The sequence below is a fragment of the Odocoileus virginianus genome, chromosome 9 (assembly GCF_023699985.2).
Source record: "Odocoileus virginianus isolate 20LAN1187 ecotype Illinois chromosome 9, Ovbor_1.2, whole genome shotgun sequence".
NCBI classification, from domain to species: domain Eukaryota; kingdom Metazoa; phylum Chordata; class Mammalia; order Artiodactyla; family Cervidae; genus Odocoileus; species Odocoileus virginianus.
The window spans coordinates 32,460,652-32,604,830 of NC_069682.1; the positions used below are offsets into that span (position 1 = coordinate 32,460,652).

The following is a 144,179-nucleotide window of genomic DNA, read 5'->3' on the forward strand; positions in this document are numbered from 1 at the left end:
TCTCCACATTCTTTCCCTTCTTTGATTAGCAACTGTTTGAATGTGCCCTTTGGGGCTTCCCTGATGTTGGTAAAGAATCTGCCTGCTCTGCAGTAGACCCTGGTTTCGATTCCGGGGTCAGGAAGATCCCCTGGCGAAGGGATAGGCTACCCACTCCAGTATTCTGGCCTGGAGAATTCCACGGGGCTGCAAAGAGTCAGACATGACGGAGTGCATTTCACTTTCACTTTGGGACTCAGGGAAGGTCATGGAGGCTGATGTCTATTCCCTACAAACAAGAAATGGGGGACAGAAAGGCTTCTGTTCCCAGGAGCCCCACAATGTCTTGCTTGGTTTCAGATGGGACAGTGGGAGCCATCCTCCAGCATGCAGGGGATGGCGGGGCATTGTCTACAGAGAACTCACAAACCGTGATGCAATCAATACAAGCAGCTGTGCTTTGACTACTACTATATCCGGGTCAGTGATAAAATGATCCTTCCTGAAAAGAATCTTTTGTTGATCTAAATTCTAAATAATTGCTGCAGTGATTGCTGACTTTCTATAATATATGTAAGCTAAAAATTCTCATATTTTAATTACTTATCGCTTTTTGATTTTTAAAAAATTAGTTATTTTTAAAACTTGTGGTAAAATATACTACATAAAATATACAATTTCCCATTTTAACCGTTTTGAAGTGTACAGTTAAGTGTCATTACGTACATTCATGTTGTTGTGCAGCCATCACTACCATCCAAGCACAGAACCCTTTTTCATCTTGCAAAATTGAAACTCCATCCCCATTAAACACTAACTTCCTGTTCCCCTCCCCCCAGCCCCTGGCGACAACCCTTCTACTTTCTGTCTCTGTGAGTTGACTGCTCTACATACCTCATAGTAGTACAGTCATTACTTACCTAATCATATTTTTATTAGTACTTAGTAGACAACTTACAGAGCTAATTGCAAAGTTATCCCCACAGAGAACTCAGTTACCTATATTAGTTTCAAGAGTAAGTTTTCAACATGACATAACTGTTGACCATTACTCAGTCACAGTTGGTGTCTGCAGCCTCTGTGGTCTTAGGCATAGCCACGTTTAAACCAATTCAGAATAAACAATGACTTTTAGAGAATAGTTTTAGAGAAGAAGGAATAGATCTGAGTCATTTCAATTCTATCATTCTATGTGACCACTTGGAGTTCCTATTTGTGTTTAAAATTTGAAATAGTAAAATAGAGTGTGAACTATGAGGTAAAATATTTTTGTTTGGTAGGTGTAAAATTTGGTTCACACATGAAATATTTTAAATTTGAAAAAATCTTTTAAAATTATTTTTCTCTTTTAATTACTGATTGTTATAATTAAAAGTTACTTTTTCTCTTTTAATTACTGTTTGTTGTAAAACAAAAAATGAACCAAGGAATTGGTGAGCTACAGTCCATGGGGTCGCAAAGAGTCGGACACGACTGAGCACATTTCACTTTCACTTTTCACTTCTGTTTAAGGGAAACGAAAAAATAGAATAAAGCAGGCAGTTGATACTTGATAATATTGTGATTTCATGAATGTCTACTAAGTACCAAAATTACAGAGAACATAGGTGGTTTATTAAAACTATTTTCTTCCAATTTTACTGAGATGTAATTGACCTACTATGTCAAGGCTATATATTGTCACCCTGCTTATTTAACTTATATGCAGAGAAATGCTGGACTGGGTGAAGCACAAGCTGGAATCAAGATTGCTGGGAAAAATACCAATAACCTCAGATATGCAGATGACACCACCCTTATGGGAGAAAGTGAAGAAGAACTGAAGAGCCTGTTGATGAAAGTGAAAGGGGAGAGTGAAAAAGTTGGCTTAAAACTCAACATTCAGAAAGCTACGATCATGGCATCTGGTCCCATCATTTCATGGCAAGTAAATGGGGAAACAGTGAGAACAGTAACAGGCTTTATTTTTGGGGGGGCTCCAAAATCACTGCAGATGGTGACTGCAGCCATGAAATTGAAAGATGCTTGTTCCTTGGAAGAAAAGTTATGACCAACTTAAACAGCTTATTCAAAAGCAGAGATATTCCTTTGCCAACCAAGGTCTGTATAGTCAAAGCTATGGTTTTTCCAGTAGTCATGTATGGACGTGAGAGTTGGACTGTAAAGAAAGCTGAACGTCAAAGAATTGATGCTTTTGAACTGTGGTGTTGGAGAAGACTCTTGAGAGTAACTTGGACTGCAAGGAGATCCAACCAGTCCATCCTATAGGAAATTAGCCCTGAATATTCATTGGAAGAACGGATGTTGAAGTTGAAACTCCAATACTTTGGCCACCTGATGTAAGAACTGGCTCATTTGAAAAGACCCTGATGCTGGGAAAGATTGAAGGCAGGAGGAGAAGGGGACAACAGAGGATGAGATGTTTGGATGGCATCAACAATTCAATGGACATGAGTTTGAGTAAACTCTGAGAGTTGGTGATGGACAGGGAGGCCTGGCGTGCTGCAGTCCATGGGGTCACAAAGAGTCAGACCTGACTGAGTGACTGAACTGAACTGAATTGACATATAGCACTATATAAGTTTAAGCTGCCATTCTGGGGCCCAGATTGCTGCTGAATGCATCAAAGACATCTTGCAACAATTGGATATGGATGGACTGAGCATAAACCTCTGCCATGGTCAAGGAAATGTCCCCACCTTTACTCTGATCAGTGTGCACAGTGGTGTCCAGCACAGTTCTAAGAAATCATTCTCACAACTTTGTAGAGTTTACCCTTTTGGTTGTGTTTCTTCAGGTGGGATATTTTTGAAAATATGGGAAATTTTAATGAATTTTTAGAACTCTCACCCCATCAGTGAAAAATGGTGCAGACTGTGGGTATCAAATAAAAAGCCTTTCCCAAAGAAGATGGGATCAGTATGAAGCTGTCCATGCCACAGATTATTTTGAAAAATTAATCCTGACTTTGAAGTTAGGAAGATCTGCTTAGATTTTATGAAAATGGCCTTTAACTCTGCAACAACAAAAGATTAACAATGTTGACATAGAAAATAGAATTAAATATTGAAGAAGAATACATAGCAATGATAAAAGATGCTGGCCTACACTGCCACAAGAAACTCAAAGTGTAATGTGTGAATACCCCTGTCATTTTCCCCAAGAATGCAACACTTGTTCTAAAGAAACAGAACAGGTAATGTCAAGATTTACTCTGATTTTTGTACAGGAAGAAAAACTTTGAAAGATTTTAGCAAATATGGAGGCAATGTATAGTAAATCTTCTGGAGAAGATATTTGGAAGACAATGAAAATTTTTCTTAGTATGAAGACTTTTGAAAGCCACTGGGATCAATTCCCAAGAACAAAATTATTGGAAGTGTTGCTATTTCTGGAGTTTATTGTGAAATGGGATTCATGGAAATATCTGCTAAACTGTATTCTTTTCCTAACTGTTTGTATTCCTGTTGTCTCATGTGGAAGGAGCTTTTTGCAATTAAAATTAATAAGCATTGTTCTCAAATCAACTATAAGAAAGAAAAGCGGAAAATCTGATCATAGCATAGAATGTATTGCACGTATTCGTGAAGAAGATCAATCAAAGCTGAGTGTGTTATTGACAGATTTGCAGGAGTTATGACTGGAAAGCAGAAATATAATTTATTATTGTCTACTGCAACAGAGAAAAACAGAGATTCTATCTCTAAAAAATAAATTAATGCAATTAAATATATTAATCATTCCCTTTTTTAAAAATAAATTTTTATTTTTAATTGGAGGATGATTTCTTTATAATGTTGTGTTGATTTCCTTGGTTCAACAACGTGGATCAGCTATAAATATACATATATCCCCTCCCTCCCACCCTCTGACCACCCCCAGCAAGCTCAGCCTGGTGCTGTGATGACCTAGAGGGGTGACATTTTTTTTTTAACTGTAATACTTATTTTATTCTTAATTTTTTTTACTGGCATGGCTATTATACAGCCATGTATATGTTATACAGACATGTATATATTATGAAATTTAATGCAAGAACATTTCCATTGTGCTTCTATTCTGGTCATAACTATACATTATTTCCTTTCATAATTATGACTGAAAATAATTTTGTCATATAGAGGAAGGGAGTGTTAAAACATGATCTGCTCTTGGCATTATGTTAGGAGTGCGGTTGTGATAGAGTCATCTTTGCACACTGCACAAAGAGGTCTTTTTTAGTTGAGGTATTCAGAATATTGAATCTTCTTAACTCTTGATCAAAGTCTGAGGTTGGAGCTGAGACCTGTGTCATACTTGACATCATCCAGGTCCTGGGATGGTAGAGTGTATCACAAACCTCACTCATGGTGGGTTCTTCAATAAACACTTTTTTTTTTTTTAAAGAAGTAAATGAATGAATAAGTGAATGAAAGACTTCTTTCTGGCAATCTCCCTTCTGCACAAAGAAGCTTGTGGAATTTTAATAGGACTTAGAAGAGATTTAAAAATACACACACACACACAAAAATGTACCAAGGATGAAATTGTTCATTAGTGTAAGGTTTGTGAGCTCTATAAACTTTGGTGTGGTTTTTAATACCGTGGTTGTACACAGTCTAATTAGCAAGAAAGTACGGACCATGAAAACAGTGTTCCTTTAATGAATAAAATTTAATTCGAGAGGAAGCTAAGTTGTTAGGAAAGATGACACAATAACAAGAAGAGCTGCAATCAGCAGAAAACAACATGAAAAAGCAGAGACACTACGTTATCTGAATAGTTGTAGAAACTCTTATGCATGTTTTGGCTCTTTGATGCCCAAGCTGGAGAAATGAGGTTCAGTAATTTATGACACTGGTGTGAAACTTAATAGAACTTTTGGTTCAAAGCTTCAATTGTGGATCCATCGTATTGAATCTAAAATAGCCCAGCAACTCAAGAAGGGTGGTAGTTGCTTCCTTCCTCTTCTGCACTCACTGATGGTAATTAAGAAGTAAGCTGGGAAAGCTAAAAAAAGGTACAATGAAAAAGAGGAAGTGTGTGAAAATGACTGATGTGAGATTTCAGTCCATTTTCCGTTTGTGTGTGTGCACTGTCCATACACCACTATGGTCTCTCACACTAGGACTCCCAGCTCCTTTCAGAAACACATGAGAACCTGTCCACTCTACCGATTCATTGTGACCCCATGGGCTATAGCCCATCAAGTTCTTTTGTCCATTGAATTTTCCAGGCAAGGATACTGGAGTGGGTTGTCATTTCCTTCTCCAGGCCTTCCCTTCCCAGGAATTGAACCCTTATCTCTTCTGTCTCCTGCATTGGCAGGTGGATTCTTTACCAACTGTGCCAGCTGGGAAGCCCCTTCCTTGCATGCATGCTAAGTCACTTCAGTCATGTCCAACTCTTTGCAGCCCTATGGACTGTAGCGCTCCAGGCTCCTCTGTCCATGGGATTCTCCAGGCAAGAATACTGGAATGGGTTGCTGGGCCCTCCTCTAGGGGATTGTCCTGACCCAGGGATTAAATCTGGGTCACTTACCTCTCTTGCAGTGGCAAGCAGGTTCTTTACCACTAGCGCCACCTGGGAAGCCTGGCAAGCCCCATAGTTCCTACTAAGTATGTAAGTTAGTTAAGGGCTTGGATTGGAAGCATGAACCCAAAGAGAACATAGGGTGAATTACATAGAAGAGGCTGTTGAGTTAGCATCTGCAAAGGGTTTCTGTTAATGCAGAGGAGAAACCAGGGGAAATGTGTTGACTGCAACATTATTTATAACTGAAATATCAGGAACAGCAGGGAAAGGATTAAGTAAGTGATGGTACCTCCACTTGTGAATCTCCATTATCAAGAAAAGGTGTATTATGAAGAGTTAATAATTAGACAAAAGAGTTGATCCCTGCTTCATTACTGTAATTACAGCTGTCTTATGGGAAAATCTAATTAGACTCAAAAGGAAGTGTCTGGCTCTCTTGTGATAAAACAGTGCATTCAATAACATGCCTCACACCATCTGTTACCGCCGCTCTAGAATCAGTATTTACACTTCTTTTGTGCCCTTCTCCTCCTTGCTTCACACATGTTATTTGCTGTACCTAGGAGAGTCTTCCCAGGTAACTTCTGCTAATTCTTTTGGTCTTAGCTGGGACCACACTTCACGAGGTGGGGGGGTGGGGAGAAGACCTTCCCTGACCACCCCATCCAAGACAAGATTTTGTGTTCTCTATACAGTATCATAACTGCCCTGTTACCTCTGACATTAGACCACATGGTCAAAGAGGGTGGGCAGCATTGTATCCCCAGGGCCTGAAACAATTCTTCACACACAAAACACTCAGTGAATATCTGGAAAGTCTTAATAGTAAGTGAAAATGGGAGGATCCATAATTGTATGTATAATATAATTACAACTATTCCTTTAAAAAACTATCTTTCAAACAACAGAAATGGCACATTGTACAACAAAAAGTTGTTTCAATTGCCAGTTTTCTGTTGCCGCCATGTATTATTTTCACAACCACAAAGGATACTCTTGTCATTTCAAAAACACAAGAGAAAAGAGGAAACTCTCTGAATTCAATGGTGCTGTTGAGAATGGTGTTTCAAGCATAGTACCTATATCTGTGATTTGAGTTAAAAAAAAAAAAGGCTGGGGTAATCTCTGGGTGGAGGGAAGTTACATTTATATAAACGACTCATATATAGGCCACAGTGGAGATGAGCCCAGAGAGAGAGGGGAAATGAAACACAGGGCTGGTAGCATCTGCTGGGAGGCAGGCAGGGGACTGCTCCTTGGAAGACAGAGGACAAAGCTTGCAAGACAAGTTTTGGGCAGGAACAGGGGTGAATCAGTGGATGCTGAGGAAATTGAAGGGATGCTGAAGAAGTAGCTGGGGAAAAGCATGAGAAGAATGAAGGACAAGCAGGAGCAGATAATCTCCAGGTGGGCAAGGATGGGCTTTCATGGTTTAGATCCATGAAGGGAAAGAGGGAGAGAGAAGCCCAGAGGGAAAATCTGTGAAGTGGAGGTGATGGACGTGGTGATGGTGGGGGTGTGTGGGTCTGTGGATCTAGGGTACACAGGCAAACAAGGTCCTCATAAAAGATCCCAAGAGAAAGTCAAAGAAGGAGACACTTGACTTAACCAAAGGCATCATCATAATTTATCTGTAAAGAAGTTCACAGTACACAAAAGAAAGGTGTCAAAGGTGAAGGAAACTTGGGAGTTCAACTCAGATGAATCAGTCTCCCATGTGATGAAACTCAGCTGAAAGTCAGCAGGCATGTGACTAGCCCAGCGTGGGACCCAGAGGGAGGAACTGGGGCGAGGGACGCGGGGGCGGAGATGAGAAGCTGTTTGTTGTACTAAAACCACTGGGTGGAGGTGAGCATCCCCAACAATTTCTGACCTGATGGGCGGCAGCTGGGGCAGTTATATAATGACCACTCCCAAGGACCTTCCTAAAATAACATAACCTCAGCAGCAGCTGATAATCACAAAGAAAACAGTAGCACAAAAGGAAATCAGGGCGCGTTTTACTGACAGAGTGTTGCACCTTTGGCAAGAGAAAGCATGTCCCCCAGGGCTCAGGAGAAGAACCATGGAAGACGGTGGATGGGCCCTGTGGGGTACAGGAGACTTGGGTCAAGGACTCTGTGGGACTCCCCGCCAGCCACTCCGATCTCCTGGAAACAGCCCCAGCCCTTCTTGCTCCGGCTCTGGCTGATCCTCTTTAGGGCTGGAGAGTCAGATCCAAGCTGGTTCCTGCCTGGGTTTTGGGACTGGAGACCCAAAGCCATGTGGTTAATCATCTCAGTGTCAAAAGCACTGAGGTGTGTCAGATGTTCACCAAGTGTATCAGTTAAGTAAAATGAATACTTCCTCACCCAGGCCTCAACAAAAACTGACAGAAGAATCTGAGAATGCACCACCTGTGTATGTACACTACCAATGAACCTGTTCTCTGTCTCAAGAACCAAGCCGTTGCGAGATCTCACCCCTGTATCCGAGCAGTGATGTCATCACTACTCCAGACAGGAGACCCGCTGGGCCCACTCCCTCTCCCTGGTCAAGTGTGACCTCCAGGGCTTCTAGTGGTCAAGTCCCAAGTTCACACCTAGGAGTTGATGGAAATATGGCTATAGCTGCACACACACACACACACACACACACCACTAAAGTGTAAAACCTAGGGGCACAGAAACCACATTTCCTGGCATGGGGTGGTGCTGGTCGTCAAGAAGAGAGACTCAAACTGATGACCTAAGTAGGACAAGAGATGCAGACAGTCTGGGGGCCACTCAGATCTCTTGTTCCAGTTTATTCTCAGGCTCAGCTACATCTCATCATCAAGATTTCTCTTATATTCTTGAGTCTGTGAATTTCCCTTTGGAACTAAACTAGCTTGAGTTGGGGTGCTGAGTCTTACCAGCCCAACAATACACAGAGGCTAGTGAAATCAGCTCGGGCACTCACCGAAAAGCATCTTGCTGCCAAGGAAGAGGAGCACAAACCTTACAACAGAAGCAGGCTAGTAAGGGTCTGGTGGGAGTTGAGGACCTAGAGGTTCTTGCCTTTTTAAAAATGATTTTTCTTTTATTTTTAATTGTAGGATAATTGCTTTATAATGTCGTGTTCGTTTCTGCTGTACAACATGAATCAGCTCTATGTATACATAAATCCCTTCCCTCTTGACCCTCCCTCCTAGCCCTCTACACCCTCTAGGTGATCACAAGCAACAAGCTGAGCTCCCTGTGTTACACAACAACTTCCCACTAGCTATCTGTTTTACACGTGCTAGTGTTTATGTTTCAATGCTACTCTCTCAGTTCGTCCCACCCTCTCCTCCCCCAGCTGTGTCCACAAGTCCGTTCTCTACATCTGAGTCTCTATTCCTGCCCTGCAAGAAGTTCTTGACTTTGGGATTATCCCAGTGAATGCTGCTGTAGGTGATTAGATCAAGCTGGAAAGCTGGGATAGGGTGAATAAAGGAGGTCCCTAAAAGAGCTGGGAAGCTGGTGGGGGTCAGGCAAGGATGCAGATGCTGCTATTACCCGTGACCATGACCATGAACAGGATAGCAGTTTTAACCACCAAATTAGGGAGCTCATTATTTAGAGGAGGAATTTGGCTGATGTAGGGAATGGTCAGACACATGCAATGCGTGTAACTCAAGCACTATATTCAAGGTATAGTGCTTCCAATCTGCAAGATTAGGACATAAATGCAACTCATAAAATAAAATTATACAAAATGTCAGCCATAGAGCAAATCATATGTCTGCACACAATGGGGTGACCATAGAACAACACCAGCAACAGTCCCCGTATGCTATTGTTTTGGCATAATTGTTAACAGCACCCGCCTTCACTCAAAAAGTATCTGTTTGAAGGATAAATTCTATGGTCACCCCAGTGAATAGCTAACTTGTTCCTGTGTCACCATGGAAGGGAGGGTTGGATTTCAGGTCCTAACATGGAAGGGCAATGGCAACTTTTGCCCTGAAAGCTACAGGAAAGTCACAGAGAGCAGTGGGAGGATGGGAAGGAGGGAAGTGGCCATTTGGGGAAGAAAAAGAAAAAAGCAAAACTGCTGGCCAGTGTTGGTAGGAAAAAAGAGGAAGATGTAAGAAACAAATCAAATGATTTGGAAATAAAAAAATTAGCATCCAAAAGAAAACTGCTGAGGACATAGTGGGTGGAGCTGCCGGTGAGGTCTGGTGAGCTCTGAACACAGGACACGTGATCTCAGGCACAGTGGGATGACCTTGGGGAACACTCAAGTGTCACAGATGGAAAGGAGTGAGTCACAGAGGTAGAACCAGACTGGGCAGAATCTGGGGCTGTGTGAACTTGCCACAGGCACTCAGGTCACGTGCATCACTCCAGAGACCAGCGCTATGCAGTGATGATGAACAACGAGTTCAAGACTAAGGTCTGGTCAAGGGGAGAAAGCATCAGGTAGCTCTCTGAGGGGTCTGTTGTTCTGAGGCTGTGCTTTTTACCCTGAGAAATTCAAGGTTTCTGGTCAACTCTGACTCTGGGATAGATACCGAATCCTAAAGATGAGAAGACCTTAGATTGACTCCTTAACTCAGCAGGACAAGGAAGGTGAGATCCAAGGAGGTTAAGTGGCTTGTGGTGTCCCCACACAGCCAGACAGTGGCAGACCTGCAGCTAGAATCATGGTAGCCTGATTTTCAGGGTGGTGCATGTGTGGATCATAAGGAACACACTGGTCCTTGAGATTTTTCCAAGAAACCTTTCCGTTAGGAAATCAACCTTGAGTCCTAAAATAGTAAAGGGCCTCAGAAACCTTGAAGTAAAAATCAGTTAAACTCAGGACCTTCTGAACTTATTTGATTATTCTGTCTCCCCACTCTCCCACCCCCCGGCCGTGGAACATGGAATTTCATTTTGAGAGGCACATCTAAGAATACACTTTAGAAATGCAATCTGTGTGGTCGTTGGCTGCTTAGAACACACCCAGTTTTCCTGGGGTGGAGGTGCTGCCTTGTCTCCTAGAAGCCTTTGTGATTCAGGTCTGAACATACAGTCATGCTCTCTGGTCAGTAAGCATCTCAACCCTCTGGACTTTCTTTAATTTCCACCTCTTATGAAACTATAAGCTGGATCTAGTCAACAGGTATGAGACCCCCTGATACCCATGGCTGTTGTTTCCCCCCTAAGATAGATTCTTTATGAACTTTACTTGGTATTTCCCATCATTCCAGACATGAAACCTACACTTCTGAGGACTGTAACCACATGCAGAAAAATTAATACACTAGAGATACTGCAACTCTAGGAAAGGAAGGAAGGAAACATTTATTTATTGAGCATCTATTAAGTGATATGTGTCATGTGAGATGCTTTACATTGTTTTCCTCACTTGGTGACTCCTTTGCCACAGTGTTTTCCAATCTAGACCATTTAGGAAAGGTGGTTTAATAATTTATGAAAACATACCCACAGGCTCAGAATTTTCCCTGCAGTGGGAGTGAAGTGCGTGTCAAAAGGATAGGGCTGGACCCAGCAAATCTTTGATGTAGGAAAAGGTTTTGTGCAGTTGCGATACCATCTCCCCCTCCTACCTGGTCTCCATCCTCCCCAGCTTGTTCTGCTTCTTTGTTCCACTTAGTAGACTTATGCATAGAAAAGCACCAGGGAGTGAGTGTGGCATATATCTTGAGTATTTATAATTTGAATAAAAACTAGAGGGAGGGACTTCCCTGTTGATTCAGGGGCTAAGACTCTGCTCTCCAAATGCAGGGGTTCCAGGTTCCATCCCTGGTCAGGAAACTTAATCCCACGTGCTGCAACTAAGTGTTCGCATGCCACTATTAAGATTCAGTACAGCCAAACAAACAAAAAAACTAGAAAGAGGGCAGTGCTTGAGTAAAGGGAGTGAATGACAGATGGTGACATTCTGGCCCTGTAGGGAAGGCTGTTCTGCAGGAAGAACACAAGAACGGTGATCCCTCCCAAGCCCCTCAGAGCACACCGTGTAGGCAGCTGTGTGCTCAGTCATCTGTAAGGTGGAAGCAGGGTGAAGACACTGGTGTGGTGTTTTTGCATCTCACACCTTTACTGGCTCTAGGTCAGGCTGGTTTAAAGCGGCTTTCAGGTGCCTACAGGACATCTGCACACCCAGGAGCCCTTGTTGCAGACTGGCCGCTGGATGGCTCGGTGCCCCTGTCCCAAGGTTTCCTTTTTCTTCATCTTCCTCACTGGTCTATGTTCTCAGATTTCCCCGAAGTACAGAATGTAAAACTTGGGTGTAGCTGGAGAACAGTTTTTCTTGATTTTGCTCTGCTCTGCTCAGTTGCTTCAGCCGTGTCTGGCTCTTTGCAACCCAGTGGACCGTAGCCCCCCAGGCCCCTCTGTCCATGGATTTCTCCAGGCAAGAATACTGAGTGGGTTGCCATTTCCTTCTCCAGGGGAATCTTCCCAACCCAGGGACTGAACCTGCATCTCCTGCATTTCCTGCACTGCAGGCAGATTTTTTTTTTTTCATTTATTTTTATTAGTTGGAGGCTAATTACTTTACAGTATTGTAGTGGTTTTTGTCATACATTGACATGAATCAGCCATGGATTTACATGTATTCCCCATCCCGATGATTCTTTATGTGCTGAGCTACCAGGGAAGCCTGATGATTAGACAAAGTGTATGAAAAGGTCCCTGGAACAGTTAAACTGTCCCTACTAGGTCAGAAAATGCAAGCACATGGATGCACTATTGCTCTGGAAATCTGATTTACCTGCATCAAGAAAAAGAAAAAAGAAAACTTGAAAGTTTATGTATGGATGAGATTTGGAATTTGCAGCAAGCTTTGTTCACAGTTTTCCTGCTTGAAAAGTTGAAATTTCATTTCAAAAGGAGAGAGAGAGAAAGGGGGAGAGAGGTTGAATCTTCTTGGCTACATGATGCAAACCATCTGGTCAGTCAAGGTCAGGACTGGGTCCCTGTGGAGGCTCCCAGGGCATTTTTGGAAGGGGTATTGGGGAATCACTCTAGCGTGCAGCTCTGTTCACAGGGCCTGAGAGAGAAATTTCCCTGGACCGGTGGTGACCGCTGTTTACTTCTCAGAGGGACTCTGGGCACCTCGCCCTCACCACTTCCTTCCCACGCTCTCCCTTGTTTCTCTGCCAATCTATAAACACTACAGTATTAACACCTAAGTCTTTGGAGAAATGAATTCTCCTCATCTAAAAAAGTGTTATTCTAAACTACTGTCTCTAGAACTGACTGTGCATGAGTGCTAAATCATTCAGTCATGTTCAACTCTTTGCAACCCCATGGACCATAGCCCACCAGCTTCCCTTGTTCATGGAATTCTCCAGGCAAGAATACTGAAGTGGGTTGCCATGCCATCCTCCAGGGGATCTTCCTGACGCAGGGATCAAACTCACATCTCTTAGGTCTCCTGCTTGGTGGGTGGGTTCTTTACCACTAGCAACACCTGGGAAGCCCATAGAACTGGCTACTTAGAACTAATCAGTTCAGTTCAGTTGCTTAGTTGTGTTCAGCTCTGTGACCCCATGGACTTCAGAAAGCCAGGCTTCCCTCTCCATCACCAATTCCCGGAGCCTGCTCAAACTCATGTCCATCGAGTTGGTGATGCCATCCAACCAACTCATCCTCTGCCTTCCCCTTCTCCTCCTGCCCTCAATATTTCTGAGCATCAGGGTCTTTTCCAATGAGTCAGTTCTTCGCATCAGGTGGCCAAAATATTGGAGTTTCAGCTGCAGCATCAGTCCTTCCAATGAATATTCAGGCCTGATTTCTTTTAAGAGTGACTTGTTTGATCTCCTCAGTGTTCAATAGCTGTTGAGAACTAAATGGAAGAGTTTAGCATCATCTTATGTAATTTTTTAGTTTCGTGGCCACAAATGCCTGAACCACGAATGGAAAATATGCTATAAGGTGAAAGGATCGATTGAGTATCACAGCAGAGAGAGGTCTGGGGAAGATTTAGCAGGATTCAGAGCTGGAGAGGTGATCTTCCAAGAAAGTAGGATGATGGTCCAAAAAAACCCACAGTTGCCGAGGGCCTAGGTGTTTCTGACAGCTGGTTCCATCCTGTTTCTAGAACAACATGGTTCAAAAGACACTGAAGCTAAGTCTGTTACATCATAGTTTAGAATGGGAGGTTGAGGATGGATGCATTCAAATTATAGATATTTTTGAAAGAAAGATATAAAAAGTTTAATGTGATTGTAATAGGGAACCTATGAAGGTTTCAGTCTGGTGGATTTATCTTCAGAATTCAACAGAGTGCTCCAATGGAAGCCCATTTCTCCAGGGACTACATATTCTCAGGGGCAGACCCTGCCATCTCGGGGACTTGTGTGCAGTGCCCATCATCAAAGTGAAGCTGCCACAGCACTCCTTTGTCTGGGACACTCCAATGTCCAAATAAAAAAGTAAAGAAATGGGGACTTCCCTGGTGGTCCAGTGGCTGAGACTCTGCACTCACAATGCAGAGGGCCTGGGTTCGATCCCTGGTCAGGGAACTGGATTCTTCCTGCAGCAACTAAGATTTTGCATGCTGCAATGAAGATCATAGATCTTGTGAAGCTAAATAAACAACAAAAAATGCAAAATGATTAAAAAGAAAGGTAAAATAATAGGCATAAGAAGAACAAACAACTATGTATAAAATAAATCAGCTACAAAATTATGTGGTACAGCCTGGGAATAGAGCCAGTATTTTATAATAATTTTAAATGGAATATAATCTAGAAAAATATTGCATCACTTTGCTATACACCTGAAACTAATGTAATATTTTAAATCAACTATACTTCAATAACAATTTTTTTAAAGGAATAGATGAAAAGAGAAATATATACATTATTCTTTTAATGTAATTTTTTCAAAAGTATTCTTTGATAAGCTTTGTTTCAGGACAGGAAAAATAAAAAAAATTTGCATTTCCTTTCACTACAGTAGTGACCATACCAATCACAGTCTCCATGGTCAAAACCACCTTTCTCTGATTTTTCTGATGCCCTATTTTCACTGCCATGAGTTAACATCTATTAGCATTAACTGTTCTTCTCCTGAGACGCTTATTATTTATTTAACATCCACAACAATCAAGACAAAATTCAGAATATATGCAGACAATACCCAGAGGATACTGGGACACAAAGCCCAGAATCTTCATTTATTTATTTTTTGCTGAAGTAAAAGAATGATAACGCCTTCCCATCAGGTTTTTGATGTTGCTTTATGAAGACAGCGTGCCAAGCACAGGTAGCAACTGATAAGACCGTTTCAACAAAGGGGTCATTATCTCCAGACTTTTAAAGTAAATGTTCCAGTTTGGCATAATTTTATTCAGGTACCCTTTCAAGAGGGCCTGTGTTTATATTTTGCATTTTACCTGAGTAGAAAAACATCTCGTTTCTTGTACTTAGGAAGTGGTTTTAGCACTTGGAAAGACCTCAGTCACAGGGTGTGATAAGCAGGCCTGGCACAGCTGGAGGTTCTGACAATACCTGCCCTGGGCAACCCACTGTGAGGAGAAACCATCCAGAAATGACACACATCAGTGGCTAGGGTTAAGCCGTTTGGGGATTTGCATCAATCTACCCAAAATGAATGACGAAAAACCAAAGAAATCACTCAGTCTGGCGTTTGTACATCAAATGGTTTCTTATAAACCTTTGGCTGCAACTGTTTTTCACCTATTAAGACAAGCCTCAAAACTCCTGAAAGTTTAGCTAATTTCCAGTTTATCACAATAGCATTTTTTTAAGTTGTTTTTTTTTAATGTGGACCATTCTATAAAGTTTTTTTAATTAAAAAAATTTTATTTTTGACTGTGCTGGGTCTTTGTTGCTGCACACGGGCTTTTTCTAGCTGCAGTGAGTGGGGGCTACTCTTGTCGCAGAGCTTGCGCTCTAGGCCTGTGGGCTCTAGGAGTTGTCGTAGACAGGCTTAGCTGCTTTGCGGCATGTGGAATCTTCCCGGACCAGGGATCGAACCCCCGGTCCCCTGCATTGGCAGGCAGATTCTTGATCACTGGACCACCAGGGAAGTCTCATCTTTTAAAGTCTTTATTGAATTTGTTGCAGTGCTGCTTCTTTTGTTTATGTTCTGATTTTCTGGCCTTGAGGAGTGTGGGATCCTAGCTCCCTAACCAAGGATTGAACCCACTCCCCCTGCATTGGAAGGTGAAGTCTCAAACACTAGACCACCACGGAAGTCCCACAATATATTTTTTTCCTGTTGTTCTCTTTTACTATTCTTCTTCTTTTGAGTCATTTTCTGTGTCTCAGCCTTTGGGAGCAGCATCAGGCTTCTCGGGCATAAAGCTCCTGGGGACTTTGCATCCTCTTTTCCCTCTGCCTCTACTAAGTCCCATGGATGGAGGAGCCTGGTGGGCTACAGTCCATGGGGTCACAAAGAGTCGGACACGACTGAGGACAGCACAGCAGCACTACCTTTAGTAGCTCTGGGGTCAGCCTGCAGCCCCTCTAGGTGGCCAAACTTCAGTCACCATGAGAGAGTTCCAGCTGAATATCTGAATGATGTATCACAGTGAATTTTCCAGTGAAAGACTGTTAGACACACACTCCCGCCCCCCAACGCACACACACACACACACACACACACACACTCCACCATCTGACTGTTCCCTCTCTTGTTTCCTTGGCTGCTCCATACTCAGCCCTTGTTGGGCTCATAGGGCTTTGCCCGAGGTTGGTTCTCTCTTCCTGAAACACGTCACTTATTCCCAAGGATTTCAATTACCATCTGTCTATGCCTTAATGACTCAAAGTTGCCAGATTTTTCTATTAAGTGGGTGAATCTAACTGCTTGCTTGACATCTTGACCCAGAAAACTTTCAGACAACTTAACCATTATCACAAAAATGGAACACATTCACATCCTTTGTTCCCATCCTGCGCTTAGGTATGTGCTTTATCCAAGGTGCACAGCCATCCTCCAAGATGCCTGCCAACATCCAGGACACCTGTTTTCTTCCCCCTCCTTTTCCCGTCTCCCTCCAACAAGTTCTCAGCATCCTAGACACTAATCGTAGGTGTTCATCTGAGACATCTTATCAAAGGGAACAATTCAGTCTTCCTATGGCTCCTAAGAAAATGTCCCGAGATGATGTGGCTGACAAGGTCATCTGTGTCCCTACTTCTCTGCCTGCCTCCTCTGCGTCCTTGTCGTCTCTGCTCACCACATGCCAACCACATTCACCTTGCCCAATCCCATGTCAGACGCGCATGAGATGCTCAGTCCAGCTCACTGGGTTAACTCTCACCTCACACCTACCTAACTCTTCTCTCCTCTGAGGTTGCCTAGGGTCCTTCCTGTTTCTTTTTACTTGTGTGTGTGTTAAGCTGCTTCAGACTCTTTGTGAACCCATGGACTGTAGCCTGCCAGGCTCCTCTGTCCATGGGATTCTCCAGGCAAGAACACTGGAGTGGGTTGCCATGCCCTCCTCCAGGGGATCTTCCTGACACAGGGACCAAACCTGTGTCCCTTGCATCTCCTGCATTGGCAGGTGGGTTCTTTACCATGAGCTCCACCTGGGAAGTCCCTTTCTTTTTACTTGGTTCCTTTTATTGTATATTTTTGTTTGGCAATATATTTTTAAAGTCAATTATTTGTTACATGTTTGTTTATTTGGCTGCATTGGCTCTTAGTTGTGTCATGTGAGATATTTCACTATGACTCTCAGACTGTCTTTAGTGTTGTGTACAGGGTAGTTGCCCCTTGGCATGTGGGATCTTTGTTCCTTGATCAGGGATTGAACCCATGTCCTCCGCATTGCAAGGCAGACTCTTAACCACTGGACCACCAGGGAAGTCCCTTGGCAATGTATTTTTAAATAAAAATTATAGCTTCACATGGTTTAAGAGCTGAATTGTTTTCATGGTTTTTAACTCCCAAACCCAGTTCCTTGAACTCCCCCCTCCATTTTCTGCTCCCTAAGGGCATCTACTTTCAGCAGTTTTAATTGATTATTTTGGTAACATTCACTTCATCACTAAATAACATCAGTTCAGTTCAGTTCAGTCGCTCAGTCATGTCAGACTCTTTGCGACCCCATGGACTGCAGCACACCAGGCTTCCCCGTCCATCACCCAGAGTTTACTCAAACTCATGGCCATTGAGTCGGTGATGCCATCCAACAATCTCATCCTCTGTCGTCCCCTTCTCCTCCTGCCTTCAATCTTTCCCAGCATCAGGGTCTTTTCCAGTGAGTCAGTTCTTAGCATCAGGTGGCCAAAGTATCGGAGTTTCAGCTTCATCCTCAGTCCTTCCAATGCATATTCAGGACTGATTTCCTTTAGGACTGACTGGTTGGATCTCCTTGCAGTCCAAGGGACTCTCAAGAGTCTTCTCCAACATTACATTTCAAAAGCATCAATTCTTGGGCACTCAGCTTTCTTTATAGTCCAACTCTCACATCCATACATGACTACTGGAAAAACCACAGCTTTGACTAGACAGACCTTTGTTGGCAAAGTAATGTCTCTGCTTTCTAGTATGCTGTCTAGGTTGGTCATAACTTTTCTTCCAAGGAGCAAGTGTCTTTTGATTTCATGGCTGCAGTCACCATCTGCAGTGATTTTGGAACCCCCCAAAATAACATCTGTCACTGTTTCTACTGTTTCCCCATCTATTTGCCCTGAAGTGATGGAACCAGATGCCATGATCTTAGTTTTCTGAATGTTGAGCTTTAAACCAACTTTTTCACTCTCCTCTAACATACTTACTTACTAAATAACATACTTACTACTTAATTTTCCTATTTAGGTGTCATCTATTGATTTCTCCATATGAAAGATGAGGATTTAATTCTCCTCCTGAACGAAACTTTGTGATATCCTTGGACACTTTCTGATTTCTTATTCTTCCAACGTGTTATAACTTCAGTTAGTTTATACTGTGTGGTGTTTGCATTAATATTATGATGCTATTTAGAGCTGAGCCAAATGGTTGTGAATGAAAAATGTTGCCTGCTGTATCAGTGAAAAGGATGTTGCTGTCATCAAGCCAGCAGCCACTGTAGCTGCCTGACTGTGTGCACCCCGAGGGGATTCAGGATGGAGAAAGTAGGAAACTGGCCCTAGACAGCTAAGGTTCATATCAAGGGAATGAATTCAGTGAGCCCAGGCTCTTGTATTTTCCCATACATGGAAAGTGTTAAATTCATTAACTTAAGATATCCAGTTTTCTTTAACTAACAGTCATCTTTGGATGTTCTGACTAACTGGTTTTTGTTACAAACCTCCCCATCAGTCCTGGCTCCTCCCTGAAATCTTCAGAGCAGTCCCTCAGAGCTACCTGAGAGGCTGCTTTCTGGGCTTAAGTCCTCAGTATGTCTGCTGAATAAAGCATAGTTCTCAACTTCTATTGTTGTACATTTTTCAGTCAACATAGTAAACTAGGTTTTTCCCCACCAGGGTTAACTATTGCCTTTATTGAGGGCAGGCAGGAGGCTAACTGCCTATGTATTTATCACTAATTATCCACTTCTCACTTTCACTTGTGTTAATATCGCTCAATAAAATAAATCCTGGGTATTCTAATATTTTTTCTTCTTGAAGAAGCTTTTTCAGGAAACTTCTGACCTAAATTTGTTTTGGATTTTTGCCAATTTGGGTTCTCCTGGAAGCAGACACCAAGATGGTATTTAAAGAGCAAAGAGATTTATTAGGACAAATTCCTGGGCAGGGGGAACATAAAGTGGTAGGGGAAGGCAGGGAGAGCCTTCAGACTGGGATGCAGGTCTGACATCCGGGAAAGGAGAGGAGGAAGGAAGAACGCTGTGGTAGGAAGAGTCTCAGACTGCACCGTGGCTCTGAGGAAACCTCAGGGTGGCAGCTGGAGTCTCCTTGGAAGAATGCTATGTTGGGCAGAAATGACCAGCTGTAGGAACCCTGCAGTTGCAGGAAGGGGGACCCCTTCCAGGGCCTGAGAGTGGGCTCTTGTCTAACACTTGGAAGTGAATTCATCGAGGAGACACATGAGCTGACAAAACAAAGATTTTATTGTGAAGGGGCACCCAGGCAGAGAGCAGCAGGTTAAGGGAACCCAGGAGGACTGCTCTGCCACTTGGCTCACAATCTCAGGGTTCATGGTAATGGGGTTAGTTTCTGGGTTGTCTCTGGCCAATCATCTTGTTTGGCCCAATTCAGTCTGACTCAGGGTCCTTCTTGGTGGCACTGGCATCTCCCAGCCAAGATGGATTCTCATGTGAAGGATTCTGGGAGGTTGGTAGGACATATTATGGGCTGGTGGCTCCTCCCTCCTTTTGGCCCCTCCCAAATTCTCCCAGTTAGTTTTCAGCAACAGCACCATATTCCTTATCAGGACCTCCTGCTGGAGACAACTCATACAAGTGGTTAACATCAAGTCTGGCCAAGGCAGGCCATTTCGCTCAATAGTCCCCTAACACTGCCATGCTGAGGCATTGTCTGGGAGCTGCCAGCTGGAAGCTGTCACTGACTGCTTCCCTTCTGCAAGTTATCTCCTGAAGGAAGGGCTGAACAGCCATCCCACATCTTTACAGGCTGGTATATCTCCTGATTTTCTGTTCCAAAGGGCCACCAAATGAGGCTGGAGACCTTGAGAACTTTCACTATCACATGGTTTCTATCTTATTTCTTAGCTGCTTAATTCTTGATCTGAGTTCTTTCTCTGTAGCTTCCTGAGGAGGAGTGCACAAGGTGTAGTTTTTGAAAGCTTGCATCTCTGAAAACGTCTTTATTCTACTCTGTAGGGAAGGAAACTTGGCCACCCCAAAATGTCTCCTTGGCATGCAAATTATTTTGCGCTGAGAGCAATCGAGGCCCAAAAGACACAGAAAGTCACTTTCCGCTTTCCTCTTACCTGCCTAGAGAATTTAGATAAAGGGACTTTTTCCAGAATAGATCTATTACCTGAGATGCTTGCAAAGATTACAGGCCAAGTGTGATGGTGGAAACTTGGCAGGGCCCAGAAATCAGAGTCCACTCTGTGTCCTATTTGTCTACCAAATGTTTGTTTTCTCATCCTCATGTCAATTGCTCCCTCCCCTTTAAAGTCCCAAACCAGTACCCCAACATCCTCTTTTGGTTTCAGTTGAAGATGCTATTTAAGATGAGAACTTTGGCCATTTTGGTGAATTACTCAGTTTTCCTGAGTCTCTCCTATGTATGTTGTTGTTTAGTAGTTAAGTCATGTCTGACTCTTTTGTGACCCCATGAACCTCCAGGTTTCTCTGTTCATGGGATTTCACAGGCAAGAATACTAGAGTGGTTTGCCATTTCCTTCTCCAGGGGCTCTTCCAACCCAGGGATTGAACCTGTGTCTCCTGCATTGGCGGGCAGATTCTTTACCACTTAGCCAGCAGGGAAGCCCCTCTCCTGTGTATGCATGTTATTAAACTTCTGTTTGATTTTGTTTATCTGTCTCACGTGAATTTAATTCTTAGACCAGACAGAAGGACGTAGAAGGACAGAGGAAATTTCTGCCTCAGGAAGAACTCTCATACTTAATAAACAGCTGTGCGTAGGTATCTAGATAAGAAGTAACTTCCCTTCAAAACTCTGCAGGCATTTTGTTCTGTTTTCTCCTACCTTCTAGTATTTCTCTTAACAACTTTAAAGTCATTCCAGTTCTTGACCCTTAACTCCAGTGTTCTGAAACACTGTGGTGATGTGTCTCAGCACATTTTTCAGGCATCCTGGGGTTCTTAACTTGGAAACTCATTTTGAGCCTTGGGGAAATTCATATGCATAATTTCTTTAGTGTTGTGTTCTCATTTATTTTCTCAGCTTTTTCCCTCAACTCTTAATCAGCACCTATAAATTTCTTATGATTTTTTCCCTCCTATTTTTCCTTTTTAATTTCTAGGATATTTTTTCAATTTTAACTTCAAAACCTTTCAGAAATTAAAATGTGTTCTCCTATTATATATTAAGTTTAAACACATTTGTCTCAGGAAAACTTCTTTTAAAACATTGTTCTTATTTTATGGATAGAATATCTTGTCTTATTTTGTTCTGAAGAAACTCACAAAGGTGTTTTTTTTTTCTTTTCTTACTTTTCTTTACATTTTTATTCTTGCTTAGTTTGCTTTGACTTCTGTTTTTCTTACTACAAGGCTTCTTCTGATGTCTGCTGATCCTTGGCTGTTCACTCATATTTAATGGTTGGATGCTCAAAGCTGACTGTCAGTGGTGGGCATACGGGCATGGTTTTTAACTGAGATTCCTCAGAATTCACATGGAAAATGGGGATACTTATGGTGTTACCTCATAGGGCTGCTGTTAGATAACGCAGGTCAAGAGCGCATCGTGGCCCAAGCTTGGAGAAAGTACCAGATGACACGAACTGAAGAAAAGGAACAGGTAACCTCCTGGAGGTAGATGGGCCCCCTCCCTCAAGAGAAAGCAGTTGGAGATTCATTCCTTCTGGACTGATACTCCAAGATGAGAACAGCAGGACAATCTAGAGACAAGGATAGGCCCTGCCCAGGTAGAAGAGACCACATATTTCTCATTCTTGAAGTCAGGAGACCTAGCCAACTGCACATGCACAGAAAGTATCCTTGGAGGTCAAAAGGGAAATGATGTCAACCTACCCATAGGCCTCTTCACCTGAATCCATCTTGGCTGAGAGATAAACATGTAGCTGTAGGAGGATCCTGAGTTATACAAAATACAGACTCTGAAACAGGCAAATCAAAATCATTGGTCAAGGAAACTTGGAAGAAATGTCCCTTAAAAGTGATTCAAACGCCCATGAGGGCACGACTCTCCCTCTGAGTCTGCTGATGTGTCTACGAACAGGTACTGTACTCTTTTCCTCCTAATAAATACTTTACTTGTTTCACTACTTACTGTCTTGAGGGAATTCTTTTCTGCAAAGCTGAAGGGCCAGGGCCTTGTTGCTGACTTCTGGTCTAGGGGCTAGGATTCAGCACTCTCACTGCCATGACCTGACCTCAATCTCTGGCCAAGAACAAAATCTCTGCTTGCTTCAAGCTGCTCCAGACCAGGACCCCCCGAGATCAATTTAAATCTCGACTGAACACTCTTGAATCTCTCTGTGCTTTGGGAAGTTACTTAACTTCTCCATGTATTGGTTTTATTTATCTGTACAATGGGATTATAATTTTGCTGCCTCAAAGAGTTATGAGAGTTCAATGAGGTAATGCATACAAAATGTTGGGAATATGGCTTGACCTCACTTACAGTTAGTGCTCAATATCCCAGACGGTGTCCCCTCACCAAATCACTTCTTCATGTCCTTGTTTGGGAATTTAAGGAGATGTGGTTGGAAAACTGATTCTGGTTCCTTCAGAGCAGAGACACATCTGGAGTCAGTAGAGCTCTGCTCTTCCAAACAGACACGAGCTAGACTGCTGCTGAAGGGTGTATTTAAAAAAAAAAAAATGAATTCGTGGTCAGCATTGTCTAAACTTCAGGATAGAATCTAAACTCCAAACCCACATTAACTGCTTATTGGCCTTAAAGAAACCCACCAGACATGAGATCCCAACCTGGTTCACAGCTCGGGAGCATCAGAGGAGGGTGGTAAGTGGGTGTTTACAAAGCTCCTGTGAGAAAAAAAGTCTGGTTAGATTCTTTAGAAGAACAACAACCACAGAACTGAATCTAGGTTGTTAGTTTTTTGAGGGCAAAGGGGTTGAGGTTGGGATGGCTTTGACCTTCCATTTTAAGGAAATCAGTGGGGAAGGGCCCTCTGAAGACTGGAAGCTAAGATCAGTGAGGCAAACAATGTTGTGTCTCTCATTAACAAGGTTCTTTAGCATTTAAAGACTTTCCCATAATGCCTTCCTGCCTTGACTTCCACTCCCACACCGTTTCCTCTTGGGCCCCTGGAATAGGAGACACACATCTTAGCCCCTTCACAGAGGAGAAACTGCCTCCTTGGAATTGGTAATTTTACTTGGAATTAGGATCTGCTGCCTCAGAACTGGCGATTTTACTGTAATTTAAAAAGTTTCTCTGAGTAAGCAGTGGCTTCTATCTGAGAAAAAGCGAAGTCAAAGAAGTATTAAAAATCATGATTTGACAAAGACACTCAGAAAGTTGACTGAATATTTAGCTCTTGTGTTTAGAGATAACCATGGCTGCTGCGTCTTTTTTTTCCTTTTGCCTGTGCCACGTGACATATAGGATCTTAATTCCCAGACCAGAGATCAAACCCTCACCCTCTGCATTGGAAGCAGGGAGTCTTACTGACTGGACCACCATGAAAGTCCAAGCAGGCTTCTTAAAGGTCTCTTTGATTAAATCTACAATAAAAGACATCATTCCCTAGAACAGACTAAACATGAAATTGCTTGAAAATGTGCTTGTTATGGATGTTTGATTGTTTAGAAATAGATTTTAAATACTTCATGCAAAAGTATTTCAAGGCCATATGCCTTAATAAGTCAAGTAAGCACTTTTTCCTTTTGGTACACTGAAATAATTAATACGATCATTGTTATTCAGTGTATAGGAAGAGTGCTTTATTAAATGAGTGATAAATACTTTGGTTGAGAGGTTTCAAGACATAAGATGCAGAGGACTGGGCTGGAAGTTTGTGGTTAGTTGGTGCAGACTATTATATATAGAACAGATGGACAATAAGGTCCTGCAGTATAGCACAGGGAACTATAGTCAATATCCTGTGATAAACCATAATGAAAGAGAATATGAAAAAGGATATATATGTATAACTGGATCACTTTGCAGTACAGCAGAAATTAACACAACACTATAAATCAACTCTACTGCCATAAAAAAAAAAGAAAAAATAAGACTGGACGGGTGGTTTTGTAAGAGTTCCCAGAAGGAGTGAAGACAGCAGGAAACATGCCAGCCTCCTCTCCTTCCCTGCAAACAAGCAGAATTGTGGACGCAATTCACTGAATGATGACAGTGAATGTTTTCCCTGAAATTACAGGAAATGTAATTTCAGTGCTTGCATTTTTTTTTTCTATGACTTCTTGAAATTCCTTTATCTATTGCATTCCCTCCCCCACCTCCCACCGCCTGCCCCAACCTTGACGCTGAACTTCTGATGGACTTTGTGTGGCTCTGAGTTGTGTCTGACATTCAAAAATACCCTTTCCTTCTGGTGGATGGGCTAGGCCATGTGGCCCCAGGGTGGGGTGGGGGGAGGGTGACTGAGCTGGACACAGAGGCTTCTATTAATAGTAATTCAGAATTTCCTATAAGAGATCGCCTTTTCTCTGGGGGCATATTTCATCTTTTCAAACTTACGACAGCATAGATTGCAGGTCCAGTCATCCATGAAGACAGGCAGCCTTTTAGTTATCATAGGTAATTTGTAGTTCAGGAGCTGACACTCTATTTACTTTCCTTCAGTAAAAATGGCCCACTCTTTGTGTGCATGCTTGTTTTTTTGGTAGAGAGGGAGACTTACGTTTGTTTAATGCTTTTTGCTTTTCTTGGCATGTTTGCTGATAGCAACATCTCAGCTGTATACTGGAAAATCTGGCCTCTTACCAGTGAATGTCTGGGAGATTTGGTTGGCTGTTCAGAGCTTTCGCTTGTTCCTTCCTAAAGCATGCACAATGGTAACCCTAGGAGGACTGCCAGGGTGTTCAAAGGACTTTGCACATTGCAAAATGCTCCTTATGGAGAAGTGTTTTTTCTGAACATAGCAGGTGCTTGAAAAATTACTGATTAAATCTATTATGCAAGCCAGTAGTAACCTACCCCATTCAGTATCTCTTACTAGAGAGTCACTTGCAGTTTGACCAGGGCTCTGAGTTTCAATCATTTATCTTCTGCTAAGCTGGACAGCATGTGTTTATCCCTGGCCCTGTGACTCACCAACCCCATTACCTAGGACAAGTCGCTGTCCGTAAGTGGTGAGTAGATGGGTTCTTACTGCTGACAGAGTCCACTTGCTTGGCCATAGCTTGTTTAACTTCTGAAACAAGAGTTTAAAAACCCCATTGAATTTACTGATGAGATGATATGACATATGGGATTTACTTTGAAATAACCCAGGGGATGGGGTGGGGGAAGTAAGGGAGGGTAGAGATGAAGTGAGATATTCCATGAATTCACAGCTGCTGAAGCTGAGTGATCAGTACCTGGCAATTCGTACTAAATAATTTTGAAATGTCTCATAATAAAAAGTGAAAACAAACAAACAAAGAAGTTTCCTTCAAAGGATTCAGGATTTAACAGTTTGGAGACCAGCTTCTGAAATACCATTTGGTATGTTGTCACCTTTTTTTTTTTTTTTTTTTCATTTTTAAACAAAGGAAAAGCCCCTCAGGTACTTGAGCAAAGTGGGGGAAAATATTTGGCTGGAGATTCTCAAGAGTAGCTGTGGGCTGAGTCAGCCCACCCCCTGGGCCACAGTGAGGTTTTGTCTAGTGGATGGGGTATTCCCCTGTCCCAGGCCAGCTTCGGCTGACTCATACAGTAAATCAAAGTTTCACATCTAACTGTTCTGGGCATTGGTTATCAAGGTTGGAACCCAAAGGCCTGGCTGAAATCAAGAGAGGCTATTTCACACCTTCTTTAAAGGTCAAAACTTTCCTCCAGAGAAGCCTATTCTCCATCTGGAAGCTTCTATCTGATGTCACCCAAGCTAGGAACTGAAAAGGGGACATTTCCTAAAAGTACACTAAGCTCTTTGGAGACATTCATTTTAGGGTTAAAAAATCAGCTGAAACCATAAGCTGACTTGTTTACTTACAGGAGAGAAATGCCTGGTGAACAGGGAGTTCATGATAACCTCAACTGTTTAGACTGTTCTGACAGTGGATCAGCTATGTCACTGGGCCTCTGACTTCACAGGGCCGTAGATCAGGACAGGCCACTGCCCTTGATCTTGACCCATTGATCAGACATGAATGGGTCAGGACCTTCTCTTCCATGGAGGTCAAAAGCAGGGTCCGAAATTTTCCTTGCTTGGTATGCAGGCAGCTGCTGCCCTGGAGGATAACTGAGCAGATTCCCAGTCAGTTTTCCTCTTGCTTTTCAATCTGGAGCCTGAGCCTCAGGATGGGGTGGGGTGGGAATACCTTCCTCAAGCTTTCCATGTGATGGCCAGTCTGGTCTTGAGTCTGCTTTTCTCTGAGCCCAAGGAAGCAATGTCCACTCTACATAGAATTTAGACACAAATCAAGCCAAAGATAAAAATCAAGCCATTGACATAACTGTGTCCTGAGAATAGACGAGCCAATATTTGCCCACATTTAGAAAATAATTTTTTTAATTGAAGTATAGTTGATTCACAGTATCGTTTCAAGTGTATAGCACAGCCATCCCATTACACATAAATATGTGTGGGTATAACTGAACATGCATAACATATATATACATATACACATATATACATATTCACATGTATATTCCTTTTCAAATACTTTTTCCTTATAGTTTATTACATAATGTAAAGTATAGTTCCCCATGCTATACAGTAGGTTCTTGGTTATTTATCTACTTTATGCATAGTAGTGTGTATATGATACTCCCAGTCTCCTGATTTATCCCTCCCTCCACCCCCCTTCACTTTTACTTTTCACTTTCATGCACTGGAGAAGGAAATGGGGACCCAATCCAGTGTTCTTGCCTGGAGAATCCTGGGGACGGGGGAGACTGGTGGGCTGCCGTCTCTGGGGTCTCACAAGAGTCGGACACGACTAAAGCGATTTAGCAGCAGCAGCAGCAGCAGCAGCCACCCGCCTTTCCCTTTGGTAACCCTAAGTTTGTTTTCTGTATCTGTGAGTCTGTTTGTGTTTTCTACAATATATAGATTCATTTGTGTCATGTTTTTGATTCCACATATGTGATATCATATGGTATTTGTCTTTCTCTTTCTGACTTACTTCACTTAGTATGATAATCTCTAGGTCTGTCCATGTGGTTGCAGATGGCATGATTTCATTCTTTTGTACACTTGAGTAGTTTTCCAAGGTATATATATACACCACATCTTCTTTATCCATTCATCTGTTGATGCACACCCAGGTTGCTTCCCTGTCCTGGCTATTGTTAACAGTGGCTGCAATGAACCCTGGGACGCATGTACCTTTTTGAGTTACGCTTTTCATCTTTCCCGGAATATGCCCAGGACTGGGATTGCAAGATCAGATGGTAGCTCTATTTTTAGTTTTTTGAGGAAGCTCCATACTGTTCTCCATGGTTGACTCACATTTTTCATACCTTAAATAACTATGTGGTAACTGTGTGGCATCTCCATTTTACACAGAAGAAGGGGCCATCCCAGATCATAGAGTGGAAGCACGGCAAAGCTACAGCTCAAAGCTTTCTTTAGCTGAGCTCTTTCTTTTTCACTGGAGCAAATGAGTAGCCCCTCGTTATGGTGGAGATTGTTCTAAAGGAGCGGAATGGTAGGAATTCCTAGCGGGTGGGATCACATAGCATCGCCCTCATTTCCCAGCATCCTCTGCAAACTCTTCTAATCTGCCTTGGGTGGTAACTTTCCTCTTTTTCTCTCATCTCTTTAAAAGTCTTCGCAAGGCTCATCTCAAATGTAACCAACCTTTCGTGATCATCCCAGTTATGATTAGTTCTATTCCTACCCCCCCCCGTGCAGTTTTCTTAAACATTTTGTCTCAGTTTACTTTAAAAAAAAATATGTCTCACTTCCCTCCCTAGATTGCAAACAGCTTGAGGCAAAGGATACAGTCAAATAAATTTTAGCTTTTTATTAAAAAATATGACCTGTTAAGTATGTAGAAAAGAATCAAATACACATATTCTAATGAGGTTGAGATTATTAACCATCCTGGGGGTTGCTCTCTGATCTCACGTCCTCCCTTCCACTAGAGCCAACTGGAAACAATGTTGCACTGTTTGTATTGAGCAGCAACTTGCTTTCAGAATGTTGAGGATTCATTCATATCGGTGTTTGTGGCTGTAGGTCATTGATTTCATTACGAATCTGGTGATGTATAATATTCCATTGTAAGAAAATACCATGATTGATCCATTCTCCCATCAAGAAACAATTGGGTTGTTTCTGACTTTCTTGCTTTTTCAACAATAATACCAGGAACATTCTTTTCGTGTCCTTTGGTGCACATGTGAAAGAGATTCTCTGGGCTTCAACTACATGTGTGTGTATATATTTTAAAAATCCTTCCATACTCTGAGGCTGTAAGAATATTTTTTAAAGCTCACTGCTTTTCTTCTGACACTTAGGTTTATAGTCTACCTGTAATTCATTTTGGGTATGGTATAAGGTAGGAATCCATTTTCTCCTTTTTTCCTCCTCATAATACATAACTACCCCTTTTAATAAGTAGCCCTTTTTAAAGAATAGTCCATTTCATACACATTTCTTTGCAGTGTCCCTGGTGGAAGATGCAGTATTTCTGATCCCTGGTGTGCACCAGTGCAGCTGCACAGATATTTACCTCTCTTACCCTGGGTTGAAATGTAGGGGAAATAGATTCATTGGCTTATATAGTATCTCATCTGTTTGAAAGTTATACTTTAGTCATCAAAGAGCTATGGAATCAGAGGCTTGCATTGATGATTTGAAGGAAGAAAATGTTAGGCTTGGGGTTATCAGTCATCAATTCAAAGCATAGTGTGGAAGACAGGGTTTTCTTAGCAGCATTACATAAATCCTGTATGTATGTTAAGCTGTTTCGGTCATGTCTGACTCTTCGTCACCCTATGGACTGTGGCCCGCCTGGCTCCTCTGTCCATGGGATTCTCCAGGCAAAATACTAGAGTGGGCTGTCATTCCCTTCTCCAGGGGATCTTGCCAACCCATGGATTGAACCCACGTCTCTTATGTCTCCTGCATTGGTAGGCCGGTTCTTTACCGCTGGCACCACCTGGGAAGCCCCTAAACAAATCCGAGTTTCTCCTTAAGTTAGAGGGCAGATTGAGCTGAGTTCCGGCCTCAGGGACTGATTAGTTGATTAGCAGAGCTTTATGGAAGGTCGAATTCTTAGCCGTGGCACGTCTCCAGCCAAAGTCAGGGCCCTGATAGGAAAGAAGTAGAACATTAAAGCTTGGGATGGGGCGATCAGGGTATTTGTATTTATAAGCCACCAATATGCAAAATCCCCTAGCCTTCTGCAGCCCTTCCCCCATTAAGAAAAGGGCTCTTTCTCCCTCATAAAAAATAACACTCCCTGACCCTTCCTGAGGGCCATGCAGAAGCTTTAAATGAGGCGGAGGCTGGTGTGGTCAGGTTAATGCCTGTCCTTCTTTGGCATCTGCTCTTCTGTCCCCTCCAGACCACCAGACGCATCTGAGGTTAAATCCCAGGTTGGCACATGCCAAGACACGGGAAGGAATTTGTACCCTCAAATCACTCCAGGCCCTGGCTACTCAGTCCTGGCAGGAACAGGAAATCTACATCTGAGAGTAACTCTTGGTGGTTCAAAATTAAGCTGGATCCATGTATGTCTGGATAAAGAGGATATTTGTCAATATGGAGAGATTCCTGTTAATTAGGAGGGCCCAACCTGGCAAGAGTCCAAGAACGAGGACTTGGGCGTATGGCTTTGCTCAGAGAAAGTGATGGGTCATGTTCAATGAAGCAGAGATGCTGAAACTGCCATGGCAACCATGGAGGAAGGGATCAAAAGTCCCTGAGAGGTGGGCCTGCTGCAATGACTTGATATTTAAGATGGAGAACTCACCAGCTGACACCACTAACATTTAGGAGACCCTAAAGGACATCTATTTACTAAGATGATTAGAGATGTGCTGGCTACGGAAGCACCGACATTTTTGGGAGCTCAGTAGAGGTTGTCTTCTGTATGTCACAGATAATGGACGCAGATGTTGTTCGAGAATTGGGATCCCTAGTAGTCAAGGTGATGCCAGGTGGATGCATTGAACACTACCTCAGAAACCAGCTGGGTGTAATGACCAGAACGGGCCACAGAGTTTGAATAGCTCCTACCTGAAGAGGTCCAGAGAGATGGTTACTAGAATGTATTGGTCCTCAGACAAGAGAGATGGGCAGACTTGGAGGGTCTTAGCCAATGTCTAAAATCAAAGAACCTCAAAAACAGGTGAGTAGGAGGCTGAGGTCAGTCACCACAATGGCAAGGTAGGGACCTTGCTCTTTTTCTAGATAGCTTTTAGACCTAAAACTCATCGATTGAAAGAGAGGCTGGCTTGCCATAAAGGACCCCAAAACATCATGACAGTTGTGGAAAGCAGTGATTTTCCTGGTCTTTCCCCCAAAGGTTTACTTGGGTACCATATACTGAAGAGAGCGGTGGAGCCACACCTTTTGAGGACTATTGGATGCAGGGCAAGCTGACCTGATAACTGCCCTCCTGAGTACGGGCAGGTGGAGATTAGGTGGTAAATGCAGTCTTAGCAGGTCCATTCAACAGAGGGTCTACTAAGGCATGGACTCACCCAGTGGCAATTTCCTCAATTCCTGGATATATGATGAGAATTAACATGCTTAGTAAAATTAAGGCTGACACCCTAGGCTTCCTAAAGGCAGAACCAACTCTGGTACAACAGATGCTCCAGAACTTCCTATGGGGTTAGACTCCAGGTAGACTTCAGGTAGAACACATTCTTGCTAGTTTCTTTTCCTGCTGCATCCTGCTTCCCTCACTTCCTCTCCCCTCACCCTCATCCCGAACACTCTCAATACTTGCATCTGAATTCAGTTTTAGGCCTTGCTGTTAAGGGAACTCGGTGTAAGACACACACTATCTCAACCGGTTTCCCCTCATTTTACGCCTTTGCTATTGTAAATCATTAAATGCTTTTCAAATTATCCCATTAGAGTGTGCTTGGATCTTGACAAGTATGCTGAGTTTTTTAAAATGAATTGTTGGTGAATTTTATAATATGCTTTTACTAAGATCAAATCCCTTCTATGAGATAAACATAAAATTTTCTCCTTTAATGTATTTAATGATAAAATATGTGAGTTTCTATATTAAGCCATCTGGTTGCATTCCTGGCATGAATTCAGTGATGATGTTTTTTTTTTAAAGCATGCTCTTGGATTCATTTTGTACATATTTTGTATAAAATTTCTGTGACTGTGTTCAGGATTAATATTTTCTTTCTCATACTCTGATTTGATGATGAGATTATAACAATCTCACTGGATTCCTTGGGGACTTTTCCTGCTTTTATATTCTCTTAAAGAATTAGTATATTCAAATGTTTGAATCCTTGAATGATTTGTAAAACTTGCTTGTAAACCTTTGGGGCCTGAATTTTCTTTGTGAGATGATACTCAATTATTGGTTAATTTTCTTTAAGGGTTCTATGACTATACAATATATCTATTTTTGGCATTCATATTTTTGTACTCAAGAAACAATTGATAAATAAGTAAGTTCCTTACCTTGGCATATGTTGAAGTCACTATGCTTAAAAAAGGGAGTTAATCTATCAACTAACAATAACAAACTGATGGGAATTCCCTAGCATTCTAGTGGTTAAGACCTCTCCTTCCAGTGTGGGGGGCATGGGTTTGATCCCTGGTTGGGGAGCTAAGATCCCACATGCCTCATGGCCCAAAAAACCAAAAACATAAAATAGAAACAGTATTGTAACAAATTCAATAAAGACTTTAAAAGTGGTCCACATCAAAAAATAAATAAATAAACAAACTGAAAAGAAAAGAATAAAATACTTAGGTATAAACTTAAGGAGGCAAACTATTTACATACTGAAAACTACAAAACATTGCTGAAAGAAATTAAAGATGTCAGCGAATAGAAACACAATCCATAGTCATGAATCAGAAGATTAAAGACTGTTAAGATGTCAATGGTACCCAAATTGACCTACCTGCTCAGTGTAATCCCTATCAAAACCCTGATGATGCTTTTATCAGAAATAGAAAAATCTATCCTAAAGTTTAAATGAAATTTCAAGAGAGAGTTTGGTGAATCCCCAAGGAGCCAAAGCAATCTTAAAAAAGAAGAGTAAGCTTGAGGGCCTCACACTTCCTGATTTCAAAACTTACTGCAAAGCTGCAATAAGCAGAACTGTGATCCTGGCTTACAGACAGACCTATAGACCAATGGGATGGAATAGAGAGCCCAGAAATAAACCTTTATACACATGGTCAAATTATTGTTGACATAGATGTCAAGATCATGGGGAAAGGAGAGTCTTTTCAACAAATATTGGGGAAACTGAGTATCTACATGCAAAGAATGAAGTTAGACCTTTACTTATGAAAGTGAAGTGAAAGTCACTCAGTTGTGTCCAACTCTTTGCAACCTCATGGACTGTAGCCCACCAGTCTCCTCTGTCCATGGAATTCCCCAGGCGAGAACACTGGGGTGGGTAGCCATTGCCTTCTCCAGGGGATCTTTCACACCCAGGGATTGAACCTGGGTTTCCAGCATTGCAGGAAGATTCACCATCTGAACCACCAGGGAAGCCCCTTATCTTATACCGCATACAAAAATTAAATAAAATGTAAGAGCTCAAACTACCAAATTCTTAGACAAAACTATCGTGAAAAATCCTCATGGTATTGGGTTTGGCAATAATTTCTTTGACATGACACCAAAAGCACAGGCAGCAAAGGAAAAAGAAAAGATAAATTGACTACTTCACAATTAAAAACTTCTGTGCATCAAAGGACACAATCAATGCAGTGAAAACATAATCCACAAAATAGGAGATGATATTTGTAAATAATTTTTATGATAAGAGATGAGTATCCAGGATATATAAAGAACTCCTACAACTCAACAATAGCAAAACAAATAACTTGATTAAAAAATGAGCTAAGGACTACTTACAATAGCCAGGAAACAGAAGTAACTTAGATATTCATCGACAGATGAATGGATAAAGAAGTTGTGGTATATCTACACAATGGAAAATTACTCAGCTATAAAAAAGAACACATTTGAGTCAGAATGAGGTAGATGAACCTAGAGCCTATCATACAGAGTAAAGTAACTCAGAAAGAAAGACAAATACCATATGTTAATGCATATATAAGGAATCTAGAAAGATGGTACTGATGATCCTATTCTCGGGGCAACAAAAGAGATGCAGACATAGAGGACCAGCTTTTGGACACAGTGGGGGAAGGAGAGGGTGGGATGATTTGAGACAGTGGCATATACACTGAAATATACACATTACCATATGTAAGAAGGATGGCCGGTGGGAATTTGCTCTATAACACAGGGAATCCAAAGCCTGTGCTCTGTGACCATCTGAAGGGTGGAATGGGGAGGGAGATTTAAGAGGGAGGGGACATACATATGCCTATGGCTGACTCATGTTTATGTATGGTAGAGGCCATCACAATATTGTGAAGTAATTATGCTCCAATTAAAATAAAGATTTTTTTAAAATGAGCAAAGAACTTGGAGGCATTTCTCCAAAGAAGATATACTAATAGCCAATAAGTACCTGAAAATACGCATCACTTGTCGTTGCCTAAATGAAAATTAAAATCACAGAGAGAGAACCCCTCACTATCATTAGGATGGTAAATATATATGTACATATATATATATACACACACACACAGAAAACACCATGTTGGTGGGTATGCAAAGAAACTGCATTATTGGAAAGAATGTAAAATGCTGCAGCTGCAATGAAAAATGGAATAGTGGTTCCTCTAAAATTAAAAATAGAATTACCATCTGATCCAGCAATTCCACTTCTGGGTATATACCCCAAAGATTTGAAAGCAGAAACTTGAAGAAATATTTGTACTCCCTTGTACATAGCAGCATTATTCACAATAGCTGAAAGGTGGAAGCAACACAAACATCCATTGACATATGAATGGCTAAACAAAATGTGGCATATACACACAATGAAATACTATTTAGTCTTCCAAAGGAAGCAATCTCTGAAACATGCTACAACATGGATGAAACTTGAGGGCCTTACACTAAGTGAAATGCTCCAATTAAAAAAAAAATGCCACGTGATCCCACTTATGGAATCATAAAATTCATCAAAACAGAAAAGTGGAATGGTGGTCTCCAGGGATGGAGGAATGAAAGAGTGAAGGAATTACTGCCTAATTACTGCCTAAAGAGTTTCAATTTTTTCAAGATGAAAGGAGTCCTAGAGATGGATGGTGGTAATGTTGCACAATAATGTAAAAATATTTAATAACACAACAGTCCACTTAAAAATGGGTAAGATGGTACATTTTGGGTTATGTGTATTTTACCATAATAAAAAAAGAAATGTGTTGATTTATTGAACTAATCCCCCAAGAGCTTGATATGGTATATTATTGACCTCAAGTTTTCACTTCTCTCTTTACTCATAACTTTTGCCATCTGACTACCACTCCTCCTAAGCAACAGAGCATATTTCTGTATCCTTTGTCAAACCAGCCAAGCCCCAGAGAATCTGCAGATGCATGAGCAGTTATAAATGACTCCTGTTTAAAACCCACTGAGTTTTGGTGTGTTTCTCAGCAAAGGCAAGATAGTTTAAGTATAAACACACTTCAGATTTTAGAACAGTATATATAATACTTATGAGCATTTCACACTTGCATCAAAACTAATAGAAGAGCATACATGCATTACCCCAAAATAATTTTGGGAAATACACATTGCCATATACATTTTCCACAATCCTTTCCCAGAGCTAATTATAAACCCAATCATTTCTTTGCTCTTCTAAAAAATAATTTTGTCATCTTTTTCATCCCTTCTTTGCCTTTTTCAAGAATAATTTTACCAACATTTTACAAATCCCTAAACAAGTGTATTGCTTAATTTTGCTTATTCTCTAAACTTTATATTAAGCCCGATTTTACTGTGTGAACTTGATTTGGTATAAAATTGCTTCTGAGACTTGACCACATATGTGAGTCATGTTTTTTGTATATTTTTTCCCCTCTGTTGGTAAATTGCTGGTTCTTTCTTTGGTTGCCCTTGATGATTTAATGTGAAAACTTCACAAAACCCGAAGTTAAGTAATGCATTCCCCCCTCCCCCAAATCAGAGAATCTTCATGATTTAACACCAGTTTCCTCACTCCCAGTTGCCAAGCTGATGCTGTCCAGTCACTTTGAACATCACATGTTAAACACTGTATCAGTTTGTATAGACTATGCTTGTTTAGATTTCCTACAGGGCTGGTCTACCCTGTCTACTTATCAAATTTCTTATATTTCAGACTTCGCTCTGTCATCCAAGAGCACCCCCAAAGAATATTTTTTCTTAAAGTCATTTTTTTAAGAATTTCTTTTTGAGGATATGTTATGTTAATCAGTCTCAGTTAAAAAAAAAAGTTTCTATTTCCCTCTTTTTTTTTTTTAAATAATTTTATTTAGTTAGTTAGTTACTATTCTGACTGCCCTGGGCCTTCGTTGCTATGTGCAGGTTTTCCCTAGTTGCGGCAATCAGGAGTTACTCTCTGGTTGCCAAACGTGGGCTTCTCATTGTGGTCGCTTCTCTTGTATCAGAGCATGGGCCCTAGGGTGGGCTTCAGTCGTTGCAGCATGTGGTCTCCGTAGTTGCATCTCATAGGCTCTAGCGCGCAGACCCAGTAGTTTGTTGCTCATGGGCTTAGTTGCTCTGTGGCTTGAGCGAGCGATCTTCCCGCACCAAGGATTGAACCTGTGTTCCTTGCATTGTACGGTGGACTCTTAACCACTGGACCACCAGGGAAGCCAAACTTTCCTCTATTTCTTAAAAGATAGTTTCACAGGCAATTCTAGGTTGATATTCATTTTCTTCTGTAATAGCATTAATATTGCTATTAATACCATTTTCTGTCTTAATAACACTTTGGCTGTTGAAAAATAGCTCCTTTTAATTCCTCTGTAGAAAATCTGTGTTTTCTCTCTGACTTCTTAAAAGATCTTTTTGTTTATGTAACTTTGAAGTTATGTAACTAAGGTTTCTGTAGGTATACATTTAAAATTACTCTGTCTGGATTTGCTGGACTTACTGAATGTGTTACATCAGTTCTGGAAGTTCTCAGACTCACTTTTTCCAATATTCCTCCATCCCTGCTTCCTTTATTTTTGCTTTTAAACCCTGATTGAATGTATGTCAGTCTTTCTCACTCTGTCACTTGGCCTTTAATATTTCCTTTTCATTTTCTGTCCCTCTAGGGTATGTTGTGGTAGTTGATCTAGAACTATCTTCCAGTTTACTAACTTGTTCTCTGATTGTGTCTAAACTAGGATTTACTCTTCAAATTTTGCTTATATTAATTATACCTTTTGCTGCTTACAATGTCGAAGTTCTTTTGAAGATTCCTCTATTTCTTCTTTTTGCTCTTTCTTGTTTATGGTGTCTTGTTTTCATGTATGTTCATAATTTTTGAATGTGAGCCCTTGATCTCTGTCATTTTCCTATGGGGATTATTTAAGGCCTAGTTGGTTTGAGTATACATATTTTCAGGGAGGATTTGCATTTACTTTTTTCTGGCACTGAAGACATTGCCAACCACAGCTATTTTAAATCAAAAGTCTCTGCTCATGTGTTTCCAGGCTGTGCAAATTCTCTAACCTGAGGGCTGGTCAGGGACTGGGAATATTTGAGGAAGATTTAAAAACCATCTTCCAGAAACAAAGCAGAAATAGACCTATCCTTTGTTCTATGCTTCTGCGAGGTAGATTTTTTTTTTCTTACTTCACCCGTTCCTCGTGAGAGGATCTAGTCTTTTCCTGGGTCCTGGGTCCTGGGTCTGGCCTGTGCCTGTGTGTGTGTGTGTGTGTGTGTGTGTGTGTGTGTGTGTTTAGGTTATAGGGGGTGTTCATTGTTTTGACTCCCTTCTTTTTCTTTATTTTTTCAACCTTTTTATTTTGTTCTGAGGTATCGCCGATTAACAATGCTGTGATAATTTCGGGTGAACAGCGAAGGAATTCTGTGTCCATTCTCCCCCAAACTGCCTTTCCATCCAAGCTGCCACATAATATTGAGCAGAGTTCCATACGCTACACAGTAGAGTTCCATACACTATATGCTATTCCTTGTTGGGTATCCATTTTAATCACAGTGGTACGTACATACCCATCATGTGCTAGTGGGAAAGAACCGCCTGCCGTGGCAGGAGACATGACTACAATCCTTGGGTGGGGAAAATCCTCTGGAGAAGGGCATAGCAACCCACTCCAGTATTCTTGCCTGGAGAATCCCATGGACAGAGGAGCCTAGTGGGCTACAGTCCATAGGATCACAAAGAGTTAGACACAACTGAAGTGACTTGGCATGCACGCACATACATACCCATCCCAGACTCCCTAACTATCCCATCCCCCATCCCTTCCCTCTTCATCCCCCTCACAACCATAAGTTCATTCTCTATGTCTGTGATTTTTTCCAATGATGCAGAATCCTGTCCCCTGTGTCCCTAAGTGAGGCTGTTTAAACAGAGGCTGAATCAGCCTGAGTGATAGATCCCTCTAGATCAGCCGCAGAGCCAGTGTTGGCTTGCCTCCCTGAACTTGTGCTTCTACTTGGTTCTTATGGGAGCTTCCTTAGTTTCCTGCAAGCTTATCCACTCACTTAGAATATTGAATTTTATCTAAATTTTTAGATTTTTGTGGCAGAAGGGTTTCAGGATTTTTGGTCCATCTTCTTCCTAAAAGCAGAACTTAATTTTGTAACCTGCTCTTGAATCTTGACTCTATTTCTTTCTCATGAAAGGCACTTACATGTGTGTTGAAGTTATGTGAGATTGCTGCGCCATGTGTGAATGCCGCCTCTCCCTGTTGGTCCTGTTTTGCATTTCTTTTATGTCTATCCTAGCACCTAACTTAGTGTGCTGTACTTGTTTGGGGCTTATCATAAACCTTGTTGAATGAATATACAATACTTTCTCTTATTTCTCTAGTGAGAGAGATTTTATAAGTGTTTTTGAGAGCTTGTTGTATGTATTGGGTCATCTTCACATTCAAAAGATCCCATTCAACCTACTCAAAATTTCTTTTCAAAAATGTGAATCTATTTCCTTCTGTTTTGACCTCTGTGAATATGGAGAACAGGCGACTGGCAATTTTCTCATTTTGAAAACATTAAGCTTTTAAACATTGTAAATCTAACACTTCAATAAAAAATTTAAAACATTAGAAAAAGCAAGTTTTTAAGTGACATTAACATGGTTCTTTAGCACCTCTTTTCTAAAGTAAACAGCATCATTGCTGTATTCATAAAGAAATATACTTCATGGAGTTGGGTGTGGCATAGTTAAGGTTTTATTCTGACAGTTCCATGTATTTGATTGTGCTCCAGTAGAAACAGTACACTTAATAAGGACTTGGAAAGGTGACTTGCCAACCAGGCATTCTTACTGAAACTCTCCGTGCGTCATGGACCCCTCGGCAAGATGTTTCGGGTAACCAGGGCAGAGAACACAAGCCTCCGAGGCTCTGTGGTCAGCCCTTTACGAGAGCTGCATCCACGTTCTGTGAAAACTGTGAGATGCTGCAGGCTAGAGGTACCGCGGCTCACCACGGCAACTTCCTGCCTCCCTGACTGGGACGCTTTTCTATGAGGCCTCATGTGGCTGGGTGTGCCTGCCCACCCCCCTACACCCCCATCAGTCTTCCACCCAAACACAACTTGGCCAGCCAGAGGCTGAGGAAAGACCCAGATCTTCATTTTCCTTCCTGGGAAGGGTGCATCTTGGCCACTTACTTTGTGGTCATTCATCAGGGCAATGGTCATGGTGTTATTTGGGGCCCCTGGTGACTGTTGCGGGGTGGGGGCAGAGACATGTAAAGATGTCCCTGGATGAAAAGATGGTCTGCTGATTTTTTGCCTTTTCGATCAGATAACCACTGATCCTCTAGCAAGAATGAACTTGGTTTCCCTACAGTACTCAGCCTTGTCCTTTGTTCAGAGAGGAGAAGGAAGCAAGACACAGGCCCTGCCTCTGGAGAACACCTCTCTAGAGATGGATTTCTGCAGTCTTTCATTCATTTATTCAACAAATATTTTTTGAGCACCAACTATGTGCAAGGTCTTGATGTGGGCATTTGGGATACAAGCCAAAACAAGGATCTCTGTCCTGAAGGACAGCCATCCTAGGTAAGCACACGTGCATTTTTATTTTCGGAATTGTTACCGAGTCCAAGCTGGCTCTGCCTGCTACACAACAGGCCAATAAATCAGAGACGAGGTACTGAGGCAAGAAATATGAAATGTGTTGGAAAGCTGGTTGACCAAGAAAATGGCAGACTAATGTCTCAAAATAACCATTTAATCTGGGTCTGGATGCCAGGTTTTTCTGTAGATCAGAGACAGGGAGGTGAGGAAAAGCAAAAAGGCCATAATGTTGTAAGCATTTCCTAGAATGCAAGCCTCAAGCAGGGAATGTCAATTTCTTCCTTCCTGGCATCTATAGGTAGACAGCGTCCTGAACAAAAACACTTTAATAGTCAGACAGAGGGGCAGGATTTTCTGAGGCAGACCATTATGTATGATTATAATGACAAAAGCAATGAAAAATAAGTTAAAAAAACAGTTCCAACATGGAATCAGAATTGGGTGCTTTCCCCCCACCCCCCACCAACAGAAGGTTTCCCTGGTGGCTCAGATGGTGAAGAATCTGCCTGCAATGTAGGACACTCTGGTTTGATCCCTGGATTGGGAAGATCCCCTGAATAGGAAATGGCTATCCACTCCAGCATCCTTGCCTGGAAAAATCCATGGACAAAGGAGTCTGGTGGGCTACAGCACATGGGCTCACAAAGAGTCGGACACTACTGAGTGACTAACATTTCATGACTTCCCCCAACAGCATCTGGCTTTGAAATGCCCCCCAAGGAGACTGCTCCTTGAGGAAGCCTACTGAATTCTTTTGTAAGACACTGGCTCCTTCCTAGCCTAATGCAGTGGAAAGCACTGGAGGAGGCCCTCATAGGTCTACACTGATTGTGGAGTCTCGAGCAATTCACAGAACCGAGGCCGGGTACATGACTTGCAGGGCCCAGTGCAAAATGAAAAAGTGGGACTTCTTGTCCTGAAAGCAGGAAAAAAGCTATTTCCTTTCCCCGGGAGCCTCCCTCTCCACCTGCTGCAGTGCTTTGGAGTTTTGGTTTAAGGTCTCCCTCCCTTAAGCACGAGGACACTTGGAAGGTGAGTTCAGACTCACAGACCCCAGACCCCACCGTGTGTCAGGGAGCACTGTGTATGCCTTGCAGCTTGGCCCTCATCAGGCCTGTGTCCAGGCTTGGGGTGGCAGACGGTAGGGTTGGTGGGTGGTGGCAGCCAGGGAGCAGGTGGCCAAGAACTCGGAGGGGGCAGGGAGGCATCAGGGGTGGGACAGTAGGTGACTCCGACCCCCCCAAATATCTTTATCATCCTACTGGACTTCCCTGACAAAACACAAATTCAAAGACCAAATTGTTAAGAATTTTAATTGACAATAAATTAGTCCTCAAGTACTGAGACCTCAGAGTGCTAAGCCTTGTGTGACTACAAGGCTGGTTCTGCACAGAGCTATTAACTAGTGTATATAAGAAAGGGATAATGATACCTCTCTTCTAGCTCCAAGTTCTGTTCTGAGACCCAAAAGAGGAATCAGAGGAAATATTTTGAAAAAGTTCTGTATTATATATATATCTATATATATATATATTATATATACATATATGTGTGTGTGTGTGTGTGTATGTGTGTGTATTGCATAATATAATAAGGCGCCTCTTATAAATAAAGCCCAGTTTCCTACATCTAAGATATCATATCGGCTTAACGTGATCCACATGTGTAAAGGGCTTCACACCCAATGGTAAATATTCCATTTCCCGACTCTGTCGAAACAGCTTATCTATGGTGCCATAACAGCCTGCTATAAAGGGGCCACGTGATTTGGCCTCTTGGAGGTCTCATAGCAGGCAGATGGCAAAAAAGTTCCAAGATCAGCTTTGCCCATGAGCCCCTGAAAACCTCCTTGTTGTGTTACAGGAAAATCCCATGAAGTGTTAAAAAAAAAATGTTTTTCATGGCAGTTTATTGGTCTTGAGGGGCTGGTGTCATGTAGAGGTTAATTAGGCCTGGACTTGAACCCAAATCTACTGATACTGGGAACATGATCTAAATAACCCTCTCCACTTACCATGAAATGGATGTGGTATATAACTATTTTTTAAATAGTTATTTATTTGACTGCTTCACGTCTTAATTGCAGCACTCAGGATTAGTTGCCCAGCAGCATATGGGATCTTAGTTTCCCGGCCAGAGATTGAACCTGTGTCTCCCATCTCCTACATTGGAAGGCAGATTCTTATCACCACCAGGGAAGTCCTGGATGTGATGTTAACATCACCTTCTTCAAAGGCTTCTTGTAGCAATGAATGTGCATGCAGAGGACTCAACACAGGACCAGGTATGCAGTAGGTGCTCAGTAAATGTTAGCCATGATTACTTTCAGCTTGGGGATTGTTTAGGCTCATGCAAGAGACTTGAAGAGTAGTAGATAGTTTTGGCTGGACACATATTCATTGAGTATCATTCCTAGCGCCCCAAATAAATGAGAGAGGCTAAGTCTGATGGGTCACTGGAGACTCATGACTTGTCTTCAAGAACTTGAAATTCTCCCTTCAGGGAAGGTCTGTTGGGAGAAAGAGGAGAAATCACAAGAGAAGCAATATCTCAACCATGCTATTGTGACCCAGTGCAAACCTTGACTTTCTCCTGTTGTCACAAAAAAGCACAGAAAATCCTAAAGAAAGTGAAAGTGTTAGTCGCTTAGTCGTGTCTGACTCTTTGCAACCCCAAGGACTATAGCCCACAGGTTCCTCTGTCCATGGGATTCTCCAGGCAAGAATACTGGAGTGGGTTACCATTTCCTCCTCCAGAGGATCTTCCTGACCCAGGAATCAAGCCTAGGTCTTTTGCACTGCAGGCAGATTCTTAACCATCTGAGCCACACGTCACAAATTCTGAACCCTGCACGGTGTTACTCTGAACTGAATTTTGTTTACTCTTCGGTTTGCATACACCTTTCTGGTCTCGTTCTTCAAGGTCTGCCCATGAAAGTGGACCATGTAGAAGACTGATAACTGTGGTTTATGGAGAGCCATTTCTTAGCCAGGTCACACATGGGGATCATATTCAGCACCCAGGATTCTCACAAGACTCTCATACATCTGCTTCAGGAGTAAAGGTTGCTGATTACAAAACTATCCCTGAAAGAAATGGCCACAACAGATTACCCACCACTAAGGAAAATACTGCACCAGAAACATCCAATTGCATCTCCTACATTAGAGTTATTCAGTTGCTCAGTCGTGTCTGACTCTGCGACCCCATGGACTGCAGCATGCCAGGCTTTCCTGTCCTTCCCTGTTTCCCAGAGTTTGCTCAAACTCATGTTCATCAAATTGATGATGCTATCCAACTATCTCATCCTATGTTGTCCCTTTCTCCTCCTCTGCCTTCAGTCTTTCCCAGCATCAGGGTCTTTTCTAATGAGTCAGCTCTTCACATCAGGTGGCCAAAGTATTCGAGCTCCAGCTTAACTCCTTAGAGTTAAGAACACAGAAAAGCCAGTTCCTTTTGCGACCTGACAAATATGTGACGCCATCTAGTGATGAGTTTTCTAAAATTCAGGCTCGCTGTCGCATTTCCCAGATCTCTCCAAGGCCTGGGACTAGGAACAGAAGGAACCATTTCAGTCAAAGCCATGCAGAGCCTGGGCAGAAGCACAGCACAGACCCAGGAGTACCTGAAAGGTCATGTGCGTTCTCTGCTCATCTGTTTATGGCCTGACTACATTGTAACCAACCCAGTGGACGAGTATCTGTGATAGCTCTATTCAAAGCCATACTTTCTTTTGTGTTTCGTATGATATCCCCCTGGAAAGGTGGACATTGATTGATCTATTTCTGTTATTGGGTTCAGTTCAGTTCAGTTACTCAGTCGTGTCTGACTCTGCGACCCCATGGACTGCAGCACGCCAGTCCTCCCTGTCTATCACCAACTCCCGGAGCTTACTCAAACTCATGCCCTTTGAGTCGGTGATGCCATCCAGCCATCTTATCCTCTGTCATCCCCTTCTCTTCCTGTCTTCAATCCTTCCCAGCATCAGGGTCTTTTCAGTTGAGTCAGTTCTTGCATCAGGTGGCCGAGATATTGGAGTTTCAGCTTCAGCATCAGTCCTTCCAATGAATATTCAGGATTGATTTCCTTTAGGATGGACTGGTTGCATCTCCTTGCAATCCAAGGCACTCTCAAGAGTCTTCTCCAACACCACAATTCAAAAGCATCAATTCTTGGATGCTCAGCTTTATAGTCCAACTCTCACATACATACATGACTACTGGAAAAACCAAAGCTTTGGCTAGATGGAACTTTATTGATCTGAACATCCTAATTCTCCACCAGAAACTCTATTTGGTAAGTGATGAGTGGGAAACTGACATCCACCTTTATTCCTTTCTTTTTAAAAAAATATTAAAAAATATTTATCTGGCTGGGTCAGGTCTTATTTTAGCCCATTGTTCTCTCTAGGTGTGGTACATGGGCTCCAGTGTGTGCGGGATTCAATAGTTGTGGCATGCAGGCTCAGCATGTGGGATCTTAGTTCCCTGACTAGGGATCAAACCCATGTCCACTGCATTAGAAGGCAGGTTCTTAACCACTGGACCACCAGGAAGGGAAGTCCCTCTTCCTTCTTTATTAATGCAACAGAAGAAGAAAAAGAATTAGCCCCAAAGTCCAGTTCTGCTCCACATGGTGGGGAAACCTGACTTCTTGGTTTTCTAATGTTTAAGAGGACCCATGCAGCTTTGACTGATTTGATTATCCACTCACATGTTCAACACACTCATAGCCCCAAGCTCTGGGCATATGAGGGTGATTGAAATGGACATAATCCTTATTTTCCTATGATAAGCATTTTTTTCTTTTTTGTAAAGAGTGGATGATGTAATAATGTGGTAGGTTGTGGCAGGCATCGAAAAAAATGAAGTTGCACAGATTGGAAAAGCATGCCTTGCACATGTATGGGCTTCCCTATGGCTCAGATGGTAGAGTCTGCCTGCAATGTGGGAGAACTGGGTTTGATCCCTGGGTTGGGAAGATCCCTGGAGAAGGGTATGGGTACGCACTCCAGTATTCTTGGGCTTCCTCGGTGACTCAGACAGTAAAGAATCTGCCTGTAATGTGGGAGACTTGGGTTCGATCCCTGGGTTGGGATGGTCCCTGGATGGGGGCATGGCAATCCACTCATATTCTTCCCTGGAGAATCCCCATGGACAGAGGAGCATGGTGGGCTACAGACTGTGGGGTCGCAAAGAGTCGGACACGACTGAGCAAATCTCTGTTTGTCTGCATAGGTATATGAGGAAAACAGTGACAGCATAATGATTAATCCTAGGAAAGTGAGGCCAGGAGAAAGTACCAATGAGTAGATTTCCAGGACTTCCCTGGCAGTTCAGTGATTAAGACTCTGTGCTTTCAATGCAGTGGGCATGGATTCGATCCCTAGTCAGGGAATTTAAATCCCACATGCCGCTTGGCTTGACTAAAAACTAAACCAAAATGAGATATTTCCTTGGGGCACTGGGAATGGACTGATTCACACAAGAAGGTGAGAACTCAGGTGGGTGAGCAGAGACTCGGGATTCCAAGTAGAGGAAGTTCTTTATTCTTGGTCCCATTGGTAAAAAATCAATGATTTGGAGCACTTGTGGAGTCAGGTAGATGTGGAGGTGGCCGAACTTAGTAACTTATCATTTTTTGGGTGGGGGGCACACCTTGCGGCTTATGGGATCTTTAGTTCCATGATCAGGGGATGAACCCTGGACATGGCAGTGGGAGTGTCGAGTCCTAACCACTGGACCACCAGGGAATTCCCAATAGCTAGTGTTCTTAATAAGCCCTTGGACATCTGATCCTCCAAAACCTTTGATTTTTATGTCCTCTATGAAATCTGCCCATGTTTTTTCCTTTTTTTCTTTTGGTACTTATTTCTCAAAGCAAAATCTCAGGCCTTCTCTGCTCTTGCTGACCCTTGGCCTATGGAACTGTCCCTCTCCCCATGAAGTTCACTTCTTATCCCAAACCATGGAACCCTGTGGAATTCAACCTGGCAGGTGGGACATTTCAAGCATGACACTCGCTAATGAGGCAACAAATCCTCTGGGTTGCAAGGATGAGAAACTCTGTCCCCTGCCTCACTAGGGGACTGTGACAAAGGAAAAGTCGATGATGTCCTATGAGACGGGGCTCCTCTGGATCCTGGCCTGTGTGTGTCAGGGCACCTTTGTAGCACAGGTGCCTCCTGGAGTGTCCCAGGAAGCACGGGTTCTCTGCAGGTGGTGGCCCAGGTCCTAGACAGGCCACATGACCTGACCTCAGGGGCAGGGGCTCAGAGTGGGCTGTCCTGGGTCAGCTGTTTCTGGATGGCTGGCCTTTGGCAGGCAAAATGGCCTGCACATCAATGGCCTTCTCTGTGAGATAAATAATAATCTTCGAGTAGGGCTGGAGAGATTGGAAATAATAAAGTGAGCACCCAGAACATACAGGATATCCCAGCACATGGTATTAGTTGCATTGTAAGGTTTGCAGATTTACATTATCTTTGTCTTATTATTAGTTGGCAGTAACTGTGAAGATGCATGTCACATGGTAAATGAAGCTTTCATGGAGATGCGGGTGTTAAACTGGAGGGTGGTGACCACAGATCTCTTGTGCTTTGAGCCTCAAAAAACACAACTAAGAAGGGAGTGAGTGAATGAAAGATGCCCAGTTGTGTTGGATTCTTTGCGACACCATCGACTAACCTGCCAGGCTCCTCTGTCCATGGAATTCTCCAGGCCAGAATACTAGAGTGGGTAGCCATTCCTTTCTCCGTGAATCTTCCAGATCCAGGGATTGAACCTGGATCTCTCGCACTGCAGGCAGGTTATTATCTGAGCCACCAGGGAATTCCAAGAAGAAGGGACTGTTATTTTATGGGACAAGACACCCGAGGTGGAAAGACACTGGTCTCCTGCCCCTCCACCTGCAGGCACAGTTGGCAGCCCAGCTACAGGCCCACAGTGCATTCAGTAGCCCTATGAGTCGAAAAAATGTATTTCTTTGATTAAAAATGATGGCCCTTCAATGTGAGAAATGTTACTTAAAATTTAAATTACAGTTCACGAGTGTTTTGAAGATCTGCAAAGAAAACATGACTCTGAAAGAAATGTGATGCTTGAAAATATCATGTCTGCTCAAGAGCTGTTTGCGTTGTCACCAGTTTTGGGGTCTGTGGGTCTCAGCACGTATAAAGGTCTATTGTATTTTTAGTGTGGAAGATTCCATTCACATTTAGTGGTGTCTCCCAAGGGGCTTCCTCTCCTTACCAAAGGCTTAAGCCCTTCCACTGCTGCATTTTAAAAAGCAAATCAACAACTTTGATTGACCAGGCTCAGAGGCAGGGCTCCAAAAAGCCCGCTGAAATGACAACCAGCTTACTCTTCCACACAAGAAAGAACACAGGAAACTCAGGAGTTCAGCCCTTCCGTTTTGGCAGAAACCTTCTCAGCAAGTTCCTCTAAATGCCTGTATCATTGAGACCCTTCTGTTTCTAAACAGGACATCTGCATTTCCCGATCAATTTCAGTTTTGGGTTTGGGGAATAACTCTGCTCAACTCCCAGACTTGCCCATTTAATAATACTAGTTACCAGTGCTATTTGTATAACAACTCTTTAGGGCTAAGTGGCAGGCAATCTCCCATTTTCCTGTAGGAGGCTGGTTTTCTGCTCCACTTCATGGGCGGGAAACTAAAGCATAGAGAAGTTATGAATGTGCCAGGGTCACCAATTAGACACGGTGGAGTGGAGGTTTGAGCCCAGGTGGCATGACTCCAGAGTCCACCCTCCGAGCATTCTGCCCTGAGTGGGCACTAGGCTACGACTTAGGGTACAAACTGTCCTCAGCACACAAGAGCTGATGACTCAGCATGCCAGATGCTCTGGGGAACAAGTAAGTTGTGATTCCTACCTGTGTCAGCACAGTGACGAATCATTTAACACTCTCTACTTACAGCCTTCCAGGGGAGGCAGGTATTCTTATCCCCATTTTTCAGATGAGTAATTGAAACTCAGAGAGGTTAAGTCACTTGCCCACAGTCACACAGCTGGTTAATGACAAATTCTGGTTGCAAACCCAGCTGTGACTCCCCATCTGAGGTTTTTTTCCATTATGATGTGCTACCAGTTTAAAGGAGATGATAAAGGTGGGCAAGCCCAGGCTTTGGTAGAAAGTTTCTCCTTCCAACCTTCAAGGACTGTCAGAATTATCACTAAAGGTTCATTTGAAATTCGCATTACATCTGTTGTAAAAACAAAGAATTTTGTCTGGTATTTTTAACTTCTGTACCCCTGATATTGGTGATGGCTATTGGCATTTTCAAGTCTGTTTGAGCAGAGTATTCAAACTTATTTGAAGCATGTCTCAGCCTATTTTGAGTGGCAGGTTTTCACCAGTGGATCTTCTGTGTCAGGGATTTTTCACATTAGATATTCTTGAAATTACCTGCTGCTGGGCATGGTAGATGATGCCAAGCAGGTTGCTGGCAAGATGCATCTTCATCATAAAAGTCAAATTATAGAAAAAGTCAGATTTCTTTGTTCTGAGATGAACTCAGGAACAAAGGAACAAAGCGAGGTGCTCTTTCCTCTTCTGATAAGAGTTATTCCTCCCAGAAGAAATTGTTTTTGATAGTTTCTTGAGTACACTTCTAGAAATTTAAGTAAAATTTAAAAGGTGACTATTGGATTGAACATCCCTACGTATTTGGTTTAGGAAAAAGTTCATTTGTCCCTTCTGACTAAGCATTTTATCCATATGCTTCCGAAATCCTTTAGAATGAGCTTTATTTAGAATGAGTTTTTCATTTGGTATTTATAATTCTCCCCTCCCCACTTCTTACTTTGGTATCTGTACAAATTTGCTTCTGAGTCTTACTATGGGCATAGAGAGAGTGTTCAAATATCCACCATGCATTGAGTGGAAAGTGGAAAAAACTCAGGAAACTTTTCCAAAGGCTAATCATACTTAAATAGATGGAGAGGAAAGACTTGTGGCAGTTCTGGACATCACAGGACCACAAACCGGATATGCTTTTCTTTTTCATTCCCACCTATGTGTCGTTAGTTCTTTCTTGAGCTACACCACAACCATTTGAATGTTCTTGTTTGCTTGCTACTTAACCATCCAGGGTGGAAGTCATTGAAGGTGCCTGCTGCCCACTGAGCAAATAGCCCAGGACAGAGAGCAATGCTCTCTCACCTCTTGCGGTGCCATTTCTCCATTGCTTCAGTGTCACTTTGGACACCACGCCATTGACTTCCAGGTTAAGCCTGATGAGTAAAATTGAAGTGTGTTGGCTCAAGAAGCATCTGTGCTCATCAGAAGCTGGTGAGTCACCATCTTCTAGACTAGCGTCAGTGTTCACTCAGCGCAGCCTTGGCTCCAGCCGTGGCCTCTGCCCCAGATTGTGGTTAAAATGCTGACACTTTCCCCATTGCTGTCTTTGCACAATCTCCAGACTATTTCGTGTCCCAGAGGTCAGGACACTGAGAGTCATTACTCAGCCCCAGCACATTCCCATTTCTGGCCCAAAGAGCTACGGGAAGTTCCCGTTTTAAGTTCTCCTGAGCATTTTTGAAATTGCAAACTAAAGAGAACCCAAGGACAGTTTCAGGTGCCATGTCTTCTCTGACATTGAAAAATTCCAGGAGTTTCACCGGGGATGCTGCTGTCTTTTCACTCTTCCGGCTGGAACTCAGAACGAAACTCTTTGCTGTCCCAGCTGGGAACTGCATTTTCGGCTACTTTGGGGGTCTTCTGCAGACTCTTTGGGGGGAAAAATTACATTCTCCAGCCCCTGTTTTGGGGGGTTTACAAAGCTTCACAAGCCTGTGCTCTTTGCTGAGTTTGTTGCCAGCTCGGGCAGGGCTTTCCAGGTGATGCTAGGGGCAAAGAGATTGCCTGCCAATGCTGGAGATGTAAGAGACACGGGTTTGATCCCTGGGTTGGGAAGATCTCCTGGAGAAGGAAATGGCAACCCACTCCAATATTCCTACCTGGAAAAACCCACAGAGAGAGGAACCTGGCAGGCTATAGTCCAAAGGGTCAAAAAGAGTCAGACACCACTGAGGCAATTTAGCACTGCCTGGGCAGGAAGCAAGAGTGTCCCAGCTCCTAAACTGGAGAATCTGACTTGCCAGAATTTAATGATTTGGGCTGGAGCAAGCCTGCTTTTGCCAGCATGGATGTTTGGGAAACTCACCAGTCTTGTCTCTATTCCTTCTGTGGGAAAGAATCCTCACTGCCTCTTCCTGCCTGCAGGAGAGACGCCGCCCACCCTCTGTATTCTCCTTCCATCCAGATCTGTGGCTGGAGGAGCAGTAGGCTGAGTGTGGTCAGACTTCTGAGACAGAGAGACAGACCCGCTTGATCCTTTGAAAGGGACCAGGAACCCACTTGAGAGGTTCATAGGCTTTGATGTTTGGGAGCTTGGGAGGGACTGTAAGGATGCTGCCAGCTGGAAGCCCTGCCTTGAGCCGCCCAGCCTCAGATGCCCCTGGACCACAAGCGGGACTGAGCCTTCTCCATTGTGAACAATGAGGCCCCTCACCATGGTTCAGCCTGGGACCTGACCTGGTGCTGGACGGGTCTCGCCTTTGTAGGTGCCAAGATTGGAGGCTGGGATTCCTTCGAAGCATTCCCGCTGCTTTCATTTAAAATATATATTTCATTTAATTATATGCATTTGTTTCTCTTACTACAAAATAATACATATTTATACTAAATTTTAAAAAAATTACTGAAAAGCAAAACAAAGCAAATGGCATCCCAGTTCAGGCAGAACGACTACTATTCACTCAATAGCTCTTTCCAGATATCTAGATCTTGATATAAAGCCATTATATAATTTATTTATGTATTTATAGAGTATAAAATAGCGAGAGAAGCATAGTTTTCTCTGTCAAGAAGCTAAGGGACTAACAGAAGGGTCAGGTAATAAATAAATAGACAGATGAATACCTGATTACAAAATGCTGAGCTTGATGAAGGAACATGGCATTTGATAGGAAATAACAGCAGGTGCTTCTCAGGGCTTGCCAGATGGTGCTAGTGGTAAAGAACTTGCCTGCCAATGCAGGAGACGTCATAGATGCGGGTTCGATCCCTGGGTCGTGAAGATCCCCTGGAGAAGGAAATGGCAACCCATTCCAGTATTCTTTCCTGGAAAATCCCATGGAGAGAGGAGCCTGGTGGGCTATAGTCCATGGAGTCTCAAAGAGTCAGACACAACTGAGGTGACTTAGCGACTTAGCCCTGCACAACAGCAGGTGATATGACAAGGCTGGTGTCACAGAGGAAGGATATTTCGGCAGAACTGGGAAGGACTAGAACAGAAGGAGCCAGAAGTCCCCAGGAATGCAGGCTGAGATAGGCCCAAAGACCCTAAGACACGCAGACCTTGGTGGGTATCTTACAGAACATTCCTCTGATAGGATTTGTCTGATATTTTTTTCTCATGGTTGCCGGGGTCATGAGTTTTGGGAAGAAGACCAGAGAAGTAAGTATCATCTTCCTCACATCATATCAAGGGCAGATGGTGTCAACATAATGACCGCTGTTATGCTCACTTTGGTCAATGGGTTGATCCCCTGTAAAGTTATCATGCCCCCTTTCCACACTGTCATCTTTGGAAGGCAGCCACTGTCACTACCCACCTCTCAGGAGTGGGAGTTAGGCTTACCTTCTTGAAGATGAAGAATCTACATATATCACTTGGAATTCTTCTCCATGAGAGATTTGACTCTTCTCTCCCTATACATTCAATTGTTTATACCAGCTGAGACTTGTGTTATTTCTACTTTGTATGCATTTAAAAAATCTTTTAAAAGCTTACATGTTTTAAACCCATATATTTAGGTTGTTCCTTTTTGTTGTATGGTAAAGAATATTATAACAAACACATGTGTGTTCAAGTTTTTACTGATCTCTCATTTAGTGAGTATGTATTTCTAGACATAGAAGCTTGGAGCAGAAGATATGAACACTGTAATGTTTCTTGCTATGTTTTGCCAAGTTGTTTTCTAGGTATATTACTCAACATCTATTTCTATCTGAAGATGATGACAGTCCCTGTCTCAACACGTCTTCGTGAGTGTTAAGCATTAAAATTTGTTGAAGGCTTTGTTAAGTTGATAGGAAATGTATCACTTTTCAGCAAATTAAAAAATTTTAAAAATATTTTCTAAGATGGTAGGAAGAAAAGTGTCTCTATTTTAATTTGTGTTTCATTGTCAGTGAGGGTACATATTTTTGCTGCTTTTTGATGTGGGAACAAGCACAGCTGATGTGGTGCTCTGGACCCTAGCTCACTGCTGAGCTGTGGTTTAACTAATACAGAGCATCTCTATCCTGCTAGAGCCCTAGGATCTCCCAGATAAGAAAGAACATGAATAAAAAGTGTGGACTAGGCCCACTTTTTCCATGATGCTCAGAAATGGTAGTTGCAACCCTTCTCTGATCACTCTACAGTGTGATGGAATATTCTGGAATACCACGAGATGGGAATACTGAAGGCAGAGAGGCTTTTAGGATTTGCCTGATGACCTGAATTAGAAACCACCTTCCTTCACTCAAATCTTCTGTGCCATATCTAGACGGTGAGCTGTGTGTTCCCCATGCCAAGGTGAATATTGCATCTTCCCACCCAGGAGACCTTGAAGCCTAGTGAAGTCTAGTTAATTAGTACTTTGAATAATAAGTCTAATTAATCAGTACTTTTGGTGCTTTAGTAGGGGTAAGTACAAAGCCTGAGTAACTTTCTGGAGCTGGGGATGGTTTCACAGAGGAAGTGACAAAATAGAGATAGGTCTTCATAACAAATGTGAGTTTGTCAGTTGGAGAAAAGAAAGAAGAGCATTTGACACCAAGATGTGGTGAAGCAATGGAAGGTTTGGAATGGGGGTATGAAGGATGTATTCTGGTAACCACACGACGGGGATCTAACAGAACTAAGCAGAACTGATGTGCACAGCTCCAAGCCTGGGGTTTGGGCTTCAGCCCCCCATACAGGTCTCCCCTGCCCCAGTTCCCTTCCAGATGGTTGGAACGGGAACACTGCTCACGTGGTTATGAAAGGCATGCTTGATGATGGCAGAGACTGTCACCCTGGCGACTGTAACAAATTTGTAAAAGAGAATTGCCCCACCAGTAATGTCACCTCTGATATTTTTAAGTGAGCAAGAAATAGCTTTTATTGTCTTGATTCACTATGTATCAAACACAGTAGTTTACTATGTATTTACCAAATACACATCAGCCAGCTTACTGTAACAAACAAACCACAGGCAGAGAGGGAAAAATAGTGAAGGGCTTGGAAAGCCACACCAAGGAGCTTGGGCCTGTTACTACAGAAACAGGATGCTTTTTAAAGAGAGCATGACATGCTGAGTGCACATGTGGAGAGAAAGGGACATGCCTTCCAGTCCATGAACAGCATCCTGGTCTCTGGGATCGTTGCTCAGTTTGGTTTCCTTTGTCAGCCTCCACTAGACTAAACCCACTTTTGGATGTGCCAGATACAAATTCTACTGGCCTCTTGAGCATCTGCAGATATCTCAGAAATAAATTAGAAGATACATTTGAGGTAGGTTGTTTAACAATCACAAATTCCTCCTCTTCCTCTGTGTGTGCCCTGTGCGATGTGGCTTTTCTGCTCCTTCCTTCAAGAGACAGAGTATGTCTGGGACTTCTCTGGTGACCCAGTGGCTAAGACTTGGCACTCCCAATGCAGGGAGCCCAGGTTTGTTTGATCCCTGGTCAGGGTACTAGATCCTCCATGCTGCAACTAAGAATTCATGTGCCGCAACTAAAGATCCTGCATGCTGCAACTAAGACCCAGTGCAGCCAAATATCTATAAATAAAGAAAATACAGATCTTAAAAAAAAGAGAGAGAGAGAGTTGTTTGCTCCCTCCTGAAATAGAGATATGGCCATACGACTTGCTTGAGCTCGTGGGACATTAGCACACGGGACACAGGTTGGCTCAAAAAGCACTTGTGCATCGCAGTTCGGTCTTTCCTGCTCCCCTAGGCCTCCATATAGAGAGATCTGGACTGGTCTCCTTAAGAATGAACGAGCACATGGAGAATGGCAGACAGACATGTGATGCTACCGTGGAGGAATCATGCCAAGCAATCCATCAGATGATTGGGGCCTCATGAGTGACTCTAGGTGAGACCAACAGAAGATCTAGCTGAGCCCAACTCAAGTTGCCAACCAGAGAATCATGAATAACCCACCAAGTCCTGGCATTTTGTTACACAGCAATAGATAATTGATAGAATAATGGGGATCTCACTGTTAAGAAGATCACAATTGATGACAGTACCAAAGAAATCATCAATAGAAACCTAATAACCCTGCCTCCATTCACTCAGAACTCCCAGTGATGCCACAGAGCAGCTGCTAATATTTGGTTTGAATATATGGATTTATTTTTCCACAAAGCTGAATGGAAATAATTTCCTTTGGTCACTCCAGTTTTGTTTCTGTTATTTTTTGTCCTATTTTTGTCCCTTCTCTTCTTTTTAGTTTCTCTTGTGAGAAGAGTCTTGTTAGATATTTTAACTCCACATAAATTCCTCTCTCTATTTGGGGTAACACCAGAATGTTGAAATTTCCTTTGCTTTGTGGATGCTCGTGGTTCTTCCACATGTAGCTTCAATTACTTCTTCTTTTCAATTTCTTGAAGTTTGTGCTTAATTAAGAAAGAAGAATCTTCTTTAGATTTCTTAGAGTTTTCCTTGATTTCTTCCCCAAATTAAATATATAATCTTTGCATTACAATTATCTGAAATTATCAATATTATTTATATAAATCTCTGTATAGAACCCTGTCTCCTATATGACAGCAACTGGTAATATGAAAAAAATTCAGAATCGCATGATAGGGAAAGTTGTTAGCTATAAAACATTTGCTCACCAATGGTTCTTTAAATTTCACCAATAGAATGCATTTCTTATTAAAGATTCATCTTTCTATCTGAAAAGTTATATCTTTCAGTCAAAACTGTTAACATCATTGTGGTTTCTTCTCTGACATTCCTGCATTTAGTCACTAAATGTTCAATAAGTTTTCTGAATACTTGGCTGGGGCTTAGATATATAAAGATGAATACAAAACTCTGCCTTCAAGATAGAAAGCATGTTGATAGAAAATAATATTACTTCAACAAGCTAAGTGTCATAATAGACACACACAGGCATTCCAGGAGTTCAGAGGTCTGTGTGTGTGTTTGGGGCCAGTTGTGAATAAGAAAAGGTCTGAAGAAGGAGACACTGGATTAGGTTGTAGGTTACAAGTAGGAGTAAATCATGAGACGCATACGGGTTGTGAATGGGTTGCTGAAGTTGAGGCACACGAGCTGAGATGCAGATACGGGAGGAACACACAGTGTGAAGCAGGGCATGATGAGAAGGCAGGTGGACAGAGCCTGGCCACTGGTCAGAGACTCTAGAGAACCAGGTTGAGGAAAGGACTTCATTGTGCAAAGCAGAGTGAGCTGCTGGAGGAGGTCAAGTAAGATAGGATGGTGGGTTTGGAAGGACAAGGAGACCATCAGAGCCCATGACCCTTGCATACCTGATAGAGAACAAAGAACTAAAATAGGATAGTGCCAGCTTTGCTGTTGTTATGAAGCAAAGACTTTACTAACTTTGTTGCAAACTTTATTCCCAGGCTTCTTCAGCTTAGTTGGCTGTAAAGAATACATTTTATAAATGAAAGGTGAAAGGAAGTGCAATGCCCAAGGGGCAGGAATGAAAAGAAGAGATAAATGAAGAAATGGTTAGAAAGGTGAGCTGGGAGAACTTGCAGCCGACTGGCTGTGGAGGAAAGAGAGAAGGAGTGAACGGTGACCCCCGGGCTCTCGTTTGGTGAGGGAGTGGACGGCGGAGCCCTGGCATGGGGACACGGGAAGGGGCGCAGGTCAGCACCGCCAGCCTTGGCGGAGACTGCTCCAGCCTCCGCAGAGCCCTCTTAGCGTGACACCGAGTCGTTAGTCACTGGCGTGGTTTGCTGGACAGATGACCAGTCAAGCTCATCCTGTTGAAATTGGTCTTTCCCTTCTTGACTTTTGTGCAAGGTGAGGATTTGGGCTGCAGGATGAGGAAGAGAATCAAGCCTTGCTCAGAAACGTGACACCATCAGTTGCAAAGTTGTCGGTTTAGAAAGCAAGTGATAGATACACAGCCCAGAGGAAATTTCCAGAAGTTGTTATTGCCGTGTGCGGAGACTAAGCCTCACTTCACGATCCGACTGGCCTGGCAGGCTTCTTTCCCTGCTTCAGGGGAAGGGAGCCTGTCTGCTTCTCTCTGAGGGTGGTCATTGACGTGATGGAGTTCGTAGTTGGCCTAACGATTTTGCTAAATGGGCTGTGCGCTTTTTAACACAGGCAGCTCTTCGTGTAAATACTAGTCAGGAAAGAGGTGTTTTTTTTGTTAATGTTCAAGAGAAGCTGTTTTAGTTAAACAAAGGGCAGGGAGTTCCTTCCTGAATGGTTAAAGTCCTCCTGATTGTACTAGCAATGTGCTGAATACAAGCTGCCCCTTGGCTACTTTTGAGACATTTATCAGAATTCTTGTTAAATAGCATTTTCCCAAAAATGATGTGAGGAAAATCAAACAATGGACTGTACAGGTGATTAACCAGGAAAAACACAATGAATAGAAAAGTTTTTACGCTTCTTCACTTTGAGATAAGGGAAAAAAAATACACTTTTCTCTTTAAAGATATAATTTGTAGGTAAAAACTCAGTTTCATTGTCACTGTTACATATGTTAACTTTTCATGCTCAATGCAATCTTTTTAAAAAGTAACATATTTTAAATAGATGCTTGTATTATAGAACATTCAGACAATACAGATAAGCAAAAAGAAGAAAATGCTCATCTCTCACAATTACTCCATTCTGAGATAACCCATGCTAAAGCAGTTTTTCAGTTTTCTTTCCTTATATGAAGAGAACAGCATTCACCAGTTTGTTGCGGGGAGAACACAGTCTGTGACTGGTTGGAACACACAGATAGTTTGATCACTGGAGGCCATTAAGGATAAACTCAAATACAAACACCCAGTCTGCGGGGGCCCCTAAGCAGAGATGTGCTGGAGGATGGAGGTGTGTGTCATTTTGTCCTTCCAGTTGCAATGAATGGGATCTGCACTTCCAGATTCACGGGATCAAAAGCTGAACTCTTCTATGTAAGAGAGGGGAGAGGGTTCTGAGGTCTCTTTTGGGAAGGAGCAAGATGCCAAACTAGGAGGAGGAAAATAGGATCAAGAGAGGTGGCCATTGCAGGAGGGACAGGGAGATGAGAAAAGTTCTCAAAGCTGTAGCTTCTGGGAAGGACTTCTGGCTTAGTGTGAGATACATGGTGCATCCCATGTCTTCTGAGATTCGTCCCCAACAGTCAGGAAATTCTTCACCAGTGCTTTTGAGGGAGTAGGTTTTTTTCTTCTTTAAACTTAGGATCCCTGCTACCTGGCTATTTATTAAGTTACCAGTTCTTTTCTTTTCCATTATGGTTTATTACAGGATATTGAATATAGTTCCCTCTGCTATACAATGGGACCTTGTTATTTATCCATATTATATATAACAGTTTGCATCTGCTAACCCCAAACTCTTAATCCATCCCCCCTCCCCTCCCTCTTGGTGACCATAAGTCTGTTCTCTATGTTTGTGAGTCTGTTTCATAGGCAAGTTCATTTGTATCATATTTTAGATTCCACATGTAAGTGATATCATATAATATTTGTCTTTCTCTGTCTGGCTTACTTCATTTGGTATGATAATCTCTAGGTCCATCCATGGCATTATTCCATTCTTTCTTGTGGCTGAGTAGTATTCTAGTGTGTGTGTGTGTGTATGTGTATATATATATATATATATATATATATATATATATATATATAAAATCACATCTTCTTTATCCATTCATCTGTTGTTGGATATTTAGCTGTTTCCATGTCTTGGTTATTGTGAATAGTACTGCTATGAATTTAGGGCTGCATGTGTCTTTTTGAATCATAGTTTTGTCTGAATATATGCCCAGGAATGGGACTGAAGGAGTAGATCACACCCAGTTGCCAGTTTGTTGAAGGAGGTCCAAGCTAACTAGCGTTAACATTCCCTGATGCAGTGGCCACGGAGAGAATCAATCAATGCTAAACCACCTCTCCCCATTTTTCACTCCAGAATCAAGTTTTGTATTTTGTCTTAAGTAGGCTTTTTCTTTCTACCTAAAATGAAGAAGTAGCATTGATCCCCACCCATTGTTTTTTGGTCTCTCTTTCTACGTGATTGATGTGGTCAGCTTCCGGAGAGCATGACCTCAACAGAATGCACATCACTGCAAAGTGTATTTCAACTCTTGCAAAAGAGGTTGGGATTTCATGAAAGTTTGAAAGTGGTATTGGAAGAACTAGTCAAAACATCTGCCAAGTCACAGACAGATGAGGATCTGGCTGCATTAGAGCAGTTGGTAATAGAAACTAACAAAGAAGACCTCAGACGCTGCTTCAGTGGGTGTGACTTTACTATCAAAGAATTAGGGAAGGCTCCTGGAGAAAGGGATGAAACATTTGAATTGGGCAAAAGCACCCAACTAGCTTTCTGGATTCACTGTGATACTCAAGAGCACAGTAGCAAAGCACATCATAGATCTACTGAGGATTAACTCTGTTCTTTCTGAAAATTGGTGCGTGGATAGTTTTAACCTACATCACATAGGGCTTCCCTGGTGGCTCAGGTGGTAAAGAATCCATGTGCAATGCAGGAGATCTAGGTTTGATCCCTGGGTCAAGAAGATCCCCTGGAGAAGGGAATGGCAACCGACCCCAGTATTCTTGCCTGGAGGATTCCGTGGACAGAGGAGACTGGCCGGCTACAGTCCACGGGGGTTGCAGAGTTGGACATGACTGAGCGACTAGCACTTTTGCTTTCGTAAAGTGTCAAATAGACTTGTTTTTTCCTTTGTTAGTTTAGTTTTCCCAGATAAAGTTTGAGTCAAACCTCATTTTCAGACTCTTGACTATAAAAATTTTAGCTCATAATAGAAAATCTAAAACATGAATGACAATAGAGGTAATTGTGTAATAAACTCCCTTGTATCCATTATCCAGCTTGAATAGTTAAGTCCCCTACATACAAACCTCCAAGTTGCAAACGTCCACATGTGTATTCCATCAATGTCAGGCGTGAGTGAAACTGCATCTCACCCTCCGTCTCCTACTGCTGATGACCCTTCCGCTCTGCCATCTCCCACCTCCTCTCCCTCCTCCAGTCCGTAACTCTTCTTGCCTATTCCCTCGATGCCAGCTCCTGTGTGCCAGCTACTGTACTCTACTACTGTACTTCAAGGTACTGTACTGGCAGATTAAAAAATGTTTTCCTTGTTTGTTTTTTATGTATTTATTTGTGTGAAAAGTGTTATAAACCTTTTACAGGACAGTACTGTATAGCTGAATGTGTTAGTTGGGTACCTAGGTTAACTTTGTTGAATTTATGAACAGATTAGACTTATGAACATGCTCTTGGAATGGAACACTTGTAGAGGACTTAACTATATACACATAATACACCCACTCTACCCTCCTCGTCCCCAACTCTGTATCCTCTTTCCAACAAAAAATTAATCAGTTGCTCTAGGAAAGAAGCAGGAAATTTTACTTGAGCCAAATACATGTATATATTTGTATGTGCATATATATATATATTATACATATAATATATATATGTACTTGTGTGCTCAGTCGTGTCTGACTCTTTGTGACCCCATGGACTGTAGCCCGCCAGGTTCCTCTGTCCAGGAATACTGGAATGGGTTGCCATTTCCTTCTCCAGGAGATCTTCTCGACCCAGGGGTCAAACCCACGTCTCCTGTGTCTCCTGTATTGGCAGGTGGATTTTTTATCACTGCACCACCAGGGAGTATAGAACATGTAAATCATATCTGTACAGCTTGTGAATTTCCACAAATTTAAAATTCTATTTATTAATCATACAAACCAAGAGACGCAATGTCACCAGCACCCCAGAGGCACAGTGGGGCCCACTTCCGATCACTTTCCTCCCAAAGGAACGACCGTCCTGACCTTTAACACTGCACACAAGGGCCACACAGCCAACCTTGTCCCCTCCCAGCCCACTCCACCATCCTCTGCCAACTCTGTATCCTCTTGCCAACAAAAAATTAATCAGTTGACCTACAAAAGAAATGGAAATTTTTACTTGAGCCAAATTGAGGATTCTAACCCAGGAAGAGCCTCTCAGGAAGCTCTGAGAACTGTTCCACCCATTAGAGTGTGGAGTTTTTGGAGACAGAGGGCTGCGCATTGGATGACATATGATTGACAGTTTACACAGTCCAGATCTGTAAGTACAAAGTGATGGATCATCGCGACCCCCTACAATATGGAGGAGGAACGTTTTCTTTAAGGAGTTGTCTTGGTGGTGCTGGGAGAAGGTTGCTCTTTGTGGTTAAACAGGTATTCCTGCTGATGGGGGAGTCTTGCCTGACGCATAATGCAGATACAAAATGCACAATGTTGGGGAGAGAGTGGGCCAAAGGGCAGAGAAAATTCTTTCATGTTAAAATTTTTCTTGTCTTGCCATAAAAAGGAATTTTATTTCATGCTACCATTTCCTCTGATAATATTTCAGTATGTAAGTCTAAAACACAGAGACCTAAAATATAACCATGATGCCGTAATAACATTTTAAAGCTTAACCATAATAACTGAATGTCAGCAAATATCCTGAACATGTACATTTCCTTGTTTGTCTCATATGTGTGTGTACTCAGTTGTATCTGACTCTTTGCAGCCCTATGGACTGTAACCCGCCAGGCTCCTCTGTCCATAGAATTTTCAGGCAACATACTGGAGTGGGTTACCATTACCTCCTCCAGGGGATCTTCCCGACCCAGGATCAAACCCAGGTCTCTGGTGTCTCCTGCTTTGGCAGGAGAATTCTTTACCATTGTGCAATCAGGGAAGTCCTGGTTTGTCTCAAAGACTTAAGATTTTGGAGGTTGCTTGAATTATGATCTAAATAAGATCCATAGGGGTTCTGAAATGTTTTTTTAATCTGTAGGTTCCCCTTCTCCCTTTCCCAGTTCCCACCACTTTCCCCTTCTCTTTTTCTCTCTTCTGCACTGAAATATTATTTTATTTTTTTGGTTGTTGAACTGGATATTTATCCTGCAGAACTGCCCATGGTCTGATCTTCATCACTGCATGCTGTGGTGGTGTTTATTACATCTTTCTGTCTCATTTTTATTCTGTAACTTGGTAGTTGTTGGGTTTGACCCAATTCAATTTTGGTATTTTGGTAAGAATCCTTCATAGGTGGAGTGGAGTTCTTCTAGACCCATAAGGCTTGTTGTCTCTTGGTTGTGATATTCACAGCCATAGATCATCAGTGTTTAGACCCACTGTCATTATGGGTTTTAAAATGGTAATATTCTATTATTTATTTTTCATTTATTAGACATAATACTTCTAAAAAGAGAAAATTACCCTCATCAATAATTTGATTACCTAGCGGGTCAGTTTATATAGGAAATGCAGAATAAATGCTCAATTTTTACCTTTTTATTTATAGCTAAATAAAAATGAGTTGGTGCCCTAGTATCTTTGAGAGGTGACTTTCAATTCCTGGGTTGGGAAGATCTCCTGCAGAAGGGAACACGTTCCAGTATTACTGCCTAGAGAATTCCATAGACAGAGGAGCCTGGTGGGCTGCAGTCCATGGGGTCTCAAAGCGTTGGATACAACTGAGTGACTAACATTTGCACTTTCACTTTTCATGAACTCTTGTCACGCTTTGAAACATTAAAAAAAAAAAAAGTGTAAACCTACTTAAAATTAAAAAAATTTTTTTTCTGATGTTGGGGGTCAAAAAGGGAGAGGGCACCAACCCACAATATGTCTTGCCAACCTCCTGGAGACCCTGGTACTGGAATCCATCTTGGCTAAAAGATGCGCACACACATCAGGAAGGACTCTGGGTCAGATCCGATGTGGGCAACGAGCAAGATGATTGGCCAGAGGAACCTAGAGAACTGCCCCTATAGAAACAATACAAGCCATCCTAAAAGCTCGACTCCCTCTAAGCCCACTCATCCACATGTACTTTCTCTTAATAAACACTTAACCTGTTATACTACCCAGTCTCTTAGCTGAATTTTTAAAAACTTTTATTTTAGATTGGAATAGAGATGATTAACCATGTTTTAGGTGTATAGCAAAGTGATTCAGTTATACATATACATGCATCTATTCTTTTCAAATTATTTTTCTTTTTCAAATTATTTAGGTTCTTACATAATATTGAGCAGAGTTCCCTGTGCTACACAGTAAGTCCTTATTTTAAATATAGCAGTGCGTACATGTCCATCCCCAAATCCTGATCTGTCTCTTCTCCCCCATCCTTCCCTCAAGTAATTTTAAGTTTGTTCTCTAAGTCTGTGAGTCTATTTCTGTTTGTAAACAAGCCAAGGGATCTTTGTTGAATTTTTTTCTCCAAAGAAGACAAGGACCACGGAGGGACTTACACCACACCCAGACGCCCTCATCATCTAGTGGCTAGGATGTGGCACTCTAATTGCCACAGTTTGGGCTTGATTCCAGGACAGGGAACTGAGATCCGGATTTGAGCTGCTGTACCCCAAGCCCCACCCACCAATCAGAACTAGCTTGCAAGCCAGTGTAGCCGGAAGTCTTTGAATGGGTGTTTCGGATTCTCTGTCTGTCTCAAGATTTGAATCTCAAAGGTGGGCTTCACTTGCCTTCCCTGGAAGGAGACCATCCCCTGCCAGAGAAAGTGATGGGGAAATGTTTGTACAGGAGAGTCTTCATTGAGATTTCATTTTAAAAAAGACTATGATTTACTGAGTATGGACAATGTGCTTTTATCTCATTACCCACTTATCTCTGGATATCACCTGGGTTTGATCCCTGGTCGAGAAAATCCTCTGGAGAAGGGAATGGCAATCCACTCCAGTATTCTTGACTGGAGAATCCCATGGATAGAGGAGGCTTGCAGGCTACAGTCCAGGGGGTCACAAAGAGTCAGACACGACTGAGTAACTAACACACACCCACTTATCTCAGAAACAGTGTGATGATATGAACTCAGATCTCTTTTTATAGAATAAGAACATGAGGTTAGCAAAGCCAGAAACTCGTCGGGACCACTAGGCTTGTCAGAAGCCTACAGGGCCTCTCATCTGTCTATGTGTCTTCTAGGCAAAGTGGGTTCATGTCCCCCTGTTCACAGCCCTCTGTGCTGGGCTTTCTGGGGCACAGAGCCCTGCCTGCTCCACAAGACACCTGCGACACCCTTGGAGGACCGACCCCCACGTTTCAGGCTTCCTCTTGACATGATACCCCTCCCACCTCCCTCCCCCCAAGAAAGGAGGCCTTCTCGGATCTGCTACGTAAAATGGCAGCCCCACTTCCTTGTCCTGCCCGCTTTCCTGGTTTTGCATTAGTGCTTTCTTCTATATAAATAATTTACATATTTATTGTGTTTGTTGCTTGCCTGTCTCCCCATTAGAATGGATGCTCCACGGGAGCAGGGATTTCGGTCTATTTTGTCCACTGCTGTGTCTCTGTGTAGAATAGTCCCTCAGAGTGCACTCAGGTGACTCTCCGCAGAGCTGTGTACCCAGAGCTCCGGGTTGTCTGCTGCCTGTGTGGGTTGGAGATGGGTCTGACCTGCAGGCAGACTCCGCATCAGCATCTTATCACGGTGATGCCATCGGGGCCCGAATGATCTGCATTTCCCCATTCCTACCAGGAGGTGGCAGTGTGCTCACTCCGCCGGAGCCGGCTCAGTTGACGTTTCCCTGATGCAACAGCTGCTTGGTGCGTCTGGCCCAGGACTGCCCTCACTGCTAGGGAGAGAGAATTCTCTGTCAATCTAGGCCTGAAAGACCTGTCATAAAACCAGATGAAAAGCCCTTCTCTATTTATCCTGCTGAAGTCAGAACAAATCGTTAATAACACCTAAACATAGATCATGGGACCTGGTCAAGTCTACATTGAAATTACCTGCAAGAAATTCTTGGGGGGCACTTTCATTTATCTTGGGACGTTTCTTCATTGTGATTGTTTAAATATCTCCCTTCCCCCACCTTCCCAAACGCCTCTATGCCAGTTGTTTACTGAGCTAAAGTGAACAACTATTTCTTATGTGCCAGACAATTTGGGAGAAAATAGAGATTTTCTTTTGGGAAAATGTTCTTTGTTAGAAATTAAAAAACAGAAAAATAAGAACACAGTTCATGTAGCTTTCAACAAGAGTAAATATTCTGATGCTGATGCTGCTGCTAAGTCACTTCAGTCGTGTCTGATTCTGATGCTAGGCATGTTTAATAATCATGCAAAAATACTACAGATTAAAGAGAAAGACAATTTAATAAACATTTCTTGGGCACCTCCTGTGTGTCTGGCACTATGTTCAGTTCAGGGAAATAAAATATGAATCAAAAAAGATCATTGCTTCCAAGGAACCCAACCCCTACTGAGAGTCAAAGATATTTGTACAATAAATTATGATACAAGCAGAATAAAATATATGATAAAAAAAATAAAACTGAAAGTGTTCATAGAATGTTCACCAATATTTTTTCTTTTTTTCCCGTGCAGTTATGTCTGACTCTTTGTGACCCCATGGACTATACAGTCCATGGAATTCTTCAGGCCAGAATACTGGGGTGGGTAGACTTTCCCTTCTCTAGGGCATCTTCCCAACCCAGGGATAGAACCCAGGTCTCCCACATTGCAGACAGGTTCTTTACCAGCTGAGCCACATAGGAAGCCCAAGAATACTGGAGTGGGTAGCCTATCCCTTCTCTAGGGGATCTTCCAGACCAAGGAATTGAAAGTCACCTCTCAAAGATACTAGGGGACCAACTCATTTTTATTTCGCTGTAAATAACAAGGTAAAAATTGAGCATTTATTCTGTATTTTTCTGTAAACCAACTGAGCTATGAGGGAAGCTTGTTCACCATGATAGACTATACATATTCTGAGTCATACAAACACTTCACTTCAGGTGAAAGAACAAACTTGGATCTGTTACAACTGATTGCTATAAGAAGAACCAGTACCTCACTGATATCAAAAGATGTTATGTCATTAAAAACTTTTGTATGAATACAGTGATAAAATTAAAAACAGAAAAATTAGGATCTGAAAGAAAGCACTTAAGGATTCCAAGGCTAAAGTGTATGTGTGTTTTGTGAGTCAATCAACTTTCAAAGAAGTCCATCAATAATAGATAGATGATGCTTTTGCTGATGTTTTGATGATGATATTTATGTAAATCTACAGTTATATATGCGGATTTAATAAAGTTTTATTAACAAATATTGATTAAAAATAAAGTTGATACCAGCAATGTTGCATGGGAATGTAGAAGCTAGAAGAAATAATTTTGGTCAGGGAAATCAGAGAAAACTTCCTGGAAGAGGTGGGTTTTACACCATCCCTTGAAAGATGAGCAGGACTTTGGTAGACTGAGAATGGGAAAGAAGTGTATTCCAAGCTAAGACACAGGCATAACCAGAAGCCCAGAAGTGTGATCATTTTGTGATCTTGTGTATTTGGAGTGTGGGGCTGGGGTTGAATGTGGATGGTGTGGATCTAGGAATGTCCAATTCCATTTTGCAGAAAAAGTGCCTAGTGGCAGCAGATCAATAATTGCTTATTGAGGGAAAACAGGCAGGAAGGCAGAAAAGGAAGAAAGAACAAAAGGAAAAAAAGGTCAAAGTCTGGCATAGATGTTTACTGTGGGTTATAGGAACCAAGAAGTAAACCAGAACGTGCGACAGTAGTGGCCCCCTTTCTACCTCCCCAGTTCTTCCCATTTAAACAAAAATTCTTTCTTTATTTATTTTTGGCTGTGCTGGGTCTTTGTTGCTGCCCAGGCTTTTCTCTAGTTGCGGCAAGTGGGGTTACTCTCTAGTTGCTGTGTGTGGGTTTCTCCTCATTGCGGTGGTTTCTCTTATTTTGGAGCATGGGCTCTAGGGCGTGGGGGCTTCAGTAGTTGTGGCACATGAGATTAGTTGCCCTGCAGCATGTGAAATCTTCCTGGGAGAGGATTCAAACCTGTGTCCCCTGCATTGGCAGGCAGAGTCTTAACCTCTGGACCGCCAGGGAAGTCCTCCCTTCTTATTCCAATTTTGTTGGAAGAATAAAATGGAAATAGCAAAATATTATCCCTTCTTCTTCTACCCCTTGACTGTCTGGAAAGAGTATTTATTAACTAAAGCTACAGTAAATGTTCTGTTTTTTAGATGTACAGTTTATCTCTCCATTCACCTACTAGAGGGCATCTTGATTTCTTTCAAGTTTTGAAAACTTTGAATAAAAGTAGTATAAACATTCAAGTGCAGGTTTTTGTGTGGACATAAAAATTCAGCCCCTCCGGGTAAATACCAAGGAGTTTGATTGCTGGATTGTATTGTAAGAGTATGTTAAGCTTTGTAAGAAACTGCCAACTGACTTCTGAAGTGTCTATACTATTTTGCATTTTCACCAGCAATGAATGATAGTTCCTGTTGCTCTGCGTCCTCACCAACACGTCAGCATTTTGAATTTTGGCCATTCTAATAAGTGTGTAGTGGTACTTCACTATTGTTTTAATTTGCAATTCCCTGATGACAGAGGGTGTTGAACAATTTTTCATATACTTATTTGCCATTTATCTGTCTTTGGTAAGCTACATGTTCAAGTCTTTTATCCTTTTTTAAATTGAGTTTTTTTTTTTTTTATTGTCAACTTTTAAGAATTCTGTATATGTTTTGGATAATAGTCCTTTATCAGAGATGTCCTTTACAAATACATTATCCCAGTCTATAGATTGTCTTTTTTTTTCTCTTGACAGTGTTTTTCTCAGAGCAGTTTTTAATTTTAATGAGATCCTGCTAACCAATTATTTATTTCATGGATTGGGCTTTTGGTGTTGTATCTAAAAAATCATCAGCTTACCCAAAGTTATTTAGATTTTCTCCTACTTTTATAATTTTGCATTTTAAATATAGATCTGTGCATAGAGAACAGACCTGTGGTTGCCAAGGGGGAGGGGGTGATGGATTGGGAGTTTGGGGTAAGCAGAGGCAAACTATTATATAGAGAATGGATAGCAGCAAGTTTCTACTGTATAGCCTAGGGAATTATATTCATTACCCCATGATAAATCATACTGGAGATTAATATGAAAATGAATGTATATCTATGTATAATTGAGTCACTTTGCTATACAATAGAAATTAACACAAAGTTGTAAATCAACTGTACTTCAATAAAAAATAAAGAGGTTTATGATCCATTTGAATTAATTTTTATGAAGAGTGTGAGGGTGTGACAGAGATCTAGATTCACATTTTTGCACTTGAATGTCCAATTTTTCTAGCAACATTTGTTGAAAAGATCATATTTGTCTGATTGAACTGCTCAATACATTAATATGGGTCTATTTCTGGGCTTTCAGTTCTGTTCCACTGATTTATTTATCTGTTCTTTCACCAAACTATTCTGCCTTGATTATTGTAGCTTTATACTATGTCTTGAATTCAAGTAGTTAACCATCCTTCAACTTTGTTCTCTTTCAGTATTTGGTTGGCCATAGAAACTGATTTTTATATATCAATCTTACATCTTTCGACTTTGCTGTAACTCTTTGTTAGTCTCAGGAATTTGTTGTTGTTGTTGATTCCTTTGGAATCCATAGACAATCCTGTCATCTACAAAGACTGTTGTTTTCCTTTCCTGTCCAGTCCATACACCTTTTGTTTCTCTTTCTTGTCTTATTGCACTGGCCAGAATTCTAGTATGATGTTGAAAAGGAGTGATGACAGGGGATACCATTTCCTTGTCTCTGGTGGAGCCATTTTTAAGATTTCATTTTTATACTGTTCATTGCAAGTATATAGAAATACACTTGATTTTTCTATACTGATCTTGTATCCTGACCACTCCATATGCAGTCTTCACATTTATCATTTTAATGGTTGCACACAATTTCATCAAGTAATACCCTATAATTTCCTTAATCTTCTCAACTGGTTAGATTTGTATGCTGTGTGTAAGTTCTTCATGTTTATAAATACTCCTGCTGGAAATAATTTTGCACCTTCAACTATTTTCTTTGTAATTATTTCTTTAGACCAAAGGGTTGAAGGGAATGGATATTTTGTATGGTTCAATATTTTTATTGCCAAATTGGCCTTCAATGGAGTGTTAAAGCCTGAAGCTGATGCATTCATGTCCTTATTACCTACAGCTCATCTAGCATCTCATGACAGCTTATCCAGTCTACCATAGTACATTTGTTTTGTGAGGTCATTGAAATACGAATAAGTTAGAAGGAACAGACAGCCATTTGGCATGAAGGTGTGCTGTTTTGTGTTCGGTCACTTTGACTTCCTTTAACTGTTGCCATTAACTCTCTTGTAGACATGCACAAGGCTACTGACTTGGTGAGAAAGGTGGGTATAAGTCTTTGGGAATCACCATCACTCCCATCAGAGCTAGAAACACGTCTTGGAGCACCTTCCCCATTGATGGTAAATTGGTATCATCCTCTGCGTTGCACAAAGCAAATGGCTATCATCAAAATCATCCACATGGATGGTGCTTATCCCTCATCTGCTATGTACAGGGAACTGTGTTATGCTCCTAAGATCTCCCTTAGTCTCCACAACCCTGTGAGGTAGGTAATGTTAATACTCCCATTTCATAGATGAGTTAACTAAGTCTTTGAGAGTAAATAACCATTCAAGCTCTCTCCAGTAATAAGTATTGAACCAAGGGTTGAAGGTAGGTTTGTGTGGTCAGCGTCCGTGCATTAAAACATCATGACGTATCTGAGAAACTGAAAGACTGTGCTTTGCAGAGATAATAGCAATAGTTTTATAAAGATACTAACATGGGAAATCATTTGCGCCACCTCAAAAATAGCTATGAGACATCACAACACCGCAATGAAATGTTTAACCACCACATAAACAGCTTCAGACCAGCAGATGAAATAATTTGATTGTCCAATTAACTTTCAGGGAAACTGGCCAGGTCTGCCTGTGGTCCACTCTGGCCAGGCAAGCTGGCCTGTCTGTTCACAAGTCCTGCACCTGTTTAGTATAATTCTACTTTCAAACCCTTCCTTTCCTTGTGCCAGCTCCCTCACAGATATGGAAATAACAGCTATCTAGTAGGCTCCAAAACCTCCTTCTTTTCATATAAGGTGTGGAAATGATAAGACCATGCAGAAAAGTTCGTGCAACTAGCACTGAAATTTAGTAATGTTTCTAAAAATAGAGCCTCTGAAAGATTTAATATTATAAGTCACTGTGATCCCCAGAGAAAAAGCCACAGTGGTAGAGGTATCTTCCATCAAGTGTGAAGGTGCTTTTTCCTTACTCCCTCAAGAGCATTTTCCTTTGTAATGTGGGGTTGCCTGGCATTTTTCAAAGGACAAAGATAGTGCTAGTGAATTCAGTTGACAGTGAAGTTTTGCGGGGGGAGGGGTTACCGGGGCAGTGTTGGGGCAGGTCCTGACTTTGTTGGGTGACCTTGGACAGATTTTGAGCCTCTGGGTTTAGTTTGCTTATATGTGAAATAGGAGGTCACAAAACCTTGTATCACAGAACTGCTGTGAAAAACAGCTCCAAGTGAGATACTATTTCAAAAAGAACTTTGGAAATAACAGAATTACCCAAATGCCAAGTAGCGGTTGCACCCCCCGCTTTCAGCTTGTTTGAGTTGAGAGATATTCAATCAGCTGAAGTGCCAGGGGCAAAGATCCTGTGTTTAATTAGATTTTCTGATATTCTCCAAGATTCAGTTAACAGTTCTTACTGACACAAACCTTCTTAGAGGTTTTTCCAAGCTTCATGTGGCCTCTTGCTTGTTTTATCCCTTTTCACCATGCTGAACGAACTTCCTCTTCAGTTAACGTGGTGTCCACCAGGTTTCTCTTTCATAGTTTCAAATTTCTCCTTTCTGATTAAAAAGCAATTTGTGGGGAGATACTTTGAGACTGCATAAGTATCCTATCAGGCCTTAACCATTTGTTTTAACGGATTCTGATTCCCTTGTTCCTTCTACATCCCTTGGTGACTCTACTATAAGAAAGGGCTTTCTCTTTCCCCCATTTATTATTGTTATTTTTTATTGTGTGTGCGTGCTCAGTTGTGTCCAACTCTTTGCGGCCTCATGGACTGCAGCCTGCCAGGCTCCTCTGCCTGTCAGGCTCCTCTGTCCTTGGAACTTTCCAGGCAAGAATATTGGAGTGGGTTGCCGTTTCCTTCTCTAGGGAGTCTTCCCAACCCAGAGATGGAACCCACGTCTCTGGCATCTCCTGCATTGTCAGGTGGATTCTTTACCAGTAGTGCTACTTGGGAAGCCCTATTTTGTTTATGAACTCATGGATTCTCATTCCGTGCAATGGGGCATAATCTATTCTTATCATTACTTTGATGATCAGTTGTCCCCACTTTGACCAGAGGGAGGGGTTTAAGGGTGGCCAGGATTGTTTTAATTAGGTATGGTGGGATGTACAGATATGACAATGATCATCATGAAAGGAGACCTTTGTCTTCCTCATGGATCCCTAGACACGGGAGGATGCTCACGAGGCCATCTGGGGAAGCACCGTAAAGGGCCAGTCAGGAGGCAGAGGAAGTGGGGGGAAAATGTGGGAGCCTTTATTATCATTTCCACAGGAAGGAATCGGTGAGGTCCTGTGGGTAAGGTCAGGATGGGCTGGTTTCAGCCTTTCAGCAGGCTCTGAGCCCCAGGGACTGCCCCTCCTTGTCGAAAGCCTGGCCTTGGGGTGATTCAGGCAGGAGAATAGGGACCCTGACTCTGAGAGCCCAATAGAGGATGTGGTTGGGGTATGGGCTCCAGAATGGTTGATTTGCATAGGAAAAACAGGCTCTGGAGGAATTATTGACTATCTCTAGGAATTAGCTAACCCGGGGAGGGGCAGTCCCTCCAGAGTCAGCAAGACCACAGATGTCAAAGCACCAACTACAGAAACAGGGAAACAGCCCTCTTACAGGGAATCCCAAGCTAGCATCTATATCCTTTCGACATATCCCTGCCATTCTCTTGAGTTTTCCTAATTTTCTGGCACAAGAAGTCTGCCCTTCTTGTTTTGATATGAAGATCCATTTTGTCTGGCTTGTGAGCTTAGAATTGTTTTAACTTTCAAAAATCCAAAAGGAGAAAAAACAACCCTTAATTTCAAGTTCCTTGTTGCTGTTGTGTCACTCAGTTGTGTTCAACTCTTTGCAACACCATGGACTGCAGCACACCCGGCCTCCCTGTCCTCCACTATCTCCTGGAGTTTGCTCAGACTCATTGAGTTGGTGATGCCATCCAACCATCTCAAGCGCCTTAAGTATTTCTAAATCCTGGCAACTGTGGGTTGGAGGTAGGCAGTCTTGTCTCCTCTGAGGATATGGGTCTCAGATGCCAGAGAAAAGATCTAGGAAAAATTATAGGAGCATTAAGTTTCTATGATCCTGTGTTTTCCTCATGGGTCACCTCATCCTTTCATCTGTAGGGCATCTTGGGGAACAAAGTGGTTCTATTCCACTGGGTCTGGACCTAGTCTTTTCTTGGGAGTTTGGGCAAAGTCATATTTAGGTCTGGAGATGTTGACCTACTGCATAGGACACTGGCTCATTAGACTGTGCTTGCGGGGAGCCCTCAAAGTGGGGAAGCAAATATACTATATTAACACAGACATATGGAATCTAGAAAGATGGTACTGATGAACCTATTTGCAAGGGCAGCAGTGGAGACACAGACATAGGGACCAGACTTGTGGACATGGCAGGGGTAGAGGGGAGGAAGGAGCGGGTGGGATGTGTGGAGAGAGTAACCTGGAAACATACATTGAAAGTGAAAGTGAAGTCGCTCAGTCGTGTCCAACTCTTTGCGACCCCATGGACGGTACCCCACCAGGCTCCTCCATCCATGGGATTCTCCAAGCAAGAATACTGGAGTGGGTTGCCATTTCCTTCTCCAGGGGATCTTCCCGACCCAGGGATCGAACCCAGGTCTCCCACATTTCAAGCAGATGCTTTAACCTCTGAGACACCCGGGAAGCCTGGAAACATACATTACCATATGTAAAATAGGTAGCCAGTGGGAATTTCCTGTGTGACTCAGGGAACTGGAACCTGGGCTCTGTAACAACCTAGAGGGTACGATGGGGAGGGGGGTGGGAGGGAGGGGACATTCATGCTGATGCTTGGCAGAAACCAACACAATATTGTAGGACAATTATCCTTCAATTAAAAATAAATATATTAAATTATATATTAAAAAAGGAGGGAAGGGGGAACCAGTACTGAGATCTCATGTGAAAACGACATCAGTTGAGCTAGACCTGAGATCACATCAATTATGAGCGGACAGCCTGACTTCTTGCTTCTCCAAGTGTGGAGCACAGACCAGCAACCCCGGCATCGTCCAGAAACTTGGTAGACATGCAGACTCTTGGGCTCTGCCCCAGACTTGCTGAATCAGAATCCTTGTTTGAACATGATCCTGGGGGTTCCTGGGTGTCTTACAGTTTGAGGAACACTGCTCCAACAGCCCAACCTATTGATCTAGAGCTTTGGGAGTGACAGGAGAGAGAGTCTGTTCTGACAACCAGGTGAAGAAACCCAGCAGAACCTTTGAATCTTTCCACCTGGCTTCAGACGGTGCTTCCTTCAGCACCAAGAGCAGAGGAAGAATGGAGGGGAAATGAAAGCATTATCATTCTGTGTTGTGTGGAGTCTGTTCAAGGTGCTGGGCACTTTGTTTTCTTAAAATAAATTCCTATAAAACCGGATAGGATCCTGTTCATAAAAGCATGTGGGGATAGGATTAGTGCTCTTAGAGAATAGACCCCAGAGAGCTCCCTGCCCCTGCCACCCGCTTGAAGACACAGCAGGGGATGCCATCTAGGAACCAGGAAGCTGGTCCTTGCTAGACTCCCAATCTGCTGATGCACTGACCTCGGACTTCCCAGGCCTGAGGACCATGAGAAACAGATGATTGTTTAAGTCGCCAGTTTGCTGTTCTTTTGTTATAACAGCCCAAGGTAGATTGCACATCTCACCCACAACACAGTCGTGTTTCTGGAGGCCAGTGGTGGCGGCCACTGAGGCAGGAACTCCTCCCTGGGCCTCACCCATGTACAGTGGGAAAGATGTCTGTAAAATCAAACCACCTCTCTCTTCTTCCTGATGAAAGTTTCTCAGTCATGTCTGACTCTCGGCCACCCCATGGACTGTAGCCCACCAGGCTCCTCTGTCCATGAAATTCTCCAACGAGAATACTAGAGTGGGTTGCCATGCCCTTCTCCAGGGGATCTTCCCAACCCATGGATCAAACCCAGATCTCCCACATTGCAGGCAGATTCTTTACTGGGTGAGCCACCAGGGAAGCCCTTCTTCCAGAGCCTCAGGACAAATTACGTCTTCGGGGCCAGACAGTGGACACCCTCACCAGGCGATCTGGCCCTGAGGGAGCTTGGTGAGGGATTAACTTTTGGAATCTTCTTCTCATTTGTCTAGGCTGAGATTCCTTTTAACAATTGGGTTGCCCAACCCAAGTATAATCTGTACGAGTCAGAAAAACCCTCTGTGTCCCCCAACTTATCAACTACACCTGCTTTGCAAAAACAGCTTCATTGCTCTTAGGTTGTGGAGATTCCATCTTTCCTGCTAAACCCATGTTTGTCTCTCTCTCCCCACCAGGGCCGCTGCCTCTCCATGCTGTGCCATCTGCTTCCACCTGCCAGTCTCACAGGATGCGGTCCCCTCTGCAGTAAGCATGGCTCAGTTCCACAAGTCTGTGGTTTCCCACCACCACCCAAGAGAAAAAGGAACAGGGTCCAGCAGATGACACTTCACCCCACAACCACTTAGTCTGATCTGTCCAGTGGACTTTCCACAAAACTTCGGCTTGTTTTTCTTTCAGTTTCTCTGTCTGCTGGCCAGGGTTCCTTCATGACCTTGTAGCATGGATTCCTGCTCACCTTAATGGGTCTTTGTGAAACACACAATACAGAACAAGAATTCTTTCATTTATCCTGCATTCTTTCTCTGCTCTTAGCCCTGGTGAACTTTCTGAAGCCAGGTGGAAAGATTCAAAAGTTCTACTGGATTTCTTCACCTGGTTGTCAGAAATGGAAACTTCTGGGTGGACCCGGGTGCTCTTGTTAGTTTTTGAAACTCTAGTGAATTCCAATGTGCCCCTGCCTTCCTGGCTGTGATGGCAGCAAGGACTCTTCTCTAGATTCCAGGGGCCATGAAAGCCAGAGATGGATCTTGAAGGTAGAAGGATGGTCTAGGGAGTTAAGAAAAGCAGACATCCTGGAGCAGTGATACAGGTAGGGCAGGGAGCCGGTGCAGCCAGGGAGTGGAGCTCTGGGTAGGGGGTGGTGGGGGAAACATCTGCCCTGCCTGCCCCAGGGGGTCTTTCTCAGCTGGGGAAGGAGCAGGTGGTTCCCTGGGGCCTGAGCTGGAGGGAAGGTAAGTTCAGGTTTGTGGGGAGTGCTAGGGGACTCCTCTGGGGACTGCACTCAAAGCTGGCTGCTGCTTTGTTATTTTCATTCATTGGTTTTGTTTCAGATTCCACCAAATAGAAACAGACACAGATGCAGAGAACAATCTAGTGGCTTTCCCAGGGGAGGCGGGGAAAGGGGCTGATCAGGGAGGGGGATTTTGAGTTACAAGCCACTGTGCTGCGCTTAGTCACTGTCGTGTCCGACTCTTTGTGACCCCATGGGCTGTAGCCCACCAGACTCCTCTGTCTGTGGGAATTCTCCAGACAAGAATACTGGAATGGGTTGTCATGCCCTCCTACAAACTACTAGGTATAAAATAAATAAGTAATAAACATGTAATGTACAGCACAGGGAATATAGCCAATATTGTATAACTTTATTTGAGATGTATAATCTATAAAAATATCAAATTACTATGTAGTATACTTGAATCTATGTAACATTATAAATCAACTAGGCTTCAATTAAAAAATAGGAAAAACTGGTTGTTTCTAGGAACCAGGCCTGATGCCAAGGGTGCCTTGAGAGGTGTCCCTGCAGCCTCTGGGACACTTGCAGAGAAGGGCTGCTCCTGGGAGTACATGTGGCAGGGGGCACGACCCAGGAGACTCCTGAGGGCTGAGGGCTGGCAATACCAGTTGTGACAGGGGCTAATCAGACCCAGAGCCCCTGTTTGATAATAGGGCATTTGTCAAAAACTCTTTTTCTATCTCAAAATGAATGGTTAATAGAACCTCCTTCACTTGAAGCTCATTTTTACATCTACATGATGGATGATACCATGGATGGGTGATTCCAATGCCCCTCTGCTCAAAGCCACCAGGGACTTACCTGCTCCAGCGTGGATGGCCAGAGGTACGTAGTATGGGTGACTCACTGACTGTAGTGTAGACTCAACGTGATTAATGAGATTTTACAAAATTGTCAACAACTCTTAGCAAAGTAACAAATAGCACAGAAAACTATCTTCCTTTGATTAGCAACAAAATGTACTAGAACATTCAGTGTATTTTTAACCATGTGGAAAATGCTTGCATTTGTGTGTGAAATGGAATTATGTTCCAGGCTGGGCAATTCTGTCAGCTTCATGAATGTTCAGTTATTTGACAACCAGACAGGGCCATGGGTTGATTTTCATGTTGAGGGGCTGAAGGGAGCAAAACAGTGTCTGGTACCCAAGACCACTATATTTCATTACTGCTTCCCCGGTTGTTATGAAAACCCCACCATCCCACCACAGGGAGGAGGGGAGAGAGGGGCCATATTTTGTTGATCAACTCTAGGAACCAAGTTATAGGTGTAGTGGTTTACATACATCTTTCAATAGAGATAAATTTGATGAATATTATGTAAGTTACAGGTGTACACTATAATTCACAAAATTTAAAGGTTATACTCTTTTGTTATTATTGTTGTTTAGTTGCTAAGTTATGTCTCTTTTGTGATCCCATGGACTGTAGCCTGCCAGGCTCCTCGGTCCATGGAATTTTCCAGGCAAGAATACTGGAGTGGATTGCCATTTCTTTCTTCAGGGGTTCTTCGTCACCCAGGGATTGAGTCTACATCTCTTGCATTTGCAGGCAGGTTCTTTACCACTGAGTCACCAGGGAAATTCCATATTCCTTTTACATTTATTAAAAAATATTGACTATATTCTCTGTGCTGTACCATAGAGCCTCGTAACTTATCTGTTTTAAACTTTAGTAGTTGGTCCTTCGTAATCCTTCCCCTATTGTGCCCCTCCCACCTCCCCTCTTTCCAATTTTAATCTCTACTTTGTTCTCTGTATTTTTAAGTCTGTTTGTTTTTTGTTATATTCATTAGTCTTTCTTTATTCAAGCCTTGAAACACCTTTAATTGGGGTGTATTCTAACAGTTGTTTTACAAATGGAGAACGAGAGGTTCAGAGAGGGCAGGTAACTTGCTTAAACTCACACAGCCAGAGAGTAGAGGAGCCTGAATGTGTTAAGTCTGTTTCAACTCACAGCTGAACATGAGCAAAAAGGTGCAAACAGTGAAGACAAAGAGGCAGAGGACCTCTCTGGTCAGATCTCCTCTGGAAGCTCAATGAAAAGGAAAGAGTGTTTGGTTGGTTCCTTTACAGTTTTGGGCGTGGCTTAGGAGTTGCTCTGCCTGGAGATGTGGAATTAACCAGGTGAGTTCTTGGGATTCATCCCAACTCTATGAATTCTCTTGTTATGAAAGCTCCTTTGTTTTTTAAAAAAGAAATTTCAGCAGTGAACACTTTGGATTGTCAAGTACACTTTTTTCTCTGAATTGCATATTAGTAAGGTTTTAAGTGGGCAAACCATCATGAGGACATTCATCCCTGAAACCGGAAGTTTGTCCTTTGGATCCTTGGCCCTGGTTTTACCGGGTTCCATCACTACGGCTGAGGAGCTGGCTGGCCTCAGTTGTGGCTGACCTCGGATGCGAGGACTGCTTCTTTCTTTGGGATATTGGTTCCAAGAGGCTCTGGCCTCTGTGCCTTGTCCAGCACTCAGGTCTCTCTGGGGACATGGACCCAGATGATCCCAGACTAATACTACACTACAGGCCGGCACTGGCGCAGAAACCCTTGGGGTCTAGCAATCCACACCCATCGCAGCAGAGATGTGGCCTCATTTAAGGACCCGTGAGGCCCATGTGGCTCTGCCGCAGTCAGCGCAACGCACCCAACACCTCCAACACCTGCGCTGTGTCAGGCCCCAGGCCCTTACGGCACTGACAGTGCCCAGAGCAGTCAGCCCAGGGGAGGAGACACCCACGCAAGGCTCTCCCACAAGTGTACGGCTCCAGGAAGTATCACTGACTTACAAATAGTAGGTCTAACGGGTTAGGAGCCGCTAGGCAAGTACAGAACAGTCAAAATGAACACTGCATTGCAATCTATCAGCAAACACCATTCAGGTTACAGAACTGAATTTTCCCTGCTTTTCTGGAGTATATATATTCAGGGAATTTTAGAACTTAAGAGACTTAAGAAATCACCTATTGCATTGGCATGTATTGCTTAAAACAAGATGTCTGTATCGGTGCTGTGACTGTGAACTAGCAAAAATGTATCCCAGGTAAGCTGTAGATCTGATGTGGTTTCAGAATTCTAGGCAGAATTTGAATGGGATTTTTGTTAAGTGATTGGTTATATATTATATGCAAGAATTCCTTGTCTTAGTTTTTTTCTTCACACTTTACCTGTATGCTCTTATGACGCTGCTTTCTAACACATTATTGACTGGAGATGTATCAATATGTTTTTAGAGAGTGATACAGTTAACATCACTGTCTGAAGGTGTTAGAGATTAAAATTGATCTAAGGTTCATTATATAACTTATGATTGTCGTTATCATTCACATTTTGCTCTGTTGGGTTTTTGTTCCAACCTTGTGTATATTATAAACACAAGTTTATTGCCATAAGTTTCAAAAATGATACATCACAAAATTTTGAGTGAAGAAGAATTTTTTGGTGAATTTTAAGCAGATACTTTCTCTAATTGTCTGAGCGACCTATATACTAGTGTCTCAAAAAATGATAGCCCTTCAGAATATAGTTCTGATTCAGACTATGTGAATATTAGACCAACAAAAAGACAAAAACCTTAATTACTGATTCGGATCAGAGAGTGAAAATGAAACAGTGATGGAGACGACTTTACAGATGTGGCAGGTGTAACTATTTAATATAATAACCTGAAAGTGTTAGTGAAATAACTAATTTTTGGCCAGCCAAAATAAAAATCGCCTACCACGGGTCTTATTTTCTTCAAAAACTTCTCTGTCAATACTGAGTTAAAAAGTGATGTTTGCTTTGGAATCTTGAATCTGGTCCTTTTGAGTTTCTTCTGATGGGCTCAACTTATTACATCCGATCATTTTATCTTTGCTTTCCTAGGCTGCCATCTACAGGCCACTCAGGGTAATAACATACATACCTCAGCAGAGAGGCTGGAGAGGAGGAAGGGGTTGCAAGGGAGAGCAAAAATAATTGATTCTTCTTTCTCTGCTTTACTTTCTAAGGGATACTTACACATATTGTGTTTGTGTCTCTACAAATATTTTGATTCTGGCATTGAAAGTCTAAATGGTCTTTCTACGCTCTTCTCTGGCTTCTTCACTTTAATACAAGTGGAGGTCCCATTTGTCTCCAGTCCTGGAACCTTATTTAATTCATTAACTAAAATAAAATAAAGACAATCAGCTTCTGGGGACACAGCCTGGCCTCAGGAGCCCAGACTGCAGTATTGCAGGTGGCTTCGTCTCTGGCCGCCTGCCCCCACGGCCCTCTGCTGAAGGGGAGAAGGGATCCCCTTATTCAATAATTTCAAACACTTAAAGTTGAAGGGGGCTTTAGAGATTGTCTAGCAGTGATTCTGGTCTTCCCAGATGAATCAGTGGTAAGAAGCTGCCTGCCAAGGCAGAAGACATGGGTTTGATCCCTGGGTTGGGAAGAGCCCCTGAAGAAGGAAATGGCTATCCTCTCCAGTATTCTTGCCTGGAAAATCCCATGGACAGAGGAGCCAGCAGGCTACACACAGTCTATGGGGTCGCAGAACTGGACACAACTTAGTGACTGAACAATAAACCAGTGATTCTAGCCTAGAAAACTAGCTTCCTGTGGCCATAATTGTTCCAGAACTGTAATTCTTGATGGATGGTTGATCTTTCCCCCAAGTCCTGGGGAGAAAAATAACGAGCAGAATGTTCTCAACTTACAGTCTTCTCCCATGCAGTCTTCTTAAATCATTTTATCTACTGCCCATGTCTAACTGAACAGGCAACAAGACCTGAGATGGAGACTCTGGGGGCAGATGAACGGGGATCAGCAGCAGCTCCCTCCCTCCTCCCCCCAAAACTCAAATAACACAGAGATTTCAACCAGTCTAACAGGACTACAGAGAGAAGATCTACTTTTCTTTTCTTTTGCTGGAATTTTAAAACAATTTCTTATGATAAAGTGAAATCTATCAGAACTCCATGAGGAGCTCACATGGTTGGCTGCATTTTAGGACTCAGGCGAATCTGTCAGCCCAAACTCCTCATTTCACAGAGGAAGCAGCCCAGGCCCAGAAAGGTGAGGTGAGAGAGCAGAGCAACAGGGCTGGTGACTGAAAGAACTGGGCCCTTCTCGCATCAGTTTCCGTCACATCCGGTCCAGCCTGTGTCACTTCCGGTTCAGCCTGTGCTGCTTCCGGGACTACAGATGAGTTCTCCCAGGTGAAATTCCATCCATGCAAACAGTCTGCTTCTACTGAGACATGCCATGTCCGAAAGCCACCTGTTCAGGTGTGCAGGGCAGCTGCCACCCGGGGCACTTGGTCCCCCCCTCTTCCCCCCGCAGGGAGTGACTTGGTGACTTGTCCTAGTGGAAGGCTCTCCCTGCAGGGGAGTTTAGGGCACTCAGTGCTGCTTGGGAAGGCAGGTGTATGGACCCGTCTAGGGTCCTGGGGAGGAGAGGGAGCACCCCCATGTGTGAAGGGTGGTGGGCTCTTCATGTCCAACTCTGCATTCCCATGAGCCATAGCCCACCAGGCTCCTCTGTCCATGGAATTTTCCAAGCAAGAATACTGGAGCAGGTTACCATTTCCTTCTCCAAGGGATCTTCCCGACCCAGGAATCGAACCCAGGCCTCCCGCATTGCAGGCAGATTCTTAACTGACTGAGTCACCAGGGAAGCCCCAGAGGGAAGGCAAGGCCCATCTTTTTCCTTAACTGTCACTAATGACCTCTGACCCCCATGTTGCTAAATCAATGGCCAGCTCTCAGACTTCAACTTGCTTGACCTCAGGGCCCGATTATCCCCACGCACGGTCTTCACTTGGCTTCCCTCTCTTATTTTCACTCTCCCATCGGTCCCGCCTCTTCCGTGCTGGGTCTCTGGCAGCTATTGACACTCAGTCTGTCTTGGAGTTCCTGGCCTCTTCCCTCTATGTCGCCACTTGCTCCCTTGAGGTCTCACCTGCCCCTTGTCGGTAAACAGCATCCATATAGTAATTCACAAATGTCTAGCCCAGCCCAGACCTCTCTCCCAAAGCAGACGTACATGTATCCCACTCCCTACTGGATACCTTCACATGAATGCTCAGGAGACAGCAACCTGGATGTATACAAATTCCCCCCATATCTGCCCCACCTACAACTTTCCCCCATCCCAGGCATCGGCAGCTCCATAGGTCCAGTTTCTCAGGCAAAAAATCTTTGACTCCTCTTCTTCTCATATCTCACCTCCAATGTACCAGGAATTCCAAAGGTTCTGCCTTCAACCTATCCTCTGACTCAGATCACTCCTCACCTCCTTGCTGCCTGCTGTTACCAGACTCAGGTTTGGCTACTTCCCACTCTTGAAAGATGAGTGTGAGTTGGAAAGGAAAGCCTGCTTCATTCAGGAGGCCAGAAACCTGGGAGAAGGTGAACTCGTGTCTGAAACCCAACTTCAAAGATTCTGCTCCACCATGAAAGTTTTTAAAGGGAGAGTTATTTGGGGGAGGGAATCAAAGTCTTCCTTATCTTCCACTGTCTGTAGACTTTCTTCTGATTGGTTGGTAGTGAGGTAAGAGGGTGGTGCTCCAGGAATCTCATGCTTAGCATGCATTCACCATCCTCCACCTGGGTGGGGGCCTTAGTTCCTACAGAAGAACCCAAAGATATTGCTACGTGTATTTCTTGAGGAGGAGCCAGAACCTTGTCCCTTGACTGCACCATTTTTTTTAAGGTTTGTATTTGCTTTTTTAAATTGAAGTATAGTTGTTTTACAATGTCATGTTAGTTTCAGTTACATAAAATTATACACACACACACACACATAAATGGACTTCCCTGGTGGCTCAGATGGTAAAGAATCTGCCTGCAATGCGGGAGACCTGGATTTGATACCTGGGTTGGGAAGGTCTCCTGGAGGAGGGCATGGCAACCCACTCCAGTATTCTTACTTGGAGAATCCCCATGGACAGAGGAGCCTGGTGGGCTACAGTCCTTGGGGTCACAAAGAGTTGGACGTGACTGAGGGACTAGGCATACCACAGCATATATTCAGATTCTTTCCCTTGCAGGTTATTATCAAATATTGAGTAGAGTTCCCTGTGGTCTATAGTAGGTCCATGTTGGTTATCTATTTTATACATAGTAAGGTTTGTATGTTAGTCTGATCCTCCTAATGTATCCCTCCCCTACTTTCCCTTTGGGAACCATAAACTTGTTTTCTATGTCTGTGGGTCCATTTGTGCTTTGTAAATGAATTCATTTGTGTAACCTTTTTTCAGACTCCACATGTAAGTGGTATCATATGCTTATTTGTCTTTTTCTGTCTGATTTATTCACTTAGTATGATAACCTCTAGGTCCATCCATGTTGCTGCAAATGGCAGTATTTCATTCTTTTTAATAGCTTAGTAGCATTCCATTGTACATATGCACCACATCTTCTTTATCTGTTGATGGACGTGAAGGTTGCTTTCATGTCTTGGCTATTGTAAATAGTGCTGCTATGAACATAGGGGTGCATGTATCTTTTCCAGTTATACTTTTCTCTGGATATATGCCCAGGAGTGAGATTGCTGGATCATATGGTAACTCTATTTTTAGTTTTTTTAATGAACATCCATGCTGTTCTCTGCAGTGTCTGCACCAATTTGCATTCTTATCAACAGTGTAGGTGGTTCCCTTTTCTCCGAACCCTCTCCAGCATTTATTATTTGTAGACTTTTTTTGGCAGACTTTTTGATGCATTTTGTTCCTTAGCAGTTCCTCCCTTGTCTCTGTACCCCCTCCCTTCCCTGATTAGCAACTGTGTGAACCTTCCCTTTGGAACTCAGGGAAGGTCAAGGAGTCTGGATGAACTCTTATCTCCTCCAAGCAAGAAGTGGTGGTGTGGTGGGTAGGGAAGACATGGAGAGGATTTGTGCTGGGACCCGCAGAGTCCTGCCTTGGTTTACCCCAGCCCCCACCAGCCTCAGGCTGCCTGGATCACTGCAGGGCTTCCACTCTTATTTCTCCTGGGTTGGGGTGGGGAGCAGGGGAGAAGTTATCTCCTGAGACGCTGACACCAAGGTGGCATTAAATGAGGGATGATTTTGTGAGGGGGATCTGCCCATGAGGAAACATCGGGAAAAGGAACAGGAGGCAGGGAAAACCATGAAGCTGCCAGGTGAGTCAGCCCCCAGGTGAAGAGGAAAGGCAGGTAGACAGATGCCAGGAGGACACTGGCTCTGAAGGTGTGCGTGTCTCTGGCAACCCCCTCCCTGCTCCTGTCCTGCAGAGGGGTTCATGTTTCCCAGGTCAGTGTTTGCCTCTGAGCCCTTCTCTGCTTTGTCATTGGTCAGGAGCAGCCTTCAGAATCACAGCCTCAGCACAGACCTGGGTCTCACATTCTGGCAGTGATTCAGGTACATAAAAGAATATATATACCCACGCATGCACAATGGGTATATATATATTCTTTTATATAACTGAATATATATAATATATATATATATATATAATATATACATATATATTCTTTTTCAGATTCTTTTCCCTTGTAGGTTATTATAAAAGATTGAGTTCCTTATGCTCTACATTTGGTCAGTTTCACCCTCATGGAATGGGAGTCTGGGAGGCCCCTGCTAAACCACCACCCCACAGGATCTTGTCCCACCCCGGGACTTTTCTCTTTGACTTTCACGCCCAAGTCGTCTTCCCATCACAGGTGAGAGGTGATCTCCCTGTGAGGCCTGCACCTGCCGCTGGCTCCACCTGGGTTGCTTTCCCTGAAGACTAGCTTGGCTTCTGTACTCCCCCCCCCCCCAACCCCCTTCTCCACTTCCTGTTTCAGGGAGGCCGATCCCGACCGTGTTTTTAATATGTCTACCTGCATCTCCCATACATGCACTTCCGTGCCCCTTCATCCGTGTGTCCTTTGTTTGTGACAGGCTGTATAACTACTGACTTACTATGTCTATTTTAATGGCCCCTGTCCCTCCCTGGAATGTCAGCTGCATGAGCAAGCGGTCTTGGTTTTGTGTATTAATATGATGCAAGTGCCCAGAACAGTGTCAGGCACATGGGAGATCATAAATTTTGGCTGAATCAGTGTTGCCTCTCACCTGCCCCTTTCTGTATATGTTTCTCTATCAGTTCCCTGTCTCTGCTGTTGGTTGAGGGTCAACACTCACTTCCAAGGCCCCATTCTGGGGGCAGGGCTGGTGGCCTCTTCCATGCCCCCATGACCCTTGCCCCCTGGGCTTCATGCATTTGTAGCTTCCCCATCCCTTATCTTCTCCGGGTGGGTCTGTGTGGCCAGGAGGTCACAGCAGAAGTGATGGTAGGTCATTTCCGAGGTTTCAGCATAGAGACTTGGTGGCTTCTCTGTGCTGTCCCTCAGATCACCTACCCTGGGGGATGCCAGTTGCCATGTCATGAAGACACTTTAGATGGCTCAGGACAAGCCCACAGGGGAGGAACTGAGGCTTGGGGGCACGTGGCCCCAGGAGGGACCCGCGTGTGGGGAGGCAGAGCCCCGGCACGAGTCGAGCCATCAGAAGATGCAGCTCCAGCCCACATCTGCCCTGTGGGAAGTCCGGAGCCCATGCATCCCTGCTGAACTGCTCTTGGTGCCTGACCTTTGGAAAATGTGGGATATTATCCACGTCTGTGGTTCTAAGCTGCTGAGTTTTGGTAATTCGCTCGGGCATCAATAGATAACGAGTACAGTGGGTATTAATATCATTCACTCGATTTCAGAGATAATGAAGCTGAAACTCATAGAAACTGACCTGCCTAAGTTCCTGTACCACAGACGGAGCAGGGCTTCACTCTCTGGAAGGGCCAGAGTCCACTTGTCCCCACAGATCACTTTCAGCTCTGCATTTTGTATGTTGGAGGTGAAAGGTCATGGAAGAGGGAGACTAGCGTGGGCTTGTTAATTAAATCAGGAAGATGAGTTGTTGTTCAGTTGCTAAGTCATGCCCTACTCTTTGTGACTCCATGGACTGCAGCACACCGGGCTTCCCTGTCCTTCACTATTTCCCGGAGTTTGCTTAAACTCATGTCCATTGAGTCAGTGATGCTATCTAACCATCTCATCCTCTGTCTTCCCCTGCCCTCAGTCTTTCCCAGCATCAGGGTCTTTTCTTCGCATCAGGTGGACAAAATATTGGAGCTTCAGCTTCAGCTTCAGTCCTTCCAAGGAATATTCAGACGAGGCTCAGCTACAAAAAACTAGAGAGTGGGTCACTAGGTAATGAGACCTCCAGAAGAGCTGAAAAAGAGAACCACATGCCTGGTCAATCTGCATCCGTATCCTTTGGCTCAGAACATCCAGCCCCACGTCTGTCTAAAAAACGACATCAGGCCAGAGGAATGCGAAAGCTGTCTGCCCCACGAGTCGTACCTCTCTACCCGTCTGTAATAAAGCCAATCTCGCATCCATTTCAACTTGGCCAGGCTTTCTGTCAGGTTTGCGGCTGTGTTTGCTTGCAGTAACCAAGGCTTTAAAATCTCGATGATGCAATCTTGCCCGCTGCACCTCTCATTTTAAAAATTCGTGGATGTGGCAAAGCAATTAAGTCATTTTGTTTCAGCTCCTGATTTGACTTCTCTGCTCCCCAACTCTTTTGCAATATTCATTCCACTGAGTTAAAAAGAAACCTGGTGGGAACCGCCTTTTTATTATAGCGGTCAGCAGCTTCCCTTTGTTGTGCTTTATCTGTATGATGAGGGCCAGGGTTTACCGGTTGATCAGTGAGAGCTGGCATGCATCACCCCCTCCTCCCCCGAAGTCTGTGCTCAGCGGGAGGCCACTGGGCCGTGGCAACTCCCCAATGACATTATTTCTATTAAATGACAGCCGAGGGTTTATGGGGTGTTTCTGGCCCCAGCTCAGTGGAACCAGCAGGGGTGGGGGCGGGGCCGCTTCCTGTCTCCTCAACCCAGTGGTTCCTGCTTCACCAGGAAAGATCACAAGACTATTTGATGTCGGTTCTTGGAACAGCAGTCAGTTAATTAAAACTGCTGAGTGTTTGAACACATGGAAGGTGTCGGGTATATCACTGCCAGCGCACGCTGGTGTCAGACAGACAGAGGCCCTCAGGGGAGCAGGGGGGTGGAGGAGGCAGACACACGGCAGCATCTTCTCCTGGACAAATGCCCCTGACTCTCCTGCCAGCGAGTCTTTCAACCTGAGAACTAATTGTGGGAACGAAATGACCAGTTTGATTTCAGTTCTTCATCTTTCCCATCTGAAGGCAGCCCCATGGTGGGGGGGAAGGGAGAGGGGCAAACAGGACATCAGGGGTTTTGCATGACCTCTGAACTTGGCAATTGTCATGACTAATGCTGTCCCCAAACGCACGTGTGTTAAGGATGTTGAAAATGGAGACACATGGTCACTGAATCGTGTCTTTTTTGAGAGACTCCTGTGTTTGGAGGCCTGGCTTCCTGTGCCAGACTGACCCCTGCATGTTGTCAGGCCTTGAAGGAGTCAGAAGGGACCAGTATCCTGGTGATTTCTTAGGTCTTGGGAGGTAATGGGGTTTGTTCTCTGCTTGTTTATGTCACTCAGTTCAAAGCTGTTTATTAAGTGGCTCTGGGACCTGCTATCAGCTAATCTAGGAGCAGGGCCCAGGGGCTCCTGAAAATGTAGATAAAGACATTAAGATGTCTCTGCATCGAGGCAGCAAAGATCCCACTTCCCTCCATGGCAGGGGCCCAACCCACACCTGCCAAGGGCTTCATGGCCTGAGGTTTATGATAGTCACGAACTAGAACTGTGGCTTTCTGCTGAGTGCTATATAGTAAATTGTGAGGATGTAGTCAAAACTTCTTGTATTAAAATGGGCCTATTAAACATGGTCTGGGCCTTAATGAAAGTCATCTGAATGTATTTTCTACAATTAGCAAGATTGTAGAATCTTGTATATAGGGCTTCCCTGGTGGCTTAGTTGGTAAAAATAAAAAAAGTCTACCTGCAATGCAGGAGACCTGAATTTGATCACTGGGTCGGGAAAATCTCCTGGAGAAGGAAACGGCAACCCACTCCAGTATTCTTGCCTGGAAACTGCCATGGACAGAGGAGCCTGGCAGGCTACAGTCCATGGGGTTGCAAGACTCAGACATGACTTAGCAACTAAACCTATCTACCTATACACACACACACACATATACATAGAGAGAGAGAGACTGTTTACTCTATGCCTGAATATCTTCACACTTGCATACAAATTTTCTATTATAAATAGGCAGGAAGTCAAATTAGAAATGATTTATAAATCTAAGCATTAACCTCATGTTTGGAACAGGGCTATACCAGAATCACACTACCCAGTGTTCAGACATGGAAATATGAATAGTCTCCATTAGAAGAGTCAACTGGGGAGTAATGGGTGGATGGTGAATCCCTGCCACTACTTCAGGTGCAGAAGGAAGACAGTCTTCACTTACATATCAGCCACACCAGTGAGTGACAGTTTTGAACCGGCTGCATTTTATCAGATGCATTCATCTGCTGATGTCCAATTGCAAGGCTGCTTACTATTTCAAAGAAAATTACATAAACACACTTAACCTGTATAATTCCTTCCTTTGCAGTTTGGAGAGCTGAGAGGTTCAAGCTGGGGAATGGAGAAAACTTCTGCATAGTTCTCTCTTTTACTCGATAGGCTTTATAGGTGAGAAGTGTGAGAATGAGCGAAGGCAGGAAGGGGCCCAGGGCACATGGCTTGTCTGGGTTGGAGGGCATGAGGAAGTCAGTTTTTCCTCCTGGGCTAACAGGTAGCTTATCCCTCCCTACTGGCTGTTTCCCTCCACCTATACACACCATCAGATCATTTTCTCCCCATGGAAACAAACGAACAAAAAACCAAACCCAAAATAAAAAATCACCAGAAACAAAACCTCCAGTCCTTCTTCCCCAGGGACCCTCGGTGCCCTCCTAGGACCACCCACTGCACATCTCTTCTCTTCTCACACATGCATCTTGGCCATCTCTCTTACTATCACCCCAATCATCCCAGAGCAACTGTCAAGGGGCTTTTTCCTATTACTAATCCAGGGGCCATTTTTCCATCTTCTTGGTGACTTTCTTTGTCCTTTCATGTTTCTGGACACTCCCCTGTCCTGCTTCTGACCGAGGTCCCCTGAGTTGCCCTCCTAACTCTGAGACCCTCTGCTCTTGCTGGACACCCGCATCCCAGAGCTCGTCTGCTGCTCATAGCACTTCTCACTTTATACCCAGTCCTGGGCCGTGTGTTCCCCGCTCACAATCAACTACAACCTGGGATGTCTCCCCAGTTACAATCTACAGTCTGGACATCACTTCAAAGCTTCGATCTGAATATCCAACTCCACCTGGAAGCACCACAGAAACCTCACATTAGCAAGTTCAAGGTGATTTCGTGATCAGGGTAGGGGCTGTGTCCCGGTCATCTTTGTATCTCTAGCACCCAGCATACAGGAGGCACTCAATAGTGAAGTAAGTCAGACAGAGAAGGAGAAATATCATATAACATCCCTTATATATGGAATCTAAAAAGAAATGACACAAATGAACTTCCTTACAAAACAGAAAGAGACTCACAGACTTAGAAAATGAACTCACGGTTGCCAGGAGGAAGGATGGGGCAAAGGGATAGTTAAGGAGTTTGGGATGGACATGAACACGCTGCTATAATTTAAATGAATAACCAACAAGGTCCTACTGTATAGTACAGGGAACTCTGCTCAATGTTATGTGACAGCCTGGAGGGGAGGGAAGTTTGGGGGAGAATGGATACATGTATATGTATGGCTGAGTCCCTTTGCTGTCCACCTGAAACTGTCACAACACTGTCTGGCTATACTCCAATACAAAACTAAAAGTTCAAAAAAAAAAAAAAGAGGTACTCAACACTCATTTGTTGGCTGAGTGAGGATCTTACTCAGAAAGCAGGATCAAGCAGAAATGTTTGAGAACCTAAGGAGCAGCTGACAGTTCCAAAGGGATGTGGAATGTGTTTAGCAGAACTACCAGCCCCGGTGCTTTCTGCATCCTGGACCCCTGGTGAGAACCACCTCCTCATTAGGCAGTGCTTCCTAGCACCAGCCAGTGGGTATCCCGGGTCAGCCAGCATCCTTGTCTTTTAATTCAAAATGATGACACCCTTGAAGATATGCACCGTCATAGCACTTGCCAAACATTTTGCATAAATTGCCTCATTTAATCACTACAACAAGGTAAATATTAACTTCCCCATTTCACGGGATCGCAAACTAAACCTTAGAAAGTTTAAGGAACTTGAATGTGGTCACACAACTGTCCCCAACACTAATCTTCACCACTCAGCTTTGGACGTCTGTACCTTTGTTCTCTTTGTTTTATGTAGTCATTGTTATTTCAGATCATCTGTTAAAGAAGATGAGCCAGCAATGGATGGGTCTCTTAAACTATGTCAGAGGTGCTCTAGTAGTAAAAGTAATGCCAACAGGACAAGTAACCACAAACACAGGGCACATGCTGGATACACAGGCTGTTGTGGTGTTTCCCGTGTATCAGGTTATTAATCGCTGCAGCCGCCCTTTGAGCAAGCGCTCTTATCAGGCCTATTTCACTTTCCCGAGGACAGCAGCTGGTATTGATGGAGCCTGAATTCAACCAGGTGGTTTCGCTCCAGAGTCAGGCTCTTAATCCCATCAGAACGAACAACATCGGGAAGAAGCTCCAAGGTTCCAAAGTGCATGGATGTAAGTTCTATCATTTAAGTTCTGTGATCCTAGAGCCACCCCATCCATCCCCTCAGTGCCCAGCGTGGACTTTCTAAAAATGGAATTTCAGACACCGCTTATTGAATGAATGACCTGTGTGAAGGTAATACTGGGTGATGATGGCTTCATGCATCCATCACCCAAGTACTTTCTTTTTTATTTATTTATTTATTTTTCCATTTATTTTTATTAGTTGGAGGCTAATTACTTTACAATATTGTAGTGGGTTTTGTCATACATTGACATGAATCAGCCATGGATTTACATGTATTCCCTATCCCGATCCCCCCTCCCATCTCCCTCTCCACCCAATTCCTCTGGGTACCCAAGTACTTTCTTTTCCCTTTATTAAGAACTTTCAGAAGACAGGTTGCCTTAATCCAAAGAAAGTATTCCCAGTTGTCAGGGGCTGGGGGAAAGTGCTTTCAGTACATGGCGCTGTCCTCACCCCAACCCATGGTGACTCACTTTTGAAAAATTTGTTTATTTGACTGTATCGGATCTTAGTTGTGGCATGCAGGATCTTTCATTGCAACATACAGACTTGTGGCACACATGCTCCGAGGCATGTGAGATCTTAATTCCTCCCACCCCAACCCCCCAAGCAGGGATCCAACTCTCTCTGACTACTTGACTCTGGATGTAGTCAACATGACTACATGACTCTGTAGAGCCAACTCTACATGACTACTGGAAAAACCACAGCTTTGACTAGATGGACCTTTGTCGACAAAGTGTAAAGAAAGCTGAGTGCCGAAGAATTGATGCTTTTGAACTGTGGTGTTGGAGAAGATTCTGGAGAGTCCCCTGGACTGTGAGGAGATCAAACCAGTCAATCCTTAAGGAAATCAGTCCTGAATATTCATTGGAAGGATGAATACTGAAGCTCCAATACTTTTGCCACCTGATGCTTCAAAGAACTGACTCCTTGGAAAAGACCCTGATGCTGGGAAAGATTGAAGGCAGGAGGAGAAGGGGACAACAGAGAATGAGATGGTTGGATGGCATCACTGACTCAATGGACATGAGTTTGAGTAAGCTCCAGGAGTTGGTGACGGACAGGGAAGCCTGCTGTGCGGCAGTCCATGGGGTGGCAAAAAGTCGGACATGACCGAACAACTGCCAGGGATCAAGCCCATGTCTCCTGCATTGCAAGGCGGATTCTTAACAACTGGACCACATTGAAGTCCCACCCACTTTTGATATTTGTGTTGAATGTGGGTATAGGGCTCCATCCCTGTGTACTTTCTGTTTCAGCCTTTGCACTTTGTTCTGGGTGACCCACGGTCCCAATCCTTCTATTGAATTATTTGGTACATGACTGAACAGCCCTGATTTGACAGTCATGCATTTGTACCATAAGGTTTGGGTTTTGTGCCAGCAACTTGCTCCCCTCCTGAAAGCTCACAGTTACAAGCTGGGAGATGCTTTCCAAGCGACCTCTGTCATGTTTAGACTTGCTTTTATGTTATAGATAGCAAGCAAAGCAGTTTCAGATGATGTGTCTACTTTTGAAGAATTTATAAAGAAGGGAAACCTAAAAAAGGACTATTTTTAGTGGAAATTGTCCTTCATAATCGGGTCAGTTGTGAGGGATCTTAAGTGAAAAGGACTCCCTGAGATATTCGGCCAATGTGTGAGGTAGTGAAACAAAACTTTGGATATAAATTTTAACTTTTCAACTGAAAAATTGAAAACAGCATGTGCTACTGAAGATCAATGCTTCCATTCATGTATTGGCTAGCTTAGCATTTTTCAAGATCTTTCCTCCTCACCCTCAATGAACCAAGGTTTATACTATACATCTTTTGTATTTTTTCCTATTAGTCATCCCTGGGCCCTCACCCTGAGATGTAATTTCCAGGGACCAAATATTTCTATGTAATTTAAATTTGTCTGCTCTGATTAATTTACATTTTATAGACGGAATCATTTTACTTCCTTCCATCCATCTCACTTTCTGTCAGTGGCGGGATTCCTCAAGCTTCCAAAAGGCAACGTTACCTGAGCTTAATGTGAACTTCTGGTTCCCTGAGGTATAGCTCAGGGACATGCATCCCCGCTTGACTTTTAACTGGAAAGAGCACCTGGGGAAACACAGAAGTGGTTTCAGATTTGACTTGCTTTACTAGGTGAAGATCTGGTTTGGGGGGATAATTATCTTAAAAAGAGTTTCCTTCCTGGCTCAGTGATAAAGAATCCGCCTGCTGGTGCAGGAGATGCAGAAGATGCAGGTTCTATCCCTGGGTCAGAAAGATTGCTTGGAGAAGGAAATGGCAACCCACTTCAGTATTCTTGCCTGGAAGATTCCAGGAACAGAGGAGCCTGACAGGCTACAGTTCGTAGGGTTGCAAAGAGACAAACACAACTTAGCAGTGAGCACCTTAAAAAGGCCAGGTCTGAATGGTGAGGACAGAAATACTGAGAGGGAGATGAGTTTAAAAGGGGTTTGGTTTCTCAAATAGTAGATAGTTTTTATCATAAGGATTAGATAAGAGAAGGATATTGCAGTGACCTAAACTATTCCCCCCACCCACGAAATTCATATGCTGAAACCTTAAGCCCTGATGTGACTGTACTTGGAGATAGGCCCTTTGACAGGTAATTAGAGGCTTTGTGAGAAGATGAGGACAAGACTGCTCTCTCTCTGCTGTGTGAGGACCAGCGAGGAAGTGACTCCCTGAAAGCCAGGAAGAGGGTCCTTACCAGGTACCACATTATCAAGCACTTTAATCTTGGACTTCCAGCATCCAGACCTGTGAGAAACAAATGTCTGCTGTTGAAACTACCCAGTCTATTGTATTTTGGTACAGCAACCCAAGCAGACTAAGACAAATATGATTTAGAAAAGAGTTATTGATTGCTTTTTCCAGTGATTTTAAACACATGAGATGTGCTCAGACACTCAGTCCGACTCTTTGAAACCCCCATGGACTGTAGCCCACCAGGCTCCTCTGTCCATGGGATTCTCCAGACAAGAGTACTGGAGTGGATAGCAATTTCCTCTTCCTCTTCCTGGGGATCTTCCCAACCTCAAGATTGAACCCGTGTCTCTTACATCTCCTGCATTGGCAGGCAGATTCTTTACCACTATAACCATTTGGGAGGCCCAAACACATGAGATAAACATGACATTTTGGCTTTTTACAAAATAGTGCGTTTTTCCCCTTGTGGTCTCATGGTCAGGCATGACATCTTGCATTTCTCCTGAGTCTTAGTTCAGTTCAGTAGAAACTCTTTATCACACCTGTGCAGATTGCACCTAACAATAGGCCTGGGTATATTACAAGGAAGGAAACAAGTAAGTATCACAAGGTCAAGAGAATTGTTTTGCTCACCCCTGAATCTCTAGACCCAGAATAATGCATGGAAATGTAGTTGATACTCAAAACTCTTCTGCTGAATGAGTAGGTGGAGTGAAGACATGGAGCCTGGGGCTGGAGATGGAAAGAACTGGCTTGGGACGCACTTGGGTCAGGATCTGCGTCTTCCAGGGACTAAAGAGATGCAAGGTGATGAGTTCCATTTAGCCTCAATTTCCACTTCAAAATGGGCATCCTAGCACCAGGATTGCAAGGTTCTGGTGAAGATTTAGGATGAAAAGTACACAGTGTGGGGCAAGGGCCCAGAGGTGGACAGGGCCCTCTCTGCTATTGCAGCTCGTCTGCCAAAAAAAAAAGAACAAAAAACAAAACAAGGGTTGGAGGTGGCAGAAAAGAGCCCATGGAAGAGCCAGAGCTTGATCATCATTCTAAAGGAATAAGGATAAAGAGAAACAGAAAGATTTCTCATACCATTAAGGGAAATAGATGCTAAATATGTACAAAACATGAAAATCCAATCCAATTCAATCTGTTCCAATTCAGTCAAGAGAAGGCAAACCTAAGCCAGTTCAATCCAATCCAGTCTAATCTAGTTCAGTCCAGGCCAGTCCAGTCCAATCTGGGACAGTCCAATAAATTTCAGGCCAGGCCAATACAGTTCAATACAGGTCACTTGAACCCAATCCAATCGAGGTCAGGCCAGGCCAGTCCAATCCAGGCTAGTGAAATGCATGCCAATACAATTCAGTCCAATCCAGTCCAGTCCAATCCAATCAAATCCAGCCTAGGCCAGTGTAATCTAGTCTAGTCCAATGGGATCCAATCCAGCCCAATCCAGTCCAATCCAGGAAATTGCAATCAAATCCAGGCCAGGACAGACCAGTTCAAAATAGGCTAGACCAGGCCAGGCAAGGCCAGTTCAGTTCAGTTCAGTCACTCAGTCATGTCCGGCTCTTTGGAACCCCAGGCCTCCCTGCCCATCACCAACTCCCAGAGTTTACTCAAACTCATGTCCATTGAGTCGGTGATGCCATCTAACCATCTCATCCTCTGTCGTCACCTTCTCCTCCCACCTTCAATCTTTCCTAGCATCAGGGTCTTTTCAAATGAGTCAGTTCTTGCATTAGGTGGCCAAAGTATTGGCGTTTCAGCTTCAGCATCAGTCCTTCCAATGAATATTCAGGACTGATTTCCTTTAGGATGGACTGGTTGGATCTCCTTGCAGTCCAAGGGATTCTCAAGAGTCTTCTCCAACACCACAGTTCAAAAGCGTCAATTCTTTGGTGCTCAGCTTTCTTTAGTCCAACTCTCACATCCATACATGACTACTGGAAAAACCATAGCCTTGACTAGACGGACTTTTGTTGGCAAAGTAATGTCTCTGCTTTTTAGTACGCTGTTTAGGTTGGTCATAACTTTTCTTCCAAGGAGTAAGTGTCTTTTAATATCATGGCTGCAGTCACCATCTGTAGTGATTTTGGAGCCCCCCAAAACAAAGTGTCACTATTTCAACTCCTTCCCCATCTATTTGCCATGAAATGATAGGACTGGATGCCATGATCTTTGTTTTCTGAATGTTGAATTTTAAGCCAACTTTTTCACTCTCCCCTTTCACTTTCATCAAGAGGCTTTTTAGTTCCTCTTTGCTTTCTCCCATAAGGGTGGTGTCATCTGCATATCTGAAGTTATCGGTATTTCTCCCAGCAATCTTGATTCCAGTTTGTGTTCTATTCACCCCAGCATTTCTCATGATGTACTCTGCATATAAGTTAAATAAGCAGGTGATGATATACAGCCTTGACGTACTCCTTTCCCGATTTAGAACCAGTCTGTTGTTCCATGTCCGGTTCTAACTGTTGCTTCCTGACCTGCATACAGGTTTCTCAAGAGGCAGGTCAGGTGGTCTGGTATTCCCATCTCTTGAAGAATTTTCCAGAGTTTGTTGTGGTCTACAGAAAAACTTTGGCATAGTCAATAAAGCAGAAATAGATGTTTTTCTGGAACTCTCTTGCTTTTTTGATGATCCAATGGACGTTGACAATTTGATTTCTGGTTCCTCTGCCTTTTCTAAATCCAGCTTGAACATCTGGAAGTTCATGATTCATGTACTGTTGAAGCCTGGATTGGAGAATTTTGAGCATTACTTTACTAGCATGTGAGATGAGTGCAATTGTGCAGTAGTTTGAACGTTCTTTGGCATTGCCTTTCTTTGGGATTGGAATGAAAACTGACCTTTTCCAGTCCTGGGGCCATGGGTAAGTTTTCCACATTTGCTGGCATATTGAGTGTAGCACTTTCACAGCATCATCTTTCAGGATTTGAAATAGCTCAACTGGAATTCCATCACCTCCACTAGCTTTGTTTGTAATGATGCTTCCTAAGGCCCACTTGACTTTGAATTCCAGGATGTCTGGCTCTAGGTGAGTGATCACACCATCATGATTATCTGGGTCATGAAAACCTTTTTTGTATAGTTTTTCTGTGTATTCTTGCCACCTCTTCTTAATATCTTCTGTTTCTGTTAGGTCTATACCATTTCTGTCCTTTATTGTGCCCATCTTTGCATGAAATGTTTCCTTGGTATCTCTAATTTTCTTGACTAGATCTCTAGTCTTTCCCATTCTGTTGTTTTCCTCTATTTCTTTGCAAGGATCATTAGGAAGGCTTTCTTACCTCTCCTTGTTATTCTTTGAAAATCTGCATTCAGATGGGTTTAACTTTCCTTTTCTCCTTTGCCTTTCACTTCTCTTCTTTTCCCAGCTATTTGTAAGGCCTCCTCAGACAACCATTTGGCCTTTTTGTATTTCTTTTCCTTGGGGATGGTCTTGATGCCTGCCTCCTGTACAATGTCATGAGCCTCTGTCCATAGTTCCTCAGTTCAGTTCAGTACAGTTCAATACAATTCAATTCAAACCAGTCCAATACAGTCCAATACAATTCAATCCAAGCTAGGCCAGTCTAGTTAAACTCAATCCAATGCAATGCAATACAATCAAATCTGGTCCAATCCAGGCCAGTCCAATCCGGTCAATCTCATCCAGTCCAAGGTAAGGCTGCTGCTGCTGCTACTGCTACTGCTAAGTCGCATCAGTCGTGTCCGACTCTGTGCGACCCCATAGATGGCAGCCCACCAGGCCCCCCCATCCCTGGGATTCTCCAGGCAAGAACATTTCCTTCTCCAATGCGTGAAAGTGAAGTCGCTCAGTTGTGTCCAACTCTTAGCGACCTCATGGACTGCAGCCCACAAGGCTCCTCTGTCCATGGGATTTTCCAGGAAAGAGTACTGGAGTGGGGTGCCATTGCCTTCTCTGCCAATGTAAGGCAGTCCAATCCAATCCAATCCATATTATTCAGTCCAGTCCAATACCATTCAACCCAAGCTAGGCCAATCTAATTAAACTCAATGCAATGCAATACAATACAATCAAATCTGGTCCAATCCAGGCCAGTCCAATTCAGTCAATCTCATCCAGTCCAATGTAGGGCAGTCCAATCCAATCCAATCCATATAATTCAGTCCAGTTTAATACAATTCAGTCCAATCCAAAACCAACAGTATGATCTCAATAATGGTTTTTTTTTTTGTTGTTGTTGTTTTTTAAACTTGACCCTAAGGGCATGCACATTTCTGATTGGATGGACATGCTGTTGCAGTAAATTACCTTTGGTTAAAAGAGGGGTAAATTTGGAAGGGTGACCATAGGTCTTCAATTGTATTTTTTTCTATCATATTGTTTATACTTCTAAAAATAAAACAATGCGAAAGAATAAGAAGTGGCATTCTACTAGATTGAAAGGGGAGGGGATTCCAAGGCAGAGGAATACATTACAGATCTATCAACTAATTATTTTTTTAACATTAGCAAGAGTGCTTTTAAAAAACACATCAATCAGAAATGTTGTCCTGACTCCCCTTCCTCCATCTTTCCTCCCAACATCAGTTAAAGGGTGTTTCCCAGATCTCCCTTTTCTGAACCTGTGGTTTAAGTAGGTAGAAATCTTATGTCCTGAGCTATCTCACTGGATTTTGACTCTCATATGCAATACTTGTGTACAAAACAGAAGAGGGTGAAGCTTCTGGAATATGTGATTACCTGCCTTCCTCGCCCCTTACTCTCTCTCGGCTTTAATCATGGGGGTGGGGGGAAGAAAAGAGCGGGCTGACCTTTGTGCTGAGTGTCAGAGGCAGGACACAGAACACGACATACTCCACACTGTCAAAGACAGTTTTTGCAGTTTTTCAACATTGACAACCCTTCCTTCAGAAACCCAGAGATCGCCCTTTAATTCCACACCCTTCACCTCCAAATAGCACCATCACTGGCTCCTTGACCCTTAAAGCTTGCAGGAAACCTGGGGAAAGGCAAAGAGTCCTGGGCCACAGAATGAATTGGCATCAAAAAGGAGTGGAACCCACATCTCCTAAGGCAAGTACAAACCTCCGGCATCCCTGACCTTGCCATCTGCACCTGTGCTGAGAAAGGTCAGTGTCACAATCTGCTGTCTGAGCGTACGGCTTTTTGCAGCACTGAATGAGTTTGTTTCCTTTTGTGTTTTCAAGGCTGCACATTCCCTGCAAACAGTGCCCTGGCAACGATCTGTCACCATTAGTAATAATAACAGGCAGCATCACGTGGAGCAGGCGGGCTTGACATCAATCAAAGCTGCCCTCTGGCCGTGTAGGGAGAGCAGAGCCTGGGTAGTTTTGAACCAAGAATATGATGTGACTTCAATGCTATTTCTGGTATATACGCCTCTCCAGGGACCCAGGAGTGTACAGAGGGTAGGAGAGCTGATTTTATTGGAATGTCAATCTGTTTCACTTTTTATCACACATGGCATTTCTCTGAGCTCATTTCCTCCACCAAGTGTGGAGCTGTTGTGATTTATGTGGACAGAGGGCTCCCAATCGTGGGATCACACAACCCACGCGGCCAGGCTGGAGCCTGACCTGTTGCCTGCGCTGAGCATGTTGGGTTTGGCAGCAAAGCCGCCAATCTTCGGATGATGTGAGAGGCAAATGTGTTCAGGCTTTCAGAAGAGGTGTAAAGCCTCACTCCGACCTGGCTTTCCCAGGAAATGTTCATTTGGATGCGTTTTCTGGTAGCTGCTTCTCCCTAGCCCAGCTGTGAGGCTCATGCAGAGTGGTTTTGGTCACGTCTTAAAACACAATTTCTGAAAAACTGAATCATGGGTATCAGAGATTGCTCAGGGGAACGGAAATTGGTGGGACTTCCCAGGGTCCTCTCCAGGCCTCCATCTGCAGACACTTCTCCCTTTCAGATAGCCTCCTCCAGAGCCTCCTCCATGTCAAATATCCGCCTTCATCTTAAAAAAAAAAAAAAAAAATCGCCCCGTTTGCCTCCAAAGCATCCCTTTCTGTGTCACTGTCTTCCCCAGGATGTGTCTGTACTGGGTGTCACTGACTGCTCTGTGACAGTGCTTGGCACCTGAAGTCTTAGTGAATCCTTGCCCCCAGCCCAAAAGCTGTGCCACCTTTTCCTTCATGAAAGATGGGGAAACCAAGCCTTGTGGAGGTGAAACACCCTGCCCAAGGCCAGAGGCTAAGAGCCCACATCCTGGCTCCATAGAGTTCTTTCAGTGGTGAGCTCAGATCCCCCCAGAGCCGGCGTGGATATGCCTCATTTGATGAGTCTCTAGGGAGAGGAAAGGCCATGATCTGGAACAACTTTGCAGGACACTGGGTCCTGGGCACATCAGAGGGTTGGCTGAGGTCTTCGCTGTGTTTGGTGGCAAGCCCACCTCCTCTCTGCTCGTTCTGGTCTCTATGTCCTCACGGGTGTTGACCTGAGAGTCCCTCTTGTGAACTGCTCACATGCCAACCTGCATTCAGAGCTGACCTGGGGTTCAGTGGGGATTGTTGCCACAGTGTATCTGCACCAGGAGACCCCGACCCACAGAAAGGCCAAGCTTACTTCCTCACCTTCAGTGTAAAACCCTTCTCCAAAACCACAATTCCTGTGCCAGGATTGGCTCTGGGGGTGATGGACAGTGGGATCGTCTTCTCTCTGGCCTCTGAAGGCAATTTCTCAAAAAATGCAGAGCTCCATCAGGAGTTTGTTCTGGAATGTTAGGTCTTAAATACAAATTGACAAGGGCATCAGCAGCCCGACCCTCACCCCATTTAAGACACATTACAGCTTACCTTCCAAGGAAGGGGCAGTAGTGAAGATGGTTCCTGTAAACCTTACCCTGAATTCAAGTGCTTTCTGTGTCTCTTGAGAACAATTAATTGAAATTTGACAAAAACAATCAACACTCTAATTTTAGGCACAACTAACAGTTTCTTCCTTCCCAAATCAAGAAATTCTTAAGAGGTCACAAAGCTAAGGGCAACCCCCAGAACACCAGAACAAAGATTTTTCATCAGGTCCAGAAATGTAAGCTTAGGTCATCTCTTGCTAATTTGAAAAACCCGCATATGGCTTTTGATTTATGAATATTTTGAGATTTAACTTATCAAGCTTTAGAAAAGAAAGATTTGGGGTCCAGTCTCAAAAAGATCACCTAGTTACACTGCAGAGACATTGATGAATGACCTCATTACAGAGGGATGTGGAAGGGCCTCATTGGAAACTTCACGCTTACATCTCATTACTGTGAACAGCTCTGAGTTCTTGGAAAAGCTGCTCTGTTTTTATCTTGTGGACTTGCCAAATTGCAGAGCTCAAGGAGATGGCATCAGAGCACAGGTCCAGGGATAAGACTGGTTTTGTAAAGAAGAGATAGGACCATGGATGTGCTAAGTCACTTCAGTCGTGTCCAACTCTTTGTGACCCCATGGACTGTAGCCCACCAGGCTCCTCTGTCCATGGGATTCTCCAGGCAAGAACACTGGAGTGGGTTACCATTTCCTTCTCCAAGGACCAAGGTTCCTGAAGGTTAATTTGGATTCCAAGCGAGTTGGACGTTTGGGGCAGCCCCACCTGTGTGGCCCCAAGCACGTGTGGGAGGAAGGTTGTGTTGACTTAAAAAATAGTCACAACCTAAAAGTTGAGGGTTATGAGAGAACTTTGTTCCCAGGAAGAGTCAGGTTATACAGAAGTTTGCAACAAAAGGGCAAGTAGTCTGAACACAGTGTTTTTGTTAATTAAAGAAAAGCAGATATCCCAAGATAACGAATTTAGCGCTTTTCTGTGTAAGGAAAGATGCAAGAGTCTGGGCTCACTGAAATCTTTCCTTTCTTATGCATCTCAGCTATGTGGAGCTAGCATCCTGTGTTTTTCACATCCTTAGTTCCTCAGGGTTCCCGGTAGGGAGAGGCTGCAGCCTGATGTCTGCCGATCTCAGGAATTCTTCTCCTTCTTGAGTGTTCTGGAGGGCTGTAATTGCTGATGACTGTGACATCCTTGTATATTGCTATGTCAGGAAATACTCTATGTCACAGCTGGCAGCTGGATTCCCTCCACTGGACAGGAAAGGCCCTGAGGGAGAGAGCCTTGTCCTTCCACGAGGGAAGGCCCCCTGGGGAAGATGAAGATTCCAATCCTGAGGATGTTCTGGACCAGATCAGTGTGGATGAAGGTGAAGGCAGCACACAGAACCCAGTGGCCTTGGAGGGAATTGTTCAGGACAGTGGGTCTTACAACTCTCAGTTCAGTTCAGTTCAGTCACTCAGTCGTGTCTGACTCTTTGCACCCCCATGAACTGCAGCATGCCAAGCCTCCCTGTCCATCACCAACTCCCGGAGGTTACCCAAACTCATGTCCATTGAGTCAGTGATGCCATCCAACCATCTCATCCTCTGTTGTCCCTTTCTCCTTCTGCCCTCAGTCTTTCTCAGGATCAGGGTCTTTTCCAATGTGTCAGCTCTTCGCATCAGGTGGCCAAAGTATTGGAGTTTCAGCTTCAGCATCAGTCCTTCCAATGAACACCCAGGACTGATCTCCTTTAGGACTGACTGGTTGGATCTCCTCACAGTCCAAGGGACTCTCAAGAGTCTTCTCCAACATCACAGTTCAAAAGCATCAATTCTTTGGTGCTCAGCTTTCTTCATAATCCAACTCTCACATCCATACATGACTACTAGAAAAACCATAGCCTTGACTAGACGGACCTTTGTTGACAAAGTAATGTCTCTGCTTTTTAGTATGCTGTCAAGTTTGGTCATAACTTTCCTTCCAAGGAGTAAGTGTGTTTTAATTTCAAGGCTGCAGTCACCATCTGCAGTGCTTTTGGAGCTCCCCAAAACAAAGTCCGTCACTGTTTCAACTCTTTCCCCATCTATTTGCCATGAAATGATGGGACTGCATGCCATGATGTTAGTTTTCTTAATATTGAGCTTTAAATGAACTTTTTCACTCTCCTCTTTCACTTTCATCATCACTTTCATCACTTTCATCTTTAGCTCTTTATCACTTTCTGCCATAAGAGTGATGTTATCTCATTTCTCCAAAGAAGAGATACAGATGGCTAACAAACACATGAAAAGATGCTCAACATCACTCATTATCAGAGAAATGCAAATCAAAACCACAATGAGGTACCATTATACACCAGTCAGAATGGCTGCTATCCAAAAGTCTACAAGCAATAAATGCTGGAGAGGGTGTGGAGAAAGGGGAACCCTCTTACACTGCTGGTGGGAATGCAAACTAGTACAGCCACTATGGAGAACAGTGTGGAGATTCCTTAAAAAACTGGAAATAGAACTGCCATATGACCCAGCAATCCCACTCCTGGGCATACACACCAAGGAAACCAGAACTGAAAGAGATACATGTACCCCAATGTTCATCACAGCACTGTTTATAATAGCCAGGACATGGAAGGAACCTAGATGCCCTTCAGCAGACGAATGGATAAGAAAGCTATGGTACATATACACAATGGAATATTACTCAGCCATTAAAAAGAATACATTTGAATCAGTTCTAATGAGATGAATGAAACTGGAGCCCATTATACAGAGTGAAGTAAGCCAGAAAGATAAACACCAATACAGTATACTAACGCATATATATGGAATTTAGAAAGATGGTAACGATAACCCTGTATGCAAGACAGAAAAAGAGACACAGATGTATAGAACAGACTTTTGGACTCTATGGGAGAAGGCGAGGGTGGGATGATCTGAGAGAATAGCATCGAAACATGTATATTATCAAGTGTGAAACAGACTACCAGTCCAGGTTGGATGCATGAGACAAGTGCTCAGGGCTGGTGCACTGGGATGACCCAGAGGGATGGGATGGGGAGGGAGGTGGGAGGGGGGTTTAGGATGGGGAACACATGTAAATCCATGGCTGATTCATGTTAATGTATGGCAAAAACCACTACAATATTGTAAAGTAATTAGCCTCCAACTAATAAAAATAAATGGAAAAAAAAAAGAGTGGTGTCATCTGCATATATGAGGTTATTGATATTTCTCCCAGCAATCTTGATTCCAGCTTGTGTTTCATCCAGCCCAGCATTTCTCATGATGTACTCTGCATATAAGTTAAATAAGCAGGATGATGATATACAGCCTTGACGTATTCCTTTTCCTATTTGAAACCAGTCTGTTGTTCCATGTCCAGTTCTAACTGTTGCTTCCTGACCTGCATACAGGTTTCTCAAGAGGCAACCCTCACATTCTGCTTTTTTTTTTTAATCTTCTAAGAATGAAGTCATTACCTTCTCCTGTCTGCTTTGCTCTGTTCCTGCTGACCCTTGCTTATAGCCTCCCATCTTGGTAGTCTGGCCTCTCCTGAGAGCTGGGTGCTGATGGGGGACACATGACTCTTATGGCACCTGTGACCTTCTCAGGTAACTCCTACCCATCTTTTTTTTCTTTTTTAAGAAAGCTTGAGGACTTTTTAAATTGACAGTTCTTCATATACACAGATGTCCTTGTAGTTTCTCCTCTTGTGTGTAAATAAAGCAAGAGCACTTAATTCTCATATCTCAACAGGAGACAGGACACCAAGGAAGGGGGTCTACCATGTCCAGCCTGATTCTCCAGGGACTTGCCCCTCCTGGCTCCTAGACTGGCTGGCCTGGGGAAAAAACTGGCCTAGGATGACCCCTGTCTCCCAACCTACCTTCTTGGGTCCCTGCTTAGAGTATAGATGCATCTCCACCTCCCAGAGCTCTGAATCCCAGACAGCCCATGAGTCCGGGGAAGTGTCCCAGGACAGGAGAAGCCCCCTATCCTCCTTATCCTGTTCCCTGTGCCCCAGGTTTCCAGGAACCATGCACTAAATAAACAAATACTTCAAGAAAGCAGGGAAGCTCCTGGGGAAGGAAGGGGTGACTGAGCCTGCTCATGGCTTAGGGAGAGACAGATTCACTTGCCCCTAAGAAACTGTGGACATGGAACTGTCAGAGACGGGATGGGGACCCCAGGTGGCCTTATGCTGTAACTGAGATGGTCCTGCTGAAGAGCAGGCCTGGAGTATGAGACCCAGCCCAGCAAGATCCCACACTTCCCAGGCCCCCAAAGGTAACTGCCACTCATCTTAAACTTAGAAGGTGGTGGACTTTGAGAGTATAACCCCTCACCCTCCCCACTTGCTCTCCGAGAAGAAAGTGTTTACGCCTGCTAACCCCCACCTCCTACTCCATCCCTCTGCCATTCCCTGCCCGCGGCAACCACAAGTCTGTTCTCTAGGTCTGTGAGTGTGTTTCTGTTTTGTAGATAAGTTCATTTGTGTCATATTTTAGATTCCACATGTTAGTGATATCACATGGCTATAATTACATTTTTGAAGTGAATCTGTCTGCTGAGTGAATTTTAATGTGAAGATCAGTTATTTTCTTCTTTTTAGGGAAGAAGAAAATGAAGTTGTAGTCATAATTTTTTCCAATCAGCAGCTTTCAATACACTTGTGAAACTGCCTATTGTGAAAACAGTATTTTCTTTTCCAGACAGGGGCAATTAACTGGAAGTATTGAAATCTAGGCTATGAATATTGTCACCAACCTGAGGTTTTCATTTTAGCTCTTAAGAGGAAGGTCATAAACATGATCGTTGAGATCAAGCTTCCATAATTGAAAGAACCTCTGCATAAATTTTTTATGTGTGTGAATAACCACCCCATTTGTTGGTTTCTAACCCTGGATTTTACTGTGGGGTTTTAAATCCACTTCCTGTTTTTTGTCCTAAATGGAAGGGAATGTGTTACATTCAAGAAACTCAGCTACACATGGACTGTTACTCCGGAGTGATCATTGATGACACATATCTTGATGTGCTTTTTCTCCTCAATTTCAAGTCATAGTAACCTGCCCCTGGCTCATTCCTGCTTCTTCATTAAGAGCATCTCACTCTTACAACCTTTTCCTCTCCCATTACTGTTTGGGGCCTCAAGTTAACCAGTCAGCTCAACATTTGATATAATCTGCTTTTGTCTCATCTTTCCCTCTGCCCCGTCCACTAACCGTCTTGAACAGTAGTCCTCTGGCATTTTGTTCAATTCCCCCTAAAATGATTTAGAAAATATCTGCTGGCCCACCTTAAGGTTGACACCTAAAATTTTTCCTAATAAATTTAAGTGATTACAAAAGATGTAAATCTCTAAACACTGACATTGAAAAATAAATCTGTTATAGTTCTCTTTAAATATATCTAGTAGAATCTGAATATTACAGTTATTTGATACCTGTTCATATAAAAAATGCATGGGCAAGCATGAGTGGGAAATTTTATTTGAAATCATATTTTTATCCCATTTTCTTCCCTAAATACCACCTTGCAGGCATGCTAAGTTGCTTCAGTTGTTTTCAACTCTTTGTGACCTTATGGACTGCAGCCTTCCAGGCTCCTCTGTCCATGTGATTCTCCATGCAAGAATACTGGGTTGCCACACCCTTCTCCAAGGGATCTTCCCAACCCAGGGATCGAACTCAAGTCTCCTGCGACTCCTGCATTGCAGGTGGATTCTTTACCTCTGAGCCAGTGGGGAAGCCCAAATACCACCTTAGAATATTTTTATTAGGAAATTTCATATTGGTAACTCTTCTGCTTCTCTGAAGCAAAAATATGATTACAAAATCAAAGTTTAAAAACGCTTTCCTTTCTTTTCTTCAATGAAACTGTCATTAGTGAGATGTCTATGAAAGTATCATAACTATCTTATATACTTTTATAAGTAATTATTAAACTTAATAGTAAAAATATATTGGAACCATGCTTCTTAATGGGGTGGCTGCAAAGGGAGTGGATTTGGGGTCTTGATTAGCAACAAGCCTCAGCTACCCTGAAGATTTTATTTTAATTTTTTAAATTGAAGTAGAGTTGATTTACAATGTTGTGTTAATTTCTGTTGTACAGCAAAGTGACTCAGTTACACACATATATACAACCTCTTTTATATCCTTTATCCCTATATTTTAAATGATCCTGTGTTTGATATACATTGTTATACCTTAGGGCAATGCATACCTACAAAGATGTGAAATGGGAAGAAGCAAGAGTTACCTTAGTCAAATGAGGAAAGAGTGACTGTGAAAGAGGAGACAGAAAAGGAGAATCAGAAAATGCAAAATGCTCATGGATGGTTTTAGTGAAGAACACATCGTGGAAGCTGAGAATCTGAGAGTGGATCCAAGTTAACAGTCCTCCCCGCCCCCAGGGTTGGACAAGCCCAGTTCTGAGATGATCGCCCTAAAGTACTACCATACCATGACCAGTAAGTGGAGTTTCTTCTGCCTTTCTTCTTTTAAGGAAAACGCTTCTGAAAGAATTATTTACAAATATTTTGAATGTATTGAACATCAAGCTTTGGTGGGCAGGGGAGACTTTATTTCCTGAAAATATTAATGTATTTACAAATACATTTTCTATTAAATGATCATATTTCCACTATGATTCTCTGTGACTTTGTCAGATGAATGTGTATTTTGTGTCAATTACCCCAGCTGAGCTCTGCATTCAGACCCAGGGCAGGTGCTGGCTTGGGCCATGACCCAGTGATGAAGGCGGGTCCCTGGGGATTTCATTCCTTCACTCTGGCCTCAGTGCCACAAAAGCATTGCCTGGATAAGTTGACATGGACTTGTCAGCTTAACCTGGCATATTTCAAATACATGTTAATTAGTGCCAATTTACCACCATTTCATTTCAGGGGAAAAGAAAAAGACATGCAAAATAATAAATGTAAAATTATTAATAAAATATCACCATAAGATTTTATCTAAGGCTACTGACTCATAGATAAATATATCATTTTGGATATAACTTATGATGACTCATTAAAATATTATATATATGATGTATAGCTTGGATATATTAACAGCTTTTAAAATCTATCTTAGTTCTCTTCCAATCTATTATACTTTTTGAAACTGCCCTTATTTCCTTTGGTAATTAGGGCAATTGGTTTTTTTTTTTTTTTCCTGAGAATCCCATTGGTCTTTAGACTGACTGTTGTTAACTATTTGTCTGCCAAATAATAAGTAATGAACCATTTGAATTTGCCATCACAATGCTAAAAAGTTAAGGTCTGTTATCAAAAAATGCATTTTTTCCTAGATTAAGAGTTATATGAAGGTTGAGTAGACTGAAAAAATAAACCTTACTCTCATTCCTGCTTTTCTGCCCTTCAGTGTGAAAAGCTTTTTTTCTAGCAGCTATCTGTACTATTCCGGTTCACAGAGTCACAGAGTCACAGTCATGAATTAACTGAACTTGATTTCAAGGTCAATTGATCCATCATCAAGGTTTTGGCATGAAAGTCTCCTTTCTTCTGGTGGAATCAAAGAACTGGAGGGGATTCTAAGAGAGTGGGGAAGAGGTGGGGAGATGCACAGATGATAGTGGCATAAGACTTGGTTAGGAATGTGGGTGTTTTCAGCTCAGGAACACCCTTTGGCTGATGCTGTATTACATTTTCTCCCACTGGGGAAAATTATCTTGAGGTGGAGTTATGTGGTTTGGCACATCTGATTTGTTCTAAGTCTGAAATTAAATGTGCCCTATGTGTTTAATTCCATATGGGAATACCAGAACATGGTGAAATAGGAATGCCAAGTACTCTGTAGGACTGAGCAAAGACATAATTTGATTTCGGCCTCGTCTATGTTTCTCTGGACTATGTTGTGATGGGAATATGGAAGCATTTTGCTCCTTTTTTTTTTTTTTTTTTTTAATCTTGACAATGAGAAGTAAGACTTTCTTCAGGGCCTTGAGTGGGATTCTTGCCACTTTGTGCAAGCTATACCTCACAGAAGGAGTGTATATTTCTGCTGTCTGGCTGCATAAACTTTCCATGGATCGGAGTGAAATTAGTGAGAAGATCTCAAATTGGGGCTTGGAAGTCAGGACCCTCAAGTCTGTCTCCAAAAAGTCAGCTGACCTTGGGCAGGTTGCTTCCCACCTCTGATCTTCAACATCATCTTTAAAATGAGTGTTTTTTTTTTTAATTGGAGTATAATTACTTTACAATGTGTTAGTTTCTGCTGTATAATGAAGTGAATCAGTTATATGTATACATATTTCCCCTCCCTCTTGAGTCTCCTGCCCCACCCCATGCCTAATCCCACCCCTCTAGGTAGATCATCACAGAGCACCAGGCTAAGCTCCCTGTTCAGTTCAGTTCAGTTCAACCACTCAGTCATGTCCAACTCTTTGCCACGCCATGGACTGCAGCATGCCAGGCTTACCTGTCCATCACCAACTCCCGGAGACTGCTCAAACTCATGTCCATCAAGTCAGTGGTGCCATCCAACTATCTCATTCTGTCAACCCCTTCTCCTCCTGCCCTCGATCTTTCCCAGCATCAGGGTCTCTTCCAATGAGTCAGTTCTTCGCATGAGGTGGCCAAATTATTGGAGTTTCAGCTTCAGCATCAGTCCTTCCAATGAATATTCAGGACTGATTTCCTTTACGATTGACTGGTTTGATCTCCTTGCAGTCCAAGGGACTCTCAAGAGTCTTCTCTAACACCACAGTTCAAAAGCATCAATTCTTCAGTGCTCAGCCTTCTTTATGGTCCAACTCTCACATCCATATGTAACTACTGGAAAAACCATAGCCTTGACTAGATGGACCTTTGTTGGCAAAGTAATGTCTCTGCTTTTTAATATGCTGTTTTTGTTGGTCATAGCATTCTTCCAAAGAGTAAGCGTATTTTAATTTCATGGCTGCAGTCACCATCTGCAGTGATTTTGGAGCCCCCCCCAAAATAAAATCTGTCACTGTTTCAACTCTTTCCACATCTATTTGCCATGAAATGATGGGACTAGATGCCATGATCTTAGTTTTCTGAATGTTGACTTTTAAGCCAGCTTTTCACTCTCCTCTTTCACTTTCATCAAGAGGCTCTTTAGTGCCTCTTCACTTTCTGCCATAAGGGTGGTGTCATCTGCATATCTGAGGTTATCGGTATTTCTCCTGGCAATCTTGATTCCAGCTTGTGCTTCATCCAGTCCGGCATTTCACATGATGTACTCTGCATATAAGTTAAATAAGCAGGGTGACAACATATAGCCTTGACGTACTCCTTTCCCAATTTGGAACCAGTCCACTGTTTCGTGTCCGGTTCTAACCGTTGTTTCCTGACCTGCATACAGATTTCTCAGGAGGCAAGTCAGGTGGTCTGGTATTCCCATCTCTTGAAGAATTTTCCAGAGTTTGTTGTGGCCTACAGAAAAACTTTGGCATAGTCAATAAAGCAGAAATAGATGTTTTTCTGGAACTCTCTTGGTTTTTTGATGATCCAGCAGACATTGGCAATTTACTTCCTCTGCCTTTTCTAAATCCAGCTTGAACATCTGCAAGTTCTTGGTTCATGTACTATTGAAGCCTCACTTGGAGAATTTTGAGCATTACTTTGCTAGCATGTGAGATGAGTGCAATTATGCAGTAATTTTAACATTCTTTGGCATTGCCTTTCTTTGGGATTGGAATGGAAACTGACCTTTTCCAGTCCTGTGGCCACTGCTGAGTTTTCCAAATTTGCTGGCATACTGAGTGCAGCACCTTCACAACATCTTTCAGGATTTGAAATAGCTCAACTGGAATTCCATCACCTCCACTAGCTTTGTTTGTAGTGATGCTTCCTAAGGCCCACTTGACTTCACATTCCTGGATGTCTGGCTCTAGGTGAGTGATCACACCATCATGATTATCTGGGTCATGAAAACATTTTTGTATAGTTTTTCTGTGTATTCTTGCTACCTCTTCTTAATATCTTCTGCTTCTGTTAGGTCCATACCATTTCTGTCCTTTATTGTACCCATCTTTGCATGAAATGTTCCTTTGGTAGCTCTAATTTTCTTGAAGAGATCTCTAGTCTTTCCCATTCTATTGTTTTCCTCTATTTCTTTGCATGGATCACTAGGAAGGCTTTCTTATCTCTCCTTGCTATTCTTTGGAACTCTGCATTCAGATGGGTATAACTTTCCTTTTCTCCTTTGCCTTTCACTTCCCTTCTTTTCCCAGCTATTTGTATGGCCTCCTCAGACAACCATTTGGTGTTTTTTCATTTCTTTTTCTTGGGCATGATCTTGATCACTGCCTCTTGTACAATGTCACAAACCTCCATCCATAGTTCTTCAGGCACTCTATCAGATCTAATCCCTTGAATCTGTCATTTCCACTATATAATCATAGGGGATTTGATATGGGTCATACCTGGATGGTCTAATGGTTTTCCCTACTTTCTTCAATTTAAATCTGAATTTTGCAATAAGGAATTCATGATCTGATCCTCAAGAGGGAGGGCATACATATATGTATACATACTTTTTCCATGGGTTGGAGTGGAATTAGTGGGAAGATCTCAAATTGGGAATTGGAAGGCAGGACCCTCAGGTCTGTCTCCAACAAGCCAGCTGACCTTGGGCAGGTTGTGTCCTACCTCTGGTCTTCAACAACCGTCTTTAAAATGAGTATTTTTTTCCCTTTTATTAAATTGGAGTATCATTACCTTACAATGCTGTGTTAGTTTCTGCTGTATATAATGAAGTGAATCAACTATATGTATACATATATCCCATCCCTTTTGAGTTTCCTGCCCACCCGTCCCCCCATCCCACCCCTCTAGGTCATCACAGAGCGCCAGGCTGAGCCTCCTGTGTTATAGGGCAGCTCTCCACTAGCATCTGGTTTACACATAATAGTCTATGTATGTCAGTGTGTGTGCATGCATGCTCAGTTGTCCAGTCTTATCCGATGCTGTGACCCATGGACTAAAGCCCACCAGGCTTCTCTGTCCATGGGATTTTCCCAGCAAGAATACTGGGATGGGTTGTCATTTCATCCTCCAGGGGATCTTTCTGACCCAGAGATCGAACCCATGTCTCAAACCCAAGTCTTCTGCACTTCAGATGGATTCTTTTCCACTGAGCCACCAGGGAAGCCCCATATTTTTTCCCTGGGGTCAATTAAATTGCTTTCTCTTCAACCTGTAGTAAACCTCCAAAATTTCCTTATAACTAGTTTTTGTTTTATTGTTTGGTTGTTGACAGCATGCAAATTCCATGAGGCCAGGGATCCTGCATCACAATTACTCTGTCACTATTTCACAATGACAGTTATGGAATGGATGAATGAATAATGTTAGGACTAATAAGCAGATAAGGAGAAGCATTGCTGTGAAGAAGAACCACGCAACAAAGAATGAAAAAGGACATTGAAGCTATTATGGAAAATGTTCTTTAACTAAAGAATTCAAAGAGCTGGTCTCAGCTGAGAAAAGCCTACAAGGAAATGACACATGTGAGCAAAAGTTCTGTGAAAATAGGGCTCAGGGGGTCAACTCCTTTAGCTGTCTCAGTATTCTCATACTTCAGGAACTCTTGGGATGCTGGGAGCATGGAGAAGACATTTGGAGAAGCTGGATAGCATATCTTTTTTCCCTTTGTTTTAACCTGTCTAAGTACCTCAGTCATCCTCTCAGAAGCCTCCCAGAGTCCTTCTAGATTGTAGCATTCCTGCTGGAAAATTCAAAAGTCTTTTGAAAAGTAAAGTGAATGTATTAGTTGCTCAGCTGTGTCTGACTTTTGCAACCCCATGGACTGTAGCCCACCAGGCTGCTCCTCTGTCCAGGGGATTCTCCAAGCAAGAACACTGGAGTGGGCTGCCATTCCCTTCTCCAGGGGATGTTCTGGATCTGGAGATCGAACCCGGGTGGGTCTCTGCATTGCAGGCAGATTCTTCACAGTCTGAACCACCAGGGAAGTCCTAAGAAGCAGAACATTAAATGAGGGACCAAACTTGATATCCTGAGATGACTGAAATTCAGCAAAAATGTTTATTTTTAGTTCTTCTCCCAAAATTAGACACATACAAAAAAATCCCTTTTAGTATGTTAGCGAAAAGATAAAAAGTTAATTATTAAAATGAAGATTTTTTTGTTTGTTTGTTTTATGGCTCAGCTTCCCATTTGGAAAGAAAACATCTTTGAAATTCAATTTCCTGTGGAAAATTCTTTTGAAAAAAAGAAAATGGCTTTTCATAAGCCAAATCTTGGAGTTAAAATACGTATTTTATACATACACAAATAGATGTATATGTGTACATGTGAGTGTATATAAATATTTAGTATATACATTTACATTTTAAATCATTTTAGGGGGAAGTGAACAAAAAGCTAACACAGCATATTAGTTTAGGAGAGTTGCCCTGGCCAATATTCCAGTCCCAACAATAGAAATTTCTGGGCTGGAAGGGGAGTTGTCCGCAGCCCACAACCTTAGTTATCCTATTGAATTCCCTTTTAACTGGGTGGAAGAGGTTGCCAGCAAATATAATCCCAAGCTCTACCTCTGAGAAAGTGGATCTTTACCCATCCTAAGTGAAGATGGAGTTTGTATTTGAAAAGGTCTTTGAGGAGATCATAAGAACAATCTAGGGTCCTACTTCCTCTGTCTGCCAAGCCTTTCCCCCAGAAATCTTGCCTTCACAATCATCTTAATTTGAATCACTTTCTGCGGACTTACAGGGGTGGGCATGGTGCACACCTTCCTTTTACCCATCTAATGAGTCTGCCTGCAATGCAGATTCCTGGGTTGGGAAGATCCCCTGGAGGAGGACATGGTAATCCACTCCAGTATCCTTGCCTGGAGAATTCCATGGACAGAGAAAGCTAGTAAGTTATAGTCCATGGGGTGCATAGAGTTGGACACACTGAGTGACTAACACTTCCAACTTTCAAGTTAAATCCACTCCAGCTTCTTTCCTATAATACCTCCTCATTCAGGAGCACTTGCCACATTTCAGCTGCGTCCCAGGCATGAGTGAGACACAGGGAACCCAAATACCGAGGACATGGCCTCAGTCCCCAGCAGCCTCGCCCTGCTCAGGAATGGCCGTGTAAACACCCACCGTTGTGGCTCGTGGGGAGATAGCCTGTCATCCGGAGGCCTGGAGGAGGGATCCCGCCCTTATTTTCTTCATATTTTGCAAACAAAGTTGTTTTCACTCCTGTCTCCCCACATCCTTCGGTTTCATTTTTTTTCTGTGTGATTTCACCCTTAGGTGAATTTGCCAAGGGGCAATTTACCAACCAGCTGCAATAAAGGAAGCGGAGGCCTGAGCATCTCTCCCTCACGAGCTGAGGAGACAACCTGCAGGAGGCATTTTCTTCCCAAAACACCTGCGGACTCGTGTTCAGAGTCAGCCCCAGGTTCCCACCCTGAAACTCCATCCCACCAAAGTCATGGGCATCTGCCTTCTGAGAAAGTAGGCGTGTGGGCCTGGGGAGGCCAAGGGCCTTGGGGAGATGTCCTCTCAGACTCATTTCCCTTTTTTTTTTTTAGTGTATAACAAGGGTCCCCAACCTCCGGGATCTAAGACCTGATGATCTGAGGTGGAGCTGATGTAATAATAACAGAAATAAACTGCACAATAAAGATAATATGCTTGAATCATCCCCAAACCATCCCCCTGCCAGGTCCATGGAAAAACTGTCTTCCACGAAATGGGTCCCTGGTGCCAAAAAGGTTGGGGACTGCTGATATATAGGTTCACAGATTGTGTTTATTTATTTGCTTATTTACTTTTGGCTGCACTGTGAGGCATGTGGGATCTTAGTTCCCTGACCAGTGATTGAATCCTCACCCCCTGCAGTGGGAGGGTAGAGTGTCAACCGCTGGACCACCTGGGGAAGTCTCTCATTTCCCTCTTTTGTTTTGGAAATTTCTTCTTAAATTTAAGAGACTCTGCACAGTGGCCAGGGGGCGGGGACAACTCTGGCATCTCGGTGTGTGGCTACTTTTTGTGACATTCACCCCTGAATCCCTCTTGTTCAGTTCCGTGACCCTCTATGTCATTCTTGCCATGAAATCCTGTGGCTCTCTGCTCTCGCTCCCAGTGTTATTTCTAAGATGTGAGTTGGCACCATGGAAAGTCACCAAATAACCAGGGTGTCCTAGTCAGCCCAGCCTGGCCAGATGGAGTCCCCAAATGGGAACCTGACAGCTGATGAATTAAAATGTCACCCCAGTTGAATTTTGCCTGGATCTGTTTCTCTAAAAATGATGATGAAGTGCAACGGTTCCTATACAACCTGCCCAAGGCTTAGCACGCATCTCTTTTTGATCAGATGCTAAGCATTTAAAATATTCATGGAGTTTTCATACAAACTAGTCTCAGTAGTGTTAAACTTTCTGGGCACTTCGTTTTGCCCAAGTAGGATCTCGCGCACTGGTACCGGTTGCTATGCAGCCGGTGACTAGAATTCCTCCACAGTGCTAGTTTAGGGCTTAGCATTGGTTTTTCTCAGAAGGAGTTCAAACCCTGACTCTCAGATCCTGGGATCTTCTGAAAACTGAAGTTAATCCACAGCTTGATATAACAGGAGGTCATTTCAGTCTTTTATAGCCATACTTAGAAAGCACTGTGCTATTAACATTATTAATTCCCAAGAACATTTTTATACCTGACAGATTAAAGTTTATTTCCCAGTACTGAAAGCAAAATCTTGACCCCCTGGTGATTTCTGAAACTCTGCCTGGTGGGCGTGTAAGCCCCTTCATACTAAAATTAAGCTTATTTTCACATTCTTTAGGTGGGAAGGAACATGGGATAAATCAGTTGTGCCCATAGCTTGAGGTTTGCATTTCTGGAACTTGCCTGATTTTTTTTTTTCAAACCAATTAAGTGATATATTTCTGCTTGGGCACCCTGGGCTTGCTGGAGGACCTGATTCAGCTACTCAAGTTTTAAGGGAAGAATGGATTTCTGATTTCTCATGGTGACTTTTGACCAGAGATGCCAACGTTTTTTGAGCATATGGTCCCTTTTAAAAGTAAAAATACAAATGTGCACACATGCCATATTATAAAGCTGTGTTCTTAACAGCCTTTGATGGGAAAATTCACAAGTTACCACAGATTCTAGGACTCTGGTCATAAATCTCTTGTGCTCTCGGTCTCTGGTTAGGGAATCTGGGCTGGAAGAGAAGGAAACCAAGTTCCTGCTGGTTTAACTCACTCCCCGTGGGTCACTAGGAAGGATTTCAAAGGAGGTCTGACCTGATTCCTCCACGGCCTGAAGGATACACACCCCCCAGTGGGCAGAGAGAACTTGGACCTGAATCCGGCTCCTTCCCCTGCTTCAAACTTCCCTTGAAAGCCCCTGGGTCCCCCAGCCTGTGGGTGGCATTGTTGGAAGATGAACGCGATGCACAGGGCAGTGATTCACGTCCGTGTGGGTGGCCCCTGAAGGCCGTTTGCAGAGGACGTGAGATTGTTTTAAAGCTTCATAAATGAGCAGCACAGGGCTCTCTGGGGGCCTATCCGGGGTTTACTCTTTCAAAGTGGTGTAAGCCAAGTCCAGCTACCCAAGGTGAAGCCAAGGTTAGGTTGCTCTGGCCGCTTCTCCGAGGCGGGGAAATAAATGATGGGTTTCTCAAATGTGGACCTCCCAGTGGCCTTCTGGAAGGCTCTTTGTAGTCGTGGGAGCCACGGGTACAAAGGGAAGCCCTAGCCTCTTCCGGGGAGGGTGACCGCGGAGGCGCGGGAAGATGGTGAGCATCAGTCTTCCTCTATGCATCCTGATGGTTCACATCTGGACCCTCTGGATGCTCCCCTTTCCTTTGGTGGTTTCGGAGGTCAGCGGGGCTCCCCGTTTGTGGTTGGGCCCACCTACACGGGGTCCGGAGGCAAACTCACCCCAGAGGCCCGGCAGAGAGTGGATAAGTGCGGAGGGTGTTTGGCAACTTCCCCGCAGCGCTGTGGACTCTCAGAGATACAAGTGGATCCTGTGCCAGACGTGGGGGCTGCCCTTCTCCAGGGCAAGGAGCCTGGCCATCCGGGTCCGAGGGGGCAGCTGCCCAAGCTGAACAAAGACCCTGGGGTGGGAAGGAGCAGCCCCCCGAAGGGCCCTGCTTTCCCAAACTCCAGCCTTGGACCCCGCAGGGCGGTGAGGGCCGCCCCACGCCTCCCTCATTATGTAAAACCAGCCCTCCACCATCACTCACCCCAGCTTCCTGTTTTGAAGCGGCAACATAATGGAGCCTCTGTAGTTCGTTTGTTTGACTAAGGAATCTAATTCTGCTGCGTGGCTGGCTCCCAGAGTGGAAAGATAAAATTCAAACTGTCAGGAACTGTCAGGTTTGTTGGTTTTTTTTTTCAGGCCACAGGAAGTGGGGATGAAAAAAAATACTTCTCTTTCAAGTTAGGTTTGAGCATAATTATAAGTCTATGGTCAGAAAGGTTTTATAAGCCCACCTGGACACAGGAAGGAAGGATTCCCATCCTGCTCTGTCAGGTAAGGGGCGTCCTCCCAGGAAATGTGTCTTGGCTAACTCTGTACTTAAGAGCAGATTTCTGGGAGGCATCAACTTTTGCAAGTCAGCGAGCAGCCAGCTTGTGCTAAGTGGGAAATGGAGCATTTGGAGAGAAGAAATAAATTAGCCTTGGCACCACACCTTGACTTTTTCTTTCCCAGGCTGTAGAAAAAAGTCCCAGTGAATGGGCCAAAGATTATAGAGGAGAATGGAACTGAGGAAAATAAAAGCCTCGGAAATACAAAGATGAGAGTTTGGCCTGAGACATTCAACAAACACAGTCACAACATCCCTATCAATATGGTAACAAAGTCATTATGCCATTTATTCTGGGGGCTTGTGCTTCATATGATTTGGGTATGAATTGGCTGGAAAGGAGACTTGGGAAGGCTTAGGGACACCTGTGGTTGGTATTAGAAGCTGAGATGCCTCAGTCCTGGGCTAGTTTCCCTGAAGACAGAGGCAGGGGAAAGGTGACTATAAAATCTTTATCAACTTGCAGTTCTTTATGTTCAGAGATGCAGAGCATTCTTGGCATGAGAAATGCCAAAAAAGCTTTACAATCCCGGATCTCTGAGGAATGGCATGAGCTGAAACATAAGACACTGAAGAAGGTCTCATCCATGGGCCATGTTCTCAGCGGGTTTTCCAGGAGAAGACTTGTTTGTGGAGCATGTGTAGGTGAAATGGTTGGATTACTTCTGTTCCTCTCCCTCCCTCCACTTTCTCTCCTGGCTTTTGTTATCAAGACTTAGAGTCTAAAACTACAGAGAAGTTACATCCAGTCTTCTCACTCCTATTTCCTCAATTCCCTTAATTCACCTGGACCTTGATGTCGAAGAATGACATCTCTCTTTGTTAAGAGTTAGCCCTCCTCTCAGCATCTCAATAGATCCAGCACTTTCAGGAGATGATGACCTATACTTCATCAATAATTCCTCAGCCTCCAAGATCTCAGTGGTACCTTATGTATCTCTTCCAGAGTTGAGAAGCAGCAAGGAACCCAATGGGTCTTCATTTTCCTGCCTTAAACACTATAAACTCCCAAGAAAAGATGTGTACATCTGTCAGTGACCTGAGCCCTAAGAGCCCGTCCATCACTGAGTCACATCAGCACGTGGCAAGGCCAGTAGACCTGCCCACTGCCCCTGTGGCCCCACCTTGACATGGTGGGCAGCAGGATGCTGCGGGAAATGACCAAGTCTGGAATTTCCAAGCTCAGGTTTGGACCATGGCCTTGACACTGACTACTTGTGTGATTTGGGGCAAGTCACTGAACACTTACAAACTCTCCAAGTCTTGGATTCCTCCTCTGTGACAGGGTCATATCTACCTCACTGGGTTTCCCGAGGATGGAATGCTTTATGAAAACCTGTTCAGATGTAAGTTGTTTCCATACTCATAAGCTGAATGATGAAGATCCTTATTGCCTTGACCTTCTGGTAAATATCATCATCTTCATCAATATTACAGAATGTTCACAACACATTGGTCTCTGTACTGGTTTATAGGAAAACAAGATTTAATATGTGTAACACTACAACATTATCATCCTTCCCATCTTTCCCATCTCGAACCTGTTCCCCTCTGCTGGACCTTGATTAATTGCATCCCCATCCACCTATTAGTTCAACCAGAAACTTTAATGGCACACAACTCATTTCCCTCACTCATCACATTCAGTGGGTTCCAAAGCTGATTAAGCAATTATTTTTTTTTCCCAAAACACAGATTTCTATATAGAAGCCTAGATGGCTTTTTGTTTTGGCAAACGTAAGTCCCAACTCACTTGCGCTATTGCTTGGTCCATCACTATGTGATTCTAACGTAAATTTACTGCGTCCTCTCCCAGACTTCCCTCAGCTCCTCTTTGCTGGTAGTGCACGACCAGCTGCTTTCCACAAAGAATAGGCTTTTTCCAGCCTCCACATCCCTCCAGCTGTAGCCTCCACCCAGGAGCCTCACAAGCCAGCCTCCCTTCTTTGAGGCTCTCATCATTTATCTTTCAGTATCACAGGTTGAATGTGTCATCTGAGAAGCCTCTCCTTCCATTAGAAGTCATCACTCTGTCTCTGTTCTCCTGCATCATTTTTTTTTAGTATTACTATAGGGCAAGAAGTGGGACAGCCTTTTGGCAACGGTGTACACACCAGCCCCTCCAACTTGGAAGCTCTTGAAAGCCCAGATGCTGCAAGTCTAGTAGTTGAATTCCACTTAAGTCCTTTTACTCAAAAAGCTTACATACTATGTGGGAGTCAGGCATTAACCACAGAGAGATCAATGACAATACAACAGATATCAGCTCTACCGGCCCCAAATGAGTGCTGTCCTACTGGATTGTGGTGTCTGAGAGCAGGGGTGCAAACCCAGGACTCCCTAGACCCACGTGTGTAACAAACTCTGCTGAGCAGCGTGGCTTTCTCATCCTGAGAGTGCAGACCCATCAAGGGCAGCTTCTAGAAGGCAGTGCTAGCTTTACACTCAGCCTTTCACTTGTTCATGGGACTAGAATGAATGTCTGCTGCATGCCAGACTCTAGAGAGTGAAACAAATCCAGTCCCTACCTTCAAGAAGCTTGATCCTCCAAGCAAGGTTGGTGATATCATTGCCAAGGGAACCAGTGATTGGAAAGGCCTGAGGATGATAGTGAAACTGACCACTTAGAGCTGATGGTCCTGGATTGAAGGGACCGTCAATCTACCTTCATCTACCTCTGCCTTGATGATCAGAACTCCCAGGGCACCACCAAGAGACAGAAAGAGGCAGAATCACATCAAGCAACACCATGGAATTGTCACTTCTGATGACATTTTCAACCTTGTCCGACAGATGTAGGGCTGATCTGTAGCTGGAGAACTCTTGGGAACCATTAAAGAAATCCTGGGGACATCCCAGCCCACATGGGCTGCAGTGCTAACGATAGTGACCCTCACGACACAGATGACATCACGTTGGTATGGTCAGATGCACAATCAGGAACAACCGGGGAGAATACTTCAATAGAAGACCATTTGAAAAACAAAAAAATTTATGGATAAAATCTCAGAGGACAACAAAGGAAAATTTAATTCTTTTTGAAGTAGAGAGCTGACTTTGCTTTTTGATTTTCTCGTAAGGACCTGAGGATCATCTTAGTTTAGAAGATTTGGTACAAATAAAAAAAATTTAAAGCACGAAATCATAAAACCACATAGATGGTTGAGTCAAATTCTGTAGCTTTATAGAAATTTGGGTTACGAGAAATTTTGCCTTGTCCAAAGTCACGTGACGAGTTAGTGGCTAAACCAGGATGCGATGCCCGGTCTTCCCACTTCAGAGGCTTCTCTTGGTGCAGAGCACGGGCTCTGGAGCACCAGGCTCGATTGCCGTGGCACACAGGCTTAGTTTCTCTGCTGCATGTGGAATCTTCCCGGATCAGGGATCAAACCCATGTCCCCTGCATTGGCAGGTGGATTCTTTACCACTGAGCAACCAGGGAAGCCCGAAGTGTGTTATTTTTAAATACTTGCTCTGTGCAGGAGCCTAGGGTGAGCATTGCAGGGGCTACAGTGATAAACATGATGCTGCTTTTAAGGAATTTACAACCTGTGGGAAATCTGACTCATTTGGGGAAAAAAAAAGACTTCTCCAAAGCAGATTGTGTTTTGTGTCATCACAGAGGTAGAAACTAAATGAAGCTATGAGAGGTTCAAAGAGATCACAATTATAATTGTGAAGATGGGGCTGGAGATGGAATCAAAAGGGGCTTCACAAAGGAGCTGCCTTTGACCTGACCTTGAAGGATGGATAGGATTTCAGTAGTTGGTGATGAAGGGAGGGCGTTGTTATGGGAGGGGACCTGAGCCGGATGACCCCTGTCATTACAGACGTTCAAGTCCGAGGTCTGTCACAGACACTCCTCACACAGCAGGGAGTCAATAGCATATGTTGATTGATTGCTGCTCTGTACCAGGGTTCCTGTCACTCATCTCTGCCTTTGGCAGGTGAGGTTCACAAGCCCTATGAAGTCTCTAAAGACCTTCGTCATGTTCATGAAGCTCTTTGCTTCTCTGCTTTGCCTCTGCAATGTACCTAAGTGCCTGATTCAAATATTTGTCTCGTTCCTGCTCTCAGAACACACCTGACTTCCGGTCCACAGTTGTCAGTTTAGATGCTGGTGGTGTTCCATTTGTCTGGGCAAAATCTAAACCCAGGTTCTGGGGTTTTATCTCCATCGTCTCCACAGCTGGAGCTTTCTACTCCCTGGCTCCTGGATGTGGCTGCGTGCCCTGTGGGTGTGATGAAATTGCTCATGGGAGTGGGCTGAGGTTCTGCCTGCCTTCCTTGCAGTGGAACAGTCAGGTCAGCTTTGTTAACCTGGATGTATTGTGCCTGCTGGATTTTCCTCTCCTGGCCTTTCCCCAGGAACCCATTAATTAAGCCAGAGTCTCTGCAGTGGATGTGTCCAACCCTTTCTAGAATTGGCAGCTGATGTTCTTTTGCTGAAACGGTCAGACGCCTGATCTCAGAAGCTGAGAGCAAAGCCATTGTCTAGAGCAGTGTGGAAATTCACTGGGGAGTTCTGTCAGTGGGACTGTGTTACAAAAATTAAAAATAAATGAAAGTTAATTTAAAAAATAGCTATAAGCTAAAGAGCCTTTAAGCTCAAAAATCACTTAGTAAGAAAAATTAGAAAGGATCCAGTATTTTCCCCGTGATGATGTCACACTCATTTCATGCCCTGGGATAGGAGAGATTTGACTTATAGGGCAACAGGCTAGGGTAATCCCAACACCTCCACCCTGGCCCACGTGGTCCTGATGGGTCAGGTGCAGGGTGGGGCCCATCTGTGTGGCTATTCAGTGACTCAGCTGGTGACCTTCCAGCAGATGACTCTTCAAATGAGACCAACTGTGAGCTGGCATCCCAGGTTTTGACAGGGTGGCCTGACTCAGTCAACCATTATTCCCTAAAGCCTGTGCCCCAGTCACTCAGTTGTGTCCGACTTCCTTGTAACCCCATGGACTGTATCCCTCCAGGCTCCTCTGTCCTTGAGGATTCTTCAGGCAAGAATACTGGAGTGGGTTGCCATGACCTCCTCCCGAGGATCTTCCCTACCAAGTAATCGAACCCAAGTCTCCTGCATTGCAGGCAAATTCTTTACCATCTGAGCCACCAGGGAAGCCCAAGAATGCTGAAGCAGGTAGCCAATCTCTTCTCCAGGGGATATTCCTGACCCAGGAATTGAACCAGAATCTCCTGCATTGCAGGTGGATTATTTACCAGCTGAGCTATGAGGGAAGCCCTGCCTTTTGGAGCTCACAGTGGATTAAGGTCCCTATGCTATCATCAGTAGCCATGACCTTGGGCCACATGGGGATACAGGCATGGGAGATGGCACGCCAACTCACAGATGACTTACAACCCACCCAGACATGATATGAGCAGATCCTTGAAGACTTTGCTCACTGGGTTTTGTACTTAATTGTGTCTTTGCTACAGTAACTCTGTGGCCTTAAATGCTTTCAGGTTCTCTCTACATAGGCTGTGCCTATTTCCTGGGATGGGATCAGGAGATGCACCTGTCACTGACTTACCAACCAACAAGAGGTTCCATCTACTGTGTCACTTTTGTTGAGTCCTGCCCCAAGGCCACAGGTACAAGGCCTTGCACCAAGGACACGAAAGTGGAGCCCAGAACCCAGGTCACCTCCTAAGCTGACTGAGCCCCTTTGCAGCCATTGCCAAAAGCCCCCTTGATCATCACTAACAAACTTCCTGACCCCAGATTAGGCAAAAGTGCCCACCCTTGTACTCACACTGTAGCACCCTAACCAGTCATCTAATGCCAACCTTACAGCAGGACTTTTCTATCTCAAGGCTATAAAAATTGGCTACTAACCCACAAAAACTGTCAACTCTCCCTGGTCTGTCAGGAGTTCGTCGCGCTGCTCTTGCAACACCTTCATTATCTCTGCTTCTTGCTTTAATAAACTCACTCCCTTCTGAAATGCTCTGTTCCTGGAAATTCTTCTCCAGCCTGCACTTTGACTGCCTCCAGAACTTTATCTGTAAGGAGAAGTCCCTTGGGTCAGCATGGAGGCTCTATGATAAGTGAGTCAATATAGGATTTCTCAGGAAGACAAGTCATATAGTTTCTTGGGGCTGCTGTAACAAATGACCAAGAACTTGGCAGCTGAAAACAACTGCAATTCATTCTTTTCACAGTCCTGGGAGGCAAGAGTCCGAAATCAAGATGTTGGCAAGATTGACTTCCCCTGGAGTTTCTGAGAGACAATTCACTCCAGGCCACTGTCTAGCCTCTGGTGGCTGCTGGCAGCCTCTGGTGCCCCTCGGCTTCTGCCTCTGTCTCCATACAGGCTTCTTCTCTGGATCTCTGTGCCTGCTCCTCTTCTGTCTTTAAAAGACAGCTGCCATCAGATTTAGGGTTTGCCCTAATCCAATATGATGAACTCATCTCCAGATCCTTACCTTAGTTACATTTGCAAAGACCCTTATTCAAAATAAGGTCAAATTCTGCCATCCTAGGTAGACATATATTTGGGGACCAGAATTCAACTCACTACAGTAATTTATAGTTTTGGGTGATCTTCAAGCATTTACACAGCAGGTAGTCCTATCTGGAGCATCCATACTATCTATTTTGAAAATGCAAAAATAGTTACTATGATCTGAGGTCAAGTCTTAGGCCCAGAAGCGTCAGGACCTGCCCTCCCCTTCCCTATTTTGTTAGTACCTTGAGGAGTTGGCTAATGGTGACACTTTTTTTTTTCTTTCCTCCCTCTTAAGATCTCCTGCCCGGTAACGTAGAAGGGGAATATATTTGGCTCACATCCATCTTGGTGCTGACCTTCTCTCCCTGCAGAAGAGATTGGTGGCCCTTAGCCAGCAGCTTTACATTCCTTCTTGCCTCTCCCTGCATATACAGGTAATGACAACATTTCTAAGGTTCACAGTAGTATAGGAAGGAGGCTGCCCACAGCCAGAACTGCCGAGGCCAGGAGCAGGATCTCAGCACACGTAGGGTGCACTTGCCATGGCCCTTGGTGGATGCCCTGTCGTGGGCAGTCACACAGATTGGACCAGAGTGATTGTCCAGTTTGCCACCAGTTTATCTGGACCACATTTGCAATGTTTTACCTAGTGGTGTAACTCAATAAACAGAAACTGCCCCACTGTTTACTTATAAAACTGCATTCCCAAGATGTACATCCTTTCAAGATTTTTCTAGTTATCAAGTGCTGGAGAGGGTATGGAGAAAAGGGAACTGTCCTACACACTTGGTGGGAATATAAAATGGTGCAGTCACTATAGAGAACAGTGTAGAGGTTCCTCAAAATATGAAATGACCCAGCAATCCCTCTCCTTGGCATATATTCAGGCAATACTGTAATTCAAAAAGATGCATGCACCCTATGTTCATAGCACTATTCACAATAGGCAAGACAAGGAAGCAACCGAAATGTCCATTGAAAGATAAATAAATAAAGGTGTGATATACATATATATATATGTATATATATATGTGTGTGAATATATATATGAATATTACTCAGCCATGAAGAAGAATGAAATAATGTCATTCACAGTTATAGGGATGGATCTAGAGATTATCATACTAAGTGAAATAAGTCTGAAAAAGAAAAATACCATATGACAACACTTATACATGGGATCTAAAAAAATATGACACAAGTGAGCTTATCTATGAAACAGAAAATAGACTCAGAGACTTAGAGAACAGACTTGTGGTTGCTAAGCTGAAGGGGGGGTGGTGGAGGAGGAAAGGAGGAAAGGCTGGGAGTTTGGGATTAGCAGATGCAAACTAGTATATATACAGAGTAGATAAACAACAAGGTCCTACTGTATAGCACAGGGAAGTATACTCAATATCCTGTGATAAGCCATAATGGGAAAAGAATATGAAAAAAATATATGTATTATCATACTTCACTTAGTATGATAATTTCTAGACTCATCCCTGTAGCTTGAATGGCATTATTTCATGTGTGTGTGTGTGTGTGTGTGTGTGTGTGTAACTGAATTACTTTGCTATACAGCAGAAACTAACACAACATTGTAAATCAACTATACTTCAATAAAAAACTTTTTTCTAGTTCTTAATCTTCTTATAAAATAGGTCAGAAGTCAGTCAAACAGGTTGGCCTAGTCAAGATAAGCACAAATCACTCAACTGGTAGGTTAAGAAGGAGAGGTGCTGACACTAGCTGAAGGGTAGGAAGAGTTAGATTTTGAGTTTAGGTCAGGTCTGAACTTTTTTGAATAATTTACACTCCCTGACACTCAGTTTTTCTGGTTATCAGATCAGAACCTTAATACCTGCCCTGGTTGTCTAACATGGTTTCTTTCTCGAGAGTTAAAAAATGTGGAAGTTAATTGCATAAAAGCTAGAATTATATTGTTGCTAGTGCACAAAGTTTAAGGAGATATTCTCAGGGCCATGCCTGAGATGTTCTCAGGCCTCTCTTGTGTCACCCTCATTACTAGAAATCATTTCATTCAATAAATAATTAATAATTAATGATGGCAGGCTCTTGAAGCTCCATCAGTGTTCTGGGCATTGTAGGGAATTGATGATTCTGCTTAATGTGGAGATGGGCAGATGGAGGGTCAAACTTGTGATTCCAGAACCATAAAGAGTCTTTTCTTTCCAGTGTTCTATACAAGTTTTGCATTTCTTCCTTTATCTGAATTCTAGACTTTAATGATGGACATGCTGGGGTTTTGGGATGCTATCTTTTCTGTCAAAAGGACATCAGAAAGGTAGGAAATATACATTGAGTACTTACTAAGTGTCAAGTACTATGTGCTAGATACTTGACATGCATTTGTTCATTTAATCCTAGGAATATCACCATAAGGCAAGTCTTGTTATCTTCATTTACAGATGAATCAACTGAAGAGATTAAATACATTTCCAACACACAACCGGTAAATGAATGTATCTGTCTCTGACGTTAAAGTTCAGTGTTCATTCTGTTAACCCATGTAGTTAATGAGGAGGATATGAAGGACTTCCTGTAACTGTTGTTGGATGATTTTATACAACTGTGTAGGTACCTAACATTGGAGTGACTGTCGGCTGACAAAACCTAGACGGTATATTAATAGGTGAGAAAGGAAGAGTGAGAATGAGACAGAGGAATGAAGTAGAAAAATCCAAGGAGACACAGACACACATGCATGGTCCACGTTCCTCTGACCTCAGCCAGTCAATGGGAGGATTGGATAGAAGCGGGTCCCTTGCAAGGAATTGACTTTAGAAAGGTTTTCAGCGAATTCTTCTAACAGCTGTTTGCTGATGATTGCATTCAGAGGCAAAAAACGTGAGTGTAAATTAGGTCTGAATGTTATGATGTCAAAAAGAGAAACGAAGGAAGGAAGAATGAGTGAATGAATGAGGGAAAGAGACAATTTGGAATGCCCAGGACCATTCTCCATTCCCTTGTGACCATATTTTCCCTTAGTCATAAAGAGTAAAGAACACTGATTATAGAAATGATCGAATTCTTTGTGCTCTTTCTCTTGCTGCTTGTCATCAGTGCTGAATCCTTTTTCTTTTCACAGAAACACACACATAAGCACACACCCCAACTCATCAGCAAACCACATTAAGTACTTAATGCCAAGTGCTGTGAAAGGCACAGTGTGAGGGACTCAGTTCATGTTATTGAAGGTTCAAATATGTGCTTATGGATTCGAACTAAGAGGAGACACCATGCCTTTTAGGGAAGCAATTGTGTAAGTGCTTTGTTCTGTTTGAGAATTTACAAAATAGAGTGCCCTTAACACCTATTTCAGTTAGATGTGAATGCACTGAGTATAAAATTAAACTTCTCTCCAGGGTTGGTTGTGAAGCTAAGCAAGATTGGCTCAGAATAAGTGACCGATGGGACTTGGTGAAAATCAGAGAGGTGGGGAGACCAAAATGTGGGTCGCATTTGCTCTAGTGGGTAGAAGGTGCTGGAGTGCCTTTGCAGAGCCAGTCTCAGGATAATTGGTAGATCATCCACGTGGCAGTGAACTTGGGAATGGTGAAGACCTTCTCAGGCATTTCCTCTGCTCCTGGCATCAGTCTTTGTATTTGGAAAGCACACTCCGTGGAATGGTAGTTTCCTAAGTTTTAGGTCCTGACTGCTTTCCTGAGAAACATCAGAATAATCTTTGTTCCTAAATGTCCTTCCATCCTGCTGCTAAAAGTCCAACTAACTAACCACCTCACCAAGGATGTCATATAGGTTCCATATCTGCCAAGCTACTTGAAAGAAAAATTTCGGGGGTGGTCTCCCTTGATATCTCATCAGATCTATGAGATAAAAGAATAAAGAAAAGGAAAACTATGGGAGGGAAGATGAGGATAGATGATGGACATCTTATCCCAAGTTGGCCAGGTGCAGAAGAACCTTGTCTGAAGAGGCAGAAAACTGCATACGGATAGACACAGGCTTTGGAGTCAAATGGATACTTGGTGCTCAACTTCTGGTTCTGCCCTGACTGCTTGTGAAAATTTCCCAGCCCTGCCCCAGTGTCTGCATTTGGAGTGATCCTCATTCCTCATGTAATTAAAAAATATATGTCATTATTATTGGGCTTCCCTGGTGGCTCAGTGGTAAAGAATCCATCTGCCAATGCAGAAGATGTGGGTTCCATTGCTAGATTGGGGAGATCCCTGGAGAAGGAAATGGCAATCCACTCCAGTATTCTTGCCTGGGAAATCCCATGGACAGAGGAGCCTGGTGGACTACAGTCCATGGGTCACGAAGAGTTGGACACGACTTAGTGACTAAAACAGCAACAACATTATTGCTATTATTTTATTTATTTCCCAAATAATGATTTGTTGGTTGTTGCAGAAATCTCTCATTGCCCTAGGACCCTCAGAAATTCTTGCAGCTTAGACATTCTGACCTCCAGCTACAGAAATGGGGCCGTGGAACTTGCCAATGGGTAGATACCTTGATTTCCCCAGTTGCCTTTCTGCAAGGTTTGAGTGTGTTTATGGTCAATAAACTACATAATCTACTACTAACCCAAAGAAGAAAACCATTTACATGGCAGCAATGGCTTGAGGTTATGAAACTGGAATTTGAGAAAGTGAAAGGAAATTTCCAATGCCCTCGGATTTAGCCTGGACCGTCTCAGCCACTGTTCCAAAGATGGCCTTGCCAACATCGCAGGGCAGAATGACAAGATGCCTTCATCTTCAAGGCATCTCAGGGATGACTGGGCAAAATCAACAGTCGGAGAAATATTGATGTGTAAATCAGAGAGAAACCACTTATCTGTGAGCCTCGTGTTTGGCTTAAGGTTCTTTGGAGTCTGAAACAAGAAAGCTGACACTGTCTGGGGCACTGCCTATAAGCGTGGGAAACCACAGGCTTTGGAGAACCCAGGACCTGCAACCATGTGGGTTTATTTTTTCCACACACTGATAAGTTCTAGCTTTAATTCCTTCATGTACTTATTTTTTATTACTGCCCCTGCTCTGGGTGCCCATTAAACATAATACACAGGCTCACCCAACATCAGCAATAGCAACACAAACCATTGCTTGTACAGTTAATGGAAACCAAATGTCCCAGTAGCTTGCAAGTAACTCTGCATATCATGTTTTTCTTTTCCCCACTGATTTAGGAATCTCTCTCCCTGAGCTAATTTTCTTCCCTGTTCACTCCATTCCTGGGCCCATACATCTAGAGTCTAAAGGTCTTTTGTCAGCTGCACTTAGAGAGACGTCCATCTCCTCCAGGGTGAACTGGCCTGCCTTGGTTCATTACTTAACAAGGCCTTCCTCACAGATGGGGATATTGACCTTCTGAAATTTCTGCTGGAGATGAAATACCAGCCCCAGCAGTCCACAGAAGAGTTAACAGACAGCTTCGGCACAGGCAGCCAGACCTCTCAGAGGGGTCAGATTATGAACTTAGGGGAAATTTGGCGGGGCGGGGGGGGGGGGGGGGGATGGCTAAATGCAGAATGTAACCCACATTATGATTGGCTCTTGGCACTGGGGGGTGGGGGGAAGAGTCCAAGGTAGGGAAAATCTCTGCCGTTGGTGAGCAGGAATTAGAAACTTTGAGCTTTTTCTGCAAAGCACATTAATGCTGTTGATTCCTTCTTGATGGGACTTTTTAGATGCTTTGTTCCCTCTTTAACCATTTAAAGTGGCCCTCATTAAAAGGGCCCTCATAACTGGCCCTCATTTCAGTGGTCTTGGCAGTGAATGAGTTGGAATCACCACCTTATTTTTAACCTCCCGTTCTCTTTTGCACAGTTTCAGGCTTTTCTTTTCTTTTTTTTTTTTAGGATTTTCTAGTAGTTTAAAATATTACATGGATGATCAGTAAGACAGAAATTAGTAAGAAGTTTCCTGGGACATGAGGCATATGTCTCATTGTTATCAAAAGTGGGGTCCGGATGCTCACCACTCAACAGCCTGTAAAGAGGCAATGATGGTGGAAAGAAAAGTTTGCTTTATTTCAGAATCTGGCAATGGTGAGGGGAGGGAAGACTCCTGTCCAAACGCTGACTCGCTTCCCCGCCACTGACAATCAGTGGGCAAGAGCTTTAATAGGTGGGGGAAGGGGGCTACATGTAGAAACAGCACAGTCAGCTCTGACAGTCATTTTGAAATTGGGCCTTGGTGATCTGGCCAGCCTTATCTTGATTGTTTAAAGTACAGTTAGAATAAACTCAAAATGGATTAAAGATCTAAATGTAAGACCAGAAACTATCAAACTCCTAGAGGAGAACATAGGCAAAACACTCTCCGACATAAATCACAGCAGGATCCTCTATGACCCACATCCCAGAATTTCAGAAATAAAAGCAAAAATAAACAAATGGGACCTAATGAAACTTAAAAGCTTTTGCACAACAAAGGAAACTATAAGCAAGGTGAAAAGACAGCCCTCAGATTGGGAGAAAATAATAGCAAATGAAGCAACAGACAAAGGATTAATCTCAAAAATATACAAGCAACTCCTCCAGCTCAACTCCAGAAAAATAAATGACCCAATCAAAAAATGGGCCAAAGAACTCAACAGACATTTCTCCAAGGAAGACATACAGATGGCTAACAAGCACATGAAAAGATGCTCAACATCACTCATTATCAGAGAAATGCAAATCAAAACCACAATGAGGTACCATTATACGCCAGTCAGGATGGCTGCTATCCAAAAGTCTACAAGCAATAAATGCTGGAGAGGGTGTGGAGAAAAGGGAACCCTCTTACACTGTTGGTGGGAATGCAAATTAGTACAGCCACTATGGAAAACAGTGTGGAGATTTCTTAAAAAGCTGGAAATAGAACTGCCATATGACCCAGCAATCCCACTTCTGGGCATACACACCAAGGAAACCAGATCTGAAAGAGACACGTGCACCCCAATGTTCATCGCAGCACTGTTTATAATAGCCAGGACATGGAAGCAACCCAGATGCCCATCAGCAGACGAATGGATGAGGAAGCTGTGGTACATATACACCATGGAATATTACTCAGCCATTAAAAAGAATTCATTTGAATCACTTCTAATGAGATGGATGAAACTGGAGCCCATTATACAGAGCGAAGTAAGCCAGAAAGATAAAGACCATTACAGTATACTAACACATATATATGGACTTTAGAAAGATGGTAACGATAACCCTATATGCAAAACAGAAAAAGAGACTCAGATGTATGGAACAGACTTGTGGACTCTGGGAGAAGGCGAGGGTGGGATGTTTCAGGAGAACAGCATTGAAACATGTGTATTATCTAGGGTGAAACGGATAACCAGCTCATGTTGGGTACATGAGACTAGTGCTCGGGCCTGGTGCACAGGGAAGACCCAGAGGGATCGGGTGGAGAGGGAGGTGGGAGGGGGGACTGGGATGGGGAATACATGTAAATCCATGGCTAATTCAAATCAATGTACAACAAAAACTACTGTAATGATGTAAAGTAATTAGCCTCCAACTAATAAAAATTTAAAAAAAAAAAAATAATAAAAAATAAAAAAGAGAAAGAAGTAAAAAAAAAAAAAAAAATAAAGTACAGTTAGTCTTTAGTTTCAGGGTCACTTTATTCTCACTTCTTTGAGGCCAGTTCTCAGAATTATGGCAGCTTATGTCACTGCTTCTTGGCCTTTTGGCTAAGATCAGATGTCATATGGGGGCTTCCCAGTTGGCACAGTGATAAAGAATCTGCCTGCCAAGGCAGGAGACCCAAGAGACAGGTTCAATCCCTGGAACGGGAAGATCTCCTGAAGTAGGAAATGGCAGCCCACTGCAGTATTCTTGCCTGGAAAATTCCATGGACAGAGGAGCCTGGTGGGCTACAGTCCATGAGGTCACAAAGAGTCGGACACGCCTGAGCAAGTAAGCACGTGTCATGGCTACAGTCTCGTCCTTATGTAGTTAACTTCTTCCACCCGGTGGGAGTTTCAGTCTCTATAAGACAGTTCACATGACATGGCTTAGAATATTATCTATAGCCCTTGAGGAGGAACTAAAGATCCTTGATTATAGAGAATAAACTATTATTTAGTCTTGTTGGACTGCTTTCCTTTGTTTCTGCATTTTCTCCCTTCTCTGATTAAACTTATTCTTAAGCTAAAATTTTTCCATATGAAAGGGCAGACTGAAGACACAGTAGGGGGAGGACCTTGCTCTGCTTCACCATGACTTTACTGGGTCTTGAAGTTACCAAGTTAAGTCACTGGTGGGGGAGCCAGGAATATAGTTGAGAAATGTAGGTCCTCCATTCAATGAGAAAATATGCTCACATATTTATTGTTCTGTAACTAAACAAAGGTTTTTAAGTTTCTAAACATTCTGAAAAATCTGTAAATTTCATTGAAGATGTTGGGCCAATGGTCTCTTGATCAATTCAGTTTTTTCCCTTGGCCCCGTCTTTTGGTTGCTTGGCCTTTGGTTATCTTTGTTACTTACTCCTTGAAACAAAGGGAAGGGTCCCAGAGAGAAGGAGAGATAAAAATATGACTCTATATTCTTTCCATTTTGGAATCTGTTAAAATGTCTTGTGTATAGTGAAGTCGCTCAGTCGTGTCCGATTCTTTGTGACCCCATGGACTATAGCCTACCAGGCTCCTGAGTCCATGGGATTCTCCAGGCTAGAATACTGGAGTGGGTTGCCATTTCCTTCTCTATGGGATCTTCCTGACTCGGGAATCGAACCCAGGTCTCCTGTACTGCAGGCAGACACTTTAACCTCTGAGCCACCAGGGAAGCCCTTTCTTGTGTATAGGAGACTGAAATTCTGGATAAAATGTGTTTAGGGGTGTGTATTCAGGTAGTACAGTGTAATGATTAAGAGTACTCTAGAAAAAATCTAGACTTGAATTACTTTAATTAGCTAACCTTGTATGACTAGACTGTTTTACCTTTCTCATTTGTAAAATGGGAGTAATATTAATTTCATAGGATTATTAAGGGAATTTAGTTATGAAAAATCCTTAGCTCTGTTACCAAAATATAGGAATGTCTATTAAATATTATTATTACTATTATTATTTTTACTATCATAATAGAGAAGAACAAATCTGACTCTATTGAATCTGTTTCTTTTACTTTAGCCTTGGTATTATATTGCTTTTACTACAAGTTAAGAATGGCTTCCTTGGTAGCTCAGTTGGTAAAGAATTCACCTGCAATGCAGGAGACCCTGGTTTAGATTCCTGGGTTGGGAAGATCCCCTGGAGAATGGCTACCCTCTCCAGTATTCTTGACCTGGAGAATTCCATGGACTATATAGTCCATGGAGTCACAAAGAGTCAGACATGACTAAGAGACTTAAAAAAAAAAAAAAAAGAATGTTGCCTATAGCCTGAAATATACTGGAAAGCCCATTCTTAGGCTCTGAACTTTAAAAATATAACGTTTTCCATTCATATAGGTAAGAAAGTTGCAGAACAGAGAATATTTGTCTTGTTGGAGATTTATAGGAACAGTATGGCCTGACCTATATGGACAGCTGCAAGAAAAAAGGATTCAAGCACAAGAAGTTTGCAACAATCAGCCATACCTACTCTCCTTTTACTATAAAAGAAGCCTGAAATCTAACTTAGGTAAAAATGGTTCTTTGGGACATTAGTCCACCATCTTCTCAGTCTGCTGGCTTTCCAAAGTTGCTAATCCTTGCCCCAACAACTTGTTTCTTGATTTATTGGCCTGTGGAGTGGTGAGCAGTATAAGCTTGGACTTGGTAACATTATTGTTACTATTCTCTGCATTACTGCATTAGTCTATCACATATGGAACAGTGATGGATCAGCTAGCAAACCATGACCCCACATGCCAAACATTTTATATGCATTGCGACAGGATATTTTGAGAATTTAGTTGATGGTTTTCTTCCCTCCTCTTTCCCTTTCTTTGTTCAAACAGGTAGCAGGTTACTTCTTGGGTACCCAAGTTGGTGGGTATAAACCATGTGCTGTGCCATTAGACACAGCAAAAGTTCTCTAAGTGGATAAAAGGAATGTCAGATCAAATGAACAGATGCCTTAATAATAATTCTGGTGCTACATGCATGCTCAGTCGCTTAAGTCGTGTCCAGCTCTTTGCTACCCTATGGACTGTAGCCTGCCAGGCTTCTCTGTCCATGGGATTCTCCAGGCAAGAATACTAGAGTGGGTTACCATGCCCTCCACCAGGACATCTTCCTGACCCAGGGATTGAACCCGCATCTCCTGCATTGCAGGTGGATCCTTTACCCACTGAGCCACCTACAAAGCCCATCCTGGTGCTACATGCTCTCGATTATTCTATTTACCCAAGTCCAGAAAGTTAGGAAACTCAGTAGCTTTTTGGAGGGTACATTTGGCAGCACTCCTAGTAAAAACACAAAAGAGAAAGTTCAGAAAATTTCTGCAGTTTCTGAGCTATGCTGCAGAAGCATTTCAGATGCCTAAACTTTGGTAGGATCTACTGTAGGAGCATTTACAATATCCATTGTAAATCAACTATGCTTCAATTAAAAAAAATAACTTAAAATGTCCAGAATTCAGTAGTGCTCACCTGATTTTTTTTCCCTTAATTTGGCCAACTTGGTCCAGTCCTTGTGGTTGCTTTGTCTGCAGGCTTCTTCCAAGCCCCAAGAGCTTGGTTTTCACTCAGCTTCACATGAGAAAGTAACTATAAGCCATTACAAAACCTCTTGGTCAACCTTACTGTGGTTCCCCAGTTGATTAGGATGGGGCTGTTCAGAACCCACTAAATTGTAGAGTCAAAAGCCCTTCTGGAAGTGTTGAGGAGTGTGAGTAAGAAACCCTTGTGTTCAGCTCCCAGAAACCTTGGAATTGGCCCAGTTTGTGTCCTGACTTCAGCCTAATTAAAGCCAAGAGGTCAGTGATGATACTTTGCAGTTCATTGAAGATGAAAAGTATGCAGGCTTTTCTGCTCTTGGAGGTCTGCTGGGCTAACCCATAATAAAAATAATAATAAAAAAGTATGGAGCACTTGCTTTGAGCTAGAGTTCTTGTGAGGCAGTTGAGTGCCCATCGCAGTCCCATGGATAACACTATTATCGGATTTGAAGATGAGACAGAGGCTAGGAGGGTCTGAGTCACTCACTAGGCTGCAGAGATGGGGCTGGAGCTGAGGTCTGCCCACCACCTCCTAGCAGGAAGCAGCCTCTGGGGAGCAGGAGAGTTGGCACAACCAGGATCAAAACCTGGATCCCTCCTTCCCCAGCTGGTCCTCTTCCTGTTACATGGTGCTAAAGGCACTCTATATTTTGGATTATTAAACTTTAAGCAGCTTATAAACCCACTCAGTTTCACTCACCCTGCAGCTGGGAGTGATTAGCTTAGTACACGCCCTCCGGTTGGCACACAGATTACAGGGGGCCCAGCTTTGCTCTCTCCAGCTCCATCTCCTCCTGTAGCATCTCAACCTGGGTGCCCATCAGAGGTACAGGTTTACAAGTAAACGCTGATACCCTCTGCAGATGAAGTAAATAAGAGTCTGGGGTAGGGTGGGGGCAGACCTGAATGTTTTCTGAAAGCTCCGGGTGAGCCCTGTGGCAGTTAGGGTTGGGAACCATGGACTGAGGTGTCACGGTGTAAATTCTGAAGGTGGCTGTGGAAATGGCACATCATCTCAGTCCTGTATGTGTCTCATCAGTGTTGCGGAGGGAGAGATGGGTCCACATCAATTGTTCTGTGTAACACTTAGCACAGGGCCACACACTGGGAATCTATCTGTTTTGGATGCTGATCAGCTCAGTTGCTCAGTTATGTCTGACTCATTGTGAACTCATGGACTATAGTCCTCCAGGCTCCTCCATCCATGGGATTTTCCAGGCAAGAATACTGAATGGGGTTGCTATTTCCTCCTCCAGGGGACCTTCCCAACCCAGGGATTGAACCTGCATCTCCTGAGTCTCAGTTTTCTTTTTATTTGTGAAGTACCCATGTGGTACAAAAAATCCACCTAGCAATGCAGGAGATACAGGAGACTCGGGTTTGATCCCTGGGTCAGGAAATCTCCCTCAGTCATGTCTGACTCTTTGTGACTCCATGGACTGCAGCATGCCAGGCTTCACTGTTCATCACCAACTCCCAGAGCTTGCTCAAGATCATGTTCATCAAGTTGATGATGCCATCCAACCATCTCATCCTCTGTCATCCTCCTCTCTTCCTGCCTAATCAAACTAATCAAACTGATCACATGGGCCACAGCCTTGTCTAACTCAATGAAACTATGAGCCATGCCATGTAGGGCCACCCAAGACGGCTGCGTCATAGTGGAGAGTTCTGACAAAACATGGTCCACTGGAGAAGGGAATGGCAAACCACTTCAGTATTGCTGCCTTGAGAACCCCATGAACAGTATGAAAAGGTCTACAGTCTACAGAGTCGCAAAGAGTCTGACACCACTGAGCATGCACATAGTTGATGTTAGTTTCAGGTGTATAACAAATGGATTCGGTTATACATAAGTTCTTTTTCAGATTCTCTTCCACTATAGAGTATTACAGGATATTGAGTATAGTTCCCTGTGCTATATAGCATATTGTTATTGTTTGTCTATTTCATATATATTAATAACAGTGTGTATCTCTTAGTCCCAAGCTCCTAATTTATCCCTCCCCCTCTTTCCCCTTTGGTAATCATAAGTTGTGATTGTATGATTTCTACCCCTTTTCTCCCTGTTTTTTTTTTTTTTAACTGTTTTCAAAAGCAGTGACCTTGGTTTATAACATTATATAACTTTCATGGGTATAGCATTATATTTCTACTGTATGCACTATGGCGTGCTCAACTCAGAAGTTTAGTTTCCATCTCCCCCGTCTGCTTGGATGCCTGGGGTCAGATCCTCAGGTCCAGGGATTGGTGCTAAGCCTTCTGAGGGAAATGGCTTCCTGGGGACCCAGGATGAGGCCAGGACGATGGGGGTACTTGATGTTCTTCTCCCAATGAGGAAACTAGGACCCATGAGGCAGAGGAAGGCCTGTCCCCAGCAGGGTCCCTTTGAGTCTCTCTCTGGAAGTTCAAGGCCTTGACCTCACATTAGAATTGGGAGTTAAAAAAAAACCTCCAGGGAGCCTGATTAACGCAAGTGAGCCAGGCCTGGGCACCAGCATTTTTTAAAAAAAGACCTCCCAGGGATGCTTCTGTTCCGTGAGGGCTGAGGACCACTGCTCTGGCACAGACTCTAAGCCTGCCCACAGGATGCCAGGCTGTCCTTCCCCGGGGAGGTCCTCCTCCCCACCCTCCTGTGGGCCGTTGGAGCTGGGTTCAAAGGGCTCCTCAGGACTGCTTTCTCGGCATAGCATCCTGTGTTGGTCCTCCTGGTAGGGCCGAGAGGAGTTCCAAAGTCCACAGAAAAATCCCAGCTCCTGAAAGATTCTCCTCGTATCTGTCAGCTCCCGGCTGCCTGCACAAAACATTACTGTGGGAGGTTTTTCTTTCTTTCTTCTTCTTTTTTAATTCCAAGTTCCTGGCAGCCACTAAAAAGGCAGAAGCTGACTTTGATAGACTGTCAGCGGAGTTGAAAATTGCAACTTTTAACAATTTTCAAAAACCTCACTTTCTGGTCTGTCTTTTGCTTTGGATATGAGTGTTACTCGCTCAGTCGTGTCTGACTCTTTGCGACCCCATGGACTGTAGCCCACCAGGTTCCTCTGTGTGTGGGATTCTCCATCAAGAATACTGGAGTGGGTTGCCATATCCATCTCTGGGGGAATCTTCCCAACCCAGGAATCGAACCTGGGACTCCTGCACTGCAGGCAAATTTTTACCATCTTGGCCTTTTCTTTGGACAGCCTGCCGGATACACACAGTGCACTTCATGGGCCTGCTTGCCACCCGCCTTCCCCTCCTCCAGCCGCTAGAAGTTAACGCAGCACTGCTGACACCATGTCCCTCTCTGCCATCACAGCCTGGCAGTTTTAAAACTCTCATCATCCTGGTTCTGTCTACTCCCTGCCTCAGCTTTGGCCGGACTCCACTGCCCGGGTCAAAAGTGTGGCCTCAGTGCCCAAGACAGGAGCCACAGTGCCCAGAGGCTGTGCCTGCCTCACCTCATTTTCCCCTTTTCCCCTTCTCCACTTCCTCCTCCAAAACCAGCCCTTCCTCTGCAAAGATAAGGCTCTCTTCTTAATTCTTGCATCCCCTTCCCCTGATTCCCATTTCCCTTTCTTCCTAATGCAGGCGGCCCTTTGTGAACGGAGGGGGCGTGGGTTTTTGCACAAATATTTAATCTTTTCCAATCTGCCCTCTGCACTCCCTGTCAGTTCCCTGGGCTGAAACCACTCTGTTTGCTTTAGCTGGTAACAGGATACTGTTTTGAAAACTGATGCAGAAGTCCGATTACTTATGAATCCTGGCTTTATTTTGCATGAATGCTTTTCAAGGCCAACTATAGATTTATTTTTTCTTCCCTGCCAAGAATTATGCTGCCAGTGGGGGTGTGGTAGCGGGCGGGTGGGGCAGCCTAGAGATGCCTTTAACTTTTCACCCTGTGGGCTGGAAATCGAGCTGCGCAGCGCAGACCTGGTGAAACAAACTCGGCCTCTGTGTCATTGCTGGCAGGTTCCGTCAGGGAAGATCTCCCCTTCTCCCTCCAGGAAATGCCATTGTTTCACCCAAAATGTAATTCCACTTACTGAATTGTCTGCAGTCCCTGTATATTATCTATAGTGAAACAGATCACCAGCCCAGGTGGGATGCATGAGACAAATGCTCCAGCCTGGTGCACTGGGAAGACCCAGAGGAATCGGGTGGAGAGGGAGGTGGGAGGGGGGATTGGGATGGGGAATACATGTAAATCCATGGCTAATTCATGTCAATGTATGACAAACCCACTGAAATGTTGTGAAATAATTAGCCTCCAGCTAATAAAAATAAATGAAAAAAAAAAGTAAAATCTAAAAAAAAAAAAAAAAAAAGAAATCACCTGTTCAACATACTGGAGAAAGAACAGTGTATCAATAGAAATAGAATAAGAATAAAGGAAGCCCTTTAGGGAAGCCCTGGTCGCTCAGCGATGAAGAATCTGCCTGCCAGTGCAGGAGGTACAGGTTTGATCCCTTGCTTGGGAAACTCCCCTGGAGAAGGAAATGGCAACCCACTCCAGAATTCTTGCCTGGAGAATCCCATGGACAGAGGAGCCTGGCAGACTACAGCTCCGGGTCGCAAAAGAGTCAGATCTGACTTAGGGACTAAACAACAACAAACTGATTTTTATTAAAAGGGTGGTTTGTGCCATGTGCTTCTAAGTGTAAAAATGTTAGTTGCTCAGTTGTGTCCAACTCTTTGCAACCCCACGGACTGTAGCCTGGCAGGCTCCTCTGTCTGTGGTTTTCTCTAGGCAAGAATACTAGAGTGGGTTGCCATTTCCTTCTCCAGGAGATCTTCCCAACCCAGGGATCGAACCCAGGTCTCCTGCATTGCAGGCAGATTCTCTACTATCTGAACCACCAGGGAACCCCTATGTGCTTCTAACACTGTGGCTAATCCCCACCACAGCTGTATATGTCAGATATTATTCCCACTTCACAGGAGGGGAAACAGCATGGTAACAGGAGGGTCAGGTTTTTCAGAACAGCATCCACTTTAAGTCTTTTCTCTCAATGTCAGACCAAATGGCCTAATATATATATAATTGTTTGGAAAATGTGACCCGATATCATATTTTTCTGTTGAAGTCACCCCCAAAGTGGTCAAGGAGTCTGTGGAAAGATAGACCTCATAAAATTATGGACCAAGAGCTTTTGGTGAAGTTTGGAGGAGAATAAGCAGTGGGAAAAGAAAGAGCCCTTTGCAAAAATTGGCCTAGAATCCAGACCTGAAAACGCTCCTGGTTAACCCAAACCTGCAGTAATAAGGGAAAGAGGAAATGAATTATGGGACAGCACAGTCACTATGGTGCTGTTCTCATGGATCACAGATATTTTAGAAAATATTAATTGGGGGAAACCTTGGAGCATAGAAAGTGAAAAGCGTGGCCTACAAAAATAAAGCTCCATAATTCCAACTTTATAAAAAATAGAAAAAAAATGTAAAGAAAGCCAGAAGCATTAATGGTAGTTATCATTAAGTAGTTATCATTGAGGAGAATATTTTTAAAGTTTTGAAGAATAGTTTCTATATGTTGAATAATGAATATGTATACTTGTGAAAACCAGAGATCACCTGATAAAGGGACCATAAGCCAGGAAAGGCAAACACCACGGTTCAACGCTCATGGTTTCATTTGGGTTATCAAGGAAGCACAACCCATCAATAAGGAGGTCTTGTGGTAAAAACTGTTCAAGTTGCAGCCTTGGGTAAGAAAATATATTCTTTGTCTTTCTTCCCCTTCCCCTCTCCAGTGAGACTGTTCATTACCACCTGGCCTCTGCCCTTTCTGCTGTTACAGAAGGATCAACTGACACGGATGTGCTGTGTCTCTGTGATTCAGATGGTTTGCCATCTGAATGTGCCTCTTTCCCCCAGTCTCCTGAACTGTAGAACTAACTTGATACGAGATAGAAAGAAAACGAGGCAAAGAGATGGCCACCTAGCCAAGTCACCATGCTGCCTTGAGGTCCCTAGAGGAAGCTCACTGTGGTCCAAAACTCTGCCACAGTTGGGGTGCCCCTGCATTCCCCAGCACCCCCAGCTCTCCCAGGCACTGGCTCTTTCGGAAGCTGGTTGTGTGAATTTCCATCGAGGAAAATCATAGCCCATCAGGAACTCCTAGCAACCTGACACTCTGTGGAGCAGCTGCCCTGGATGACGGTGAAGTCTGTCGTGCTTTCTCAGGCCATGTCTACTTCTCAACTGAAAGAAATTATTTTCATCTTTTAGATTTGTTTTTTTTTTTTTTATGTTGTTGTTAGGAGAAACTGAAAATCTATTTCCAAGTGCCTTAGAAACTGTAGAAGGGAATATAGATCTTAGTTGTTTATGTTAATATAATTTTGTTAAATAAAGATAATTAGGAAATAGGAGTGAGGGTTTCCCTGGTGGCTCAGAGGGTAAAGAATCCGCCTGCAATGTGGGAGAACCTGGATTCGACCCCTGGGTCAGGAAGATCCCCTGGAGAAGGGCATGGCAACCCACTCCAGTATTCCTGCCTGGAGAATTCCATGGAGAGAGGAGCCTGGTGCGCTATAGTCCATGGAGTTGCAAAGAGTCAGACATGACTGACTGAATTTCACTTTTAGAAACTATAAATGGGAATATAGATCTTAGTTGTTTATTTTCATATAATTTTGTTAAATAAAGATAATTAGGGAATAGGAGTAATATTTTCCTCTTGAATTTCAGAGGGCACTGATTGTGGAAAATTATCCAGGACCATGCATTTTTTATCCTAAATTATTATTTATGGAAACACTAAATGAAACATTTGAGGAGAGAAATAGTAGGTTTGCATGCTTAGAGCACTTATGAGTTTTGCACAGAGGTCAATCAAATTGTAGGGCCAGCCAGTTCCCCTTCATTTTGGATTTCAAAACACTCTTCTTGTTGTTGTTAAAAAAAAATTTCCTCTAGTCTTTGAATGACTGGCACCTGGTTCCACGCCCACCTAAGTCATTAACATGGCACCACTTAACAATGCAGGAGATTTGGCTAAGAATGGGTACTGTGAGGTGGATGAATGACAGTAATAATGAAAAATACATATTTATGGACTTTTACAAGTACTGATTATTAATTTAGTATAGCTTAATGGACTCTCAATTTTGTAGATTTTCTTCAGCCCTGTTAAAGAATTGTTTTTTTTTTTATTTTTACATCAGAAGTTTCAAAAGTCTTTTTCCCCCTATGCTTTGTAATGCCTATTAAATTGTCACAGGATTATGTTTGTTTAGACATATATAAAAGTTTATTTGTTTGGCAAGTAGCATTCAGATTTTTTAAAGCCTATTCCTGTGAGAAAAGCCTGTGGATATGAAATGAGCCAACAGTAAAACCCAGGCAGCTGGCAATGAGAGAGTGTTTATGGGTTACTTTGGTGCTATCATAAAACCCATCGACCTGACTAGTGAGGACTTCCTTCCAACCAGGCAACATATTTCCAAGCATAACCATTTTTCCAACAAACCTCAAGTTAGTGCATTCTCAAGGTCAGATTGCATTCAACTTGACCCTAAAGTTCTAACAAGACAGCCCAACCACTTCTAACTCTAGCCAGGACAGAGAATGGACAAGACAGAACTCAGCATAGCAGAGCCGCCCAAAAGAGAAACCATCTCTGCATGGAGCAGAAAGCATCCTGGGAATATCTTTGGGATCTGGGCTTCTCAGCCCACAGTTTCAGGTAATGAAGTATCTTTTAGATAGTCAGGTCAGTTTCCAGACCAAACTAATAAAATCTAAGTCTAGAAACAATTTTGCCCTGAGGATGTAAGTGTGGTTTTTGATAGTGATAGTAAAAGTTGTTAAGTCGTGTCTGACTCTTTGCAATCCTATGGACTCTGCCCATGGGGATTCTCCAGGCAAGAATACTGGAGTGGGTTGCCATGCCCTCCTCCAGGGGATCTTCCCAACCCAGGGATCGAACCCAGGTCTCCTGCCTTGCAGGTGGATTCTTTACTGTCTGAGCCACCAGGGTTTTTGATAGATTAAACTTAAATGGATGTTGGAATACATGGGGAACACTGGAGCTAAGAGCTGCAACTGAAGTATTTGGTCCCATTAGAATGTTTCTCACAACTGCCTGGAGGAAGTGGGACCATTCTCTCCAGGACAGCTGAGCTGAGAAAAGGCTATGCATCCGATGACGAGGAGAAGGACTCAGTGCTCCAGGACAGAGGTCAGCAAACTACAGTCATTCCTCTAGTGTTCCCCTGGGCCCCAGAATTGTATTTTTAAAATAAGCAGCCATAAAGAAGAGAAGTTTGTTCCTCCTAGGACTAGAACATTTTATAGGTGACTTTTCAAGTCTTAACCTTCTGCTATGATGACATTATTGAAACTGAGTCAGGGTGAAGTCAAGACATTTAAATGGAAATATTTATTTCCTTAAAAATATTAATTCTCCCTCTCCAACTTTGAGAAGGACCATCAGGAGGATGGAGGACAAGATGACATGACCACTCTCACTAGGGGCTGTCATGAAGCATCCTTGGTACTGTCCAGTTCATGAAACCTCGCATCCTTTTTTCCACTCAGACAGGTCTCTGCCCTCACAGTTCTTCTTCCAGCCTTGCCTGGGGAGGAGAGGGAAGAAGGAACAACAGAGCAAGTGTGACAGTCCAAATGCGCTGAGGCTCAAAAACCATAGACGAGGAACCCACTTAACCAGCAGTGCCCAGGCTTTAGCGACATTTGTTTCTGGTCCTGATCTAAGTCCTGATCTAAAGATTCCATCCCTTTTGCCTTAAGACTTCCCTCTCCCTGGTTTTCTCCTAGTCTATATGAGCCTCAGCAATAAGCAAACAACTTTTATAAGGATGAGGCATTTAGTTAAATATCCACATCTCTTAAAATTTGGGTTTTGCAAGTGAGTGACCCAATCAGCAACGTTCACAAGAAAACACAGCCACAGAGAGCCGGTGTGCACTGGCTAAGCCATAGCTCACACGCCACCTGGGGAAGTTTCCTGTCAATGTCTCATGTAACCGACATGGTTAGTTTCCTCTCACTGCCACTGACTTCCCAAATCTTATCCAAATTTAGAGCAAGCTGGAGCTTTTTCTTCTGGTGTATTGTCTTCTCTGATGTTCTCCAGTTCACATGAGAAAACAGCCCTCTCTTCATTGTTTGGAACATCTTGATGTGAAAAGCAATTGTAAATAATTCTGACTCCCTAACCCTCTACTCCCCATACTAATCCCAGGTTCACTGCACATCCACACAGTGACGGAAGACGACATAGACAAGGTCAAGTGGACATCACTGGACCACTCTGCAGAGGTGAACTTGTTCCCATCCCCTGCAGCTTTGATGGACACACACACTAAGGGTTTCACCCATGTCAGCTTGTCTCCCAAGGAAAGACTCTTACCAGTAGTTCATGCCATCCGTTTCTTTAACAATTTTCTTGGCACAGATAATTGCATCCGTGAGGTCGTCAGTGATCAAGGCTATAAGAGACAGTAGTAGAGGGTTAGCTGAGAATTTGCTGTTGGAGGAGGGAAAGCCCAAATCAGATTTTCTTCACTTTTCTCACTGCATTTTGGAGCAGGAAGGTTGGAAGAACTATGAGCTGTCTCTCTTTTTTTTTTTTTTTGTTCCACTTCTTCACAAAGAAACGATTGTTTTTGTTCCTGGGCCATCCACATCTTAAAGTTTAGGACTCTTTGGTAGAGGACTAGACCATTCCTGAAAGGCTTTTGGAAGTGTGTTTAGGGAAAACACAGTAGGAAAAAAATTTTTTTTTTTTTTGAAAACTGTTTAGGGAAAACACAATAGGAAAATGTTTATGTCCTAAAGAAACATAAAAGCTAGACAGGATAGTAGTGTTTTCTTTGCTCATGTTAATTTGGCATGTAAGATCTCTTTATATGTAATGATTAAACTTCTATTTATTATAGCTTTCTGGTTTGTGCATTAACTTTTTTTTTATATCCAAAGTATTTTTCACATGCAGAAAACTTTAAGCTTTATGTGAAACCTTCGCCTTTATTGCTTTTTCTATGACTTTCAGACATAACAAATCTTTCAACTGAAAATGTATTATATCACTTCACCAGAAGTGACCTCAAAATCCATCTCAACACGAATATGACAGGAAAAGGCAAATAAACAAAAAAGCCCAACATCATTTCTGTTTCAGGTTGCGTTCTCCAGAAGTAGATGTGGAGGTGAGTTTGGGGTGCAAGGTGTTTTTGTTAGGGATCCATACCTGTAGAAGAATGGGTGGAAGCAGGAGTGGGCAGAGGAGACTGTAGCTGTGATCTACAGAGGATATTCTGCTAGACCTGCACACGGAGAACAAGGGTCCCACTGGGGGTGAAGCAGGTTGCTAGTCTGGAGATGCTGTGGACAGGTTGGTGGGAAGGGTAGGTGCTGCAGGCTCAGGCTGTACAATTCATGGAGAGTGTTTGTCAAAGTCCCACTTTGTTCTACCATTTTGTTGCACAAGTGAGATGTTTTGCAAAGACCAAAAAACAAACAACAACAAGTTGCATGGAACCCTGAATTTCTTTACAAAAATATGTTAAAGGGGTAGGGGGTGGGGGAATAAAGAGCCTGGCTCTGGGCTAAAATGTGGAAACACAGTGAAATCACCACAGTGGGGCAGCAGAGGGGCAGAAATGAGCCCCGGGAGCACGTATGTACAAGGACCTGAGCCAACAGTGGCTTCTGCTCAGCGTTCAAATAGACAACTCTGTCCAGTCACACACGGATAAGGAGAGGGTTCTGTTGAATATCAAGCATCATTCAAGGGAATCTTTTATTCTCCCCATCCAACAACAGAAAACAGCCACAATCTACACAAAAGGAACCATTTCTTTTCAGTGGAGTTCTACTGCAAAACCAGCCTCTCCTCAACATCCCCCTGGCCCCCATAAAAGTGTCACTACCTTGCCCAGAATTTACATCTCCTTGTCGTTTCTGAAGTGGCAACAGCCAACTCAGATACCAGGCTGGTAGGAGAAACAGAGATTAATACAGGTGGGCTATACTAGATATAGGAGGCAATGACTGCTTTCTTAAAGTCTATTTTAATAAAGACTAAGTTATTGGAAGGAAACAAAAATGGCTATTATATTATTATATGCATGTGTGTGTGTATACATAGATATATTTATGTCTCTATATAACAAATACTGTGGTCAAATAATTTGGGGAAGGTTGACAGCACTTTGAGGCATATGGTCTGGTCTGGGAATGAGAAGAGGACTAGCTTCAGTAGATGGGCATGAGGTGCGTGTACTCTGTACACACATGAGATGCCACCTACGTTGCACACACACCCCAATGCTAGCTTGTTTCCAGGTTTTCATGATGAATAGCCCTACTTCTGTAATCCATGGGACAGAATGACATTGTCGCTAATTATAGACTCTCTGGCCTGAGGCTGGGGGAGGACAGTCATGGAGGGTGATTAGGATATAAAACCAACATCCTGTTTTCTATTTTAAAGCTTTCCCTAAAAATCCCAAGCTCTTTTTATGAGAAAACAGATATGAGTGATCCTTCACCTCTAACCATAAGCCATCTAGCATTTTCATTTCTGAGAATCCACTGTTGTCTTGTAAATATACGTTTAGCCCACATTTCATTAATTGTTCCACTGAACAATATTCAGTTAGTAAACTGCACATAAAGTCAAGCTTGGCCATGATGCACTAGAGATTTTCTCTCCTACTGTAACAGCTAGACAACTAGACAATAGGGAATGCAGAATCTTTGAGGGATAGAAACCAGATGAGGTGAGTGTTGGGATTGCTGTGACTTTCTGCCCAGAGGCACTTTCCAGACCACAAAGGTAGAATCCAGGCAGACCATGGCAATCTAGATAGAGGAGACAGAGATCAGAGGCCAAGACAATTGGAATTTGTGGAGAGGGGTCCCTGTGAGGAAGGAGCCACCCAGGAGTGTGCCAGAACTCTGCAGAGACAGACCTCTGAGTCTTTGACTGAAAAACTCCATGAGAGTAACCAGAAAACTGCTACCAGGAACCTCAGCAATTGCAGGGCTCACACGGGCAGACGTGATCTGTTACTGGCCAGAGGAGAGAGACCTTGCTGAGTCCTGGTTTATTCAAGAGATGCTGTGGATAAATACCTTGATAGTAAGGCTGCAGGAGCCTTCCCATAAAGACTACTCTAGAATGTCCCGGACCAGAATCAACTGCTTGCCAAGATGACCTTGAATAATCCTTAAAGGGACACAGCATAATCCAGACACTCAGCAATTTAATATACATGCAATCTAGTATCCAGTAAAAAATTGATCAAATGTACAAAAAGGTATGAAAACATAACTCACAGCCAGGAGAAAGACCTAGAAATGACAG

At 43.3% G+C, this 144,179-nt stretch overlaps 1 protein-coding gene, 2 long non-coding RNA genes and 1 other non-coding gene across 5 annotated transcripts in view; 3 read left to right on the forward strand and 1 right to left on the reverse strand.

Annotated features, from left to right (window-relative positions):
* Positions 1–13,902: 13,902 nt before the first annotated feature.
* On the forward strand, positions 13,903–13,975 carry TRNAV-CAC (transfer RNA valine (anticodon CAC)). Its single transcript has one exon. It is a non-coding gene; the product is annotated as a tRNA-Val (tRNA).
* An 11,255-nt stretch (positions 13,976–25,230) lies between these two features.
* Positions 25,231–73,847, forward strand: LOC139036486 (uncharacterized). 2 transcript variants are annotated; one of them, XR_011489248.1, is made up of 3 exons: positions 25,231–25,332; positions 73,219–73,288; positions 73,760–73,847. It is a non-coding gene; the product is annotated as an uncharacterized lncRNA (long non-coding RNA). The 2 variants fall into 2 exon arrangements; XR_011489247.1 differs by lacking the exon at positions 73,760–73,847 and having other exon boundaries at positions 73,219–73,551.
* Positions 73,848–74,773: 926 nt separating this feature from the next.
* Positions 74,774–84,434, forward strand: LOC139036487 (uncharacterized). The gene is made up of 2 exons (XR_011489249.1): positions 74,774–74,885; positions 84,112–84,434. It is a non-coding gene; the product is annotated as an uncharacterized lncRNA (long non-coding RNA).
* A 55,763-nt stretch (positions 84,435–140,197) lies between these two features.
* LOC110140378 (lysozyme-like protein 1) overlaps positions 140,198–144,179 on the reverse strand; it is a 14,669-nt gene continuing 10,687 nt past the window's right edge. The window contains exons 4-5 of the mRNA XM_020898762.2: positions 141,219–141,297; positions 140,198–140,421 (exon numbers count right to left, since the gene is read on the reverse strand). Coding sequence (XP_020754421.2) covers positions 140,352–140,421; positions 141,219–141,297 — 149 coding nt within the window. The 3' untranslated portion in view covers positions 140,198–140,351. The remainder of the gene's footprint in view (positions 140,422–141,218; positions 141,298–144,179) is intronic.